At 43.2% G+C, this 144179-nt stretch overlaps 1 protein-coding gene across 3 annotated transcripts; it reads left to right on the top strand.

Moving 5' to 3' along the window:
- Positions 1 to 29754: 29754 nt before the first annotated feature.
- On the top strand, positions 29755 to 143565 carry KIZ (kizuna centrosomal protein). 3 transcript variants are annotated; one of them, XR_004483595.2, is made up of 14 exons: positions 29755 to 29947; positions 35505 to 35567; positions 39001 to 39163; positions 47777 to 47869; positions 72593 to 73238; positions 73615 to 73930; positions 99564 to 99677; positions 106926 to 107076; positions 114996 to 115161; positions 116022 to 116087; positions 122104 to 122278; positions 123169 to 123574; positions 127188 to 127289; positions 130685 to 130782. XR_004483595.2 is itself a non-coding variant. In XM_033429407.2 (14 exons), the coding sequence occupies exons 1-14, from the start codon at positions 29859 to 29861 to the stop codon at positions 143521 to 143523; spliced, it is 2217 nt and encodes a 738-aa protein (XP_033285298.1). In that variant the 5' UTR covers positions 29759 to 29858; the 3' UTR covers positions 143524 to 143565. The 3 variants fall into 3 exon arrangements, 2 of the variants coding, with proteins under 2 accessions (XP_033285298.1, XP_033285299.1); XM_033429407.2 differs by lacking the exons at positions 122104 to 122278; positions 123169 to 123574 and adding exons at positions 141685 to 141728; positions 143417 to 143565 and having other exon boundaries at positions 29759 to 29947; positions 130685 to 130781; XM_033429408.2 differs by lacking the exons at positions 99564 to 99677; positions 122104 to 122278; positions 123169 to 123574 and adding exons at positions 141685 to 141728; positions 143417 to 143565 and having other exon boundaries at positions 29759 to 29947; positions 130685 to 130781.
- The last annotated feature ends 614 nt before the right edge of the window (positions 143566 to 144179 follow it).

Genomic DNA, 144179 nt, shown 5'->3' with positions numbered 1-144179 from the left:
GTAACAATGAAGCAGTGTGAGTGCCCAGTCAATGGGCAATTGGGGGTTGAATGTTCTTAGACAGATGGAACAGTTCCATCCAGGGGCTTCTGCCAGTTTTTATAATCAGTTCATTTCTTATTTCCACCATAAAAAAGAATTCCTTCCTGTTACGGTTTTAACTCCTCATCATCTTTATGAATCCCTCAAATGGGCATCAAAAGATTCTCTTCAGTTAACAGAATGGCCAGTAATCCTAGATCCTCTGAATATTTCCCCCATCTTTAGGAATCACACATGCCTACATATATTTTCTGATGGTTAATAGAAAATGCAGACACAGGCTGCAAGCACAGTGGCGTGGCGAAATGATCAGATGGTAAGTGACAAAAAAGAACCTTGTTTTAAAAGTCATTTATTAAATATAACTTTGTGGCAGGGAAAGTTCTAGAAACTTAGCGTACATTTACTTATTTCTCGCAACAATCCCGTGACCTGGGTATTGCTATTCCCACTTTCCAGATGAGGAACCCTTGAGGAACCCTTTTCCCACATCAGAGTTTTCAAATGTCCCAAGGTCCCCAGGCTAGTGACAGAGGCAGAATTGAAACTCAGGTGTGACCTGAGTCCATGCTGTATTCTGCCTCTCCCAGAGCCGACATCCATCACAAAGTCCCCAGGCCCAGGAAAGTACATTTTCTTCGTGCCAGACAACATTAACACACAAAATGTTGCCAGTCATGATAACGTGCAGAAACCATCACCTCTTACACATCTGATATCCTTAGCCATGAGGTGGGCCGCAAGCCTTCTTTAATTGACAGAACAAAGAAAGTTTTGATCCACAAAAGCAATTCAGGTGTTTAATTAAAGAGCGGGGTGGGGCTTGCATATTCAGGGAGCTCTAGAAGTGCTCCCACCAGTTACTAGGAGCAACCGTGGAAGTCTCGTCAATTTTTAGTACTGATGCTCGTCCCAGTGGTCTACTGATCTTCCCTTAGTGGTTCTACTAAAGGTCCAACTATAAAACAACAACAATATTTATTCCACTCCCTGCAGACACCATGGGTCAGTTTTCCCACAGGCTTCCTCTGCCTTTGGAAACCTAGTGACTAAGTGTCCAGTCACAACATAGAAGATTGGATCCCAGAGACTGGAGGGATGTTCATCCACTGGCTGCAACCCACACAAATGCGCTCATAAGTTCTGGAATCTTCCTTTCACTCATGTTCCCATTTTTCTCTGTTGTGCGTGAGAACGCTGGCCACTTTCGAATGCCCAGGAAGATGCACTATTCAGAATGTCTCCGGGACACCTGGCCTGGCTGACATGAGGGAGGCCACTTGTCCGTGGGGGCCCTCCTTCCTCAGTTCTCCTTCCTTCAGCATCAGTGACCTCCAGTCTTCCAGCACATTCATGCTGACCCAGCTTCTTCTGTGAGAGAAAAAGAAACACTATTCTTATCAAGTAATTTACACTAAGACATCAGAGATTCCAACTTCCACCCCTCTCCCCACCACTTCCCATCCATCTCCAACGGGTTGGGTCGTACTTGTATTTTAAAAGAAGGCAACGCTGGACACAGGAAATAGTGCATCGCAGAAGAGGGGAAGCCTTCCAGGCACTTTCCACGTGATCCAGCTCAGTTACACCTAGCCATTCCTGCCTGTAGGTGTGTGTGTGTCAGCAAAGTCTCACGTAGGCTGGGAGGAATACAGAATTATTTGGTTTTCAGAATAAGCAGCTGACGACTCTACAGAAATCGACTAGAAATGAGCTCTACTGATCCAGATGTTAGCCCAAGGGCATATGTCACTGCCTCCACCCAGCCCTTACTTCTTCGTCCTCCCTTTGTCTTTGTACAGATGCACATTGAGAGCCCATTGTGTGTTCCAAACTCTACAAAGTGTTCTCGGAGCTCTAACCTGCATTCTCTGTCCTCAAAGAGCCAACAGTAAACAGCAACAAAAAGTCCCACAAGACAGTAAACAACTAAGGACAAAATAAGTGTCTAACAAAGGGTGCCCTAGTTATTCAGACGGGGCTAGAAGACGCAGGCAGACTAACGTGATAGGAAAGGATTCCTGAAGTCAGGAGTCTGATTTGGGGATCTGAATAAGTGGAAAGGGGTGAAGGGGCACGTTAGACAGTATCCAGATGCGGCCATATCAGCTCCTCCCATTCCCTTACACACATGCAGCTCCTCCCGCCAAGAGGAGGAGCCTATCTCCCACCTTCTTGAATCTGTGCAGACCATATGACCTGCTTTAACCAATAGAATGAGATGGGAGTGACATCCGGAGACTTGCAGTGCACAGGTCTCACAAGGACTAGCAGCTTGCGCCTCCTCCCCTGGGAGCTCAGCCACCTGCCGTGCAGAAGTCCAGGCTGGGCTACTGAACGATTCCAGACCACGTGAAGAGAGTCCTGGAGGACGACAGGCTGCCTGGGTCATTCCACATGAATAAGCCCAGCTGACACTCCACGGAGAAGCGCCCAGCAGTCCTGCCTGAATTCCTGACACAGAGCTGTGGAAAAGAATAAATTGCTGTTGTGTTAAGCCACTAAGTTTGGGGTGGTTTGTTAAGCAGCCATAAGTAACGGATACAGTGGGGACAAAGAGGTGAGCTGCTTGCCACATAAGAGGATGGCACGAATAGAATGAGAACGAACACACAGAGTATTTGGGGATGCCCTGAACTGAGTAAACCAATCTGGCTAGAGCAGCCATTTCAGATTAGAAATCAGAAGAATGTAGATCGATAAACTGGGCCCAGGTAACTTTAACGTGGGAGGGGGAACTTCAAGACTCTTCATCAGTGCCCTCTGTAGTGGATGCTATCAGTGCCCTGTCAGCAGACCCCGGCCCTTATTCTTCAGTGGGCACCAGCTGAACATCCAACCACCAGCACTGGCATTTCATTGCCTGAGTGCTTGTTTGTTGTTGTCTCGCCCACCTACCTAAGCAAACAGGACAGAAATGCTGGGGGAGATAATGCCTGTGAGACTAATGACTGATGGGAGTTGGTGTAGAAACATCCCAGCTCAGGTGGACTCACTCTAGGGCAGGTGTTCTACGCTGGGTCCCAGAGTTTCCTTGGTAGAATTAAATCCCAGTCGCCCACAATGGTAACTTGGTTCATAATGCACTTTAATGGCTGCGTTCCCTTCCCTGTTATTCAACCCTGATTCCTACTGGTATTTACTTCCTACTAGAGGTCCTGAGATCACCTCCCAATAAATTGCTTGCCTTTGGAGAAACCCAAATGAAGAGATTCTCATTTTAGAGTTAGGAAAAATAAAGCCAGGATGCAGATTCCTTTGGGTGAGTGCTTTAACAAAGTGAACTAAAATATGCAGTTTTTCAAACCAAATGGAAATTTATTTCTCTCCAAGTAACAGTTCAGGGTGAGAGGGCTCACTCTGCTCCAGGAAGTCATCTTGCAAACCCAGGCCATTGGGGGAGCTTGGTCATCCTCAATATGTGTCTTCCATTCACATCATTCCCAGCCAGCAGGAAGGAAGAGGAAGGTGCAAGTATGAGATGATGATTACGCCCATCACTTTCATTTGCCTTCCATTGGTGAGAACTTAGTCACATGGGCCAAATGCAGCTGCAAGGGAGGCTGGGAAATGTAGTCCAGATGGACAGCCATATGCCCAGCAAGAAGAGAATAAATTGGTGAGAAGTGGCAGACGGGAGTCTCTGACACAGGGAGATTGGGTGATTGACCAAGGGACTGCAGCTAGTTAGTGGACAACTAGAACTATAAGCCTTTTGCCCACCATTTTTTTCCTTCTGCCCCCAAACTGATTCCAGCCTGACTGTGGTCTCGAATGCTTAAGAATCTGACATTCTGCAGGGTCCACCTCCCCACATCACAGAGTCAGCAAAGCAAATAAGCCCTTGGAATCCCTCTCAATTTCAGTTCATACTAGGCGCTAGATTGGACTTTCTGGCCAAATCAAATGGCATAGCGGCCCATAGTCTCTACTGCCATGACCCTCCCTTTTAAGCAGAGGCAACTAGCATCACTGTTAGCCCATGTTGCCCCTTAATACAAATTTTTTTAATTAATTTTTATTGGAGTATAGTTGATTTACAATGTTGTGTTAGTTTTAGGTGTACCGCAAAATGAATCAGTTATACATGTACATATATCCACTTTAGATGCTTTTCCCGTATAGGTTATTACAGAGTATTGAGTAGAGTTCCCTGTGCTATTCAGTAGGTCCTTGTTAGTTATCTATTTTATACATAGTAGTGTGTATAGGTCAATCCCAATCTCCCAATTTATCCTTCCCAAATTTTTAAAAATAATAATAATGACCCTCCCTCTTCCTCAAGGAAATTTACTGCCATTCAGCACAACAGTGTCTTAAAAACCGTACAAGTCTACAATGGCAATGATGTGAAGGGCACCCCTGGAGTTAGGTGAGGTTTTCAACCTGTGAGTTGTAATCACGAGTCCTGGGCTGGGAAGGGAGAGGAAAGAACCATGGAGCTAGCTGACATCTGTGACGATCAGGGACATTTTACAGTCATCTCTGAAGAACTTGGACTTGTTCTTGGTTTGCAATAATCCACACACAAGCTAAGTGCTGAAGCTCTTTCCTTTTGAGCACAATATCAGGGATGGAGATGCACACCCAGCATGAGCACCCAGCACAGCTCATTAAAATATTAAAATAGAGGAAACTGAGAGTAGACAGGGCTGTCTACGTGAATGCTGTTCACAACTTTTACATGCTAACTTGTATTTTTCAAATTTAGTGTTTGACTGGAATTGGGTCATATGTGTAAAAATTGTCTTTTTTTTTTTAAGGGCAATGGAAACAAATGACTTGAAAGAAATTGCCTAATGGCTCCACACTGTTCTTATCTCTCAGATTTAAAAAAACAATCCCTTTGTCCGTGATAGAGATAGCACTGAATTATTAAATCATTATCCTACTCCTTAGCCATTCTTTAATTTTTCCCAAGATAGAAGGTATATTTCTTTTACAGTTAGGTTGGAAATAACCAGGGTATGTGCTGTTTAAGTTATTGACCATCACTTGTTACTGTATGTGCAATATTTTAAGTGCGAGTGTATATGAGTGCAGTTACCTCTGAATTGAACTCTACAAAGTAAGGTGGCACTCTGGATTTTTTCCCCAACAATTTCCCATTATGCTCGACAAAACTCCAACCAAATGCAAACCTCAGTCTCATTTGTACTGAAAATATGTGTCTAATCACCAAGAAGCCAAGCATTTATCAGGATAATCCTTCCAAAATCATCAACTTTAATGGTATCCAGACGGCTTTTCTGGAGAGGGCTCATTAGTTTAAAAAACCAAAATTCTCAAAATGTCAGTGTTCTGTGCCTTTACTTAGAGAGTTAAAAACATAATCAGAGTTCCCTGCCTTCCTGTTTAATAGCCATTTTCTGCCTATATACTGCTTTGAAAAATAGTCAAGCAAATGTAGATAAATATCAAGTATAAACGAAATACCACCAAAGGGGATAGGTTGTACGCATAAAAATGAGTAACTTCAGAGCTGCAGACTAAGAAACTGAACATCTTGGTGTTTAAAATTAGAATGGCTCCCCAAAGAATTGATAATGTCCCATTTAAGAAAAGAAATGTTTTCAAATCACTCTGCTGGCTAGAGAAGTCTGAATCAAAGTCAGAAATTAATAAAAAGATGCAGACAGAGACCCCCAGTCATAAATAACAGAGCCGATTTGTATGCTTATAAAAAGCCTGCAAGGCCTGGTGGTGTCTATAGTCCTAAGGGCAAAAAATTTAATAAGATGCAAGAAGAAAATAGAAAAAATAGAAATGAATGTACTTGGTGGAAATGCTATTGTATTCTTGTGACACAATGACTTGTTTTCTGGAAAAGTAATTCTTCCATTGAGCCCAGGCAGGCACTGTGTTCATTGTAAAGTTGTATATTCAGACCTGTAGTCTGAAGGGTTTGCCTGTGTTTAAAGCTCAGTGCTACCCCAGGCTCATTAGAGTACAAGGACAAAGCTCTATCATATTACTGCTTCAACACCACTCAGAACTTTGGGGTAGTTTTCAGTGGCTTCAAGTACTTAGATTGTCAGCAGTGCAGGAAATAGAAAGTAGAATATTGAATGGGTGAGGTATATACATCAAATGTGCAGGAATGTATAGATGGAGATAAGGATCCTAGTCGAACACCCTGTTACAGTGAAGTCGGAGCAGAACAGTTCCAGGGTAAAGACAGATGTGGGGTAAATTGAGCTGCAATGCACTGCTTGCAAAAATTAGAGCAGTCTGGGTCTCATTCAAGATCAAAGGGTTCTTTTCTAGACTCTATATCAGGAACAGGCCTCTGCTATGGGTGGCAGAATGATAAGGGAACGTAATCACAGCCATAAAATCTTTAGTGTAGAGACAGGGATAGCAGAGGAAAAGCGTCAATTCAGGTCTGTTTTGACAACAAGATGGCATCATTCTACAAGTGGTTTTATTGTTGTTGTTTTGTTTTGTTTTTAAAATTCTGGGCCAACTCAATGTTTTGACTGACATGCTTGCTCTTTGTGGGAAGCTGCTTATCAGGATGGGGGCAGCGTTGGCTGGGGGTGAAGGTAGGAAGGAGAGAGTGTGGTCAGGAGGAGAAGTGGGAAGAAGTCGGGTAAGGACTATATCCAGTCAAAACAACTCACTCCTGCTGTGATAACTCAATTTGTTTCTTACGTATTTATTTTGGGAATAAATAATACCCATAGATAAGGAGAACATTGAAAGGTACAAGAAGCAGTATGGTGAAAACTCTGTCCCCCTCCAGCCCACCTACCCAGGCTCCTCTTCCAGTGGGAACCACCATGACTCTCCCTTGCCTTGCAGATATTTCAATGCACAAGTCCAAACTCTGTTTCGATATTAAATAAAAACAGGCCTCCACCCCCTCAGTCCCCCTCCCCAGGACGTCTATCTATCTCAGGGTCTTCAATAGATGAACTCCGGACACCAGGCGTTTTTTGTTTTGTTTTGTTTTGTTTTTTGTTTTAAGGGGCAGGATTATTACTTAATGATAATGACATATTTTACACATTGTCGTCTGCTGATGTTTAAAAGATAAGAAGAAATTTGTCTAGGCGGACGTCTGAGGCCCTCGGAGGACACCGGGAGACCCTGCCAAAACGCTTCCAAACTGAATAGTCGTTGGGCTGCCAGATAATTCAGAAACTATTTGTATGAGCTGTTTATCAAATTATTAACCGCACAGATGTTGTTTGGCTGAAGAGCAGCTGAATCCCCTTTCTGGCAGCCGCGGAGACAAAGGTCTCCAGGAATAATTGGAGATGTGCATGGAATATTAAATTAATTTACTGCTCTTAATTCTTATGCAAATTCTGACCTCCGATGGCGCCTATCAATTACCCCGCGCGCAGTGAAAGCTGAGGCGACAGTTTCTTTTCTTCTCTTTGCTTTTTTTTTTTTTTTTAAGAACTCGAAAAAGGAAATATTTGCAATAAGCAGGCGGTAGGAGCACTGCGTAACTGGAATTATTTAATTGAATCTCCAAGTTTTCAGGGTTGTCGGTAGGGGATATAACCCCAGGACTCGGGGGAGAGGGCGGGAGGGGTGCGGAGGGCGCAGGAATTTGTGGGTTTGACTGCACACCTGTGAACCGCGGGAAATGCGGCAATGAGCAGAGACGAGTGTTGGAAAAGGAACCATCGGCCTGCAGGCGGACGCGGGCCTTCGCGACTCTGGGAGTTCAGCATCAATGCGCGATTCCGTGTCAGCCCCGCGCGCTTCGCAAACCCGGGTCAGGCTGGGAAGCACCTTTGCGCCGCTCTCCTGGACCGCTGCCTGCAAGGTCTGCATCTGAGCTCTGGCTTCCTTTTACTTATCTTTAAAGGGTTTTAACCCGTCTCTAACCCCCAACCAAAAAAACCAAAACAAGCCAACCAACCAAAACAAACAAAACCAGATTTTATTCCTTGCTTGAAAAAACAAACCACCACGATGCGCGCGCACGTCCAGCTCCTGCTGAAATCCCGGGTGGGCCGAAATGCATTTAATTGTCTCCTGCGTGGCGAAGTGACACCTACTCTTCTCTCTGAATTGAGCAAACGCCCGGGCTTTGTCTGCGCTTGTGGCTTCGGCTCTGTGCGGCTTCTGCGCTTCGGTGGTGGGCTGTAAAATTGGGGTCTCTGAGTCTTTCATCATCTTTCTAATAAGGAAAACCAAATCGGGCGCATAATGTCTTCGGCCCCGGCTCGACCTCCCCAGGACCTCGGCAGCCCGACGATGTCGCCAGCGGCCCGCGGCGCAGTCACGACGCGACGCCTTTCAGCTCCTTGCGGCCCCCACAAAAGCCAGACAACAATATCAATTAATCATGCAGCCGGCAAACAAGGAGATTTATCCCGCGACAAACAGCCCCACCGAGAGCCGCTGAATGGGCGTGATTAGCATGTGAAAAGGCGAGCAAAACTCCGCGGTTCAACAGCTAAAGAGCAATTTGATGGGGCTGGGATGGGGAAATTACTTGATTAGCGTCCTTCGGAGGAGAGCACAGTTCCAGCCCCTCGGCCCGGAATCCGAAGGGAAACAAAACGCGCTGGTAAACGCGGCGACCTGGAGGGAGAGCGCGCGAGGGAGGGGAGCGCGGGGGCCGGCACTGCGGCTGTGAACCCGGGTGGGGCGGGAGGGGCGAGAAGATGATCTGCTGGCCACGGCCAACGCCCGAGGCCGGAGCCAACACGAGCCGCGACAACTGCTTCTCACTGCCCTCACCTTGGGCTCCCAGGCCGGGACAGGGCGGACTCAGACATTCCCCACCCGGGGCTGGAGCTCGACTTTTCCGCGCTGCCCCTGCTCGGGTCCGAAAGAGGTGCATGCGGAGGGAAAGGCCCACCCACGGCGTCCCACGAGCCCCCTGCGGGGGCCTCAGGGGCGCAGCCCGCCCGGCAGCAGCCTCCGCCAGCTCTAGAGCTCCGGACCCCGGGTCGGAGTCACGAAGACTACGATGCGGCCGTTCCACCCGCAGCTCTGCGGTTCCATTCCCGCGGGCAGAGAAGATTGGAGCCAGTCAAGACTGTTTTCCGGCTGCTTCGAGTTTAATCACCTTGTTGCTGCCTGCTCGAAAGGCTGTCGCGTTTGGGCGTGATTTCTGATGGGAAAAGCGTTCCTTGGCTGCATCCCCTCGGGGAGGAGGTGGGGAGCTGGGGCAGAGTGCCACGCGGAGTGAGGGCGCTAGGGCCTAGGTGGAGGGACCCGGATGGAGCAGGACCCGGGGCTCTCCCTGGGTTCGGGCGGGCAGCCCCGGGCCTGCCCCGGATCCGCACACGCAGCGCCAGAGCTGGCGGCTTGGGACGCTGCGCGTCGCGGCCTCCTCCCAGAGGAGGCACGGAGTTTGGCTCAGGTACACTCGGGCCTTTGGGGCGGCGCTTTTATTTTCTGGGGAGATGGGTGACTGGGTGAAACGCTAAAGAGCAAGGGCAGCTCAGGGTTCGCCGGACTCAGGCCCCCAGTACGCCGTCTAGGGTGGGCGCCCACGCTTACCCCTCAACCCCCGCTCGGCTCCGGAGCTAAAGTCTGCGCCAACCCCAGCCTTGGGAACTTCGTTTCCGCTCTCTGGGCGCCCATAACGTTCCCTCTGGACGCATGCCCACAAGCCCCTGCTCCCTGGCTCCTCCCAGCGCCAGGGAAGGGAAAAGCCAACCCCCCCCAACCCCGTCCCCAGTCCCCAAATACCCAGACTAACTCCCTCTCCGTCTCAGGACCTAAAAGGGTCCTTTCATCTCACGCCCCAGATCTGAGTATACAGGTGTTTTCGGGATGCGGCCTTCAATTTTCCTGGGGGCGGGAGAGTCTAATTCGGCCTTCGTGAAGTACACTAACACAAAGGTAATAAAGACTTCAACAGGCAGATTCGCCAAGGCCGCGGCCGTCTTAAATTCACCCTGCCCCTTGGCACAAATGAACCAAGCATCAAGGAGTCAAATCTTGTTTTATATAAAGGGGGGGCGGATCGCCCCCATCAAGCTGAACAACTGTCACCCAGTTGAACAGGGTGTCAAGCCGCAGTTCGTGGCCAACTTGAAAAAGCTCAATTCTTTCTGAAAAGTCTCCGGCGGTGGGCGTGCAGCGAACTGCAGCTCGCCCCCTCCTCCCTTTCTCCTTCGCCCTCTCCCTCTATCCCTTGACTCCGCGCTGAAGCTACAGTGAAGCCCCTTCCTCTTTCTGTCCCCAGTCGGACCCCGCGAGCCACGGCTTCTGGCTGAGGTCAGAGAGGGGCGCTGCGGCCCGCAGGCCTGAAGGGCGCAAGAGGGAGCAGGGCGCGGCGGCAGTGGCAGCTCCAGCGAGGAACCGAGGACCCGCGAAGCTGAGGGCTCACACCCGGACGCGGAGCCCCAGACGCCCGACGGTCTCCAAGCACGTCTGCCGGACAGGCAGCGCGGCGGGACACGCGGAAATCTGTGCCTTGCGCCCCCGCCCATCTTTTTCCGCCCGACTCTAACGCGCCGCGTGGCCCGAAGCGCTTTCTCTGGACGGCTAGGGCGGTGCATTTTAATTCCAAAGCCAAGAGGTTGAACCGTCTCTAAGTTGGCGGGCGGAGGGGGCGGTAGCCTGAAACTGCGTGGCTGAATGCCTTTGCCTGCGGGGTAGCAGAGCTGTTCCCACCAATAGCGACGGCTTCGGGCTGGCTTTGTAGTTATTTTTGCGAGTTCTGCCCGGTGCCCATCACATTGCCCTGAAAAGCAAAAGAGGCCGCTGCAATTTATTCCGATGGGCGTTTTTTAAGAAGCTGGCAATTTGAACCGGCTGGGTGTTATTTAGTGCAATATGAAATCAAATGATCCTATTTCTCAAATAACAGTGTCTGTGAGGAGAAGTGAATCCTCTGAAAGGGTAATTGTCTGCTGATAGTGTTTCCCATTACACCCGATCTTGGCCTAAATGGTGTTCGACAGCGGGGCTGAGAGCGAGGGGTGAAATGAACGCGCGAGCTCGCCCTCGGGAGGCAGCGAATCGGCCGCTCGGCTCGCGTCCTGGCACGTTGGGCCGGCAATGCCACCCGATGCGCCACCGACTTCAACGTCATTTTGCAGGTGGCCGACATCATTAGACACGAGTGACCTTGTGGATGAAAGAATAAAAGGAACTCTTCCTTCTCTCGCAACTTTGGGAGTCGTTAGAAATTGGAGACTGCACTCTTCACAGCGTCCTGGCATCGTTTAGTCAGACAACAGATTAATGATAATCTGCGAAATAAAACCTAGCTTAGCCCCCCTCATCCTCCCGTGTTAATATTGAGAACGCGGATCTTTCCTTCCAAGGACACATTTGTGCCTAGGATCTTCCCAGTCCTGTTTTCAGAACTCAAACTTAATTCCCAGGGAAAATACTGGGTCCAGGAGTTGCCTGTTATTCCCACGGCATGTGGCACATTTGGGAGGAAAAAGTTGGCCCCGAGCTTTTAAATTGTCCTCCGTAGGCCCAGCCGCTGTTTTTAGTGACAGCCAGATAGAGGGGTTCAGCTTATGTCTGAGAGAAGCACGGACGAGAAGCAAATTTAAGGAATGATTTTATGAACAGCGTAAAATCTTATGAAAGCGGCAGTCCGCAGCCTCCGCGTCTGGCCTCGGGGTGTGTGGGTGCCCGGGGTGGAGCGCCAGGGCGCACACTGATGATACCTGGGGCCACCTCTCTGCGGAATCACTCTGCGCGCAAGCAGCAGCCTTGCCCATAAATCCTTTTTACTTATTATGCAGGCCCCACGAGGGGAGCGGCCTCCTCTGTAGAGCCTGTGAGCCTGGACACAGAGGCTTCGTCCGGACCAATCTCACCCGGGAGAAAGGCAGCCCCAGAGCCAACTCGGGCCAAGGACGAGATAAGGCTTCTGGTCGATTCCTCCACACACACACCCCTTCAAATTTTTTTCTTACGCAGGATTTTTTGTGTTCCGAATATCCTGGAGTTGTAGGTATAGCATACACTGTACTAATTGAGGCATTTCAGGCTGAGCCTACTAGAACCAATTCGTGGCTTGTTTTTGCTCTAGCTAGGCAGTTTTATTTTAGTTTTTAATATTCTCTTGGAGTGTTTTGAGACAAAATATTTCTTTTCTTTTCTTCCCCATCCTATGACCTCTGTTTACAAGTCCATTTGGTCGTTCGTGATTTCCCCTCTTTCTTGGCGCTGCTTCCACGTAATCTAGAGAAGCCGAGGAAGGATGGTAATTCCCGCAAGTCGGAGGAACCACGCCGAGGACGCTTCTATCCCTTTCAGGGAGGCACGTTCTGCCACCGCACCTGGAGTCCAAGGCACAGGACACTAGGCGGCCGCTCCTGGAGCAATCTGGGGCCTCTCTGGCTGAAGGAAAGCGGGATAGCCTGGGTTCAGCCCGCGGCGTCCGCTCCAGGATTCGTCGCCTGCCTGAAAATCCAGCCGGCATCGGTCCTCCTGCCAGGCCCGGGGCACGGCCTGGACGCCCGGCCCTCCAGAGCCCGGTGGTGGTGCTTATTCGTCGCACGCTCCTGCTCGGCGTCCGTACCGCCCGGGATGCCGTTCCCGAGGGGCTTCTGGGGACATCTCGCCTCTCGAGGCCCTCCTCCGGCTAAACTTTAAGCCCCGCGATGCAATCAGGAAGTGAGAGACCACGCTTCCTCTGCCCTCGAGTGGCCTCTCGGGGTCGCCGCGCAGCCCCGCCGCTCTGCCCTGCAGCACAAGCAGCCGCCGGACTGGCTCGGGGCAGCCGGGGCGGCGGCAACAACGCGAGGACAGCGGACCCCTTCCCCCCGCGCAGGCCAACGCGGGGCGATCGCCTCCAAACCTGCGCTCCCACTTCTCCCGGAGGAAGGGGGGCCACGCCCGAGCCTGTCCACGGGCTTTTAAGGAGAAGGAAGTGACAGTGAGGAGTCCTCCAGTAACCACGAAAGGGCCTAGATCACATTCCCTCACCTCCTCCCCAGTAAATGAAGCTGGGAACCCCGGAGATGGGCCACGCGTTTTTGTCAACCTCGCTGCGCTCTCCCGGGGCTGCAGGCTCCTGCGCGGCTTGAGAGTCCCTCTCTCCTCCTGGACTTGCCTGGACCCAGGGGGCACGGACCCCGCCCCACACGGGACGGGGCTGGGGGCCTCGGCTGGGGGAGAGAGGGGACTTGGATGGCTCAAACCTGCCGCCACCTCCCCGCCTTCAGGGAAACCCTCTCAAAGTCCAGGCCCGGGGGAGGGGGCGGGAGGAAACCCCGCGATGCCAGGCCTCACTCCCCTTTTTCCCAGGGGTCCCGGGGTCCCAGGGACTCCCTAGGTCCCTGTGGCCGAGAGGCGGGGAGTTAAGAAAGATATCTCCTCTTGCCGGGGACCATCTCCCGGCCCCTCCGCGCCTTTGCCGGGGAAGAGCCGGCCGCTTGCCCAGTTCTGCGGCTCAGACCCGAGCGGTCCGGAGCGCACACTCCCCTCCCCTCCGCGAGCGAGCCAACCTTCCCACAACCCCGCCCCGCCCCGCCCCGCCCCGCCCCGCCCCGCCCCGCCCCGCCGCGCTCCGCTCCTAGACCCACTAACCTTGCGAAGGCGCGGAGCCGCCGCTCGCCCGACTTCGCTGGGCTCTGCGCGGAGGATGAGCGCGGCTTTGCGCGTGCTGGCTCCGCGGCGTAGGCCCATACTCCCCTCCCCCACGCCTTATAATTTAATCACACGCGATATTAAATTATCAAGCCGCTCTTTAATCATCGTGCGAGTTACTGGGACTCAACACGCCTCCGCGAGTTTTGACAGCCCAGACCAGTTCGCGGGGTCGGAGTGTGTCTGGGTTTGGGGGACGAGGGGGGGTGTCGAACCACTCGAGAAATACTACGAGCCCCACGCGGGCTGTCGGGGCCTCTTGCCTGGAAAAAGGTTTGAAAAAGAGCGGGCTGGGCTTCTGAGTTTGGTCTAGGCTAGGGTTTGTTAAAAGCCCAGACGCATCCCTCCCGGGCCCCTTTCCCGAAGATCTGGATTTTGATCACGACGATTAAGACAGCCAGCGGCGTATCAATCAACAGCATCTTAATTTGCAGTTTTTCCGGAGGGTGAATTTGACCTGAATTAGTGTATCTTCATTACCTACTTTGGACGGTATGAAATTAATGCGTTTGAAATACAGATGAAATCGTATCACTGAAGTCATTTCAAAGAACAACTTTTTCCCAACTCAAAGGGAGCTCTCTTGCCTTTTGCATACTACAGATGCGAAGACAAGAAAATAAAGGATTTTTTAAATTAAATCCTTAATGTGAGGTTTTCTTTTTAAAAATAATCCATGTTTTTCACTCTAAAGTTTTTTCAAACTGGTTTTATTTTCTAGTTTTCCTCCCCTTTCCCTATTTCTAGTAGATGGATGTTTTAAAAGAATAAACCAATTAAATGAGAGTTCATATGATTTGATTCCATACAATGAAGAAAAAAAGTGCTCATTAAAAGTTGTCCCAGTGGGGCTTCCCTGGTGGCGCAGTGGTTGCGAGTCCGCCTGCCGATGCAGGAGACACGGGTTCGTGCCCCGGTCCGGGAAGATCCCACATGCCGCGGAGCGGCTGGGCCCGTGAGCCATGGCCGCTGAGCCTGCGCATCCGGAGCCTGTGCTCCGCAACGGGAGAAGCCACAACAGTGAGAGGCCCGCGTACCGCAAAAAAAAAAAAAAAAAAGTTGTCCTAGTGGCACAAAAGAGGGTAATTAGTTCTTAGCGTTCAGGATCTCACACATCAGGAGAACAATAACCAAAAGAGCAATAAAACAATAAGCAAAAAAATAAACACCCCCCTCTAGAGGGGGTGATGTAGGTAAGAATCTGTCAACCAACATTCTTTAAATATCCAGTTTGAAATTAGTCTTGAAAGAAATGTAATTCCCAAATGAAGTCCTTCCCCACGTTAGCATAAGCTAAGGCAAGTGTGTATCAAGAGAAGGCCAGCTCCTGTAGGAAATGGCTGTGAATTTAGATAAGTTGGCAAAGTTTTCTAAACAAATCTTAGAGAAATGAAATTACTTCCCTTTTAAAAATATAAAAACAAATGTCAAACCCAGGGCACGGTCAAAATCCTTAGCAGGTAAATTGCGTTTCACCTTTTCCACCAGAAAGTGTAATCAATTTAATAAGCAAATAAGTATATACATCTTGACCCTGTGGTCAAGATGCTTTACCACAGAATATTATCGATATTATTAAATGTGTCCAAGACCTTTTTTGAGATATTTTCTCTCCTATTAATATGTTGTCTGCATTTTTCTACCCTACCAACACAAAGATATAGGTATCAAAAACTCAACACACACACACACACACACACACACACACACACACACAGCTAGGTGAAATACATAAATCCTAAAGAAGCTAGAAAGGGGAAAAAAATACCATAATATGGTGTGATTTCTTTAAAATAAACCAACAGAGGAAAAAACTGTCTTGACTATCTTTATCCAGGCAGTTCATGCCTACCTATGTTCTGCAATAATAGGGACAATTGTTGTACAGATTGAGACATGGCTTTCTGTCCCAGGTGCTCTGTCTAGTTAGAGTGGGCCATTGGCAACTGCCTGCTGAAAATCAAATCTGAAGGTTTGATTTTAAAACTGGAGACTTCAGCATAACCTGAAATGATCCCAACAGCGTGGACTGGTGGACTAGCCAATTGACTACTTCCGAAATGCAGAAGGAGGATCAAGAGTACGTGGGAGGGGCTTCCCTGGTGGCTTAGTGGTTGAGAGTCCGCTTGCCGATGCAGGGGTCACGGATTCGTGCCCTGGTCTGGGAGGATCCCACATGCCGCGGAGCGGCTGGGCCCGTGAGCCATGGCCGCTGGGCCTGCGCGTCCGGAGCCTGTGCTCCGCGACGGGAGAGGCCGCGACAGTGAGAGGCCCGCGTACCGCAAAAAAAAAAAAAAAAAAAAAAGAGTACGTGGGAGCTTGCAAAAAAAAAAAAATTAAAACACGAACGTTTTCTTGAATGGACCCACCAGAAATTAGAAAAATGAATTCCTTCCATTCATTTGACTATTTTTCTTCATGAAACTGCTTTTGCAGACATCATCCCATTTGACTCTTTCAGGAATGCTGGAGGTGTGATTGCCTGGATGAGACCGGTTCATGCCCAATCCCACCCATTGTCCAGCTTCTGTGCATCCCCCAATTTCTTCAATCCGAATCATGCAGGGCAGTTGAACAGTTTCCTGCTGAGCAGAGTAGTGGATTATTATAGCCTTGTAATAAGTCTTGAAATCAGACTTACTTCTCCAACTTTCTTTTTTAGAGTTATTTGGGCTATTCTAGGTCCTTTGCATTACCATATGAATTTTAGAATCAGCTTATCAATTTCTACAAAAAAAGCCTACTGGGATTGTGATTGAGATTCCACTGAATCTATAGATCAATTTGGGGAGAATTGACATCTTAACAACATTGAGCCTCCTGATCCATATTTCTCTTCATTAATTTAGATCTTCTTTAATGTCTCTCAGCAATATACACAGTCTTCAGTGCATAGAACTTTCACATCTTTTGTCAGATTTTCCCTAAGTATTTCATATTTTTATTATAAAAGGTATTTTTTTAAATTTTGATTTCCTATTGTTTGTTGCTGGCATATAAAAATACAGTTGTTTTTGTATATTGATCTTTTATCCTACAACCTTAATAAAGCTCACTTATTAGTTCTCCACAAGGCAGTAGAAACCAGAGGTCAGACACAGCTTTAGCCAGATGAGAGGACATTTGTCATGTAGATAGCCATGGGTGGATCTCTATTTCTCTGTTGGCTGTAGGACCTTGAACAGGAGAATCAACCTCTCTGAGCCTCAGGATAATAATGCTTAACTTGCCACACTATCTTAAGATTGATGGTCTCATGTGTGTTAAAGGGCACACATTCAGTGCCTGCCTCATGTTCTAGGCTCTCTATGAAAACTTCTTTCATGCCCCCAAATGCTAAGCACCCTTTAGGCCCAGAGTAAGTGCTCGGAAAGTCCTTACTTATTCACCTATCAGGAAGTACTTTCCATTAAGGAGCCAAAGGCTAGGTTCTTAGCTAATGTATATGCTGTTTCTAAACATAGCAGAGTCTGTCAGAGTCCATTTCCCCTTGATCCAGCCTGGATGATACCTTCATGGTTTCTCTCCAGCCAAAGACATCCTGCCTCTCTCTGCCTGAGGGTGTTCTCTGGTCCATGGAAGATTGGAAACACTAGGCAGCTAACATCCCAGGGGCAACTCTCCATCCCGCCATCAGGATGATTTCGTTCTATTCTATACAGTCCCTTACAGGCTCCGTTGAATTGAGCCACACTTGCCCACAGTGATAACATGCTAATTAAAGTACCTATATCTGCCTCCTTCCCTCCCCTGTGTCACATCCTCTCTTTCTCAACCACTTCCTGGGGTCACCTCCTAAATAAACTACTTGTGCCCCAAAACCTTGTCTTGAGATCTGCTTTTGGGAATGGAACCAAGACAGGTCATTTGACAAATGATGAAGCTAAGTAGAAGCAGAACTAGAGTTAGAACCCAGGTCTTCTGGCTCTAGAGTACATCCTCTAGTCCTACTGGATATGGAGTAATACACTTGAAACAATGATGACCTGATATCAAGCAGTGTATACCTGGACACCAACAAGGCAGCACTGACTCCGCCATGCCTGTCTCCTAAGGCTGGTATTACCAAGTATGGGTCTGATTGTATGTGGTTACAACAGCTAACGATTGAAGTAGGGGTTCAGGTCACATCACTGAAGCCGAGGAGGGAAATTTTCTCTAAGATAATGGAATAGTAGTGGTATGGGGTGTTAAAAAATCTAATGAAAACTGGGGAGAGGGGGCTTAAAGAGGGGAGCACATCTGGACGTATGACTTAATGATACAAGTTTTCAAAAGCGCAGAGGTAGGTGTCAGCAGCCTCTCCTGAAGCATATGTTTCCATATGCATGGCACACGCATGCATTTTGACCCATTAGCAGTTCTATAGTGGGGTGGCGCTCTGTTGTACCAGAAAGATGCCTCTCCCAATGACATTATTAAGTCAATTTTTAGAAAGTAAATAGAAGTTACTGCATTAAATGACACCACTGTCAATATCATAGTGTACAAAATAAAAACAAGTCCATCAAGAGAGGACTGATTAAACTGCTTCATGTGATATCCATAAAATGAAACACTATATTGCTGCATATAGAATGAGGCAGAGTTATAGTCCTACATATACTGATACAGAAAGATCTCTAAGATAGGTTAAGCATAACACAAGGTGTGGAAATGTGTAAAGAATATTACCATGTATATTTTAAGTGATGCAATAGTTATAGATATAGAAATGTAGATGTAGAATAGTATGGAGTTTCCTTAAAAAGTAAAAGTAGAGCTACCATGACTTCCCTGGTGGCACAGTGGTTAAGAATCCACCTGCCAATGCAGGGGACACGGGTTTGAGCCCTGGTCGAGGAAGATCCCACACGCCGTGGAGCAACTAAGCCCGTGTGCCACCACTACTGAGCCCACAAGCCACAACTACTGAAGCCCACGTGCCTAGAGCCTGTGCTCCACAACAAGAGAAGCCACTGCAATGAGAAGCCCACGCACCACAACAAAGAGTAGCCAGCCCCCGCTTGCCACAACTAGAGAAAGCCCACGTGCAGCGACGAAGACCCAATGCAGCCAAAAATTAATTAATTAAGTTTAAAAAGTTAAAAAAAAAAAGTAGAGCTACCATATGATCCAGCAATCCCACTCCTGGGCATATATCTGAAAAAGACAAAAACTCTAATTCAAAAAGATACATGCATTCCAGTGTTCATAGAAGCACTATTTACAGTAGCCAAGACATGGAAGCACCCTAAATGTCCATCGACATATGAATGCATAAAGAAGATGTGATACATATACACAATGGAATATTACTTAGCCATAAAAAAGAATGAAAGAATGCCATTTACAGCAGCATGGATGGACCTAGAGATTATCATACTAAGTGAAGTAAGTCTGACAGAGAAAGACAAATGTCATATGATATCACTTATATGTGGAATATAAAAAAATGATACAGATGAGTTTATTTACAAAGCAAAATAGACTCACAGACACAGAAAACACTCTTATGGTTATCAAAGGTTAATGGGGGGGAAGGGAGGGATCAATTATGAGTTTGGGATCAACAGATACACACTAGTATATATAAAATAGATAAACAACAAGAACCTACTGTATAGCACAAGGAACTATATTCAATATCTTGCAATAACCTATAATAGAAAAGAATCTGATAAAGAATAGATATACATTTATATGTATAACTGAATCACTTTGCTGTACATCTGAAACTGATACAGCATTATAAATCAACTATACTTCAGTAAAAAAGAAATGTAGAGATATTCATATACATATGGACATAGACTTATATATGTGCTCAGAATCACTCAGAAAAGTTACATAAGAAAATGGTAACTGGTTGCACACCAGAAAAAGAAGCTGGAAGCTGGTGGCAGTGATTAGAGGGATATTTTTACTGTATATCTTTTCCACAGAATTTTGCATGATGTATTGCTTTATAAGTAAATAATGAAATATATGAGAGCTTTCTCAGCAGCCAGCTACTGTAGAAAGAAGCCAGACCATTGAATGATGCAGGACCATGTGGACAGAGGTCCAGCCAATTGCTTTACCAAGGCCCAGGTATAAGGGTGAAGCCCCCATGGACATTTTTCCAGCCTCAGCTGAGCTCCTGGTTGAATGCAGGCTAATATGTAATCCAGGTCACCTGGCTGAGCCCATCCAGCCCATAGGTTCATGAGAAACAGTAAATCATTTTTGTTTGAAGACACTGAAATACAAGCACAGGCACACATAGATACACACACACAGGAAAATAGAAAGGAAAGAAATATATGAGGGAAAAAAAGAGAAAGAAATATTAAATGCAGAAGGATGATTTTTCCCAAGTAGAATCCCAAGGTAAGTAGGAGACACATTTTGGGTCACTCCTGTTGCTGCTAACTGCTAGCAAGTAGTTCACTGTGGACCCAATCCAGTCCCGGGTGAGGCTATCCTACAGTAGGGATCCAGGGATGTAGTAGAAAGCACATAGATTTAAATCCTCAGTAAGTTCCTTAACCACAAGCCTCAATGAAACTGTGATAATAATATACATTTTACAGAGCTCTTGTGAGGCTTGAAGATGACTCCCACAAACGATCCTATGGCTGAAAGACAGTGGGTATATAATAATCACTGACTTCTTTAACAAGTACCATTCTGCCTCAGCTGTATCAGTTATCTAATGCTGCATAACAAATCAGCCCAAAACTTAGTGACTTAAAATTAAAAGGACCATTTATTATCTCATGGTTCTGTGGGTCAGAATTCAAGAGCAGCTTGGCCAGCCCATTCTCTCTGGAGGTCTCTCACGAGGTTGCAGTCAGATGTTGGCTAGAGCTGCAGTCATCAGGAGTGGGGACAGGGCTGGAGGACCCATTTCCACTCCCTCACATGGTGGTAAGGTGACACTGGCAGTTCGAGGGGGGGCCCAGTTACCCTCCAGTGGCCCTTCTTCAGGACAGCTTGGGCTTCCTCACAATATAGTGGCTGGTTTACTTCACAGTGAGCCATCTTTGGATGTCACACACCATCACACACGTTAGCCCTGATTCAATGGGAAGGGACTGCACATGAGCATGAATTCCTGATGGAAAGGAACACGGAGGGCTGTCATGGGCTGAGTTGTGTCCCCCAAAACTCATATGTTGAAGCCTTAATCCCCGGTACCTCAGAATGTGACTATATTTGGAGACAGGCCCCTTAAAGAGGTGACTGAGGTAAAATGAGGTCACTATGATGGGTGGGGCTAATCCAAAATGATGGGTGTCCTTATAAAAAGGGAGATTGGAACACAGACGTGCACAGAGGGAAAACCATGCAAAGACACAGGGAGACCATGGCGTCTCTGCAAGCCAAGGAGACAGGTTTCAGAAGAAACCAGCCCTGCCTAAACCTTGATCTCTTCTAGGCTCCAGAACTGTGAGAAAAGAAATTTCTGTTCTTTAAGCCACCGAGTCTGTGGAACTTTGTTATGAGAGCTGGAGCAGCTAATACAGGGGCCACCGTAGAAGTCAGCTTCCACACTGACCATCCTAACATACGGAGAAAATAATGTCTTCTTCAGACACAATGCTACATATCGTGTAATTGTATTCATATAAGATTTCCACAGGCAAATCCACAGAGACAGAAAGTAGATTGGTGGTAGCCAGGGACCAGGGGTGCCCATAGGAAGGGAGAGTGACTGCTAACGGGTAGAGAGTTTCTTTGGAGGGTGATAAAATGTTCTAGAATTAGATAGTTGTGATGGTTGCACAACTTTGTGGATATACTAAAAACCACCAAACTGTACCATTTAAAAGGGTGAATTTTATGAACTGTGAAATATACCTCAAGTTTTTTGGTTGCTTTGGGTTTCTTTTTCTTTTTTCTTTTTTATTACTATTTTTTTATTGAAGTATAGTTGATTTACAATGTGCCAGTCTCTGTTGTACAGCAAAGTGACTCAGTTATACACCTATATACATTCTTTTCTTATATTCTTTTTCATTATGGTTTATCACAGGATATTGAATATAGTTCCTTGTGCTAATATACCTTAATTTTTTTTAATGGCTACATTGTCCTATCAGCCAGTATCTTGGAGTGGTCCTCTGGGCTGGGTTCTAGTCCCAGAGCTGAGCTGAAGAACGCCAAAGGAATAGATGCGTCTTTCTCTCTGCGGAAGACTTACAGTTGAGTTGTGGTAACGAATCATGGCTTTAAAATACTCACGGTGCATTATTTAAAGAGCTGAAAAGATTCCAATTGAGTCCAACCCAAAAAAGTCCACCCTGGGGAGAAGTGGTGTCTGTCAGACCTCCACAGACCCATTCCAGCTTCCGCTCCAGCTGCAGTGGCCCACCCTGGACAGGACATGGCCTCTCGTCCCTAAGTTTCCCTGCGCCAACAAACACTTGTCATGGTGAGAAGCTGGAGAAGATGGGGGGTTTGGGCTCTGTGTTGTCTGGTGGGGGTTATAACACCATGCCCACTCTTGTGAGCTGTGTGGTCTTGGCTGGATTGTTTAACCTTGATGTGCCCCAAACTCCTCATCTGGAAAATGGGGATAGTACATGTAAAGAGCTAGGAAGAGCCTCCATTAATATGAACTATTTGATGCTATTTATTGATGCATGTGCACACGCACACCCCCAATAACAAAATGAACTTGTTGCCATTCCCCTTTGGTTACACTGAAAAGTCCTAGGAAATTAGGAGCGTTCCTTGTCCTCAGGGAGGTGTGGGAACCACTTGCTCAATGAATGTTTTCTACGGCCAGGCTTGTGCTAAGAGCTTCTCAAATGTTACCTCCTTCATACCTCACAATAACTCCATAAATAAAAATTTGTTACTCTGAGTTTAGAAATGAGAAAAATGAAGCATTTAAGATGTTAAGAAATGTGCTCAGAGCCACACAGCTGGTATAAGGCAGAGTTGGGATTTGAATTTAGGTCTTCTGATTCCCAAGCATGTGGTCTTCGGACAACGTGGTGCTGGGCACTCCCTTCCGTGGCCTGGATTTCTACTCCTGAGGGGTGATGGGCTGGGATCCCTCCTATATCCAGGTTAGACACAAAAGAATGAAACTGAATCTCGGGTTGAGGTTCCCAGCTGAATGTCACCTGCTGTGTCATCAGCCATGAGTTCAGGTGACTGGACCCCTCTGAGTTGGCGTGTGAGTGCAGAGCCAGCAGGGTTGATAAAGATGGAGAGGAAGCTTGGGAAATGGCTTTGAGAGCTAGAGACAAATAGTCCGAAGCAGAACGTGGGCCTTTACCTCTGATGACTCTCCCCATCTCCCAAAGGGATATTGTTCTTGCCTTCTAAGAAGTGACACCAGCTTATATTTATTGAGGGCTAACTCTACCAGACATGATTCTACGTGCATCACACAGACTACCACATTTAATCCTCTCAACAAGCCTAAGAGGAAGGTACTATTACCATCACCATTTTGCAGATGAGGCATTTGAGGCACAGCAAGGTTAAGTAATCTGCCCAAGGTCACACAGCTTGCAAGAGGAAGTGGTAGTATACCACACAGAGGGGGACCCGAGCCTGAATCCTCAGCCTCTGTATTCTACCTCTTCTCTAGGACACATGGCAAGTGCTTATTGACTCCGGGAGGGTGTTCTGTGTGGCAGTCACCATCCAGGTACCCCAGGGATGACTGAAGCCAACATTTCTACAAAGACACATGCCGTGGATAATTGTAGACGATGTGAAAAGTAGAAGTTCTACGTCCGGTGCCCTGTCACCTGGTAAACACAAACACAGCCACCAAATTCAATGGTATTTATTATGCAAAACCCTTTGGTTTCAACGCGCCTGTGAGTTTTAAGAGCAGGTCTAGAGCATCCCTTTGTTTCCAATCCTTGTAGTTAGGAGTACTTGTTGAACCCTGATGAGAAGTGCATGCAAGTGGCAAACAATTATGAAATCCACCAAATGATTTTTGAGGAGAATCTCAGCATTCAGATTGTTCACACGTGACGTCAACACCTACAAGGATGCAGGGCTGCTGCTCCTGCACCCAGGGATCTGGGACATACCTGGCCAGGTGGAACCAAGCCACCACCCAGTCCTGCAGGGAGAAGAGTGTAGGATTTGGTGCTCTAAGTCTAATGCCTCTGAGGATTCCATTCAATAATGGGAGAATCCTGGAGACCTCACAGAAGCACAAATTCAAGGGCTACAGGAAAATCATGGGCACATGGAAGCTGTGGGGCAGAGCGAGCCCATCTCCTTTAAGAACCAAATCTCTAGCAGAGCCATTCAATGACTCTGTTATTCTATTTTTCAGCTGTTATTTAGCTTTCATATATCTCGCATATTTTAGAGATCCACACGTTAATTGTTGGTTTACATGATATGAAGTCATATGAGGAAATCTCTGTTTTCACTTTATTTATTGGAATTTGCACCCTATTCTTATTGTTTTAAATTAGCTATTACAAATGCCTTAGAGCAAAATGCTCTTAGTAACCTCTTGCCTTCCTGTATTAATTAGTCAGGCTTCTCCAGAGAAACAGAAACAGTATGATAGATAGATAGATAGATAGATAGATAGATAGATAGATAGATAGATATACAGACATACCTCATTGTTCTGTGCTTCACTTTATTGCACTTCACAGATACTGAGTTTTTTGCAAATTGAAGGTTTGTGGCAACCCTGCCCTGAGCAAGTCCATCGGTGCCATTTTTCCAATAGTACTTGCTCACTTCATGTCTCTGTGTCACATTTTGGTAATTCTCTCAATATTTCAAACTTTTAAATTATTATATTTGTTATGGTGATCTGTGATCAGTGTTCTTACATGTTGCTATTTCAAAAAATTATGACTCACTGAAGGCTCAGATGAGGGTTAGCACTCTTTTTGGCAATAAGATATTTTTAATTAAGGTATGTATTTTTTTTAGACATAAGGCTATTGCACACTTAATAGACTGCAGTACAGTGTAAACATAACTTTTATATTCACTGGGAAACCAGAAAATTTGTGTGACTCATCTTACTGCAATATTTGCTTTATTGAGGTTGTCTGGAACGGAACCCATGATATCTCCAAGGTACACCTAAATCTGTATCTGGACAGAGAGAGAGAGAGATTGATTTATTATAAGGAATTGGCCTATGCAGTTGTGGGGACCAGCAAAAGTCAAGTCCATTGGGCAGGTCTGCAGGCTGGACATTTCAGTGAGAGATGATGCTGCTGTCTGGAGTCTGAACACTGGCAGTTTGGAGGCAGAATTCCTTTTTCTTCTGGGGACTTCAGTCTTTTCTCTGAAGGCCTTCAACTGATTTGATGAGGCCCACCCACATTATGCAGAGCAATCTGCTTTACTCAAACTCTAGTGATTGAAATCTAAAAAATACCTTCACAGCAACTTCTAGACTGGTATGTGACCAAACAACTGGGCACCATGGCCTAAGCAAGTTTACACGTAAAATTAACAATCACACCTGTCCTCCTGATCACTATAACCTCCCACCAATGATGGTATCTCACCTTCTAGCTCCTGCTTTCCACTTCCTGGTGACTCATGACCTCCTCCTCTCCCTCACCATGCTTAACCATCTTTCTACTTTATCTCTAGAGCTTCACTGTTCAACACAGGAGTCAGTAGATACATGTCCTCTACAATTGTAATTTTAACAAGTTAAAATAAAATGAAATTTAAAATTCAATTCCAGGGTTGCGGTAGCTACATTAAAGTGCTCAACAGTCACATGTGGCTTGTGGCTACCATACTGGACAGCACAGAGTAGAACATTTCTATCATTGCTGAAGGTTCCAGTGGACAGAGGTGCTCTAGACGTTTCTTCACTATAGCTTTGCCTTTGCTATCTAGGCCTCTCTCCTCAGACTTTGACTCTGAATCTCAGAGCTCCAGGTTTGCAGTCTCCTTGACCATCTGGATAGTCATATATATCCTCATTGAGAATGTTGCAAAAAGATAGTTTGATGCATTTGTGTAATTCTTGCATGGAATGCTTGTGTATTGCTCAGGATAAGTAATGTTAGCTGCTGAAACGAACAACTCCAAAAGATCAGTGACTCAACACAATAAAGGTTTATTTCTTGCCCAAGTTACAGTCCTGTACTCTTTACAGCCATTCACTCTTCTTCCAGGGCCTCAGAGTTCTCCACTGGGTCCTCTGCATCCAGCTGGCCACCTAATGAAAAGTGGGGAAGACAGTACAGGATGTTCAGGGGCCAGGTCTGGAAGTGGCTGCATCACTTCTGTTCACATTTCATTGCCCAGCCTGGGTCAAACAGACCCATCTCACTGCTAAAAATGTAGTCTTTCCAAGGGCCAAGGAGGAAAATTAACAGAATGGTGAACACAAAATGTTGTATCACAGCATGTAGAAAAAAAGCATTCCTAGGTCAAGGGATACTATTTCCCCCAACAATGAACTATGTATATGTAAAAACCCTTCTGGGTCACACAGTATATATGTTTACACATCTCATACAAGGAAAATAAAAAGTATCAGTAACTATCAAATGATGAGTTTCAAGGCCATATAGAATGGAGGCTAAGAAAGGATGGGCTTGGGAATTGGAAAAAGTCTGTTTGAATTCCAACACTACCACTAACTGGCCAAGAACACACTGGCAGTGTGATCTTAGGCCAGTTGCTTAAACTTGCAGGGCCCTCAGAGGACTCATGGGGTTTAAATGCGGCAGTAAATGCTTACCTTAGTGTAGACGCTCAGTGGCGGGTGGGGCTACATACACACATCCATGTGATGTCACGGCCTTTCCCCCACCTTCTCCTTTTGAGTCAGATCTACCTACAAACTGTGTAGTAATTGCAAAATGAAATACTTTCCCGTGTTCATGTCTGTTATAGGTTGAATTGTGTAGCCCCCACAAACTCCCCCAATTCATATGTTGAAGTCCTAACTCCCAGTACCTCAGAATGTGACCTTTGTTGGAAGCAGGGTCATTGCAGATCTAATTAGTTAAGATGAGGTCATACTGGAGGAAGGGGGACCCCTAATCCAATATGACTGGTATCCTTATAAAAGGGGAAATCTGGAGACATACATGCACAAAGGAGGAATGCCATGTGAAGATAAAGGCTGGGATTGAGTGAGGCATCTACTAAGCCTAGGAATGCAAAAGATGGCCAGCAAGCCACCAGAAGCTAGAGGAGAGACATGCAATAGATCCTCCCTCACTGCTCTCAGAAGGAACCAATCCTGCCAACACATTGATCTCAGACTTTTGACCTCCAGAGCTATGAGACAATAAATTTCTGTTGTTTAAGCCACCCGGTTTGTGGTACTCTATCATGGCAGCCCTAGGAAACTAATATAATATCCAAGCAGTTATTGACTCATATACACAGAATTTAATCTTTAAATTGCAGGTGTTCACATTTTTGTAAAATGCTAATTTCAACATATTTCCAAAATCAATTTTCCATCCATTAATTCAACTGTTTTAGAGCTACAAAAACAGCAACTTCATAGGGGTCACCCTAAGATCCATATGAGTACCGGGATGAAACATTGGCTTTTCTTGCTGTTTGCTTAATGGGGCTGTTAGGGACCTATCTTTGGAACTAGGCTCATTAATATTACACAAATGATCGGTTGTATGACCTTAGCCAAGTCCCTTGTCTGCCCTGAACTCTTTTCCTCCTCTAAAAAATACGAGAGTGAGGCTACATTCCTTAACTAACTTCCAGCTAAGACATTCTTTGGCTTAAAAGAAACCTGGCCCATCTAGGAAGACTTGATGGCCTGTGGTCCAGGTGAGCTGAAAGCAGAACTGCTTACAGAAATCAGCTCTGCTAATATAAGGGGATTTAAGAACAATGTTAAAGGAGAGTGCACCAGCAAATTAAATATTCAAAGTGAAGAACTCTGAATTTATTAAAAGTCTGTCACCATTGAGAACGCATAATTTTAGCATAAATACTCTAGAAATATTCATTTAATTTGCTAGGTGTTACTGTTAATAAATGGATCCTGCATCTAGATTGTCATATGTCATTAATAAATCAACCAAAGAATGCAAATTATAATTATTTTGAATTATCTATTTACTGCTTAATTATATTTAATTTTAGACTCTTCTAAAATGGCTGAATAAAAATTTTGGATGCTAAATGACTGTCTTATCTGCTTACTCTGTGTATTTGCTGAAAATAATTAGTTATATTAATTGGAGATTTTTTTCCTTAAAAAACTAATATGGGTAGGGATGGTCCTAAATAAAATATCACCATACATGCATTTTTTTGGCCAGGGTTGTAGTAAAATATTGTTTGCACTAAGATCAGTAAGCAAACCTTTGCTCACTACCATGGGATCAACTTGGTATAATGTGACATAACAACTAAATAAAAGTAACATCAGTACTACCCTTAGATTCAGGCAAGAGGCCCTACCTGGGCTTCTATACATTACAGAGCCTGTTCTGGACTTTGTCTGGCCATGCCACTCCATACAAGGCGAGGAGGCCCCAGCGCCAGGGGACATGCCTACCTGGAGGTCTCATACACACACACACACACACACACACACACACACACACACACACGTCCTTCTAGGACACACTCCAGGTGTCCATCACCCGGACATCCCCTGGTCAAAGGGGCCTAAGCTCCTTTCCAAGGCCTTTAAAGACCTCTTTCCTGGGTCCTTCTTGCTAGGATGACCGTCACTGGTGTGCTTACCCTTCAGCCTGAGAAGTGGCCAAGAAGAGGCTGAGGTGGGGATGAGGACAGAGCTAGGACTTGTGGACTGGTATGGGGAGGGGGATACTGGGGTGGGGGCCGGTAAGGCTGGGTAAGGAGTCAGAAAACTAAATTCCCCTGTATGAATTCTCCCCTTTTATGAAGGCACATTGGTCCAGGTAGGAGGGACCATATTTTATCTACAATTTGTCATCTTGATTTTTAATTGTTTAATATTTTGACAGATGGCATGAGGGTCTCCATTCATCCTCTTGCCCTGGACCTAGCAAATGTGAAGAGAAGGCTGAGTAACATCATCATTTTACACTGCAGACCTTTGAATGGCCCATCTCTCTTGCTGATGATCTATTTCCTAGTTTGTCACACCTAGCACACAAGTAAGTGAAATTAATGACAAAGAAAAAACAAAAGAAGTGAAGAATAAGAGACTAAAGAAATTCTATAGTTTCTTTTTTCCTGCCCTGTGGGTTTCAGAATACAGTTATGGTTCTTCAGAAAGCTTTTCCCCAAAGTTGGTGATGATGATGATGATAAAAACTGATGCTTCTTCCTATGTGCTGGGACCCCTTCTAAACACTTACACACATTAATGAATCTCATCATTATAGAAACGACATAGGTGGGTCCTGTAGTAACAGCCTCCCAGTTTTACATACGAGGAACCCTGGGGGTAAAGAGGGTGATTTGTACGTGGTCACACAGCTGGGCAGTGGAAGAAGGGATTGGAGCTCAGGCAGCGGGCTCCAGAGTCCCTGATGAAGTATTGTACAGGGCGTTTGTCCACTGAGCTCTGTCTGCACAAATGTCAGCTTTGCAAGCAACTTGCTGGCAACTTCCCCCTCTTCACCAGCCAGCAATGTGATCTGCAGCCTTAGCCACAGCCTCAGGGTCAGCACGGGCTTTCAGCTAACGGGGTCTACTGTCAGGGTTGAGCATAGCTGCTTAGGACTGAGGATTTTGTCTTTTTCGTGTTTTGTTTTGCTTTTAAGCGCTGGTAGGAAAACAAACAGCACTGTGCCCAGCACTCAGCAAATACTGGTAAGAAGGGAAGGAAGGAGAGAATTCACCTGGTAAAGTTAAAGCAGTTTGATGCCAAAGACAAAAATGATCAGGTGATTACTCCCGCCCAGCCTCCATCCTCTACCTAGGGGATGGGGATCACGGGGTCGGCTTCAGACCTGGCCTTCAGAGAAGGAACCCGCCCGAAGGAGGGCCAGGGTCTCTCCCACGAGAACTCCGAACGGTTGGGGTAGAAGAAGACACCAGCCTCGAAGCAAAGAGGCCTGGGCACTGAGTCGCAACACCGCCTCTTCTTCGCCAGCGGGCACCCCGCCCTCTCCCACGGCGCCCCGCCCCTCCTAGCCGTCTGCCCCGCCTCCTCCCCGCTCCTCCATGGCGCCACGACCCCAGGAAGTTGCCCCACCCCTCACGGCGCCGTGCCCCCGCCCCTCCACGGCGCCCCGCCCCACCCGTGCGGCGTCGGGGCGCAGCGTCTACCCGCGGTGCATGGTGGGGCCGTTGCTTCGGACAACTCGGGCCTCGCCCGCCCGGAGGCCGTGAGGAGTGGTTGCGGCGGCGGAATGAACCGGGCCTCCGCGCCGTCCGCGCCCCTGGCGAGCCCCGACTACTACGAAAGGCTGGGCCGCCTCCAGCACGGGCTGCGGGACAGGTACGGCCTACCCGGGGCGGGGGCGGGGAGTCGGCCGGCCCAAGGGTCCGCCGGAGCCCTGCCCCCTGTTCCTTTCTGCTGCCCCCACCCGCGGTTCCCCTGGGCCCGGGTCCAGTCCTGCGACGCCCCCCGCCCCCCCCGCCTCGAGCTCCCGGAGGGGCCTGGAGGACGGAGTTTACCAGAGACACCTCCTTATGGGCAGTATCCCGCGGGAGCGTGCGGCCGTGTCACTGAATGTGCCCAGAAGTGAGAGCGGGAGTCTCCTGCCTGTCACTCTCAATCCAGCCCGTGAATTTCTCTGGTCCCCTTCCACACGCCCCCTCCCCGGCTCTTCACATTCTCATGCCACCCTGACAGCTGCGCTGCATCAGTGATGACAGGTCCAGGAACGCAGGCGGGAGAGTGTGTGTGTTTGTCAAACGTGTGCCCTGTTTAAATGAAGGAGGCTTTTTTGTGGGGCCAGATCTCCAGCGAAGGGATGACATTTCCAGCGGGAGAAGCCCAGCTTTCAGAGGGTTCATGATACCTTGATTAAGACATGAAAGATGAGAACCACTGAAGAACAGCTTGATCACATAAAGAGAGAAAATTATAAAGCAATTTACTATAAATAACTACATAAAAGATAGGCTGTTGAAATTATTATTCAGTTGCTAAATTAATTGGAGTTGGAAATCTCATTAGTTGACAAGAAAGGAAATAGATTTTTGGATCTCTTGATAAACAAAACGTTTAATGAGTGTTAAAAGTTACAAAATCATTTTAGTGAAGAGAGCTGTGTGTGTGATGATTCTAAAATGACAATAATTACATGGAAGGTAAAGGCAGAAGTTACTGGTTTTGAAAAGGAATTATGTTCAACCTATGCTAGAGTTAATTCTTGTTTAATATTTATAGAGCATCTACAAGAGGCCTCCTTAATCATTCGCACTGTATTTACCCCTGAATCCTTTTCTACATCCTGTTTTCTTTTTGACATACCACTACTCACCCACCCACTCACCTCACCTCCAACTTAAAAAAAAAATCACTTCCTGCAGTGCCTTCATTAAGAGACAAGATAGTGCTCTGTGCTTTGGTACACTTACAGTGCTCTGTGTTCTGTTAAAAAAGTGGCTTAGTTACCCCAGGCCTTTAGTTATTTGCATTTCTTAACCCAAGTTCTAATTTTAAAATGTTACTGGTTCAAATGGCATTTTTTAAAAAAAACTAATTGTGAGTTATCATTTTTGCTTCCTGTGCTAGGAACATCTGGCTGTTTATAGTCCTTATGGTATAATTTCTGTGTAATGATTATTACTCACTTTATGTCTAACACATAATGCTTTCACTGTTAAGCGAGGTGAGGCTGTTGAAATTATATAAGGAATTTGAGCCAAATTTTACAGCCTATTCATGGTTCTGCCTTTGGAGGTTTGTTTCATTTTTAAGTCAGTACAAATTTGTTACTGTGTGTATTCATTTTTCATTTTAAAAGTCCATAACTAGGGCTTCCCTGGTGACGCAGTGGTTGAGAGTCCACCTGCCGATCCAGGGGACTAGGGTTCGTGCCGTGGTCTGGGAAGATCCTACGTGCCGCGGAGTGGCTGGGCCCGCGAGCCATGGCCACTGAGCCTGCGCGTCCGGAGCCTGTGCTCCGCGACGGGAGAGGCCACAACAGTGAGAGGCCCGCGTACTGCAAAAAAAAAAAAAAAAGTCCATAACTAACTCTAATGCATAGTTAATAAGTACAGAGGCAAATCACTTCGGATACAAAGAAAACTGCAGGACAGCTGTGGAAACCTAGGTTCTAGTCCACCAACAGTTGTGTGACCTTGAGCTGGTCATTCAGCTCCCCTGACCTGCCTTTGTCACCAGAAATGAGGGGCCTTGAATACTATGTAAAGTAAGGCCACAGCTTTTTTTTCTCTAGTAGAGCAATGAGCCTTAAAGTAAAAAAAAGTCTAAAGCTGTTAGTTTTGCAAAGCAGCAAGCAATGAATATTATCGTCTGTATCCCATCTGAGTATTTGTATGTACCTGTTTGTTTGTTTGACCAATCCCCGTGACCATAAGGACCTTTATCTCCTTAAAACTCTAGAGTCATTTCAAAGGCTGCAACCCCGGGTAGTCACAGCTGATTTGTCAGTCTGAAAATGTCCTGGGAATGGTAGAGAAAAACAACTTGCCCTTTCTTAGTCCTCTTAGAGGTGGGTTATTGCAGTGTTAGCTGGTCTAATAACTGGGCCCTCCCCTTGTAAGTGGTGTATTTCTAACCCAAATTGTCTTAGCCGTACTCACACATAGATGTAATTTTATATTCTGAATTTTTTCCTTTTTGTATACGGTGTTTTCTCTGCATCATGGCAAAAGCCAGTCACTGAATCTAAAACAGCCTGATGGAGTGACTTGTTACAGTATGTTCAGTGCCACAAGCATGGTAGCAACATGAAAGTGGAATCGACTCTTACAATTATATAAAAACATCCCTTGAAAAGGCCCATTAACCAGCCCCAGTTTTTTCAATGCCAATATTGATTCAGAGTGAGATATCATAATAGTCCAGAAATCGATGCTGAGATATTAGTTGAGTAAAGCTGAAGATGGTATTGAGACAAAAATAGAATAATAAGCAGCTTACAAGGAGAAAACTAAACCCCGTGGCTATACTTTAAGGAGCACCCAGCTGTGTAAAACTTTGAAAGGTCCAGGTCAGAGATGCAGGTGATTGAAACCGGGGCCTATGGATATACATCTCAGGGCTGGGTGTTTAAAGATTCTGAAATAGAGATTTAAGATGCAGCAGTTCGGGCTTCCCTGGTGGCGCAGTGGTTGAGAGTCCACCTGCCGATGCAGGGGACACGGGTTTGTGCCCCGGTCCAGGAAGATCCCACATGCCGCGGAGTGGCTGGGCCCGTGAGCCATGGCCGCTGAGCCTGCACGTCCAGAACCTGTGTGGAGAGGCCACAACAGTGAGAGGCCCACGTACCAAAAAAAAAAAAAAAAGATGCAGCAGTTCTAAGATGATCTTCCCAATAAGCCTTTCTCTGGCTTTTTATTGGGGTAAATATCTTATTTTAAGTCTTGAATTTAAAATAGATATGAAAGTCAGTGTCGGGGGCACTGCAGCTTGGATGTGTTTAGAAAATGGGCCTGTGAAGAAGAGTTAATGAGATCAGCATCATTTTGCCTGGAATTAGAAGGCCAAGAGGTGTTTGTGATTTTTCAGTGTTTGAAGGGTCGCAGTAGAGAAGTAAGACCAGTGGATGTCTGTATGTACTGAAGACAGAGCAGGAACACGGAAGTTTTACATTCATTATTGAAAAGAACTTTCTGCTTGGGAGGTGATGGATTCCCATAAAGCTGGTGGTCCTTTTTCGTTCGAGGTCACGGGCAAATTTTTAAAATTATTTTGAAAAAAGTTCAAGCTTACAGAAAAGTTGCAAGAATAGGACAAAGACCTCTAATATTCCCCTCACCAGATTCCTCAACTCCTTAACATTTTATTTCTTTTTACCTTTCTGTTTGTCTCTCTGCCTGTCTATGTGAAAGCATGAGACTTCTTTGAACCATTTGAGAATTGCAGATATGATGTCCCTTACATGATCACTGTATAACCCTTCTAATCAGGAAACTAACTTTGATATACCAATCCACAGGCCCCAGTCACAGTTCACCAACTGTCCTAACACTTTTTTCTTTTCTGGTCCAGGACCCACCTGTGAACCAGTGTTGCCATGTCTCTCCATTCTATCCCAGTCTGGAACCATTCCTCCATCCTACCCTGTCTTTCGTGTTCCTGACAGTTTCATAGAATAAAGCTCTCATCCCAGAGGGTGATCCTCAAGCTGGGTCCGTCTGATGGTTCCTCATGACCAGACGGTGATCATGTTTTCTTGGCAGGAATACCACAGAAGTGAATCATGACATCAGGGGCAAGGTCACAACTGCATTTAAGGGTCTTTCTGTCCCCATAATTTAATGGGAAATTGCTTACACTGTCCAGTCAATCACTCTTCATTATCATATTGATCATGAAACCTTAGAAGGGGAATAAATATTTCTAACAGGGAAGCAGTTATACCACGTTTCCTTCACTTCTCTTCCAAGTCCAGTCTTCTTAATGAGAAAGTAAAGATCTGTGTGAAGCTACTAATTTAAAAATTTGTGATTCTGTAATCTTTTTCTTGTTTAAACATAGGCACACCCCAACCAAGGAATGGATTGTGTTCCCCAAGCAAAGACTAGGTGTTTGGATTTTGGACACCATTGTCCCTTTAAAAGAATTTTGGTTAAATAGTGGTTTCCATTCTAGATTACAATAAGCAGAAAAATTTACTAAACCTGTAATATAGCTAACAGTGTAACTTTGGGGTTTTTTTTATAGGAGAAAATCGACTGAAGAAGCTAATAATTAAGGGCTCCCAAGTGGACGTGGCCTCGACCCTTTCCCTCAGGAGGCCAGCCTGAGCGCCCATCCTCCTCTGGACTCCTTTGATTCACAGTCTTTTGTTTTGTTTTGTTTTGTTTTTTAGCATTTTTCTCTTAGACATTATGTGATTTCTCATTCAGCCTTGGTTAATTAATGTCAACTTAGATTACCAGTTTGACTTCAGTTGAAGCTTGTACTTTGGTGGTCTTTGAGCAGAGCCATCTGTGGTTAAACCTCCAAGGGCTCTTTTTGAGACTGGGATGGCTTGCTGTTCAGCAGTTTTACCCTCTAGCCCCTTGGTTTTGGCTGCTGCCACCTTTTCTGCTGTCCAGGTTCGCCTGCTTCTTGCCCAGGCTGGGTGTGCAGGTGGGCATGTCAGCTCTGTCCTCTAGCTTCCTGCCAGCACTTACCTGAACATCACAAGCTGTCTCTACTGGCGGTACCTCTGGGGACTAGCAGTCAGTGACGAATCATGGCGATGTTATCAAGTTATAAAAGAAAATGCCTTCAGTTCCAAGTAGTGGTGTCAGGGGACCTGGTCTCCCCCAAATGTGAGTAAGGCCAAGTCTGCTTCTCAGAGATCTCTTCCTAACTCAGCCACGTGGCCCTGCCCAGGCCTGTCTGGTTGAGAGCAGAGCGAGCCCCCAGCCTTCAGTCCAGGATGGATTTATGGAAGCCTTGTGTGTGGAACCCCCATTGTTCTCAGAGATGCTGGCCATGTTGTATTTTGCATATTTATCTTGTTTATTGTCTGCCCTTCCCCCTTGAATGTCACTGCCTGAGGGCAGGGACCTTGGTTGGCTCATTTACCAGGTCAGTCTTCACCTAGAGCAGAGCCTGGCTCACCACTGCACTCAATAAATAACTCTTGCTGAATGAATGAACCTGCTTCCCAGCCTTTTCTCACTACGTTTCCCCATTTACTTTGAGAATCTTGTTCTTTTTGCTTCATATTGGTGTCCTTTTTGCCTTTTAGACTTCCCTAGTGACTGCTAAGTACTTTTGTGTCTTGAGTTTCAAATGCAGCTGGCGTTTTCTGCTTCTTAGAGAGACCAGAGAAGCATTCTCACAGATCGTGTTCTAAATCTGCCTGCCTGTTACCGATCAGTGTAATTTATTCATAAAATACATTCTTTCTGTATTATAGTGAAAAGAAGAGATTGGACCTGGAAGGGAAACTCTATGAATATAATCAATCTGATACATGCAGGTAAGATATGACAAAGTTTTAAAACCAATTTGCCTAAATTAATCAAAATTTAACCCTAATATCAATATATGTTACAAATACCATAGTTGTAGTCCTGTTGCTGTTCCTTATTTCTAACGTGTAATCGTTTCAAGTAAACACTGCAATTTAATACAATCACTATTAAGTGTAAGAATAAATTTGATGGAAGTATAAGATAAAAATTATTGTATTTTCATTATTTGATATTGGTGTTATTTCAGGAATCTTTTGCTTAAAAAGCTTAAGAATAAGACACATTATAGTCTTACTTATCTTTTTGGTCACAATTTAAACACATTGAATCTGTGAATGATTGAGTCATAATTATTACAGCTGACCTTTCAACAAACTGTTGTAGGCAGGGTTACGTGGTGTCTCATTTGTTCATGGGTGTATGACAATGACTGTTAAAATTATTCTGAGCAGTGGATAATATACATATTATCCTTTTTAGGTTACTTACTCTAACATTAAGAGCAAACTCTTAATATTTTAATTATATTTTAAGGAAACTGAACTTTATCCTTAAGCCAAATATATGGTGTAACCTCCAATATTATTCATAGGAAAGTTCTCTGGCTGTGATAGAGTTAAGTTTGTGACATATCCACTTCACAGTACGAGTGAGAAATGAAGACATCTCATCCAGAAGAGAGAGAAACCAAGAATACTTTAAAACCAAAGCACCCATCAGGTGCATTTTTCCTCATCTCCAAAATTATTCTTGCACTTTGTTTAGTGTCCATACTTCCAAAGCTACCAGAGTAGACAGCCATGTGTTTCTAGCGGCTCTAAAAGAGACAGGGAGAGTCAGCAAGACAGTGGAAGGAATAGCAGTGTTGTGGGTGCTGTGGCCTGAGAAGTAGGCCCTAAGTCTGAGAGGATCGTGGCAGTTGCCATTTTTCTAGCCCCTGACTACAGGGACAGAAGACAGGGCATAGACTCTTCCTACAGCCTGTTCCCAGGTGGCTTCCCGGCATAATGGTGGTAGGCCGGGTGAGATGAGAGACCAGTGGGAATCTTCACCAAGCTTCGGCTGGCTGAATTTGTTCCCCTCTCTCAGCCTCTTGTTTCCTGGAAGACAGAGGGTATGGTTTGCTAAAAATATGCTTTCTTTGCCCATAGGATAAAATCCAAACCATCTAACATGGCTGCCTCAACCTGATTCCCCCAGAAGGCAGAGTCTGAGACAAGTGTTAGTGTGTAGGTGGTCATTTATTTTAGGAAGTGGTCACATAAAGGGCTGGGAAGAATGGAGTAGGAGCTGGTAACTGCTGTGGGCACCTGCAGCTCCATCTCTCTGCTCCTCCCAAGTGTCCATTCAAGGGAAGGAAGAGGGGGGCTCTTTACCTTTCGGTTCCTGACCCCCGTTGGTCAGGGCCATCTCAGGAGGTGTTAACTCCTCCGCACCTCCAGGCTTTCCCTGCTGCAAATTCAGAAAAGCAGCCCCGGGAAAGCAAGATACCATGGGCGGCGGATGCAGGTGCTGCCAGGTTGCTGCAGCCGTGGCTGCAGGAAGAAAAGCTAGGCCAGGAGGAGGTGAGGTGGTGCGGTGGTATACCAGAGCTTCTATTGTCTGCCCCTGTTTAGTTTTCATCATTACTATCTCTTGCCAGCCTCTCCCTAAAATTCTTCATGGACTGAATCCTCGGTTTCTGGAACGTGACAAGGTCTTGTATAGTGAAGCAGGTAGACTTTCTTGCCAGGTGCCTCTGTTTAGTCTCAGCCTTGCCAGCACTTAGCCAGGCAACCATGGGACAGTAACTTCAGTATTCTGTGCCTCTGTTTCTTCATCTGTCAAATGGGGATGGAGATAGTTATGAGAACTTAATAGAGCCTTAAAGCAGGGTCTGACCCAGAGTAAGCGTCAATAATTTATCGTTTATAACCATTTTTTGTCAGTTTCACTGTTACTCTTATTTATTGCCTCTGAGCTTTCCAACATGCTGTTTCCTCTGCCGGAATGTTTTCCCCTCATCTCACTCTTGCTTTCCCCAGTTTTGGGTTAACTGTTAATTCATCCTTCATGTCTCAGCTGAAAATTAATTTCCACTGGGAAGGCCTCCTGGGCCCCTTTAGCTAGGTCACATTGCCCAGTCTTTAAGAGTCCCTTGCAGTTGTGCTCATAGCAGCCATCACACTATATTGTGTGTATCTAAGTTTTGTTTCCCTGTTGTCCCAAGCTGCATGGCTTTTGTATGCAGAGTGCTGACTGTATGAATGACTGCATGGAGGGCTGGATGACTTGATGTGGTCAGCTTCGAGGGTTAACGTGAGGGCGGGAGTGAAGCTAGACTTTGGGTGGAGAAGGCGTGGTTCCTATTGAACCTACTCCAGGTGGACTCTGGTCGCAGCCAGCAGCCTCCCCAAGTGCCTATGTGGGAAATTATGTCGGGTTCCACCTCTGTTACCGTCACTTGTGTTAAAAACGGCAGGCATGGACAGCAGTACACCCAGTCCTGAGTTTTTTGTTCGGAAGGAAAAATGGGGACAGCCAACCAAGATCAAAGCACAGAATTATTAGCACGATAAAGAGTTTCTTGAAAATTATTGGCTTAGAGGTGGGAGTTTAAGGTCTGTTGTTTAATTTTTAACATCTCCAGCGTCTCTGCAAATCTGTTTTTGAGGGTGAACATTTTTATAGTTGGCAACTTATTTTCGCTTGATGAGAGAATGTTGAATAAGTAATTGAGCCAGCAGTGGAAAGGCTACATACCAGGTGCTCTTATGACTTAAATACTTGTGAAGAAGAAAGAGCTGAGAGGAGCAGTGTTGGTAATGAGGGGAGAGGGGCTGCACAGTTCTAGCCGCCCGCTGTGTCTTTTGATACTGCATTTTGGATGAGAGTCTCCAAAGGTTTCTTCACAATTTGAGTAGCGTGACAATCCATATATTGTTATAAAATACTTTCATAATACAGTATGTTATTGCAGTTTCTAAAAAAATTTTTAAGTACCTAAATGAGAACTTTTGGGGCATTTTAAATTTCAAAATTTCTTAATGTTTGTGGATTGTGGTGCATAGTTTGATTCTATTTCTGTATGAGCAGGTAGTTTTGAAATTGTCACATAAAAGAATGCCATTGGGCTGTTCATCTGAAAAGGGCCACCTAGGCACGGCTCTTGACACCACACTTAATTTTGAGAAAGAAATCCATATAAATCTGTATGTGTGAGTGGTGTAATGTGGTCTGGTATCCATTTCTCAGGAGAGTTATGCCTAGAGGTGATACCTCAGTGATGCTGCATTAATTTCCTCTCTAAAAATGCACATGCATCCTATCCTTTAGGCTGCAGTGTTTGGGTAAAATATCTTAGAATACACTGTCTCATTAACAATTTTTTTAAATTCTCCTCCTTAGAGTTGTTCAAGTCTAACTCCATCGTTTAAAAATCTGCTTTTATTCTTCTAGAGTTAAGCTGAAGTATTTAAAACTAAAGAAATACCTGAAGGAAATATGTGAATCAGAAAAGAAGGCTCGTACTCGAAACCAAGAATATTTAAAGCGGTTTGAGCGGGTCCAGGCTCACGTTGGACACTTTACTACAAATTCAGAGAAACTGCAAGAACTGAAGGTGACATCTCATTTTGTACTGTTTTCTTTTGTCCTTTTTAGCTAAGATTGGGACTAGTGAGTAGTAAGTTTCTGGTCCGTGGCAGTCACTGATGTTCAGTTGTTCACCCGTAGGTTAACTGTCAGTTTTCTCTGGGAATTAATTACCATGTGACCAGATTTTGATCAGAAAACTGGAGATTGCATTTTCTCAGATTTCTGCTTTAGTTGAGGAATTACTGGAACATCTATACTTTGTTACTCTACACAGGTAGTTAAACGGGCACGGCCTCTGGCCACACCTGACCTGGCGCCTGGCACATGGGATCTCTTGGCCTCAGGACTGAATTTGAGCAACATCAGGTTCCCTGTGGAGCCTGCTTCCTTCTTCAGAGGTTCTTTTTCTGTGGCCTGAGCCCCACTGTTCTGGGCAGGCCGGGTGTCAGGGGGAGACTGGGGGGAAGAACTGGCCCAAGGACTTCACCCTCACGCCCATCGACTCTGCGAGCCAGAACAGCCACACCTTCCCTGCCCTCTCCGACCCTGGCCCCCACTCCCTTAGGCTGCCTGGCAACCTTCTGCTTTACAAACTGTGTCAAGCATGGAGGGCTAGGCCTTGTTTCTCACCATTTGTGCTGCTCAGGGCTTTTGCCCAACTTAACCCACCTGCATACTGGTTACCAGAGAAGTTGGCTTCAGCACTTCCCTTTCTTTTTTTTCCTCTCACAGTTTTCCCCTAGTACACAGGAAAAGAATTATTTAAGTACACAGGAAAAGAATTATTATAATGAACATTCATGCTGTGGTCTGAATGTTTGTGTCTCCCTGCCCTAATTCATATGTTGAAATCCTAACCTCCAAAAGTGATGTTATTAGTGGATGGGGCCTTTGAGAGGTGCTTAAATCACGAGGGTGGGGCTCTCATGAGCAGGATTAGTGCCTTGTAACAGAGGCTCCAGGGCACTCCTGGCCCCTTCCACCAGGTGAGGACACAGTGAGAAGGTGGTAGCTCTGAACCAGGAGGGGTCTGTCACCAGAAGGCAGCCGTGCTGACATCTTGTGGAGGACTTCCAGCCTCCACAACTGTGAGCAATACGTATCAGTTGTTTATAAGGCACCCAGCCAGTGCAGTTTTATTACAGCAGCCTAAATGGACTAAGACAGCTCATGATCTAACCAGATGCAACAGTTGTAAATATTTTGCTGTATTTGCTTTGCCTGTGTCTGTGTATGTATGTTTTTTCCTGAGCCATTGAAAGTATGCAGCAGAACCCATGACATTTCTCCCCTAAATACTTGAGTGTGGATCCCTTAAGAACAAGAACAGTTTCCTCCATAATCATACCATTATCACACCTAAGAAAATTACTAATGATTCCATAATATTATTTAATATTCAGCCAATACTTCAGTTTCCACAGTTCCCTTCAAAAGTCTGTTTTTCCAGACCAGGAGCCAACTAGGGTACACATTACATTTGTTATTGTGTCTTTTTTAGTCTTTTAATCTAATTTGGTTTCCTACCAGTCTTCTTTGTTTTGTTTTTTTTTTAAATGATACTGGCTTTTTGAAGAAGCCAGGCCAGTTGCTTGTAGAATGACTTACATTCTGAATTTGACTGGTTATTTTAACTTGTGTAGCATCCGCTGTGTTTCCTGTAAACTGGAAATTTGGTCTAGACTAGCACTGCCCAGTAGAACTTTGTGGTGATGGGAACCTTCTGTCTCGGTACTGATGCTGTCTAATACAGTAGCCACTAGCCGTACATGGCTACTGAGCACTTAACATGTAGCTTGTGACACTGAGGACTGAGTTTTTGTGTTAAATTTAGTTAATTAAATTTAAATAGTCACAGCTGAGGTTATACAGTCTACTGCATCCCGTCAGGAGGCTCATGAGCCATGATGTCAGGTGGTCTTGTTTGAGCCAGGCTGAGTTTGATGGCTTTGTTAACATGGTGACCTCTAGGTCTCTCTATTGTAAGGTACCTTTTTTCCCTTTGTAAATTAGTAAATAATCTGTGGTGTGGTGGCTTGACATCTTGGGAATACCTTGTTCCTCAACAGCCTTTTGCCTAGCGGTTTTAGAATCCATTAATGATGCCTGAATCAGTTATAGTGGAGGTTGTGAAATGGTGATTTTCTAATTTGATCTCATCTTTTACATTTGTTAGCTGGCATTCTTCTATGAAGAAGAGCTTTCTTTCCTTCTTTTTCTCCCTCTCTCTGTCTAAATGTCACTCTGGGCTTGTGAATCTTTATTTAGTCATTATATTATCAATTACTGTAATTATTCTTTTGTTGCTTACATTCTCCCAAATTTTGCCAGTGAGAGTCTCTTCGAGTTGGCTCCTGTGTCCTTTTGACAAGATGTTCCAGGTTTACCTTATACTTCCCTGCCTCAGACTTGGAATTAGCCTCTTATCTGAGGAGCTGTGGTTCCTTTGGGTGGGTAGGGGTATTTAGAAACCAAGATCTGGAGGCTGGATGTGCTCAAGCAATAGTGAGTCTTAGCTACAGCACTCCAGGTTTTTCCTCCTAGTGTTCAAGTAGAATGCTTAAGGCTCAAAAAGCAATTGTTATCAACATTGTAAACCTCTTTTCTTTTCAGAGAGTTCAAAGAGAAAATAAAAGTGGTGGACAAAGCAGGGAATTTCTTCTTCCCAGTGGAATAAAGGAAATAATAGAAGTTTTCCTCTTATTTTCATATTGATGCTTTACTTAATTATTGATTTCTCATTATAACCAAATGTGAGAGGGAGGAATTTGAAAGGAAGTATCATCCTTTGTAAATATTTTAATATTGAGAGCATTTGTTGTGTATAGTATGATGTGTTAAAAAAAAAAAACTTGTCTCACGAGCTACTAAAGAATATCAGCATAGGGGACCATTTTCAAGAAAAGAATGATAAACTGTATTTCTAGGACTATGTAAAGCTTTAGTCATAAATATCATTTAAAAATGACACATATTCCTTTTTGAATTTTGGAGAAGGAATGCCTTTTTAAAAATCTGCTGATGGCATAAAAGGGCAGGTCATGTAGCTGCAGTTGGGAAACATACGTGTTCTGTGGAAAACTGTACATTGGCTGTGAACCAGCCAGTGATGCCCGTGACACCACCAGCTCAGCAAGCTGTGCAGTGAGTGGAGTGTCCAAGCAGTGGGGGTCGTCGTGTTTCTTCCTGCCTCTTCCTTTGTGCCACGGCCAGTTGTGGCCTTAGGAATACCAGAGCCACTTGTCTCCCTTAATCCCGCCCCACTCCCGTGTCACATCTTCACCTCACGGAAGTCTTAGGAGAGAGGTATTCTGGTCAGCACCTACGTGCTGTATTTGCCACACACCCCAGAATGCCCGGGGCGTTTTCCCTTGACTAGAGTATAGTTAGTGCGAATGAACTTCTAACTGGTGGAAGTCCAGAAAGTGAAACAAGGTGAAGCATTGTGAGACAAGTGGGGATTTTGCCCAAATTATATTAAGTGAATTTCTCCCTCTTTGTAAGACGAGGCCCACTTAATTGTAGAATGTTAAAATCTTTTAAAATGGGCTGAAAAACTTTTTGAAAAGCCATTTCAACTGATTTTATGAATTATACTACTTTATTTGGGGTCCTATAATAATTTTCAGGGCTTTATAAGGATAGTGATATATCATGTAGTTTTGCAAATACAGTTTTGTGGCCATATTGCTACTTGTCAGATGGATAAAGAGGGTGAATAAATTCAGTTCACAAATATAAACAGGAGAATCACCGGTGCTGTGAAGAGGGTGCCCCTCTCTCCCTCTTCTTGCCCCCTCACCGCCTCTCCCCACCCCGCCCACTTCACCTCTGTTTCCCCTCCCTCCTCGCACTCCCCACCTTGGCAGCTTTAGTGGAAGGGCCCAGCTGGTCCTTAGAGCAGTTTTCCTCAGGTGCCCTTTGCTCTTGTCTCAGGTTGGCTTTTCTCTGAAGCTGACCCTGAGACAAGGGTTCGGATGTAAGTGGCTTATTTGGGAAGTGCAAGGATGCCGGGAGGCAAGTGGGGAGCTGAGACAGGGAAGGACAAGTGGCCGGAATGGGGGTATTAAGTCAACTACCACAGTGGGCACCTGGAGCTTAATTCCGCAGGGGAACTCCACCAAATGGTTCAGAGCATTTGGGAGATGCATAGCCGGGCTCCTGAGCATCACTGATGAGGACTGCTGGGGGAAGGGCACAGGTGTGGGGAGCTCATTAACCGTGTGCTCCTGTAGGCAGAGCAGCCTCCCCAGGCTCTGAGGGGCCTTAAGCACAGAGACGGGTACTGGAACTTAGGAGCACTGAGAAAGGTCCCATGGCCACGTGTGGAGCATTGCCAGCATCTGCTTTGGCCTCCTGCATTCAAGTGCTGGGCTTGGGGCTGGCATGTCAGGGCTCAGGGAGGGTCCCTGGCCGGGAGCGGGTCATCATCTGGTCATGTCTCCCCTCTGCCTGAAATCCTTGAGTGCGCAGCCTTCTCGGGACAAAGCCCAGGTGCTGATCTCTGCCTGCCAACTACCCACAGCTTCAGCCTTCTGACCACACACAAGTTCTGTTCTCTCTGTCCCTCTCACACAGCTATACGGATGTGCACATTTTCTCTCCCCACCCTGTCCCCTTCCACCCTCTCCCTCCATCCCCACCCCTCGCTCCTGTCTCCCCTGCTCCCCTATCCCAGTCTTCCTCCTGCCATCTCCCCTCCCCTCCTCCACACCTCCATCTCTTCCCCTCTCTCTCCCACCGCATGTCTTCGCACCATGCCTCCACACCTTTATCTCCCACACATGCGCGTCTGCACTCTGCTACACACGTGCTGAATGGTTTGTAATTCCTTGAATGCGCCACATTCTGTCCTATGTCCTTCGACTCGGAGGACATAGAGGAGACCTCGCTCCCTCTATGCTGCCGTAGGTCTATGTCATATGATCTACATAAGCACCTCCTTCACGGTACTGTCATTGTTGCGTGTCTGTTTCCCCACCTCACCGTGAGCTCCTTTTCTTACTATTTCCGTGCTCTCAGTGGCACATAGTAAGTGCTCAGTAAGCACTGACTGAAAAGTAATTCTTCCATATTCTTGTTTTCTCTTATGGACCGTAAACAACTATGTGAGGATGAACGTGTGTGATTGGACCCATGGCAAACCACCCAGGAGCATTTGTGTTTGATAGCAGAGGCATTTTGAAGACATAATGTCATTATTTAAAGATGTGATCTTGTTGAAAATTCAGTCATCAGGTTACATGTGCCTATAGGGCATAAAATTTGAAGAGAACAAATCTTTTGAGCTCTCATACAATTCCTGCTAAGCACTGTGACAGCCACTGTGGGCAGAGCATGACCTTCTGGCTCCTGAAGACAAAGTCTGTAGCAAACCCCATTTTTTTGCCTGTTAATATGTCCTAGTTGAATAAATAAATATTCCTCCATATCTTTTGGTAAAAGTTCCACATTTAAGAGGAAGCCCATATACTGGAAAAAAAATAGGAGAGGGAAAAACAAAAAGACTATGAATCTCTCATATTCATCTGAGAGTCACATTAGTTTATTTAACTCTCTGTAGCCATCCTTCAACTGTAATGTGCAGAGGCCAGGCCAGCTGATCTTCAATGTCAATTCAGCTCTGTAACAGAATTACTGTACAATTTCAAAGACCAGTGAAAAAAGGAAGCTTATGAAAAAGGTAATAGTGGCACTTTCAGGCAAGTGGTGATGTGACGAGGGAAAACTGAAGGAATGTAAGTGAGAATACAGGAGAAAAGAAGGAAACAATGAAAACTGGGGCACATTGTGAGTATGGAGAGATCCCAGACATGCCAGGACCTCCAACTCCTCTTCCCACGACCCCAGATTACCGTCAGCAGATTTCATTAGTTGAGCTGAAATGAATCACCTGTGCAGAGTAAGGAAGTGAGTAGGAAAGGCCTCCTAAATTTAGGTGGACAGCAGCAAATCCAGTGCTGTGAAGCAGTACAGGACAGAGCAAGTTCCTGATTGGGAGATGAGAGGATTGTCCTTAGAGAGGCTCTAGGCCAGCAGATGCTACTGAGGCGTGAGTCGTTTGGCCTCTGAAGCAGCAGCTCTGACTGTGAGGAATCTAGGCCATGTGGGAAGAAGGGAACAGGGACCTGAGTCTGCACCCAAGAGAAAGGATGCAGTGCAAGCCCTCCTGTATTGTGGAGATAGAAGAGGCCCATGGGACCTGATTCAGAGAAGAAATAGGGAATAAGACGTGAAAGACTGATGGTCAGAGAAATAGATGTACATGAGGACACATGTTCTACTGCTTCATCAGGCATTTTTAGCTGGAAAGTCTTGGAGAGATTCATCTGTGCAATGTTTCCCAAACTTTAAAAAAAAAAAAAACATCTTTTAAACATAGTATAACCCTTTGTTTAAATGCAGATAAAGGAGGAAGTAGAACTGGGGAGCCCTGTGGGTTGAGAGTCCCTGCTCTCCAGTGTTCAGGAGGTGGATTGGATGTATAATAACCGAGTACTGTATATATAAATAAAAGGCAAAGAAGGAGAGCAAAGACAGTTGTAGGTGCAAACCCACGGTCCTAGGTCATGCAGAGTTACAGTTTGTGTCGATTATCAATTTATCATAGTAACTTGTAAAATATCAAATACATTGTATAGTGTTTATTTGCATCATTAATTTGGAAGAGTAGCTACAGTTCAGTTGTTTCATATGCATTGAGAACAATCTGCATTGGACTTTTTTTTTTTTAATTTTTTTTTTGCAGCACATGGCTCTTCATTGCGGTGAGTGGGCTTCTCTCTAGCTGTGGCATGCGGGCTTCAGAGTGCGAGGGCTCAGTAGTTGTGGTGCTCAGGCTTAGTTGCCCTGCGGCATATGGGATCATAGTAGCCCACCAGGGATCAAACCAGCATCCCCTGTATTGCAAGACAGATTCTCAACCACTGGATCACCAGGGAGGTCACCCTGCATTGGACTCTTGAAGATACTTTCCCTGATGTTCTATATGAAGTTCTGAAGCAGTTAGCACTTTTTTGCTTCAGTAAAATGAATTGAATAATACTCTTATATTTCCTTGAGAAAGTGCTCTGTCTTTTGGAGTTGTGGCTCTGAAATGATCCCATAGTGAGGAAATCAGGTACAATGCCTGTTGCATGTTTATAACTGATCTCAAAGAGCATAAGAAAACATTTGTAGCCACAGGAACAAAGAATTTTTGCTTAAGGTTTATTATTTAATAAATCTCTGTTTACTTTGTCTATTTTGTAAATCACCCCTCATCTCTTTCTAAAGGTATTTTCTTGTTTAAATCTCTTGGGGTTAAAAATTAAATATCTGTTAAGTTCAAAGGAGTAGATATAGAACAGAGAGATGTAAATTGTATTTTCTTAATTGCCTTCTTTATCTTTTCTTGGCTTGTTTTGTCATTTTTACTGGCCTTATGAAACTTTGATTTAATTAGGTCTCTATTTATATCATTACTGCCAATCTACTGTGTTAATAGCATTCTGATAGAGAAAAAAGAAATCCCTGCTTAACATATTAAAAATGGGGCAGCATATAATACCTTTTAAGATAGTTTGAGGGAGACAAGTCAAGTTTGGTTATTATTGTCTGTTCACTTTTTGTGTGTCAAAACAAAAGTTCGGGCCTATTTTATCTTCAGACTGAGAACTAAGAAAACAGTTTTCTAATTTGGTTATCTTATAGGTGTGTTTCCAATTGCAGTACATCACTGCCTCATTTAGAAAATGTTCTGATACTTATCTGTGATGGACCACAAGCAGAGACTTTTTAAGGCTTTACTTACTAACATATGAATCAAAGTGCTTTTTATGTGTTGCTTTTAAGAAAAAGTCATTTTATGATGCAATCACGTTCATCAATTATAGTGTGGTAATGACACAGACATCTTTATGAGTTATTAGCACGAGAGCAAACTTGATGCCTGTGGTGCTGATCATTGACATCTACAGTGTATTTGTATCCGTAAAAAATGGAGTTTGCAGGGGACACGGGTTCGTGCCCTGGTCTGGGAAGATCCCACATGCCGCGGAGCAGCTAGGCCCGTGAGCCATGGCCCCTGAGCCTGCGCGTCCGGAGCCTGAGCTCCACAACGGGAGAGGCCACAACACTGAGAGGCCCGCGTACCGGAAAAAAAAAAAAAAAAAAAAAAAAATGGAGTTTGTTTCCAGTTGATGATCTAGCAAGTAATATACTCAGTTGCTATGACAAGTAGGACCATGATATTATGTGGATACCATACAGATAAGAAATCAGTAGGATTGCTTTCTCTTCCTTTTTTTAGGGCAGAACTTTTCAGAAGAAGCACCGTCAAATGTGTAACTTTCATGATAAAGTAACTGGATTTTTCATGATAGCTTAATATATCAAGGTTTTATTTCCTAGATTGATGAAGGACTAAGTGAAAATCCATCAAATGTTATTTTATTTAAAACGTGTAACATTTTATAGAATCCAGCTTTTGATGTGTTATTTGTGAAATTGTCTGTTTTCTAAGATAAATTGAATTTCTCAGCAGTATCAGTTTTTACTTTCTCTTTACTGTTCCTTTTATGCTGTAAAGTCTGAAAAATATAAATAGGTGCTAGTTGTAATAATATCCTCCACAAAATCAAACTTTGTTTGTATTTAGATTGAATATGAGACTCAAATTAAGAAGATACAGCTACTCTCAAAAGATAGCCTGGGAAAAAAAGGTGAACTGAAAGATGAAGACAGAGAAAAGGTAATAAATTAAAATGATAAACTTCCTGTTAACGGAGGGTTTTTGGTGTGTTCATCTTTTAGGATACTGTTGTAAATAAAATCGTCTTATTACAAAGATCTTTTTGATTAAACTTTAAGTGATTATTTAAAGACATTTGCTTATAGAGTATTGCTTTAATGTATAATTCAATTAAATTTGCTGAAAGGCAGTCACTGTGGCTGTAAGAGATAGATTCCAAAGAAAACCTCAGTGTTGTTAGTAGGTGAAATTTTGTTTTTCTAAATAATGCTTTGTAGCTGCCTTTTTCTTAGTTCCAGAAATGTTTTAAATGAGAAGTAAATGAAATGTGGCATTTTGCTTCTTTTCTTTGTATACGTAATTTTGTACATTTTAACCTTTTCATAGATAAAGTGGAAAGAAAGGATTGCATATCTCAGCAACAGACAAAATGAATGGCAAGGAATACTTAAATAAATTCTGCTATGTATCTGCCGTAATGCAGGCTTCTAATCCTCCCGTCTATCTCCATATAAATGATTCTGCTCAAGACCATAGATGTTTTCTTCACTAAAAGCAGTAAAGCTCTTTTAGATGAAATGTCTAAAAACATCTTGTAATAACTTGGAGCATGCTGGCAAGAGTAGTCACTTGTGACTATGTGTGAAACCCCCTCAGCCAGTCGATATTGTAATAAGCAAAAATGGGAGCATCACTCCATTATTCAGAGAAGCCAACAGCGTGCTTCCTCCTTAGGCTGCAGCATTCATTAAGAAAAGCTTACTGGGCTGAAAGCTGGAAACAGATGATAACGGGATATGATTTTCATATTTAATGCTTCCCTTGGAAGAGTATGTGTGCTACAGATTGATAGAAGAATCAACTGCTACTTTACTAAAAGACTTTCAGGTTTGCCCTATAGCTACCGATGGAATCATTCAGCCAAGAAATTAACTTTTTCTCCTTTTACCTGTTTTATATATCTGCTAAGCAGGCTGCCGGGCTGCCAGTAAATGTTATTATGCAGTTAACTGTTTGGTATTTAAGACTCTTATCAGAAAAGAAACAGAGGCCACACTATTTTGTTTTTATAGTAGGAGCAAGGTTTTTCTTTTTTCCGTGCATTAACAGGCATTAATCTGAGTTTATAGGAAGTTTTAGTTTTCCTTCCCAGAGATTAAAAAGTTAAAAAACTAGAACTTTGGAGCATTCTTTAAACTGTAAGATACAAAACACCAAGCCCCAGCAACCCTGACCTATATAAAAAGGCCTTTAATGATAAATGATTTCTCTGCCATTAGATGTATACCAAATGTGGTATGATGTGATAGACTTCTGAGACATTCAGGCAGTTTTTCTGTTTGACATTTGGTCATGAAATAATTGACATGTTTTTTAATCTATAATCTAGTTTGTTCTTTCTGTGCTGTTCCTGATAGACACCTTGTTAGTATGACAGTGTCAATGGTACTTAAATAAAATGGGAGACTTTTTTTTATATTTGCACTACTGATTCCTTACCTTACATATAGTTATATAGTTTCCTTTTAAGTCATATTTAAAATTAGGGCAAGAGACATATAGCTGACAACTCCTTAAAATGTTACATAGAATAATTAGAAGTGTTTCCTTTTTACTGGAATGTGTCATCTCCTTAAAAACTTTGACTTTTGACTGTATGTAAGACTCAATTAGGTAACATTTTGAGACGTAGCTTGCCTTTTTCAATTTCCCATTGATGTTCTATCAATTAAAAGGTAAAAATATTTCAGCAGAACCCTGAATTAGTTAACACTTACTATACACTAAACCAGAACAATTCCTTACCGTATGGGGTGTGTTTTATCTTTCAGCAGTCACATGAGCTAGTCTCTGTGCCCAGAGCGCTGGTCTCCAGGGACTGGCCTGAGCACGGTGGTTGAATTCAGTAGATCGTTGCTGAGTGAGTGCTCTGTTTGAGAAGCTGCAGCAGGTCCCTCTAGGAATGCCACGATGCTTGCCCTTGAGGCGCTTCCCACAAAGCGATGTTCTTTCTGAGGCCTAGGATAGTGTGTGCTGAGTCCCAGCTACATGGAGAAAGAAAGTTTGCTTCCTCTGCAATGAGTCCTCCACGGCCTAGGGGAGAAGGTGGTGTGTGAGCTGGCATGAAGGGTGGGGAGGGTGCCAGTCACTGGGTATTTGATAGACATTCTTGGGTCTGAAGATGTTGTGAGTGAAGGAGTGGAAGCAGGAAGCCCGGCGAGAAGCCATCAGTCTGGCTAAAGGTGAACATTCTTGCAGGGAAGTGGGAGAAAATGAGCTTGGAAAGGGGCATCGTGGAACTCAGTCCAAGGCTCGAGGATTGAAAATTTCCCCCTGGAATCAGTGTGTGTGCACGTGCATGATGGGACAGGTGAAGCAAGGACTGGGGCTCAGAGCAGTTACATTATAGGCGCAGGAAGGCAGGGCTGGCAGTGCTGTGCAGGATGCCCTGGAGGAAGGAGCTCATGGGGCGAGAAAACCAGGATTTATTCAGACGCAAGGAACGAACTGAGGGCCTGAGTTGGGGTGGCCATTGAGATGGAGAATGCCAATGAAGGGGAGAGGAGCTGTCAAATTAATGATAATTCTGAGTTATGAAAAGATAGCTTTAAGAAGTGGTTGTGCAACTTTCAACCAGAAGCAGCAGCTTGAATGCACCACTAAGAAGAATGATCAGGTAGTAGTTGTCTATTTTTTCAGTGTAGAACTTTAGCTCGGTTTTATAATAGGAGTCCAGTGTTTTCATGCATCCAGTTGCTGCTCTTCAGTCATGTGTTCTCTGAAGAGAAGTAATCATTGATCTGTTCATCCCCCAAGATTGTTTCTAATATTAGTCTACTTAGTAAACTCTTATGTTGTTGTTGTTAATAGAAAAGACAAAGTTCCGGTCCCCATTTGACTCCTCACAAATTTTACTATAATATAGTAATCCTTCTCTATTATACGTTGCCATTTTTTATTTTGGGGTGAACCCTCATTCCATTGGTCTCTAGGCATGTTCTTCTTGTTGCCCAGCTTTTTTGTATCAGCAGTGACTAGAGCATACACATAAAGACACATCAAAACATATACACCCAGGAGAGGTGGATATGGCATTAGTGAATGAGAGCATAAACCTTGAGGTGGGATTTGTGAAGTTTCTTTGAACTGTTACACTGTGAAATATGTTCTACTAAAAACAGAAGTGAGCTGGATACTTCACAGAAAGATTATACTCTGCCCGGGCTGGAGAATGTGGAGGACCAGAGAATTCCATCACAGGACTAAAGGCTGGTTGGGGAGTTCCACTTCCTCTGTTGTAAACCTCCCTGCAAGGGTCACGTGGAGAATGACTCCACGTGCAGCTTGTTACTTCCGCTTCTAATCCTAATATTAACAATGGGGAATAGTGACTGCACGCGTATTTTGTCAGGGGCAGCATTAAGCACTTCATATTCATCAACTCATTTAATCCTGTCAGCAATCCTGGAAGTAGATACTATCGTATCCTCATTTTAGAGGAAGGCTCAAAGAAGTTGGTTAACTTGCCCAAGACTACACTGCTAGGCAGATCCCAAACTCAAACCCAGACCATGTGGCTTTAGCGTCCATGTTATTAGCCATGTTGCTACACTGCCTTCCAAGGTAGTATGGGTGAAATGCTCCTCGAACGTCGGGAGAAATTCCTGGTCAAATAAAAACAGCCTAGCCATATCATGTGAAGTATTTCAGTTATTCATTTAGATGCTGCATTTTCACCTAACCTTGGGAGAGAGTGAAATGGTCTCCCTTGGTGGTATAATAGTCCAGCTGAATCAAGTGAGATCTGATTTTGCACTGGTTGAATTGAGTAAGAAATTAGGCATACACTTCAGATTCATTATTGGGGATTTTTTTTTTTTGAAAAAAAAGCTGTGGTTTAGTAACACAATTTGAGTTTAACTCATTCAGTTTTGAGTATTGTGGCATAAGAGATGGGCACTGGAATCCGCGTATTTGGGTTTGGATCCTGTGACCGAGAGCAAATTGTCCGACCTTGTAAGTCTTGCTGGAGTGAGTATAATAACAGTGGTTGATTTGAGGGTTTAAAAAGGTAATGAATAGAAGTCTGCTTGACACCTGGTAAGTGCTTGGCACGTGTTCAGTGATCCTCTTGCCCCTGTCCCCACTGTCACTGTCGTCAGCCATCTTCCTTCTCCACTGGGGTGGCCGTATGAGGGTGTCCCTGGCTTTCTACCACTTACCTAAGGGAGTGGGGACAGAGAGGCTACCTACCAATTAGGAAACGAGAAGTAAAGCCCTTGGTGGTAGCAACTCATAATAGATGATTTTAGCATGATTACAATACAGAATAACTTACAGGACATACCTTTGAAGCCTGAATTTAATGGACCCATTTAAAAATTTAGGTAGTTCTAACCTCTATTGGATTTAGTGGCCAGTAACATCTCCTCTTGGCCTCAGTTGTGAAAATTTGGTTGAGTCTCGAATCTACCCCATTGGCAAAATGAAGAGTTAAAAATCACATTGTCATGGTGTCTTAGTCGGCCTGGGCTGCCATAACAAAATAGCACATTCTGGGTAGCTTAAACAACAAATTTATCTTCTCACGCTTTGGGGGGCTGGATGTCTTAAGATCTAGGTGCCAGCTGGGGTGGTTTCTGGTGAGAGCTCTCTTTGGTTTGCAGACAACTGTCCTCTCTCTGGGTCCTCGTGTGTCCTTTTCTCTGTGCACGTGTGTGGAGAGAGGCAGATCTCGGGTCTTTTCCTCTTCTAAGAACATCAGTCTGTTGGATTAATAGACCTCACTGAACCTTAGTTACCTCCTTCCAAGCCCCATTTCCAAATATAGTCACGTTGGGGGAGGGCTTCAACATAAGAATTTGGGGGGGGGCACAATTCAGTTTATAACACGCAATAAAGTAAAATAATTCCTTCAGGATTGTTATATGTAAATTTTTATTAAGGGATTTTTGGAAGTGTTCTCAATGTGACTTAAGGGCTTGTAGAAACTAAGAGCAGTAATTGTACTGTGTGAAAAGCTGGAAATTGGGTTTGACAGCTCCATTTTAACATTCTGCATTTATCTTGTTACTTACCAATTCCCTCGTCTGTGGGGGAAAAATAATAAGAAAAGATAAAATTACTGCAGTATTCTGCAAAACATGAAGTATAACATAAATATATTTTTCAAAGTACAATAATATTCAAGATCTACCTGCTTTGAAAACTGTAAGCAGTTATTATTAACTGAGACACCATTACAGTAGTTCTTAACTTGCTGCTGGATCCATCAGCATGTCCTCTCCCCTTTCTGCCAGTAAAGATGAACTCCTGATTTTAAAAATATTTTCAACTGTATTCATTTGCTTTGCTATCACTTTCCCCAGCTCCCAATATGTTTTCAATTTATTTAAACTAAAAAAAGTTTTACCCATTTCTTTCATCTCCCACCCCCAGCCTCTGGCAATCATCAGTCTGTTCTCTGTATCTATGAACCTGGTTTGTGTTTATTTGTTTTAGATTCCAAATGTAAGAGAGATCATATGGTATTTGTGTGACTTATTTCACTTAGCATAATGTCTCAAAGTCCATCCATGGTGTTGCAGATGGCAGGATTTTCTTTTTCATAGCTGAATAATATGCCATTGTATATTTTTACAACTTCTTTATCCATTCAGCCATCATTGGACACTTAGTTTGCTTTCATATCTTGGCTGTTGTAAATAGTGCTGTAGTGTACATCGGGGTGCAGATATCTTTTCAAGATAGTGTTTTCATTTTATTCAGTTAAATACCCAGAAGTGGAATTGCTGGCTCATATGGTAGTTCTATTTTTAATTTTTTGAGGAGTCTCTATACTGTTTTCATAGTGGCTTCACCTGTTTACATTCCCACCAACAGTGCACATGGGTTCCCTTTTCTCCACCTCCTCATCAACACTTGTTATTTCTTGTTTTTTGATAATAGTCATTCTAACGTGTGAGGTGATATCTAATTGTGGTTTTGAGTTGCATTTCCTTGATGATTAGTGAAGTTGAGCATGTTTTCATGTACTTTTTGGCCATCTCTGTCTTCTTTGGAAAAATGTCTATTCAGATTTTTCTGCCCATTTTGTAATCAGATAATTTTTTGCTCTTGAGTTGTATGAGTTCTTTATATATTTTGGATATTGGCCCCTTATCAGATATATCATTTGCAAATCTTTCCTGCCATTCAGTAGGTTACCTTTTTGTTGATGGTTTCCTTTTCTGTGCAGAAGCTTTTTAGTTTGATCTGGTCTCACTTGTTTATTTTTGCTTTTGTTGCTTTTGCTTCTGGTATCAGATTCAAAAATCATAGCCAAGGACTTATGTCAAGGAGTTTACCACCTATGTTTTCTTCTAGGAGTTTTATGATTTTTTAAAACATTCAAGTCTTTAATTCATTTTGAGTTAATTTTTGTATATGGTGTTAGATGGTGATCTAGTTTCATTCTTTTGCATGTGGCTGTCTAGTTTTCCCAGCACCATTTATTGAAGAGGCTTTTTTTTTTACTGTATATTCTTGGCTCCTTTATTGTAAATTAATTGACCATATGTGTGGGTTTATTTCTGTGGTCTCTATTCTGTTCCACTGATCTATGTGTTTGTTTTTATGCCAATACCATACTGTTGTAATTACTGTAGCTTTGTAATATATTTCAGAATAAAAGAGCATGATGCCTCCAGGTTTGCTCTTCTTTCTCAAGATTGCTTTGGTTATTTGGGCCTTTTGCATTTCCATACAAATTTTAAGATTGTTTTGTTTCTGTGAAAAATTTCATTTGAATTTTAATAGGGATTACATTGAATCTGTAGATTGCTTTGAGTAGTATGGACATTTTAACAATTTAATTCTTCTAATCCATGAGCACAGAATATCTTTCCATTTATTTGTATCTTCTTCAGTTTTTTTCATTAATGTCCTATAGTTTTTAGTATATAGTCTTTCACTTCCTTGGTTATATTTATTTGTAGGTATTTCTTATGCAGTTATGAATGGGATTGTTAATTTCCCTTTCTGATATTTCATTATTCATGTATAGAAACTCAACATTTTTGCATATTGATTTTGTTTTCTGTAACTTTACTGAATTGGTTTATTAGTTCTAACAGTTTTTTGATTGAGTCTTGAAGGGTTTTCTATATATAATACATATCATATGCAAATAGTAACAATTTTACTTGTTCCTTTCCAGTGTGGATGCCTTTTATTCCTTTTTCTTGTCTAATTGCACTGGCTAAGACTTCTAATACTATATTGAATAAAAATGGAAAGAGTGGGAATCCTTGTCTTGTTCCTATCTTAGAGGAAACGCTTTCATTTTCACCGTTGAGTATGATGTTAGCTATGGGCTTGCCCTATATGGCTTTTATTATGTCGAGGTATGTTCTCTCTATACCTGCTTTATTGATACTTTTATCATGAATGGATGTTGAATTTTGTCAAATATTTTTTCCACATCTATTGAGATGATCATATATTTATCCTTCATTTTCTTAATGTGGTATATCACATTTACAGATTTGCAGATATTGAACCATCCTGTACCCCTGGAATAAATTCCACTTGACTGTGGTATATGATCCTTTTAATATATTGTCAGAAATTCCCTGTCCAGTGGTTAGGACTTGGTGCTTTCACTGCTGTGGCCTGGGTTTAAGCCCTAGGCAGGGAACTAAGATTCCACAAGCCGTGTGGCACAGCCAAAAAAAAAAAAAAATTGTTGAATTCAGTTTGCTAATATTTTTTAGGAGTTTTGCATCTATGTTGATCAAGAATATTGGCCTGTAATTTTCTTTTCTTGTGGCATCTTTGTCTGGTTTTAGCATCAGGGTAATACTGGCCTCATAAAATCAGTTTGGAAGAGTTACCTCCTTTTCTGTTTTTTTGGAAAAGTTTGAGAAGGATTGGTATGTATGCTTCTTTGAATGTTTGGTAGAATTCACTAATGAAGCCTTCTGGTCCTGGACTTTTGTTTATTGAGAAGTTTTTGATTACTGATTCTACCTCATTACTAGTAACTTATCTGTTCAGATTTTTTTGAATTTATCCATTTCTTGTTGGTTGTCCAGTTTGTTGGCATATAGTTGTTTATGGTAGTCTTATGATCCTTTATATTTCTGTGGTATCAGTGGTAACATCTCCTCTCCAATATATTTTAAGAGGTACAGATGGATAACTGTGACAGGAAAAGGAAGAAATGAACTAAAACCTTGGATTACAGATTTACCTCAAACACTTAACTACAGAAAGTAATAGGAAGGTATAGAAAAGTTGATCATTATGTCAGTTCCTTAAACAGTGACACATACTCCTTCCTTTGGCAATAACAGCTGTCTCTCAAAAACTTTTCAATTCCTAATATTATACCACTGTCAGTAATAATGTGAAACACAGCATTTTTCTCTTCAGCTTCCCTGGCTCAGAAACTGCTTTGAGAAGACACATAATAATATTCAGAATTTTAAGGTTAAAGACCACCCTATTTCCTGTTGCTAAGCAAACAAAATGACAGACTATTTTTTAAAAAAAGAGACAGCTGTCTGAGCCATTTCAAACGTAGCATTGCCTTATAGAGAGCAGCAATTAGTTTTTGCAGGTTTCTTGTAGTTTTGCAGGTTTCTTTTTTGTTATGCAAGTTTAAATAATTGCTGGTGGGAATGTAAAATGGTGTAGCCACTTTGGAAAACAGTTCACAGTTCCTCACAATGTTACCATTGTGTACCAATGTACTCACAACATAGTTACCATATGACCCAAAAACTCCACACTCAAGAGAGGTGAAGACATATGCCCACACAAAATCTTGTACACAGATGTTCATGGCAGCAGTGTTCTTAACAGCTGAAAAGTGGAAACATCTCAAATGTCCATCATCTGACAAATGGATAAACAAAATATGGTATATCCATGCAATGGAATATTATTCAGCCATTAAAGAGAATGAAATACTTATATTTGATACAACATGGAGACACCCTGAAAATGTTATGCCAAGTAAAAGAAGCCACAAAAAATACTGGAAAACAAACTAATGGTTATCAGTGGGGAGAGGGAAGGGGGAGGGGCAGTATGCATTACTGTGCCAATTAAATGTGGACTGTGGAATGGAAAATACATCAATGTTAAATTTCCTGATTTTGGTCATTGAACTCTGCTCGTGAAAGCGAATGTCCCTGTGCTTAGGAAGTACACACTGAAGTGTTCAGGGGGAGGGGGCAACGTGTCTCCAAGTTAGCCTCAGATGGTTCAGGAGAAAATGGTGTGTATGTATATACACATACACATATGCATGTGTGTAGGTGGGGAGAGAATGATAAAACAAATCAGGCAAACCATAAACAATTTACTTATTGGTTTATTATAGACACTAATATGTAATGTTCTCATTAATTAGTGTATTACTAGAGCTTGTTGAGGACCAGAGTTCCGTATTCTAAAAATTCTGGCAAAATTGCATTTACTATTTCCCATCACAGAGAGCTGTCTGTAGCTTCTGTTTTCAGGAAGTACTCTTTGTTAACAGTGCCATCTTGAAGTGGTCACTGTTTTTGCTTTCTGCAGTTCTGTAAGCATTTAAATCATGGGTACATGCTATTTTTGTTGATTGTGCAGGTTACCATTTAGATTTTGTTGTTTCTCTCCAGTTCTTGGCCCTGGGAATGGGCCTGGAGTCTTTTGCTTCTCTTAGTGGGTCAGAGGAGTTAGGAACTGATTGAAAGGAATAACTCAGGGGTACTTCCTTTGTCCTTCCCCAGGGGGCTTTCTCATCTCTAAGGCCTGCCTACCCTTTGACTTCATATCTTGGCCTTAAGCAGACCAACAAAGAGACAGGTACTTAGGGCTGCGGTGTACTCCCTGTTCTGAGTTAGTTCATTAATACTCCCTAAATCGGTCTTGAAAGTGAAAAATCAAAGGCCTCAAACTCATAAGTCTGATCACTGATTGGCCTCAAGTCTTCACTAAATGACCACTATTGTGTATATACTCTGAGTCCCCTTCAGCATACGGCCAGCTGAAGCTCTCCACTGTAACCCATCACTTGGAGCCATCTATTTAAATAACTTTTTGTTTGAGTACAGGAAAAATGAAAGTAGTTGTTAGATTAGGGTAGTGGTAATTGGTGATTTTTGCCTGTTTTAAGACTTCTTTGTTACTGATAATAGGTCACATATTATGTCACAAATACTGTTTATACTGATGAATCAGAATGTTGATTAATATAATTTTGCTGTTTAAACCATGTGGTATAATGAAAAATTCTTAATAATGACATAATGGCCTCTTTGGACAGTAGTATCCTATAAGGCAGTCTTGACGGAGCAACTTCTGTTCTAGGAGGCTGTCCTACTCACATGTATGCAGAGAGCCATACACTCAGGGATAATTATTGCACATGGTTTGGAAGGGTAGGTGGTGGGAAGTAAACCAAGGTCCATGAAAATAAGACTCGTTAAATAATTTATGGAACATCTATAGGAAAGGTTAATACACAGCTCTTAAAATTACAATGTAGTCAGTTTCCAGTCCAACGGGTAAGAAACTTGGAAGTCACCACTCCATCCTAACAAGTAAAAAGCTGAACAAGCCGAAAATCAACATCTCTTCTTAGATCTGACAGAGAAGTGAGGTCACAGAGCAATATGCTGTCCCTGAGGTCCCAGGGCAATATGCTATCTCTCTCTGGAGAGACCAAGAGATGACTAGAGAGAGCGACAGCTTCCCAGAGCAGAGCTGACGCCTCTGCAGGACTCAGTGCCGGACAGAGAAACAGGAACTGTGACTGACAAGGCTCAGTGTGGGCAGATCCACGAGAGAAACTCCGGGGGACCCAGCCACAGGGGCCCCCCACACTTTTGTGAGTTTTACCCCTAGTTCTACCAGGTCCTCACAGTGACTGTCAGGGAGGGGAAGGGGGAGAGGAGCCAGAACGCTCTGCTATTAACAAGGTCTGCCCTCAGGAGAAGCTGTTTAGCCAGAGCTTGACTGACCTGAGGGAAGGAAAAACCCAGCTCCAGAAGGTGCTAGCCTCCTGCGTGGAGGAACGGAAATAACAATTCCAGCCCCTTCTAGCCTTGAACCTAAAACTGCTCTAAAAATAATGTCTTTTAAAAAGTCCATTGAGTGTAGATATATGGATTTATTTCTGGACTCTCAGTTCTGTTCCATTGATCTGTATGTCTATTTTTATGCTAGTGCAGTCTAAATTACCCCTGGTTTTGTAGTAAGTTTTGAAATTGGGAAGTGTGCATCTTCCACCTTTCCTCTTCTTTAGAAAATTGTTCTGGCTATTCTGGGTTCCTTTATTTCCATAAATTTTAGTATTAGCTTGCCAATTTCTGCAAAAAAGCCTGCTGGGATTTTGCTGGAGTTTGTATTAACTGTGTAAGTCAATTTGGGAGTATTGCCATCTCAACAATTTTAAGTCTCATGTTGCTTGAACACAGAATGCTGATCTTGTTTGCCTTTCATTTCTTTTTCTTGCCTTACTGCCCTGGCTAGAATCTGTAGTATGGCGTTAAATAGAAGTGTTAAGAGCAGACATTCTTGTGTTAACTCTGATCTGAGGGAAGGAAAGCTTCCAGTCTTTTACCATTGACTGTGATGTTAGCTATGGGTTTTTCATAGATGCACTTTATCAGGTTAGGGAGTTCCCTTCTAGTCCTAGTTTGCTGAGTTTTTAAAAATCATAAACACATGTTGTATTTTGTCTAATGCTTTTTCTGTGTTTGTGGAGATAATAATTTGGGTTTTTTATTTGTTCTTTATTCTATTAACATGATGTATTATATCACTTAACTTTCGTATGTTAAACTAACTTTGCATTCCTGGGAAAAATCCTACTTGGTCATGGGATATAATCCCTTGTATATTATGCTGAATTTGGTTTGCTAACATTTTGTTGAGAATTTTTACAACTATATTCATAAGAAGTGTTGGTCTGTAGTTTTCTTTCTTGTGATGTCTTTGTCTGGTTTTGGTATTATGGCTGGCCTCATAGAATAAGTTGTGAAATGGTTTTTCCTCGCCTGTTTTTGGAAGAATTTCTAAAGGATTGGTATTAATTGTGAAGGATTGGTATTAATCCTTCTTTAAATGTCTGGTAGAGTTCACCAGTAAAGCCTTCTTTCTAGTCCTGGGCTTTTCTTTGTGGGAAATTTTTTGATTACTAATTCAATTGCTTAACTTGTTTTAGGCCTATTCAGATTTTCTGTTTCTTCTTGGGTGAGTTTTGGTAGTTGTGTCTTTCTAAGAATTTGTCCAATTTATCTAGGTTGGCTAATTTGTTGGCAAACAGTTATTCATAATATTCCCTTAGTTTTTTATATCTGTAAGGTTGGTAACAAAGTACCAATTTCATTTCTGATTTTAGTAATTTGTCTTGTTTTTTCCTTGGTCAGTCTAGCTAAAGGTATGTCAATCTGTGAATCTTTTCAATGAATCAGCATTTGGTTTTGTCGATTGTCTCCAGCTTTTCTATTTTCTAATTCATTTATTTCTGCTCTAATCTTATTATTACCTTCCTTTTGCTTGCTTTGGATTTAATTTGCTCTTCTTTTTCTACTTTCTTAGCATGGAAGTTTAGGTTATTGATTTGAGTTCTTTCTTCTTTCTAATAAGCTTTTCCAGCTCTGAATTTCCTTCTAAATATTTCTTCCCATAGGCTTTAGGATCTTGTGTTTTCCTTTTCATTTATCTCAAACTGTTTTCTAATTTCCCTGGTCATTTTTTCTTTGATCCATTAATTATTTAGGAGTTTCTTATTTAATTTCTACATATTTGTGAATTTGCCAAATTTCCTTCTTTTATTGATTTCTAATTTCATTCCATTGTCATCAGAGAACTTTATTTTAATCCATTTAAATTTATTGAGACTTGATTTATTGCCTAACATATGGGTCTATCTTGTAGAATGTTCCATGTACATTTAAGAAGAATATATATTCTGTGTATTCTGCTGTTGGTAGGTGGAGTCTTCTTTATATGTCTGTTAGGTCTAGTTGGTTTATAGTTGGTTCAAGTCCTCTGTTTCCTTATTGATCTTCTATTTAGTTATTTTAACCATTATTGAATGTAGAGTATTTAAGTCTCCAACTATTATTGTTGGGTTTTGCTTCAGATAGGACTTTGTTGTTAGATATACTTACATGTTTCTAATTGTTATATCTTTTTCACAGATTGACCCTTTTATCATTGTAAAATGTCTTGTGTCTAGTTACAGTTTTGAGTCTTAAAATCTATTGTGTCTGATTAACATAGCCACTTCGGCTTTCTTTCGGTACTGTTTGCATAGTATATTTTTTTTCCATGAGGCGCTCTTGATATATCTTTTCCCTTCCCTATGCTTTCAACCTGTTTGTGTCTTTGAATCTAAAATGAGTCTCATTAGACAGCATATAGTTGGATCATATTTTAAATCCATTCTGCCAGTTCTCTGGCTTCAATTATAGTATTTAATCCATTTAAAATTAATGTAATTACTAAAAAGGTAGGATTTGCGTCTGCCATTTTGCTCTTTGTTTTCTATATACTGTAAGTTCCATACATACGAACCTTCAAGTTTTGAACTTTCAAAGATGCAAACGTGTGTTCCATCAGCGTCAGGCATGAGTGAAATTGCAGCTTGCCCTCCGTCTCCTATTGCTGGCGATCCTTCAGCTCTACTGTCTCCCACCTCCTCTCCCTCTTCCAGTCAGTAACTCTTCTTGCCTGTTCACTCGATGCCAGCCCCTGTATGCCAGCTGTTGTACTGTACTACTGTACTTTTCAAGGTACTGCACTGTAAGATTAAAAATGTTTTCTTGTTTTCTCCTGTATGATTTAAAAGACAAGACTAGAGTTACATGAAAAATATATTTATGCTTTTATATGTACCAACATAGTTAAATACATATTTACCAGTGTAGTTACCCTAACTAGTGCTATTTATTTCTTAATGCAGACTTGAGTTACTGTGTAGTGTCCTTTCATTTCAGCCTGAAGGACTCCTTGTAGTATTCCATATAGGGAAAGTATGGTTGTGACAAATTCTGTTTTTGTTTAGTGAGGAACGCCTTAATTTCGCCTTATTTTTTTTATTTTTTATTTTTTGGCAGTGCTGCACTGCCTGTGGGATCTTAGTTGCCCAACCAGTGCCCCCTGCAGTGGAAGTGCAGAGTCTTAACCACTGGACCACCAGGGGAGTTCCTCTCGTTCATTTTTGAAATAACATTTTGGTGGCTATAGAATTCTTGACTGATAGTCTTTTTCTTTCAGTGCTTTGACTGTGTTATCTTACTGCCTACTGGCCTCCACAGTTTCTGATGATAAGTCACCTGTTACTCTTATTGAGGATCCTTTTTATGTAAGGAGTCACTTCCCTGTTTTTGCTTTCAAGATTCTCTCTTTTTGGCTTTCAGTAGTTTGATTATGATATGTCTAGGTGAGGATCTCTTTGAATTTATTACACTTGGACTTCGTTGAGCTTCTTGGATGTGTAAATGTTTTTCATTATATTTGGAGAGATTTCACTGTTATTTCTTCAAAATTATAGTGTCTTTCTTTTTCTTCTCCTTCTGAGACTTTCATTATGCATATGTTGGTATGCTTAGTGGTATCCCACAGGTCTCTGAGGTTCTGTTCATTGCTCATTATTTTTTCTTTCTTTTCCTCAATCTAGATAATCATAATTGATCTGTATTTAAGTATGTTGATTCCTTCTTCTGCCTGTTCATATCTGCTGCTGAGCCCCTCTAGTGAATTTTTCATTCTGGTGACTGTACTTTTCAACTGCAGAATTTCTGTTTGGTTCTGTCTTTTAAATAATTTCTATCTCTTTATTAATCATCTCTGTTTGGACATTTTTCCCATACTTTCCCTTAGTTCTTTTAGACATGATTTCCTTTAGTTCTTTGAACATGTTTAAAATCGCTAATTTAAAGTCTTTGTATAGTAAGTCCAACATTTGGGCTTCCTCAGGGATAATTTCTTTAATTTTTATTTTTAAAAATTTTTTTAGAATTGAAGTATAGTTGATTTACAATATTGTGTTGATTTCTGCTGTACGGCAAAGTGATTCAGTTATACATATATACATTCTTTTTTATATTCTTTTCCATTATGGTTTATTACAGGATATTGAATATAGTTCCCTGTGCTATAAGTAGGTCCTTGTTGTTTATCCATTCTATATATACTAGTTTGCATCTACTAATCCCAAACGCCCACTCCATCCCTCCCCCACCTTCCCTCCGCCTTTGCAACCACAAGTCTATTCTCTATATCTGTGAGTCTGTTCCTGTTTCATAGATAGTTTCATTTGTGTCATATTTTAGATTTCACATGTAAGTGAGACTATGTGATATTTGTCTTTGTCTGATTTACTTCACTTAGTATGATAATTTCTAGGTTCATCCATGTTGCTGCAAATGGCATTATTTTGTTGTTTTTTATGGCTGAGTAGTATTCCACTGTATATATGTACCACATATTCTTTACCCATTCATCTGTCAGTGGACATTTAGATGGTTTCCATGTCTTGGCTATTGTGAACAGTGCTGCTATGAACACAGGGGTGCATGTGTCATTTTGAATTATAGTTTTATCTAGATATATGCCCAGGAGTGGGATTGCTGGATCATATGGTAATTCTATTTTTAATTTTCTGAGGAACCTCCATACTGTTTTCCATAGTGGCTACACCAACTTACCTTCCCACCAACAGTGTAGGAGGGTTCCCTTTTCTCCACACCCTCTCCAGCATTTGTTATTTGTAGACTTTTTAATGATGGCCATTCTGACTGGTGTGAGGTGGTACCTCACTGTAGTTTTGATTTGCATTTCTCTAATAATTAGCGATATTGAGCATCTTTTCATATGCCTATTGGCCATCGGTATTTCTTCTTTGGAAAAAAGTCTATTTAGGTCTTCTGCCCATTTTTGGATTGGGTTGTTTGGTTTTTTTGTTGAGTTGTATGAGCTGTTTGTATATTTTGGAAATTAAGTCCTTGTCAGTCGCATCATTTGCAAATATTTTCTCCCATTCCATAGGTTGTCTTTTCATTTTGTTTATGGTTTCCTTTTGGCTGTGCAAAAGCTTGTTAGTTTGATTAGGTCCCATTTGTTTATTTTTGTTTTTATTTCTATTGCCTGGGGAGAGTGACCTAAGAAAACATTGGTAGGATTTATGTCAGAGAATGTTTTGCCTGTGTTCTCTTCTAGGAGTTTTATGGTGTCATGTCTTAATGTTTAAGTCTTTAAGCTGTTTTGAGTTTATTTTTGTGTATGGTGTGAGAGTGTGTTCTAACTTCATTGATTTACATGCGGCTGTCCAACTTTTCCAACACCACTTGCTTTTTCCCATTGTATATTCTTGTCTCCTGTGTTGAAGATTAATTGACTAGGTGTGTGGGTTTATTTCTAGGCTCTGTATTCTGTTAGATTGATCCATGTGTCTGTTTTTGTGCCAATACCAGGCCATTTTGATTACCGTAGCTTTGTAGCATTGTCTGAAGCCTGGGAGGGTTATGTCTCCTGCTTTGTTCTTTTTCCTCAGGATTTCATGGATAGTTTCTATTGACTGCTTTTTTTCCTCCTGTGTATGGATCATACCTTCTTGTTTCTTTCAACATCTCATAATTTTTTGTTAACTTTTGGACATTTTAAATAATAAAATGAACGTCAAATTTACCCCTTCCTAGAGTTTATTGTTTTGTTTGCTTGCTTAGTGATTTTCTGAATTGTGTAAAGTCTGTATTCTTTGTCCTGTGTGGTCACTGAAGTTTCTGTTCAGTTAGCTTAGTAACCAGCTAATGATTAGACAGAGCTTTCTTCAAATGCCTGAAACCTGTAATTCTCACAGTCTTTACCAAGGGGCTTTGGCACTCATCCAGGCAGTTTCCAGCTCCACCTTAGCCTTCATGTCAGTGCTTGCCCAGAGCTTACCTTGAAAGGTAAGCCTGAGGTGACAGCTTAGGCCCTTCTCAGGACTTTTCTTTTTTTGTTTTTTAACATCTTTATTGGAGTATAATTGCTTTACAATGTTGTGTTAGTTTCTGCTGTATAACAAAGCGAACCAGCTATACGTACACATATATCCCATCCCTCTTGTGTCTCCCTCCCAACCTCCCTATCCCACCCCTCTGGGTGGTCACAAAGCACTGAGCTAATCTTCCTGTGCTACGCAGCTGCTTCCCACTAGCTATCTATTTTACATTTGGTAGTGTATGTATGTCCATGCCACTCTCTCACTTCGTTCCACCTTACCCTTCCCCCACCCGTGTCCTCAAGTCCATTCTCTACATCTGCGTCTTTATTCCTCTCCTGCCCCTAGGTTCATGAGAACCTTTTTGTTTTATTTTGTTTTTAGATTCCATATATATGTGTTAGCATATGGTATTTATTTTTCTCTTTCTGACTTACTTCATTCTGTATGGTAGACTCTAGGTCCATCCACCTTACTACAAATAACTCAATTTTGTTTCTTTTTATGGCTGAGTAATATTCCATTGTATATATGTGCCACATCTTCTTTATCCATTCATCTGTCGATGGACATTTAGGTTGCTTCCATGTCCTGGCTGTTGTAAATAGTGCTGCAATGAACATTGTGGTACATGACTCTTTTTGAATTATGGTTTTCTCAGGGTATATGCCCAGTAGTGGGATTGCTAGGTCATATGGTAGTTCTATTTTTAGTTTCTTAAGGAACCTCCATATTGTTCTCCATAGTGGCTGCATCAGTTTACGTTCCCACCAACACTGCAAGAGGGTTCCCTTTTCTCCACACCCTCTCCAACATTTATTGTTTGTAGATTTTTTGATGATGGCCATTCTGACCAGTGTGAGGTGATACCTCAGTGTAGTTTTGATTTGCATTTCTCTAATGATTAGTGATGTTGAGCATCCTTTCATGTGTTTGTTGGCAATCTGTATATCTTTGGAGAAAGGTCTATTTCGGTCTTTGGCCCATTTTTGGATTGGGTTGTTTGTTTTTTTGATATTGAGCTGCATGAACTCTTTATATAATTTGGAGATTAATCCTTTGTACATTGATTTGTTTGCAAATATTTTCTCCCATTCTGAGGATTGGCTTTTCGTCTTGTTTAGGGTTTCCTTTGCTGTGCAAAAGCTTTTAAGTTTCATTAGGTCCCATTTGTTTATTTTTGTTTTTATTTCCATTTCTCTAGGAGGTGGGTCAGAAAGGATCTTGCTGTGATTTATGTCATAGAGTGTTCTGCCTGTGTTTTCCTCTAAGAGTTTTATAGTGTCTGGCCTTGCATTTAGGGCTTTAATCCATTTTGAGTTTATTTTTGTGTATGGTATTACAGGGTGTTGTAATTTCATTCTTTTACATGTAGCTGTCCAGTTTTCCCAGCACCACTTACTGAAGAGGCTGTCTTTTCTCCACTGTATATTCTTGCCTTCTTTATCAAAGATAAGTTGACCATATGTGTGTGGGTTTATCTTTGGGCTTTCTATCCTGTTCCATTGATCTATATTTGTGTTTTTGTGCCAGTACCATACTGTCTTGATTACTGTAGCTTTGTAGTATAGTCTGAAGTCAGAGAACCTGAGTGCTCCAGCTCCGTTTTTCTTCCTCAGGATCGTTTTGGCTATTTGTGGTCTTTTGTGTTTCCATACAAATTGTGAAATTTTTTGTTCTACTTCTGTGAAAAATGGTAGTTTGATAGGGATTGCCTTGAATCTGTAGATTGCTTTGTGTAGTATGGTCATTTTCACAATGTTGATTCTTCCAATCCAAGAACATAGTATATCTTTCTGTTTGTATCATCTTTAATTTCTTTCATCACTGTCTTATAGTTTTGTGCATACCGGTCTTTTGTCTCCTTAGGTAGGTTTATTCCTAGGTATTTATTCTTTTTGTTGTAGTGGTAAATGGGAGTATTTCCTTAATTTCTCGTTCAGATATTTCAGATATCATTCCTTTCAGATATCATTAGTGTATAGGAATGCAAGAGATTTCTGTGCATTAATTTTGTATCCTGCTACTTTACCAAATTCATTGATTAGCTCTAGTAGTTTTCTGGTAGCATCTTAGCATCTTTAGGATTCTCTATGTATAGTATCATGTCATCTGCAAACAGTGACAGTTTTACTTTTTCTTTTCCAATTTGGATTCCTTTTATTTCTTTGTCTTCTCTGATTGCTGTGGCTAAAACTTCCAAAATTATGTTGAATAATAGTGGCGAATGTGGGCAACCTTGTCTTGTTTCTGATCTTAGTGAAAATGGTTTCAGTTTTTCACCATTGAGAACGATATTGGCTGTGGGTTTGTCATATATGGCCTTTATTATATTGAGGTACGTTCCCTCTATGCCTACTTTCTCAAGAGCTTTTATCATAAATGGGTGTTGAATTTTGTTGAAAGCTTTTTGTGCATCTATTGAGATTATCATACAGTTTTTATCCTTCAGTTTGTTAATATGGTGTATATATATTGATTGATTTGCATATATTGAAGAATCCTTGCGTTCCTGGGATAAACCCCACTTGATCATGGTGTATGATCCTTTTAATGTGCTGTTGGATTCTGTTTGCTAGTGTTTTGTTGAGGATTTTTGCATCTATGTTCATCAGTGATATTGGCCTGTAGTTTTCCTTTTTTGTGACATAGTCGTCTGGTTTTGGTATCAGGGAGATGGTGGCCTCATAGAATGAGTTTGGGAGTGTTCCTACCTCTTCTATATTTTGGAAGAGTTTGAGAAGGATAGGTGTTGGCTCTTCTCTAAATGTTTGATAGAATTTGCCTGTGAAGCCATCTGGTCCTGGGGTTCTGTTTGTTGGAAGATTTTTAATCACAGTTTAAATTTCAGTGCTTGTGATTGGTCTGTTTATATTTTCTATTTCTTCCTGGTTCAGTCTCGGAAGGTTGTGCTTTTCTAAGAGTTTGTTCATTTCTTCCAGGTTGTCCATTTTATTGGCATATAGTTGCTTATAGTAATCTCCAATGATCTTTTGTATTTCTGCAGTGTCAGTTGTTACTTCTCCTTTTTCATTTCTAACTGTTGATTTGAGTCTTCTTCCTTTTTTTCTTGATGAGTCTGGCTAATGGTTTATCAATTTTGTTTATCTTCTCAGAGAACCAGCTTTTAGCTTTGTTGATCCTTGCTCTTGTTTCCTTCATTTCCTTTTATTTCTGATCTGATCTTTATGATTTCTTTCCTTCTGCTAACTTTGGGGTGTTTTTTGCTCTTCTCTCTCTAACTGCTTTAGGTGTAAGTTTAGGTTGTTTATTTGAGATGTTTCTTGTTTCTTGAGGTAGGATTGTATTGCTATAAACTTCCCTCTTAGAACTGCTTTTGCTGCATCCCATAGGTTTTGGGTCATCATGTTTTCATTGTCATTTGTTTCTAGGTATTTTTTGATTTCCTATTTGATTTCTTCAGTGATTTCTTGGTTATTTAGTAGTGTATTGTTTAGCCTCCATGTGTTTGCTTTTTTTTCACAGTTTTTTTCCTGTAATTGATATCTAGTCATAGCATTGTGGTCGGAAAAGATACTTGATACAATTTCTATTTTCTTAAATTTACCAAGGCTTGATTTGTGACCCAAGATATGATGTATCCTGGAGAAGTTCCATGAGCACTTCAAAACAAAGTCTATTCTGTTGTTTTGGGATGGAATGTCCTATATCAGTTAAGTCCATCTTGTTTAATGTGTCATTTAAAACTTATGTTTCCTTATTTATTTTCATTTTGGATGATCTGTCCATTGGTGAAAGTGGAGTGTTAAAGTCCCCTACTATTATTGCGTTACTGTCGATTTCCCCTTTTATGGCTGTTAGCATTTACCTTATGTATTGAGGTGCTCCTGTGTTGGGTGCATAAATATTTGCAATTGTTATATCTTCTTCTTGGATCGATCCCTTAATCATTATGTACTGTCCTTCTTTGTCATTTGTAATAGTCTTTGTTTTAAAGTCTATTTTGTCTGATATGAGAATTGCTACTGCAGCCTTCTTTTGATTTCCATTTGCATGGAATATCTTTTTCCATCCCCTCACTTTCAGTCTGTATGTGCCCTAGGTCTGAAGTGGGTCTCTTGCAGACGGCATATATATATGGGTCTTGTTTCTGTATCCATTCAGCCAGTCTGTGTCTTTTGGTTGAAGCATTTAATCCATTTACATTTAAGGTAACTATCGATATGTATGTTCCTATTACCATTTTCTTAATTGTTTTGGGTTTGTTATTGTAGGTCTTTTCCTTCTCTTGTGTTTCCTGCCTAGAGAAGTTCCTTTAGCATTTGTTGTAAAGCTGGTTTGGCGGTGCTGAATTCTCAACATTTGCTTGTCTTTACAGCTTTTAATTTCTCCATCAAATCTGTATGAGATCCTTGCTGTGTAATCTTGCTTGTAGGTTTTTGTCTTTCATCACTTTAAATATGTCCTGCCAGTCCCTTCTGGTTTGCAGAGTTTCTGCTGAAAAATCAGCTGTTAGCCTTATGGGGATTCCCTTGTATGTTATTTGTTGCTTTTCCCTTGCTGCTTTTAATATTTTTTCTTTGTATTTAATTTTTGGTAGCTTGATTTATATGTGTCTTGGCATGTTTTTCCTTGGATTTATCCTGTATGGGACTCTCAGTGCTTCCTGGACTTGACTGACTATTTCCTTTCCCATATAAGGGAAGTTTTCAACTATAATCTCTTCACATATTTTCTCAGACGCTTTCTTTTTCTCTTCTTCTTCTGGGACCCCTATAATTTGAATGTTGGTGCATGTAATGTTGTCCCAGAGGTCTCTGAGACTGTCCTCAATTCTTTTCATTCTTTTTTCTTTATTCTGCTCTGTGATAGTTATTTCCACTATTTTATCTTCCAGGTCACTTATCCGTTCTTCTGCCTCAGTTATTCTGTTGTTGATTCCTTATAGAGAATTTTTAGTTTCATTTATTGTGTTGTTCATCATTGTTTGCTCTTTTGTTCTTCTGTGTCCTTGTTAAACGTTTCTTGTATTTTCTCCATTGTATTTCCAAGAGTTTGGATCATCTTTACTATCTTTACTCTGAATCGTTTTTCAGGTAGACTGCCTGTTTCCTCTTCATTTGTTTGGTCTGGTGGGGTTTTTACCTTGCTCCTTCATCTGCTGTCTACTTCTCTGTCTTCTTCTTTTGCTTAACTTACTGTGTTTGGGGTCTCCTTTTCTCAGGCTGCGGGTTCATAGTTCCTGTTGTGTTTGGTGTCTGCCCCCAGTGGCTAAGGTTGGTTCAGTAGGTTGTGTAGGCTTCCTGGTGGAGGAGACTTGTGCCTGTGTTCTGGTGGATGAGGCTGATTCTTATCTTTCTGGTGGGCAGGACCGCATTGGTTGTGTGTTTTGGAGGATCTGTGAACTTATGATTTTAGGCGGCCTCTCTGCTAATGGGTGGGGTTATGTTCCTGTCTTGCTAGTTCTTTGGCATGGGGTGTCTAGCACTGGAGCTTGCAGGCCGTTGGGTAGAGCTGGGTCTTAGCGTTGAGTTGGAGATCTCTGGGAGAGCTCTCACCGATTGATATTACGTGGGGCTGGGAGGTCTCTGGTGGTCCAGTGTCCTAAACTTGGCTCTCCCACCTCAGAGGCTCAGGCCTGACACCCGGCCTGAGCACCGAGACCCTGTCAGCCACATGGATGCTGTTCATTAAAAGTTCATTAAGTCAGTCAGACAAAGACAGATATCATATGATGTCACTTATATGTGGAATCTCAATGACCTGGATGCCGGAGGCCCATGGTTCTGGAGTCGTCCTCAGGAGTCTCGCACACGCCACGTATCAAGCAAACCTCAGTCCTCTTGTACGCCTGACCCCCACAAAACTCCGAGTGACAGTGAGGTGGGGCGTCTCCCAGTAGCATGGTCAGGTGGCGGGAAACTGGGTCCGGCACCGAAGTCATGCTGGTGTGGAACCGCCTCGGCCGGAGCCGGACAGCCTGGGCAGCAAACTGCACTGCGCATGCACAGGCCGCAAATCTCTCTCCTTCCAGAACCAGCGCCCCCTCAGGACTTTTAGTGAGCATGCCCACAGTCTAGGTTTCCAGGAATATGCTGGAGCTTTTCAAACCCCCTGTGTACAGCTCATTCACCAACTTTTCCTTTTAAGTTATTTTAGTTAGCCTATTGTTTGCCCAACTGTTATCCACTGCCTTAGGCAGCCTTGATGTTAAACATTTGCCTCTGCTTATTTTTGACAAATAACTCCCAGGGAAAGGCTGTTCACAATGTGTCAGCTCCAAGTCAGGTCAAATAAAGACAGTCTTGTGAGGGTGGTCTTCCAGGGAGCTACTAGACAGGTCAAATAATGTCAGTTCTCTGGGAATGGGGCTTTGAAAGAGTTCCAGTCCTTTTCTACTCCTTTCAGTGTCTATAAGGGTGCTGGTTTACAGGCTGTGATTACAGGCTGCTGATTTTCAAGGTTACCGCAGACTGGAGGAGGGGGAAATGCGAATAGGGCAAGTTAAAACACCGTGAAGTACTGCTGTTCCTACCAAGATTCAGTTACTTTTCTTGAATAAATGTTCCTCAGATTGCTGCAAGCCTTTGGTTAATTTCCAGAGTTCTGAAAAGTTATTCTGAAGATGTTTTCCACTGTTATTGTTTCTTTTACAGAGCAGAGAATTTTGAGAGGTCCTTATTCCACCATTTCTCTGACATCCCTTTTCATTTGTTTTTGCTTCAAAGTTGTTTGTTTTATCTTTAGAAATAGAAGAGACAGTATGTTTGAAGGGAAGTAAGACCTAGATTCTGTTTCAGCTATGTGAATGACATTTTCTTTGAAAATTTTGGCCTCAGTTTTTCCATCTGCAGAGGAGGGGTGCAGATGCATCTCCCCATCAACCTATAGTGCTCTGTGGACTAAATGCTATTATGTATGTGGAGGTGCTTTGGTCCCTTTGGAAGAAAAACACTTAACTTCTTCAAGGCTTTATGATTGCTACTTCCAGTTCTGCTTCCCATTGTGTGTCCTTGATCAAGCCGCTGAACCAGTTGCTTCTGTTTCTCTTTCCCATCCCACCCTCGTCTCCTCCTCTCTCTCTTTTTAAAGAAGAGACAGTGCTCATACTCCCCATAGACATGCCAGTGAATTTAAATTGCTTTAAATGTCTTTAAAATTACTTGAAGTTGTTCAGAAAAAAACTGCTGTTATTTTCAGTTTGACAGGAAATTAGATTATTTTGCACATATGCATTATATTTTAATGCAGTCTTGAATATGTGATTATTGGAAGTTTTTTAATATTACCCACACTACTAGAAATAGAGTTTTGAAACCCCCAATAGTCCTTTATATGCCCCCGGTTTTTTTGTTCAAGTACCTCTCTAGCTTCATCAAATGCACTTCTCTGTGGAAAGTGGTTAGAACTCAAAGTTTATTTTTTTAATTGTGGTGAAATATACGTAACAGAAAATTTACCATTTTAACCATGTTTGAGTGTACAGTTCAGTGGCATTAAATACATTCACATAGCTGTACAATGCAATGTATGTATCTCTTTTTGAAAAATATAGATTCCATAGTTCCCTGACCGTATTTGCTTTGTGAACCAATATTGTTATTACAATTAAATAGTGTGGACTGTACTGTTTTTTGGTCATTCATTTTGTAGGAAGCCATGAGTTTTATAGAACATGGTAGGTGTTGCTTTCATTGGTCCTGCTTCCTGACCTAATTTCATTTCTGAAAACAACCTAAATAACCTCATTGTTCATACACAACCCTGTTTAACTTTCATGTCTTTTGGTGGTGCAGGTTGTAATGCCGGCAGAAATTAACTCAGGGACCGCCGCGTCAAGAGGATTGTATCAACCAGCAACAATCTTTATGGGCCGCCAAGTGTCAGCCGTCTCAGGCGTTGGAGATTTCAGTACAGAGCAGAAATCTCCCCAACCCACAAAGAACTTTTCAATTCCTGACCCACATTCACACCAACAGACAGCCCGGAGCAGTAATGTGACAGACAGCTATGTAGTACAAATTCATAGTGACACACAGTGCTTAAATAAGTCTGACAGAATAGATGGAAAGACATCTCTTCAGATGGGTGAGAAAACGCCAGTCACAGCCAGCGCGTTGTCTGAGGAGGAACAAACTCATTGCTTGGAGATAGGAAGCAACGCACGTCAGGGCAAGAGTAATTTATCTGAAGGCAGAAAGTCTGCCGAACTCCATTCCCCATTACAGGAGAGATTAAGTCCAGAGAACAGAACCACTGATTTAAAGTGTGACAGTTCCAGCAGATCAGAGGGATCAGAGGGAGAAATACTGACACGGGAGCATATTGAAGTCGAGGAAGAAAGAGCCAGACCGCCAGTCTCTCTGCCGTCAGGCTCAGAATACAGTGCATCTGAAATCGAGTGTTCTCAAGAGAAGCATCCTGCCTGGGAAGCTTCCTCAGGTGGGGTGAGAGGCTGAAATGGTTTGCTGATTTTTGTTGGTATTTAGTTTTTTGGGTGGTGATGGTCTTATGTAAGAATACAAAATACTGTCTAATTGTATCTGTCAAAAAACAAAGTAGTGACTTTGCTAACAAATTCCATTCTAATGAGTTAACTATGTACATGGAAATATTTTTGCGAGCAAATTCTCTGATTTTTAAACCCACTGTGGTATTTTAAAAATATTTTTCATGGGTCTTAAAATACTGTAGTTCGCTGTGGATTGTTTATACACGTCTCTAACAGATGAGCAGCTCTGCTCTGGGAGGTAGGACGTCTCACCCCTGCTACCGCCTGAAGTCAGTGATCAGTAATCTGTTCATGTCCCCGTTACAGATCATCCTCCTCGCCGGGACCCAGAGGCACAGGAGCCCTGCAGAAAAATGTGGGAAGAGCAGGAGGAGGAGAGTGAGAGCAGCAGCAGTGACCTCACAGTTTCTGTAAGTGAAGAGGATCTGATTTTAAGGAGTCCAGAACCACAGCCAAATCCGGGTGACATGGTGGAGGAAGAAGATGGAATAGAGGCCTTAAATTTAATTCACTCCAAGCAAGAAAGAGATGCCCCATCCACTGAAAAACATAATTATATTTTGCAAACCCTGAGCTCTCCAGATTCAAAAAAGGAATCCTCCACTAACTCGCCAACAAGAGAGTAAGCCATTCAATTTTTTTCATTGTTCTGTTTTTAGTTATAGACATTTTTAGAGACCATTCCACTGGGAGTATATTATTGAACACTCAGCCATGAATGTATAAGTTCCTTAAGTCTCATAAATAGTCTTTTAGATAAGGACTAATTTCTTTTCTTCTTTTCTTTTTTTTTTATGAAATAGCTTTAAAAGCCTGAATATCATTGAAATCATGGTGATTGGCAGTTTATAATTATATCTAAAGAATCCCTGGTTAATTCATAAGTCATTCCCCCCAGCCCCTACCCACCATCCTTTTGGAAAATCAGTCATTTTGGAGTTGTAATAACACAGGTGACAAACACTTAAACTTCCTAGGAATTCAGCTTTTGAGACTAAGAACTTTGTATCTAATTAATTTGCTTAATCCTTCTATCCCTTGCCAGAGTGTCATTTTCGTCATACAATTAAATATGCATTAATAAGTTTTTGTAATTATATATCTAAGGCAGCTTTCATTTTCTGAATGTAAAAGTGAGGACGTTGGAGTCTTTAAGGGTAAATAGGAACATCGGTGTTATATATTTTGAACACTTATAATATCCAAGTCATAAAAGCTCATATATGATTTTTTTACTGTTGATCGGAGATAGTGGAATTGTAGAAAACATGGAAACCGTTGAGAACCAATTCTGCAATAAAAGTAGCACAAATAGCATCAAATCTCTTAGGGATACAAGGAACTTAAGTACACAATCCGAGGTAGAGCTCGCTGTTTAAAATGAGGATACCAAGGCCAGGGGCATAGGAGTGGCACATAGGCCATGGGGGCAGACCCTCCACACAGCCTTGCCGACCCCACCCCACCCCCAGAATGTTGTTACACTATGATACCATCTGTCTCTCTCTTTCCAACAGTCCCAGCAACAGTGAAAAGCCAGGCGGGTGTTCTTGTATGCATAGGTTCATGTTCTCTTTAAAGCACCATTGAACCTTTTAATATATTGCCTCTTACCACTCATTACCTACTTACGGTGAAAAGTTTAATTTATAGTCTGATTGCCTCCAAACTGATGTTCAAGACATACTTATTAAGAGCATCCACGTACAAAGTATTTGCGCTGTGGATGGAAGAACCAACGTGGTTCTTGTCCTTGGGAGACTGGCTTTATTGCAGAGGCAAGCCAGATGGGTTTTTCCAGTAATAATACTTCTCTCTCATCGAGGAAATACGGGTATTACATACTATTAATACATCATTAGAAACTTTATTACTAAAAAGAGAATGTTTCTATTTTAGGTTTGTATTTGCAGGCTTCTTTTTATAGTTCATTGGACAAGTTCATTGGACAAGTTAGTATTTTGGTAGGCTAACTGGAGGACTAGTGTACTTACCCAGGACTCAGTCCTTTTCTGAGATGAAAAAAGTTGAGTGTGTATAGAATTAAGAACCTTCTATGTCCTATTCTCCTATGAGAATGACTGTTTCCTGTGACCCTAAAACCAAGCTCCTTGAAATGTTGGGATATAGTTTTCCAAAAGTTGTTGGAAAATAGGGGCATTTGGGGAATTTTTGAAAGTTTGTTTTAATAGAATGCCCCCGGAATGAAAGGTCAGTCAGCAGTGGTGGTTTTCTGTGTCCGTGTTACCAAATTTGAGTCTGTTGACTTTCTGTGGTGAAAGTCCTCCCCAGGCATAGATCGATGCTGGTTTTAAATGGTGCTGGCTAGCTTGCCGACTCCCCACTGCTCTTGAGGGGCCTGCATTCTCTTCTTCCCTCTCTAGCATTTGCTCTTCTTCTTTGCTCAGAGGGTTGATTATTAACCTGAGCCTGTGACTTCATACTTACAGAGTACCGCTCTGACCTCAGAGGTTCTCAGTTTACTTTAGGATCTGTTGAGGGCCTGGAGAGAAATTACTAGAAGGGATTTTAGTTAACAGAGGTGAAGAGGTGGAACAAAGGAAGACACACAGAAGGATTTGAACAGGAAACTGGAACCTCTGATTTGATGAGAGTGATGATGATGACTTCAGACACACCTGGGAGATACTGCAGTCTGGTTCCAGGACACAATAAAACGAGTCTCATGAGAAGGCAAGTCACACGAATATTTTGGTTCCCCAGTGCGTCCATGTTGTGGCATGTTTCAGAACTTCATTTATTTTTATGGCTGAATCATAGTCCAATGTATGGATAAACCACATTTTATTTATCAACTCATCTGTTGATGGACACTGGGGTTGCTTCCACCTTTAAAAGCCAAGTGACTTTGAGAAGCTTCATGGCCTGCTCCCATGGCTACCTCCAGATGCTGAGCATGTGATTCATGTACGTGAGCTGACCCTCCATTGCAAGCTGCAATTAACTCTTCTCAGAAGAACACTTACTACAATGAAGCTGCCCAAAAGAAATGTTGAAAAGGAGGCCCTTGAATCTTTTATTTTCTTAAGGAGTGAGTAGTTTGCTACAAATGTCAGTACAAAGCCCCATGACTTAAAACACCAGACATTTATTATTTGTCATGTGACAGGTGGTTGGCCCGGTGTCAGTTGGGGCCACAGGGATAACTTGGCCACTTGTCCCTCATCTGGGAGATTAGTCCAGCCTCAGTCACCTGGTAGAGGTAGCAGAGTTCCCAAGACAGCAAGAGGGCAAGGCCAGTGCACAGATGCTTAAGTGTCTGCATCATGTTTGCTAATGTCCCATTGGCTAAAAACATTCACAGGGCCCAGCACAGTGTCAGAAGGTAGATAAAGACAGCCCATCTCTTGATGAGGAGTGGCAGAGTTGCGTTGCAAAGGATGTGTATCCAGGGATGAGAAGTTTATCGTCATTTTTTGTAACCCACCACTGTACTTTAGGACAAATTCAAATAAAGATAAGCTTGATGTGAGTCCAAAGGGTCAGGAAAGGTTTTATACAGGTGTTGATGCAGCATCTTAAAGGATGTGTAGGTTTGAATAAGGAGGAGGGAAAGGGGTGGATTAGGTCTGAAGGAAGAGTGCAACTAGGAACGCAGGTACAGAGAACACAAGGGGGAAGGGGGCAGGCAGAGGGTGTGGCTGAAGGCTTATCCATGAGGGGTTGTCAGAGTGGAGGTTTGAAATGTCTCCTGGCACATGGTTGAGAAAGGCCTTGAGTATCCAGTTAATGTATTTAGAGTTATCTCTATGTTTTGCAGAATTGTTGAAGGCTATTTTGAGAGAAGGGGGTAGTATGGTGAATCACTTGATTTAAGAGAATTAATCTGATGTTAGTTTCATCAGGATGACTTACCCATGAGGTAGCCAGAATTCTGAGATGGCCCCCGAAATTCCTGCCCCTGGTGTACACCTGTATGATCCCCTCGCCTTGAGTGTGGGCAGGACAGTGAGGGTGGTGGAGCTGCCTGCCGTGATTAGGATGTCATATGACAGAGATGAAGAATTTTGCAGATAATCAAAAGGACTTATCCAGATTGGACCTGATGTAAGTGGATCAGGCTTTAAAAAGAACGGGCTCAGAGATTCAAGGCAGCTGAGATATTACCTGCCATCTTGTGGAGGCCACGTGGCAAGAAGTGGTGTGCAGCATCTGGGAGCTGAGGACCTCAGTCCTTCCGTCATAAGGAACTGAACTCTGCCAGATACCAGTGAACCCGGAAGAGGACCCTGAGTCTTAGATGAGATTGCATCCCAGCCGACACCTTGATTTCAGCCTCGTGACACTGAGTGGAGACCCCACTAACCCATACCCAGACCCCAGACCCCTGGGAACTGTGAGATAAATTTGTGTTACATGCTAAATTTGTGGTAATTTGTTATGTAGCAATAGGAAAGTAATACAGTTGAACTGGAATCAAGGATTATAACTTTGCAAGGATTGTATGGGTAGAAGTCGCTACACATAACAGGCTGAATCAGATGTGTTCAGGGTCCAGTGTGGGAGCACATGATGACAGGGGATCGGAGTGAGCAGCCCAGCAGCCAGAATAACCTGTGCTTTCCCTTCCCTGTACCCTCACCATCTGAGCAGGTGCCTTTTCACACAGGGCCCCATGCAGGTGAGCAGGGATGGAAGGGGGTAGACAGGTAGGGACCTAGAAAAGTGGGTGTGCACATCTGTATTAACCAACAAGCTGTTTCTCACGCAAACATTATTTCTCTGGTTCTTTCTCTAGTGAATGTAGCAATGTATTGAGAGTTTTTTGTTTTGCTCTGTTTTGTTTACAAATGCGTAATGTCATAGATCCACCTTTGCAATGTCATCCAAAGTAGTTTTACTGTCTAAAAATTCCCTTTGCTCCATCTACTCATCTCTCTTTCCTCCCCATCACCCAAACCTCTGGTAACCACTGATTTTTTTATTGTCTCTGTAGTTTACCTTTTCCAAATGTCATGTACTTGGAGTTAGACAGCATGTGGCCTTTTCAGATCGACTTCTTTCACTAAGCAGTATGCATTTTAGATTCCGTCCTGTCTTTTCATGGCCTGATAGCTCATTTCTTTTCAGTGCTGAATAATATTCCATTATCTGGATATACCACAGTTTATCCATTCACCTACTGAAGAACATCTCTGTGGCTGCCACTTTTGGGCAATTATGAATAAAGCTGCTGTGGACATCCATGTGGAGGTTTTTGTGTAGACATAGGGTTTCAACTCATTTGGGTAAATATACCGAGGAGCGCAATTGCTGGAGTGTATGGTAGACTATGTTTAGCTTTGTAAGAAACCCCCAAATTGTCTTCCACAGAGGCTGTACCATTTTTATTCTCATGAACAATGAATGAGAGTTCTTGTTGCTGTACATCCTTGTCAGCATTTGGTGTTGTCGGTTTTCTCGATTTTAGCCATCCTAATAGGTATGTGATGATATCTTGTTGTTTTCATTTGCAATTCCCTGATGACATATGATGTTGAGCATCTTTTCATGTACTTATTTACCATTCATATATCTTCTTTGGTGAGATGTCTGTTCGCATCTTTTGCCTATTTTTTAATTGGGTTCTTATTTTTATTATTGAGGGTTTTTTTAAAAATAAATTTATTTATTTATTTTTATTTTTGGCTGCGTTGGGTCTTTGTTGCTGCACACGGGCTTTTCTCTAGTTGCAGCGAGCAGGGGCTACTCTTTGTTGCGGTGCATGGACTTCTCATTGGGTGGCTTCCCTTGTTGCAGAGCACAGGCTCCAGGCACGTGGGCTTCAGTAGTTGTGGCACTCGGGCTCAGTAGTTGTGGCTCACGGGCTCTAGAGTGCAGGCTCAGTAGTTGTGGTACACGGGCTTAGTTGCTCCGTGGCATGTGGGATCTTCCCAGACCAAGACTTGAACCCGTGTCCCCTGCATTGGCAGGTGGATTCTTAACCCCTGCGCCACCAGGGAAGTCCTTATTGTTGAGTTTTAAGAGCTCTTTGTATATTTCAGATACAGCTCCTTTATCAGAGAGATAATGTGATTTTCAAATATTTTCTCCCAGTCTGCAGCTTGTCTTTCCATTTTCTTGACAGTGTCTTTTTCAGAACAGAAGATTTTGTTTTTGCTTTATTTCTTTTTTTAAGCCACTCTAGGGGTGGCCGGCACCAGCAGCAAGTTCCACCACTGCTGCTGGTATGAGCTACTCAAGGCACCAACCAGCCATCTTGAGAGCCCCAGAAGTTTTCATTTTAATAAAGTCCAGTTTATCAGTTTTGTCCTTGCATTGTGTATTTGGTATTGTATCTAAAAATCATCACCGAATCCAAGGTCACCTAGATTTCCTCTTATGTTATCTTCTAGAAATATTATAGTTTGGCATTTTACATTTAGATCTGTGATCATTTTGGTTAATTTTTGTGAAAGATATAAGGTCAGTGTCTAGATTTATTTTTTTTCATGTGGATATCTTTTTGTTCCAGTACCATCTGTTGAAAAGACTGTCCTTTCTCCATTGAATTGTCTTTGCTCCTTCATAAAAGAACAGTTGACTATATTTGTGTGCATCTATTTCTGGGCTCTGTATTGTGCTCCATTATCTATTTGTCTGTTTCTTCACCAATACCATACTGTCTTGATTATGGCTGCTTTATAGTAAATCTTGAAGCTGTGAAATGTCAGGTCTCTGACTTCATTTTTCTTCAGTGCTGCATTGGCTGCTCTGAGTCTTTTCACCTTCCCTATAAATTTTAGAATCTATTTGTCACTGTCGCACCAAAAAAAATAACTTGCTGGAATTTTGACTGAAGTTGTATTGAATCCATAGATCAAGTTGGGAAGTGCTGACGTCTTAACAGTGTTGAGTATTCCTATGCATGAAATTGGAATATCTCTCCATTTATTTAGATGTTGATTTCTTTCATCAGTTTTGCAGTTTTCTTCTTGCAGTTCTTGTACATATATTGTTAGACTTATTCTTAAGTACTTCTTTTTTTGGTGCTAATGTAAATGGTATTTTGTTTTTAATTTTAAATCCCAATTATTCATTGCTGCTGTATAGGAAAGGAATTGACTTTTGTATATTAACCTTATATCCTGCAACATTGCTATAATCATTGATTAGTTCCAGGGTTTTGGAGTTTTTTGGTTGATTCTCTGGCATTTTCCACATAGACAAGCATGCCATCTTTGATTAAAGACAGTTTTATTTCTCTTTTAATCGATGTCTTGTATTTCCTTTTTCTGTCTTATTGTATTAGTTAGGACTTCTAGTACAGTGTTGAGTAGTAGTGGTGAGAAGGGACATTCTTGCCTTGTTCTTGATGTTATAGGGAAAGAATCTTGTTCTTCCCCATTAAGCATAATGTTAGCTGTAGGTTTTTTGTAGATGTTCTTTATCAAGTTGAGGAAGTTCCCTTCTGTTCCAGGTCTGAGAGTTTTTTATCATGAATGAATGTTGACTTTTTCTTATGCTTTTTCTATACCTAATGATAATGATCATCTGATTTTTCTTCTTTAGCCTGTTGTGATGGATTTCATTCATTAATTTTCAAATGTTGAATCAGCCTTCCATGCCTGGGATAAAATTCATTTGGTCATGGTGTATAATTTTTTTATACATTGATGGAGTCAGCTTGCAAATATTTTGTTAAGGATTTTTGCATCTATGTTCATGAGAGATACTGATCTGTAGTTTTCCTTTCTTCTGATGTCTTTGTTTTGGGTATAAAGGTAATGCTAGCTTTATAAAATGAGTTAGGAAGTATTCCCTCTGCTTCTGTCCTCTGAAAGAGATTGTAGAGAATTGGCAGTATAATTTCTTCTTGAAATATTCAGTAGAATTCACCAGTGAACCCAACTGGACCTGGTGCTTTGTTTTGGAAGATTATTATTGATTCAGTTTCCTTAACATACATGGTTCTACTCATATTACCTACATCTGTTTGTGTGAGATTTGATAGATTGTATCCTTCAAGAAATTGGTCCCTTTCATCTAAGTTAAGAAATTTGTGAACGTAGAGTTCTTATTACTCCTTTATTATCCTTTTAATGTCCATGGGATCAATAATGATAGTCTCTTATTTCTAATATCTGTGTCTTCTCTCTTTTTTTCTTGGTTAGCCTGGTGTTATAGACTGAATTTGTTTGTGTCCCCAAAATTTATATGTTGAAGCCCCAGTTCCCAAGTGACTATATTTATAGATAAGATCTGTGAAGAGGCGATAAAAAGTTAAATGAAGTCATAAGGGTGAGGCCCTAATCCTGTAGAGGTGGTGCCCTTGTAAGAAGAGGAAGAGACACCAGAGCTCTTCCTTCTGTGCTATGTGAGGACACAGAAGGGGGCCAATCTGCAAGTCTCACCAGGGACCAAATCAGTCAGCACCTTGACCTTGGACTTCCCTGCCTCCAGAATTATGAAAAATAAATTCCTGTTGTTTAACACAGTTTGTGGTATTTTGTTATGGCAGCCTGAGCAGACAAATACATCTGACTAGAGGTTTATCCATTTTGGTTTGTTGTTTTGTTTCTTTTTTAAATAACCAGCTTTTTGCTTTGTTGATTTTCTTTTTTGTTCTCTTGTTTTCAATTTCATTGGTTTCTGCTCTAAATTTTATTATTTCTCCTGCTTGCTTTGGATTTAACTTGCTCTTTTTTCTTGTTTCCTAGGGTAGAAGCTTTGATTATTTATTTTAGATCTTCTAAAACATGCATTTAATGTTATAAATTTCCCTGTAAGCACTGTTTTCACTGCATCTCATAAATTTTGATAAATTGTATTTTCATTTTCGTTCAATTCAAAATATTTTAAAATTTCTGTTAAGACTTCTTCTTGACCAGTGTGTTATCTAGAAGTGTGTTGTTTAATCTCCAAATATTTTTAGATTTCCTGTTATCTTTCTGTTATTGATCTTATTGTGATCTGAGAGGATACTTTCTATGACTTTTGTTCTTTTAACTTTGTTGAGGTGTGTTTTATGGCCCAGAATGTGGTTTATCTTGGCAAATGTTCCATGTGAGCTTGAGAATAATGTGTATTTTGCTGTTGTTGGATGAAGTGTCCTATATATGTCAGTTAGATCAAGTTGATTAATGGTGCTCTCCAGTTCAGCTGTATCCTTGCTGACTGTTTACCTGCTAGATACATCAGTTACTGGTATAGGTGAGTTGAAGTATTCAATTTTAAGAGTGGATTTATCTTTTTCTTCTTGCAGTTCTACCAGTTTTTGCTTATGTATTTTGATGCTCTGTTGTTGCATACATACACATTAAGGATTTCTATGATATTCCTAGGTGTGCTGTTTTGGGTGTTTATCCTGCTTGGTGTTCTCTGAACTTCCCGGATCTGTGGTTTGGAAAATTCTCAGCCATTATTTCTTCAGATATTCCTTCTGCTCCTTTCTCTCTTTTTTCTTCTAGTATTCCCATTACTTTTGTAAGTTTTGTAAGAGATTTCCAAACTGTCTACCAAAGTGGCTGTAGCATTTTGCATTCTTACCAGCAATGAATGGGAGTTCTTGTCGCTCCACATCCTCACCACCATTTGGTGTTATCAGTGTTCTGGATTTGGGCCATTCTTAGCATTGTGCAGTGGTATTTCATTGTTTTATGTATGTATGTATGTATGTCTGGCTGTGCTATGTGGCTTGTGGGATCTTAGTTCCCCGACCAGGGATCGAACCCATGCCTCCTGCAGTGGAAGCATGGAGTCTTAACCACCAGACCACCAGGGATTTCCCCTCATTGTTGTTTTAATTTGCATTTCCCTGATGACATAGGATGTGGAACATCGTTACATATGCTTATTGACTGTACGTACATCTTCTTTGGTGAGATCTCTCTTAAGGTCTTTGGCCCAGTTTTAGTTGAGCTGTTATTTTTCTTATTGTTGAATTTTAAGAGTTCTTTATATATTTTGGATAACAGTCCTTTATCAAACGTGTCTTTTGCAAATATTTTCTCCCAGTATGTGGGTTGTCTTCTCATTCTCTTGGCGTTATCTTCTGTAGAGTATGAGTTTTTCCTTTTAATCAAGTCCAGCTTATCAATTAATTCTTTCACGGATCCATGCCTTTCGTGTTGTATCTAAAAAGTCATCGCCATATCCAAAGTCATTTAGGTTTTCTCTTATGTTATCTTTTAGGAGTTTCATAGTTTTGTGTTTTACGTTTAGAACTGTGAACCGTTTTGAGTAAATTTTTGTGAAGGGTATAATGTCTGTGTTTGGATTCTTTTTTTTTTTTTGCATGTGGATGTCCACTTGTTACAGCATGTTGATGAAAAGTTAACTTTTGTGGGGGTGGTTATCTTTCATTTGAAGATTTTTTTTTATTGAGATATAATTGACATATAACTTTATATTAGTCTCAGGTGTACAACATAATGATTTGATATTGGTATACATTGCAAAATGATCATCACAGTAAGGCTAGTAACATCCAACACCACACAGTTAAAATTTTTTTTATTGTGAAAATTTTAAGGATTTACTCTCTTAACAGCCTTCAAATATATACTACAATATTATTAACTATAGTCACCATGCTCTATGTTACATCCCCAGAACTTATTTTATAACTGGAAGTTTGTACACTGTACTGCCTTCACCCATTTGGCCTCCTCCCACCCTTTGCCCACCTCTGGCAACCACCAAACCACCAATCTGTTTTCTGTATCTATTAATTGAGTTTTTTTTTAGATTCTACATATAAGTGAGATCATACAGCATTTGTCTTTCCCTGACTGATTTATTTCACTTAGCATAATGCCCTCAAAGTCCATCCATGTTGTCACAAATTGCAGGATTTCCTTCTTTTTTATGGCTGAATAATATTCCATTGTAAATATATAGCACAATTTCTTTATCCACTCATCCATCACTGGACACTTCGGTTGCTTCCATATCTTGACTATTGCAAATGATGCTTCAGTGAACCTGGGGGTGTGTATATCTCTTCAAGTTAGTGTTTTCATTTCCTTCAGATAAATACCCAGAACTGGAATTGCTGGCTCATATGGTAGTTCTATTTTTAATTTTTTGAGGAACCTCCATACTGTTTTCCATAGTGGCTGCACCAATTTACATTCCCACCAACAGTGCACAAGCGTTCCCTTTTCTCTCCCTTTTCTCCTTGCCAACACTTGTTATTTCTTTTCTTTTCTTTTTTTTTTTTTTTTTTTGTGGTATGCGGGCCTCTCACTGTTGTGGCCTCTCCCGTTGCGGAGCACAGGCTCCAGACGTGCAGGCTCAGTGGCCATGGGTCACGGGCCCAGCCACTCCGCGGCATGTGGAATCTTCCCAGACCGGGGCACGAACCCGTGTCCCCTGCATCAGCAGGTGGACTCTCAACCACTGCGCCACCAGGGAAGCCCTTCTTTTCTTTTTGATGATAGCAGTTTCAACGTGTAAGATGATATCTCATTGTGGTTTTTATTGCGTTTCCCTGATGATCAGTGATGTTGAGAACTTTTTCTTGTACTTGTTGGCTATCTGTATATCTTCTTTGGAAGGATGTCTATTCAGATCCTCTGCCCATTTTTAATCAGATTGTTTGGGTTTTTTGCTGTTAAGTTGTATGAGTTCTTTATATATTTTGGATATTGACCCCTTATCAGACATGATATGCACATATTTTCTCCCATTCAGTAGGTTGCTTTTGTATTTTGTTGCTGACTTCCTTTGCTGTGTAGGATTTTTTTAGTTTGATATCGTCCCACTTGTCTATTTTTGCTTTTGTTGCCTGTGCTTTTGGTGTCATATCCAAGATATCTTTGCTAAGACCAGTATCAGGTAGCTTTTCTCCTGTGTTTTCTTCTAGGAGTTCTGTAGCTTCAGGTCTTACATTTAAATCTTTAATCCATTTTGAGTTGATTTTTGTATGGTGTAATATAAGGGTCCAACTTTGTTCTTTTGCATGTAGCTATCCAGTTTTCCAACACCATTTGTGGAAGAGGTTGTCTTTTCCCCACAGTGTATTTTCTCCATCGTGACACTCTTGTCGAAGATCATTTGGCTGTATGTGCATGGCTTTATTCTGTTCCATTTGTCTATGTCTGTATTTATGCCAGTACCATGCTGTTTTGATTACTGTAGCTTTGTAATATGTTATAAAACAAGAAAATGAGTCCTCCTGCTTTGTTCTTTTTTCTCAATATTATTTTGGCTATTCAGAGTCCTTTGTGATTCCAAATGAATTTTAGGATTGTTTGCTATTTTTCTGTAAAAAATGCCACTGGGAGGTTGAGGGATTGCATTGAATCTGTAGATCATGTTGGGAAGTATATACATTTTAACAGCATTAAGTCTTCAAACCCATGAACACAAGTTGTCTTTCCATTTATTTGTGTTTAATTTCTTTCAACAGTGTTTTGTAGTTTTCAATGTGCAACTTGCCTCCTTGGTTAAGTTTATTTTTAAGTATTTTGTTCTTGTCTTTTTTTTTTTTTAACAACGTAACAGGAGTAACAGTTTTTAAAAAAATATTTATTTATTTATTTGACTGCGTTGGGTCTTAGTTGTGACATGCGGGATCTTTAGTTGCGACATGCAGGATCTAGTTCTCTGACCAGGGATCGAACCCGGGGCCCCCTGCATTGGGAGCACGGAGTCTTAACTGCTGGACCACAAGGGAGGTCCCTATTTTGTTCTTTTATGCTATTATAAATGGGATTATTTTCTTAATTTCCCCTTTAGATTGTTCATTGTATAGAAATGCAACTGATTTTTTGTGTGTTGACTTTGTATCCTGCAACTCTACTGAATCATCATACTATAAATGTGTTTTAAAGCCATGGGCCCTGAGAGGACCGTTAGGAAGTAAGCATACATAGGAAAGCAGCCCAAGGCCTGACTCCACAGTCAAGGTCAGGAAGATCAGAAGGAACCAGAAAAGGAGTCTGGGAGGAGTCTGCAGTGAAGAGTGAGGAGAACTGAGGGCCAGGCTTGTGCTATAGATGCCAAGTAGAGTGTTTTAAGTGGGGTTTAGAGAGATTAAATAACCTTCCTAGGGCACACAGCTGGCTGGAGGTGCAGGTGACGTCCAGCCTGGAGGGCACATGCCAGAATTCATGCTCCTAATTTCTGCGCTCTGCCATGCAAATCACAACCATGACGGTGGTGGTGTTCCCTTCAGTAGCACCAACTCTGTGCCAGATACTGTTGTGAGAGCTTTATTTGTAATAACCCATTTATTCCTATCACCATCGTCATTTTATAGAGGCGGAAACTGAGAAACAGAGAGGTTGTTCAGAGTCACAAAGTGGCTCAGTGTGCTTTGAACTCAGCCGTCTGGGTCCAGAGTCTGCATTCTTAACTGTCTGCCAGTTATTCTCTCCACTGCCTACGTAACTGGAGTGTCATCAAGGGTAATATTTCATAAGGTTGAATAAGGAAGCTCAAGAAACAAATAGATTCTTTAATTAGAAAAAGAAAAGAAAACCAAGCAGCGGCAGTTTGACCTTTGGCTCTGTGCATATTGATTTTTGTGCCTTCCAGCCTCAAATAAGCTGATGAAGTGCTATGTACCTTTCTTCCAGCTTGAACAAAGTACTTGCCGAGTTGCTTTGTTTTTTCTCCCCCTGGAGCATGCCTGAAAGCTAAATCTAATACTGCCTTTTAAGTTAAGTCAAATGAAAGCCTTGGTTTCTCAAGGTCCTAAAAATGCGATCACATAGATTGAATCTCATCCAGTGATTTTAATTTAGCCCCTCTCAGAAATTAAATATAGGAAGGAAATTCTTGCATCTGAGAAAGACTTGCTGGTGGAAATCATGTTGCCTGGAGTAATAGGTTACAACCAAATTCGTTGGAATTTACCCAGCGTTCACTTTTAGAGGAGCTGGAAGCACACTGATAAATGCAGTGTTCCTTCTGATGTGATGGCACCTTCAGATAGCTGTTCTCAGTTGTTTTTTTCTTCACTGTCGCTTGTTTTTCCTGGACATGACCTCTGCCCCTCAGTACAGGTGCTCCCCTGAGCTTTTTCTTGCCACTCCACATATTCTGCCTTTTGTTCTCAAAGTAAGGCTGTGCAATACACTTCTGGAAAAAATAATCCTGTGCCGGGGTGGGGGTGGGTTGCACAGTGCATCCCCTTCACGTTCAACCTGGCACTTCATTCTCCAGTCTTGCCTGTGCCTCTCCTGTTAGCTCATCTGTTTTGATCTGAAAAATCTGAGACTTTTCTTATGTTTGTTTTGGTTTAAATTTTTAAAGTCCATAACCAGGTTTTCAAGAGGGCAGTAATCCTGAGACGTGATTGTCAGCAGAGTAGGCAGTAATTACAGCCATTATCACCTGGTGTGTATACAGATGTTAAAAGAACTCTCCATTGGCCAGCCTCAGCCTGGTGTCCCACCTTTGCCAGCCATCTCATCACAGGCTGCTGGCCTCAGTCAGAAGAGGTGACCTGGAGCGAAGGCAGTGTGGGGAATGCTGAGAAGCACTTGCAAAGGTTACAAAAGAGCTGCTTTCACCAGCAAGACAGGTCTGCTGATGAAAATTTCCTCCATTTTTGTTTGCTTACTTATTCCAGTTCTTAAATGCTTATATGTATATTCAGGTTTTCATGTATTTTGAGTCAGTTTTGAAAATCTATAGTGTACTAGAAAGAGATCCATTTTCTAAGTTTTCAAATTTGTGGGCATATTTTATATTTTAGAATTTCTACTGTGTCAATAATTATGTCCCCTTTTTTCTTTGCTCTTTTTTGGAATGACTTATATATATATAAAATATATGAGTTTCAGGAAGAAACCTAAAGAGGATTTACATTTGCTCCCGGCAGCGTCTCGGGCAGAAGCAGTCCTGGGTTACTTTCATCCAGGTGTGAGGATTGAGATGGGTTGAAGCCAGGCTTTGGTCCCTCTGAGGGCCAGACTGTATCTGTTTCACCCTTATCTGTAGGAAGTAGCCCTATGAGTTTCCAGTTCCAAGTGTGGATGATTTATTAGGGTTCCCCTTCCTTGGTGGACCTGGACTTGAGTTTTTATTCTCTTGCTTTCTGAGGTCATCCAAAGCTCCACTCAGCTTCTCACACTTATTAGCTACCTTTTCAGAAATTGGCACATGCCCTTCAAAGAAAAGGTGCCCCCAAATGTTAGGCTCATCTCTCTGAATTTCCTTTTTCTCTAGATTTTGATCCTGTAGTTTTTTCCTACTTTATCTCTCTAATGTTATCAAAGACATATTTATATATATATATATTTGGTCTTAATGCAAGGATTAGCTTGCATTACCAACAAGAAGCTGAACTCCTTATCTTAGGTACTTTTTAAGATAAGTGTTATTACTGAAAGATAGCATGCATGCAGAAAAGTGAACAAATCTTGAATATGCTGCTCGACTATGACAGGTGAATACGTGGTCACCCCGCCCAGGCAAGAAACAGCATGAGCACCCAAGCCTCCCCCTCCCTTCCCCACCATGTCCCCTGCTCCCGTCTCCCTCACAGTTACTTCTGCTCGGCCGCTGCTTCCTTTCTGAAGACCTAGGAAACCAGATCTCATTTGGCCGCTTTCACTTTTAATTATGAAACGCATAGTTTTGGCCGCGTCATTTCTAATTTGGTTTGCCCTTTACCTTTTAAATCTGTTCCTGGAACGGCTTTCTCCCCTTGCATGTCATCTTTCTTCCCTTGTGACGAGCCCTCTCGAGTCTGTTAACAATTTGTCCCTTCAGATTGTACACAATACTTTCTTGTTTTCCTGTGTGTGATTTCTAGAAAGCCTTCCAAACTGATGACCATGTGCTGACACGTAGAATATGCTATTTCAGGATGTGGTTGTGTTTTATACACATTTATGAACAATTATCCAGAATATGAACCTGTTGCCTTATTTTATTTCTCGTATCAGGCTAGCCCTGCCCCTGATTTCCTTTCTTGATCTAGAAACGATCACAAGAAACAAATCAGGAATTGTTTGGTTTGGAATGTTCTCTTGATCTCTCCTTGCTCTAGACATATTGTGAAATTGCAGGAACAATGGCAGAGCCATGACCTATTGTGACTGATCTTGGATTTCCTTTTGGCCGGTATCACCATTGACTAATCGAACTTGACTTCTCAGTTCTCATTTATCACCTTCATCAGATTCACTTTTTCGGCACAAGCACCGGGTACAGTGGCTGGCATATGTTGGCATCTGATAATTAATTAGTTCATGGTGATCTGATGTGATGGTTCCGGAAGTCAGGATTCAGGGATGTCCATGAGGTGAGACAGGAATGGCCAACCTTTTTTTTAAGTTAGAAATGAACTTGGCTTCTGTCTCTCCCACTTCTGACTCTTTTGGCAGTTTGGTAGATTTAATTTCTAGCATCGAAAAATCAGAATCCTGACAAAATGGGTGTTTTATTTTAGTTGGTCCTTTTCATTGAGAAATGGTGGGTATCATGCCGTGTAAGCATAGCTTGTGCTTCACATCAGCATGTAAGGTCCCCAGTGAGGCCCCAGAACTCAGAGTTCACCCAGGAAATAATCATCCAAATGGGTGTGATAAGTTTTCCTTAAAAATGGGATACCTTCCAGAAACAAGGTAATCAGAGCTGAAAATGTATCATAAAGGAAAACCCTAGTCTGAGCAGCTGTGGGGGACTCTCTGAAGCCAGGATGTGTGAGCAGCGGGAACGAGGTCTGCCTGCAGCAGGAAGGGAATGCCAGAGGCAGAACTGGGTAGTTGTGTGTTCATCGCCGCTCTGGGGAGAGAAGCGCTGAGTCCAGGGCTGGACAGCTCTGAAGATGTCTGGGGTGGGACAGTGGTGTTTTCCACACTCCACCTTGACCTACCTGAAATCTTTAATATCTCTTTAGGGATAGGCTTGGGTTGTTCTATAACCTTAATATGGTAATATTTGTAACAGTGCTAAGAACCTCTGTCATCTTTGAGTGGGGAGGGGGGCAGCTGCCTGTTTCATGGCCCCAGAGCTCCCTCTCCTGTTGCTCTCCCAGCATGTCGACAAGGTGGCCTCTTACTCCCTTCCTCACTCCAAGTGGAAAGATGCTTTTTGCTGCCCTGATAGTCCCCGTTCAGCTCCATTCAGAGCTCACTTCCAGAGTTTGTCCTCAGGGCAGACAGGTCCGCACCCACTGCAGTCCCCTCTGCTCACCCTGAAGTGGACCTGGGGACCCCCTTCCAGGTGGGCTGCCCAACTTGGAGGTTCGCGTGCTTGGGCCCAGCAGTGGGGCCTCTACCTCCACGGCTCTGACCGCACCATGTGGCCATGCCCTGCACAGTCCCTGGGGCCAGGGCAGCACCCACTGGCTCTACCCAGGCCCACACTTCACTGTGAGCCCTGTCCAAGTTGGGTGGATGACGATGGGGAGGGGTCCTCAGAGCAAAACTGGGATCTGTTTTCGGTCATCGGGTGGCAAACATCAACACTTCCCTCCTCTCTGTTTTGTTGCCGTTTTATTCCTCCTCTTTGGTTCCTCATGGCTCAGCTTCCCTGTTCGTAATCACCTTAACTGATATTTCCCACCTTTGAAGAACAGTCTTTGAGCCATTGATGATAGGCTTCTGGAAAAACCAAATTCATTTTAAGGTGGGATTAGAGAAGGCACATTGGAGCTTGAGACCTGAGTGGGAGGCTTCCCTTCAGGGGAGCTTTGCGGGGAGGGGGTGCAGGTAGGCCAAGCAGATAAGACAACCGAAAACCCAAAGGGAAGCAAAAAGTGAGCCCTTGATATGTTTTCTTGTACTTTTACAGTTGATCTCACCATTTTCAGTCTCTGCTGGGCCACTTACCTTAACCTCCAGGAGAGCCGTGAGGAGGAGTCCTGAACCCCCATCTTCTACGGCTTCCAACTAATTCTAATTTTTTTCTCACTGCTCTCCCTCGTCAGGGTAATTTGTTTTAATTTGCTTGTCATTTTGATGGACTGAATGTGTGTCTAAATCTGCTGCTTAAAGCAATGCTAGTTTTCTCCACGGCAGTGATGCTCAGACATATTCCACTGGCATTACCCTGCAGTGAGTAAAGTGGTCTTTTGCAAGTTTGTAGAAAATGAATCTTTGTAATTTTGAGAACTTTCTCAAAATCATTTCCCTAAAACTTTGGTACCTGCTATAGTTTGCCTACTGGGAGATAACAAAATGAGCAAGAATGCCAAATGAATAAGGACGAAAAATATGGAAGCAGCTGATTTTGTTAGCTTTGACAGATTGGCTTTTTATCATGGATATATGTTTGATTTTTATATTGTATATATATATTCATCGTCCGCTTGTAAAAGTTTTTCAGATTTGTGTGATGAAACAAAGTACATTAGTACACTCTGGTGTTTTGCAGAAAGTTCTGTTAACTCCAGGTGTTCTGCCACCTTAAACACTGAAAAGCACTACTTTCCAGCACCATCGAATCCCTAAACGAATTTTTTATGGTATTGAATCATGGCACTGATGGTCCTTACTGATCAGCTGAAATACAGATTACAAGGACATATGCTGTCCATGGTTGTTCGGAGCATTATTACATCTGTAATCACGAGCACACTTGGAATTGCTTTCCACTGTTTTGAAAAATGCACTTACCTGGAATTAGGGATGTGCTTGTCTGACATCCCCTGAACCCCGACACTGACTAGAGAAGCCTTTTCACCTGGTTCCCAGCGTCTACCCAGGAGGGCCAGTTAACTTGGATTGTTTCCCTGCTTGCATCCTGCCTGCCTCTCCTCCACAGTTAATCCATTTGTTCATTCACAATGATGATTTGGTATTGTCCACTTTCTTGTTTCTTCTTTTTGTCTTTGGCATCGCTTAAGCAGCTTCTTGGGTGAGTGAGCATTGAATAATAAAGTGATTCAGCTTCTTCATGGTAATACAGTATTGCCTCTCTGAAGGGCCCGGCAGCAAGTGGCCACAGTCTTTTCCTGTAGTCCTGTGTTTGATTTCTACTGACTCCTACAGCAGAGGGCAAGCGTTAATAGCCAAGTGTTCAGTCTCTTTCCTGCAGGTCCCTCCCTGGGTGCTGCTGCTGCCATTTCAGTGGCATCATTGAAGTGGACGCAGAACACTGAGTCAGTGACTGCCCTGGACCCCACTCCCATTCATCAGACTTAATTGGCCTTGAAGGAGTCTCATATGTCCCTTCTAGGTGAGAAGCGACGTAAACACTAACTTATTTCAGGGTCTGAATGGTTCCTGAGCCTCAGTGACCCATCCACCACCCATCATGCCTTCTGGTCTCCCTCCAGCGGTGAAGCCACGCTGGCCCAGCCTGAGCCTCCTGGTCTCTTCTCCTACAGATGCACCCCTGCACACACGCACACACACACACACAGACACACACACACAGACACGCGCGCGCACACGCGCACGTACACATTTGGAGACAGACATGTACCAGCACGGCGAAAGTCTGATGTTTGGTTTTAGGGTCCTCCATCAGTCATTAAGCCCCAGCAAAGATGGTTCTACCCTGACGGTAAAAGATACCCCTTTACCAAAAGCACCTTCTCGCATTTAATTATAGAACCAATGATGACGTCTAATAAAAAAAATTTTTTTTACTATGTTCATAGTATTTTTTAAACTTTTCCAAAATACATGGCCTGATTGTATTAAATTTTTGAAAGGCATCAGGTTGTCTGATAATGAGTCATTTACCCTGCATGTTCATTTTTGCAGCAGAGATTTAAAGCCCGGTCACTTTAGGTAACTGGCTCCATAAATCTGTTGTATGCACCTCAGATTGGAGAGCGCAGCCAGCACCCTAATGACGACACCCCTCTGGTGACATGTCAGGGACTTAACAGAAACCCAAGGAGCAAATGTTTCCAGCCTTCATCCTCCCAGCAGGGTGGATTTTTATCAACCTGGATGTTACGTTTGGGGCACACAGAGATTCTTGGCTACTAAGAACTCGTTCTGGGTTCAGGCGGGTTCTTTCTTTTGAAGGCTGGAGGGGAGCACCAGTCAGAAAGGGGGCCTTCCAGCGCCTCATTAAGGAACTTAAAATCAGGTGGTCAGGGAGAGGGAGTAGTTCTGAGAATTGAAGTGGGGCAGAATAAGGAGATCTGTTTGGAGGCCAGCGAGGGGGAAAAGGCAGGGGTTTTGCTTGTGCAGCCTCTGCTGCTTTAAATAAAGAGCATGCTCGCAGGCCCGGGTGCCCCGCACGGCAAGCCCTCGATCCCAGCTGTCATCGCCCTCACACGGCCTCCAGGTGAAGAGAAGGAGCCCTTGTTTCCCGGGTGAAGAGAGGAGTCTTGTTCGTGACCCCTGGCCCGCGGCCGCCGCAGACCCCCGCCCCCGCCGCTGGCCTTTGTGCTGCCGCCCCCTCCTCCCCTCCCTCCGGCTTTGTGCTCCCTTCGAGTGCCCCCCCCCCGGAAGGGACCACCCAGGGGGTTGCACAATGGGGGCCGAGGTAGCCACCAAAACATAGGTTTCCTAAGACAGCCCATGAAAAGAAAAATACTGTTTAACTATGTACATGTTTGTCCTTTCTACAACCGTTTTGTGTGGCCAACAAAACCCCACGTCCAGACCCTGCCTCGGCCGCACCTACAGCTGTTCTGGCCACCGGGCGTCAGGCTTGGGATCCTTGCTCCCAGTTCCTGTTCCCAGAGTGCTAATTCTTCATGCCGGTTACGTTGACGCGTTTGGATTGATGGTCAGGAAGTTTGATAGCAAAGCAAACAAATTACGCTGGCCTGATGAAACTGTTTATCAGTCGTCCTCAGAGTTGGTGGCTTGGCGTGGCTCCTGGGTGAAATGTGTCTGTAAGACTACCCAACAAAAGCTGGCAGCCCAGAATTCAGTTCTCAATAGCCATTTACACCTCGGTAAAAGGATTAGCGCTGGCCGATTGCTACCCTGTTTAAATATTAATTTGCATCTTTATGGAGGTAGGGCTTTCTTCGGGCCTCTCTGCTTCTGGGTTGTGTTTGTGTACCTGTGGGTGGGGTGTCACTAGAGGTTTTCTCTTATTGGCAAAGGTGCTAAATTGCTTCAGGAGGACCAGTAAGCTACACAAATTGAATTAGCGGCTCGGGTTTTGACTGACAACAGTCGGCTTTGGTTCATTAGTTATATTTTGCAGCAGTTGTGGGCTTTGAGCATTAGGTACGTGAATGCATTCTGTTACTTCTGTTTAAGAACCTCATGGATCTTAGGAGAATTTTTAAATGTTCATTGTAATCAACAAGTTTCCGTGGGAATTAAATGCAGAAAACAAGGCCTGGGATCTGATAAAATGATAGTTTTTAAATCATCTTTTCTATCCAGACCATGTGTTCTTAGTGAAAAGATCAAAGCCACTTATGTTTCAAAAGGAAGGTAGGACTGAAGCCGTGAGTTTCCAGGCGGGGTTTCTGCGACCTCCAGAATCGGGTGCAGACAGTCCATCTGGGTTGTCCCCTTCCCACCCTCACGTGTGGGTTATTCCTCAGTGACAGGCTCACCATCCACAGCCACCTCTGCGAGTGATGCCTGTTTGTTGTTGCTTGTTCTGAAATACAGTTTCCTCCCTAAAACTTTGTTCTGGATGTAACCAACTCCTTTCTGATTCTTCAGTTTCGTTAAAAAGACAGTAAACGTAATTCATAAAACTTTTAACAAGTAACACTATAATATGTAAATTAGGTAAGCAAACTTGTCCCTACCTGGAGTTGGGGACCACACCATGCTGACTGCTGTCTCCTGGAGAAAAGGAAGCCCAAAAGTCAAGCTCGCATCACTGCAGCTGAAGCGCATCTGTGCTGAGTCCCCCAAAAACAACACCCACGGGCATGTGTAAAAGTCATATGCTACAGTTAAGGAAAGGTTTATTTTCTGTTTGCTAAGAAGTCATTCTCAGCTTGTGATACTGAAAGAAAAAGCGTAACACCTTTTCTCCCTTACTTTAAACAAAAAATTCTACCTTAATTTGAGTGCTCACATTAGCCTGACATGGAATTGCTTTCTTGTAAATTATGTCCTAAATTCTGTGTGACTGAAAAATGAAGCTTTCTTAGAAAGTAATTACTTTAAATTTAGCCAAAACCTTAGAAAGTAATTACTTTATGGACTTCCCTGGTGGCGCAGTGGTTAAGAATCCGCCTGCCAATGCGGGGAACACGGGTTCGAGCCCTGGTCCAGGAAGATCCCACATACCGCGGAGCAACTAAGCCCGTGTGCCACAACTACTGAGCCTGTGCTCTAGAGCCCACGAGCCACAACTACTGAGCGTGTGTGCCACAACTACTGAAGCCTGTGCACCCTAGAGCCCATGCTCCACAACAAGAGAAGCCACCGCAGTGAGAAACCCACGCACCACAACAAAGAGTAGCCCCCACTCCCCGCAACTAGAGAAAGCCTGCGTGCAGCAATGAAGACCCAGCGCAGCCAAAAATAAATAAATATTTTTTTAAAAAAGTAATTACTTTAAATTTAGCCAAAAACTAATTTTATTTATTGTATACTTAACTATTATTGGATAAAATAAAATATTTTAAAGTGCCGTTTGTGTTTCTAGCAATTGCTTGTCATCCAGCAGGTTTGTCCACTTGCTGGACTTCACAGAAAACGACCGGATGGTAGGGCCCAGTGCCTTGGTGCCAGGCCACATATTCCCCCGGGGAGACTGGACATGGGCTGTCAGGCCATTGCCCTCCCAGCTGAAGTATTTTTGTAGGAATGCAAATAGAAGACATGAAACAAATTGGGGTCTTGAATTCTGAAATAGTATTTTCATAACACATAGTCTTTAATCTTTAGCTCAGTACACTGTGTGAATTATTTAAGAGTTATTTTCAGCAAAGGATTGATGGATATTTTGCAAACTAAAGTCTATCCCATGGGGAGATAACTGCTAGAAATCTCAACATAGACCACCTCATCAAGGTTCGGAGTTAATCTGGCATCGGCCATAGCTCCATGGGGACAGTGCTTGCGGCCGTCTAATTGATCACTGTCTTGTTGATCACTGCTTGCGGAGCCCTGGAAGCCCCAGACTGGTGTGACACCAACATGTAAAAACAGGCTGTGACAACAGGCCTGTCATGAATTCCCTAATCTGTTTTTAAATCTTGGCCTGTCATTCAACACACAGTGTCTTTAAATGTGTCTTCAGCATCCTGTGAAATCACAAGTCCAGTTGCTGTTCTCAACAGGCTTCTGGTCATGTTGAGAAGACTTGGCAGACAGGGCATAACTGGAGAGCAGTACAGAGTAGGATGCTGTCTGCGTTGTGCTAGAGGAATTCAGGGATGAGAAAGATCCCTGCGAAGAAGGCAGTCGGAGAAGCTCCCAGACAGATGTGGGGAGAGCTGGTCTAAGCAGACCTGATGTTTGGACCAATCAGACTAGGAAAGAACGAAGGCGTTTGGCGTGTGATGGAGCACTGGCCCCACTGTGGTGGTATCGGGCTGCGGGGGTGGGCACGGATGCTGGCATCAGGGAGCATTGTCTGTAGGGGGTTTATAACAATAATCAAACCGCTGATCAGCTTTCTCTTCTCATCTTTCCTGAGAATGGCAGAGATAAAATGCTCATCCCTGGAGGGAGGCTGCCCCCATCCCTCCTTAGCACAGCAGCATTAACCAGTGTCTGCCGAGTTCCCTGCTGTACTTGGGTTTGGGAGGAGGTGCGGAAGCCACAGCCCTTGCTAGGGGTTTACCACCTGGTCGGGAAGTGTGTCTAGAGGCATCGTAAGCTGGAGACCCCAAGCCTGCAGAGGGCCCCTGTTTGTCAAGCACAGTATTTAACTTTCTTTTGAATAGTTGCCCCATTTTAAAATTTGGGAGATGGCATATAAAAATAAAACTAGTAATTGTGAATTTCCAGCTTCTCGAAAACTGGAAAGATGGAGCCTCACTGAGACACACATTCCTCAGTGGAAGCCTAGGGTGACTGGCCATTTGAGGTTGGCATGTGCCCCAGCTTTTAGCATCCTCAGCCCACCAGCCATGGGTGCTTGGGTCCTCCCGCACTGTGCTCACACCTGCGCGCTCCTCCCCGGCCACCCAGAGCACAGGGTCAGTCCCCTGGCCAGTCTGTCCCTCACCAACCCCATCGAGGCACAGCTGCCAGGAAACCAGCCATGGCTCCAGAATCCACAAGGTTTATCTCTGTTGCCTCACCAGAGTTTTATACCGAATTTTATTTCCCTTTACTATTCCGTCACCACCAACTGCAGCTGCCACCTGGCCAGACTCATCTCCTCGCTGGTCCCCACACCTCTCTCATCCTGGCATTTCCCGTCGCCTTTGCCTTGTGGCTCCTTGGCTTCAGCTGTCATCTCTCCTCCATCTGCATCCTGCCCAGCAGAAGGTCCTCCTCCCACTTCCTGATTGTCTTCCCCTTGTGCACTCCTTTACTGCTCTGAAATTGGCTTATCTTCCTCTTCTTAAGGGCAGGTCTTGATCTCTGGTGGCCTCAGCCTGCAGCGGCTTGAACAGGGTTTTGGTTCCCAGCCAGAGATTGAGGTCGGGTCACAGCAGTGAGAGTGCTGAATCCTAGCCACTAGACCAGTGGTCAGTGACAAGGCCCTGGCCCTTCAGCTTTGCAGAAAAGAATTCCCACAAAGACAGAAGGTAGTGAAACAAGTAAAGTGTTTATTAGGAGGAAAAAGGGTACAGTACGTGTGGACTTTCAGAGAGAGAGTCGTGCCCTTGTGGTAGTTTGAATCACTTATATGGGGCATTTCTTCCGGGTTTCTTTTGGCCAGTCATTTTGATTTGCCTGATTCTGAGTCCATATTTGGTATATCTCAGGGTCCCGCCACGTGCATGCGCATCTCTCAGCCAAGATGGATGCCAGCGAAGAGACCTATGGGTAGGTTGGCATCACTCCCCTTTTGACCTCCAGGGAGCTTTCTAGTTGGGCAGATCTCTTTGACTTCGAGAATGAGAAGTATGTGGTCTTTTATCTGGGCAGGGCCCAGCCTCTTCTCTCGATTGTCCTGCTATTTTCATCTTGGAGTATCATCCACAGGGAACAAACTCCAGCTGTTTACCCTGTGGGGGGGCCATCTATCTCCTGCCTCAGTCTCATTCTGTGAATTGGTTGGCGACAAGATAAAGCCTTCCAGGGAGAATCAGGACCCAGATTTTGCCTTAGGAAAAGCAGGTATCCATAGGCTGTAAGTCCCACTGGCCAGGAGTCCAGGAGGTGTTGGGCAGCAGAGCTCAGGAGTGAAGGACCCAACAGGGTCTGGCCCATAGGGATGAAGACTCCAGGCTTAGTGTTTAGACAGGAGCTCGGGACTTGGCAAGGAGCTGGAGTGCCGACAGGGTGGTCCGGAGTCGAGAACAGGGCTTGAATCTGGGGGCCCATTTCTATTTCCTGCCCAGGGTGGAAACCTGCTCCAGAGTGGGGGTGGGCCCATACCTCCAGTGTACAGGAGGAGCAGGTCTTTTTCATCCTTGCATCATCGGGCGCATGGCCATTGCATAGATCTAGTAACTTAACCAACCTTTGCACTAATTACAAATTAGTAGTACTTTGCTAATGAACATTGGTTTATAAGTTGCTTCATTTTCCTTTTGGGGTATGTATTGAATCTTCCCAACTACACATGTGATCAGTTCCTTTAAAGGAGAAATACTGTTTTGTCTTTGATATCTTCTCCCATAGCTTTTTAGAATCATGCAAACAGACATTTTTTTTTAAAGGAAGTTACTACCCAATCTCTTTGGAGGCTGTTGTGGCCCTATGACAGACCTAACCTAAAACAGTGGCCAAATTGTTAACACTCCACCAGTCCCCCCGTGGACTGCAAATAGATGATGAGGGCTAAATCCCTCTTTCCACTCCTTCCTGTTCTTACTAAGAATAAAGAAAATGTTGCAGTGGGGTCTGAATGGAGAAATAATAGTCATTTTTCTACATTCAGAAATAGAGGATGTAACCTGTACTTCAGCCAGCAGTTTTCAATTTCTTAGCAGTGACAATTTAAGTAAATTTCATGTGAGTTGAGGAGCTCTGACTTTGTTATGATTGACAATGTAAAATTAGCCTTTTCTGCTGTTAAGATTATCTGGCATTCCTATCAGTCAGGTGGCATGTGGAATGAGATTGCACAGCTGTGGATTTGAACATCATTAAAGTCTTCAAAGGGTTAAAAGCTACTTCCTCTGATGGATTTAAAACTGCCACATACACACAAACAAGTTTTTCAAACCACCCCATTTTACATCTTTGTCGAGAGACAGTCTGGTTGCTGCGTTTTTATGTCTAGATTATATTACAGATATATTTCAATAAACCATGAGGAACCACCATAGATTCTAGAAGCTGGCCGTCTGTGCTTAAATAAACATCTCCTGCAGTACCTGTTTTATTTTATAGGCTGTGTAATCGCAGTGACATTCTGAGAAAAGACCTTGACGCCTGTGAAGCAGCTGTCCTTCACCAGATCCCCAGACTCTCCCCTGGGGGTGGCAGCAACGAAAAGCAAGTCAGGTATGACTGTCGTCAAGTTGCTGCTGTGGTGGGTCGGCCCTTGTTCCCAGATAAGGGTCTCGAAACACTGGTCCACATGATCAGCACTGTGCTGGGCACTTGCAGCATCAATTTAACTGTGGCTTCACCATCTCCTTCTTTGTGAGTGTATCTGTTTTTCATTGTTAATTGGATATATCTACTCAACCCCTGCCCATAGCAACATTTTTAGGTTTACTTGGGGGGAGGGAAGATGGGTAGGCTTTGTCTGACATGTTAGCGTACCTTGGTGAACGCCCAGGTTATCCAGCAAAGCCACCATCTAGAGGGATGTCCTTAGCAGGTCCAAACCCCAGATAGGTTCCTAAATTTCCAAGGTCATGCTAGTGATACAGACCCCTAAGTACGTTCCTGCACCAACAGCATCGACAAGCCCTGGGAGCTTGTTAGAAATGCACGTTCTCGGGTCCCACCCCAGATCCACTGAATCAGGAGTCTGGAGGTGGGGCCCAGCCATGCAGGGTTTGAATGAGTGTTAAACTCTGCTTCCTCAAGTTCGAGAGCAGCGCTCGGAGGATGTGCCTTAAATGGCTAGAAAGCTGGGGTGAGAGAGTGGGGGTTAATCATTTGCAGGGTGGTTGGTGCATACGAACCATGATTCTTGTACATCCTTCCTAAATCAGATAGAAATCGATCCTTCCACCCACCTTCTCGGCACTCTAGGTGTCTTTTCATGCATGGCCTCAGAAGCTTCGTGGCATCTGGGCTTCTTAATTGAATTCGCAAAATTACAGTTGTGTAGTATGTGTAATAGTTTGTCCAGTGCTGGCCCCTGGTAGGTGCTTGATTCATGGTACGTGAATGTTACCAGTGTCCTAACCCCGATTTTTATTCTGGGGACTGACTACGTTTCCTCTTTATGAAGTAGGTCCCCACCATTTTGCAGCAGAGAACAAATGACAGCTCAGGTGTGGTCAGCCATCTGAAAGGGCCTTGACTGGCCAGGAGAACCAGAGGGGCTTCGGGTCTGGTTGTCTAACATCTGACCTTGTCTTCTCTCCCTTCCACATGCCACACAGGCACTTTTATGTAATGATATAAAGAGGAAGGATAACATGATTTTCGGAGTAGAATTCAGCATAAATCCAGTGTGTATTGGGTCCCATCAGGGCGTGAGGAGAAGTCAGGGTAATGGCCTCTAAAAGGACCTTGTTACAAGAAAACTTGGCTAATCTCAGGGCTCCATTCCACAGACCACAAGGTGAGGTTCACAAGTCCTGAATGTGTTTACATTCCCTTCTGCATCATGCTGTGATCTCCAGACTACAGAGAATGCTAGACATGACCTTCCTGGATCAGTAGCTTTTCAACTTAACAGCAGTAAAGGGCAGTGCACGAAAATCCTCTTCCATGTTTTTTATCATGTGAAGTGACAAAAGGCAGTCTTTAAAATACCCTTTACAGGGGTGTGGAAGAAGCTGGCTGGGGAGGAGTCTGTGGTCATTTGGTGATTGTGTACTGTAAGGCTCTTCAGCTGGACCCCGGCTTCTTTCTCACTGCCTTGTGTGTCTGTTGATATACTACTTGGCATAAACCACAGTTGTGGTATGTCGCATAAAAAGCATATTATGCATTTATAATTCTCTTTGCAAACTGAGTTGTTAGACTAAATGATTCATCGTGTGACTCTCTTAACCTGGGCTGCCAAACTGTGACTGTGGGTGATAAGATATGATATCTCCATCAACTACACCAATGTTTGTTTTAGTTTCTCAATATGCATAAATAGAGCATTGGTTTCCATTATGAGAAGTTGCATTTTTACATGACTGTTGATCTACAGTTATGTATAAATCAGCCTTCCAGAAGAAATGATCCTTCTTTATGACCAACACAAATTTTAAAATTAATATCTGGAGCCTTCGGAACTGTTTCTTTGCCACAATCATTTTTTAAAGTCAGGTAAAGAAGTCAGGAATGGTTCCATTATAATGTCACTGTTGTGTTCTGTTACAATTAGAATTACCCCGTGTCGTGACTGAGGATGCTGTTCACAGTGCACACTGATTGTCACTGGTTCCCTCTCTAGCCTCGGAAAAAGGCCCAGGTGTCTACCTGACCTTTGAGAGACAAGCAGTCAGGTCTTAGCTGCCAGTCCTTTCTCACAGGCTTTATTTCTTTATTTTTTTAATGCTCCTTATATTTTATTTTATTATTTTTAATTGGGGTATAGTTGTTTTACAATGTTGTATTAGTTTCTGCTGCACAGCAAAGTGAAGTAACATTCCCTGTGCCATACAGCAGGCCCTCATTAGCTATCCATTCCTTACACATTAGTGTATATATGTTAATCCCAACCTCCCAGTTCATCCCACCTCCCCTTCCCCCCTTGGTGTCCATACGTTTGTTCCCTACATCTCTTTCTGTTTCTGCCTTGCATACTGGTTCATCTGTACCATTTTTCTAGATTCCACATATATGCGTTAATATGCGATATTTGTTTTTCTCCTTCTGACTTACTGTACTCTGTATGACAGTCTCTAGGTCCATCCACATCTCTACAAATGACCCCATTTCATTCCTTTTTATGGCTGAGTAATATTCCATTGTATATATGTACCACATCTTCTTTATCCATCAAAATGGATTAAATGTAAGATGGGGCACTGTAAAATTCTTAGAGGAAAACATAGGGAGAACACTCTTTGACGTAAATCACAGCAAGATCTTTTTTGACCCACCTTCTAGACTAATGGAAATAAAAACAAAAATAAACAAATGGGACCTAATGAAACTTCAAACCTTTTGCACAGCAAACGAAACCATAAACAAGACGAAAGACAACCCTCAGAATGGTGGGAGGAGATATTTGCAAATGAATCAACAGACAAAGGATTAATCTCCAAAATATACAAACAGCTCATGCAGCTCAGTATCAAAAAAACAAACAACCCAGTCAGAAAATGGGCAGAAGACTTAAACAGACGTTTCTCCAAAGAAGACATACAGATGGCCAAGAGGCATATGAAAAGATGCTCAACATCTTTATTAATTATTAGAGAAATGCAAATCAAAACTACAATGAGGTATCACCTCACACTGGTCAGAATAACCATCATCAAAAAATCTACAAATAATAAATGCTGGAGAGGGTGTGGAGAAAAGGGAACCCTCTTGTACTGTTGGTGGGAATGTAAATTGATACAGCCACTATGGAGAACAGTATGGAGGTTCCTTAAAAAACTAAAAATAGAAGTACCGTATGACCCAGCAATCCCACTCCTGGGCATATACCCAGGGAAAACCATAATTCAAAAAGACACATGCACCCCAGTGTTCATTGCGGCACTATTTATAATAGTCTCACAGACTTTAATCCCGGCGTCACGCTCCCCCTGCCCTCTGTGTGCTCCCACCTCCTGTGCCCCTTAGCACCCAGGAGCTGTTGCTAGGTATTCCCCAAAGTGAAGTATTCCCTTCTGCCTTGTGATATCCCTTGGACTGAAACAGTCAGCTTGGTCATTCCAGAAACACAGACTTGGAGAGAATGATACTTTTGTTCCTTAATTGTTAATGACATTGATGTCACAGAATTCTAAGCCGGGCAGAATGGGAAGGCTCTGACAGCTTATGGACTCCTGCAGGCCTGTGAATAGAGCCATGTTTGGTGTGGTCGTGGCCCTGCTTGAGCCCCGGACCAAACCTCGGCAGATGACGTCTGTCTCTTTGCTTTAATCCCATCTGGAAAATGGGACACCTGCCCCATAGCATACTCTGAAAGATAGTGTGAAGATTTCTGAATTCTCTATCACAAGATGAAGCATCTTAAAAAAGAACAAAACCATTCCTATCATCATTATTATTAATTTTTGTTATATCAAGGATTAAATGTTGAAAGTCCTTCATACGAAAGGTTTACTATTATTAGGTGGAGGACCAAGTCATTATTTTAGACAATTATGAGTTTTTAAAATATGATTCATGTCACTTGGGGCAGTTGATTTTAAAACTTTGTTCATATTGCCTCCTGGAAAATATATTTTAACACAAAAGTGATTACTTAATCATTTTATCTTATATGAAAACCGTAATGAGACCACCCATGAGTTTATGTTTGTCCAGGTGCAATTAATTGTCTCTGTCAGTGGCTACTTTCAGATGGAGTCACCCAATTGTACTCTCAAGCTAATGCTGAACAATTGAGTCAGCTTTATAGTGTTTGGAGTATAGTATGTAGAAATCTCTTTATTTTATTCTGCTTCTGCTCAGAATAAAATTCAAGGTACTTATTACTTTGTCTGCATTTAAAACTTTTGTCAAATTACCAATCTGTTGTAAATCATTTGTAGTTAGGAAATGCTGGTACATTTGCTTAAATTGCAATTTTCTCATTGGAAACCATTCCAAGTATATGAAATTAATTATAGACTATTTAGAGTCTATTGCTTTACTTATTTTTAATTAGAGGAGTATATAATTTAGCTGACATCACACTTTTTTTTTTCCGTGTGACATTGATACTGTAAAGTTTCCGAAGTGAAGTGGACAAAAGAGGAAAAAACTTCTTTAAGTCCTTTGTACCACTATGTAGATGTTCTGATTCTGTATGTTTGTGTAGAACCAGGGACGGGACTCCACACAAGGCCAGCCATGGCCCAAGCCCTCCTTGTTGCCAGGTGTTGGTTTAGCTGTTCAGAAGTCACAGGTTCTAGTGCTCGACCTCCTCCAGAAGCTTATTTGCTTTTTGACCCCATAGGTTTGACCCCAAAGGTTTCATCCTTTTGTGAAGCAGGTATAATAATTATAGGAAACCGTAGCTACTTCTTTCACTCCAGGACCCAAAGGATGGTTACAGTTGGCAGAGGTGTTAGTAACCCAAGTCTTGCCTTGGCTTTGCTTCTGCAGAAATCATGTGTATCAGTCACCAGAGAGACTGGTCTCTGATAATTCATTCCATCCCAACTAACTTAACTAGTTTAACTCATCCTCATTAAACTTGTTTTCAAATTTAATTCATCCTAACTAAACACTCTTTCAGGCTAAAAACACAATTGATTTACTCATTATGAGAAGTATACCTGCTGACTGGACTAGGGTTTGCCGATGGCCTGTGAGTGCATTTTCCTAGGAGGGAAATAAATCTATTGCAAACCCAAGTACAGATTCAAAGGTTGCTTCATTCACATAGAACAGAACAGAAAAGAGGAACTGGGGGCTTTATGACGTCACTGGGATCTAGACATCGCCAGGAGAGGCAAGTTGCTGAAGGGGCTTTCTACCAAACCAGCCTGGAACCTTGGAATCATTTGGGGAAGTGTTTAAATAAGTTCCAGGATTCCAATGATGCATCATCCCACTTTATTCAAGTCTTGGGAAAAACTAGGGTTAGGTCAGGCAAAGGTTGTAACAATTAAGATTTATTTTAAAAGGTTCTGGATTGTACCTAGACTAACTTTTTTCACATTTTATTATGAAAATTTCCAAACATACAGAAAAGTAAAAAGAACTGAACACCCACATACCCACCACCCAGATTCTACCATTGACATTTTATTACACTCCCAAATCTGTCTCTCTCCATTTCCCATCCATCCATCCATCCATCAGTTCCAATCTGTTATTTGTCTGCATTTCCAAGTAAGTTGCAGATATTAGTACACTGTTTTTTAGCTTATATGTTGAAATTTTTAAACATCCACAAAAGCAGATATGAGTATAATGAAATCCCATGTACCCTCACCCAGATCCACAGTTGTCAACATTTTGTCAGTCTTATTTTATCTCCTTCCCTCACCCACACTTTTTTCTTGAGTAGTTTAAAACAGACAGCATTTTTCTCTCACAAATACTTATATCTCTAACGTACAAGGATTAAATACATTACCATTTAAGAAGATTCTTTATTACCTAGTCCTTGTCAGTTTGCTTTGGCTTTCTCTAAAAAACTCTGTCTGTATTTGCTGTGTTTGAATCAGGATCCAAATGATTTCCCTGTAAACTGGTGGTTGGACCCGAGTCCAGGATTACATTCCAGGCAGGTTATTCTGGCAGAACGACATCCAAGGCAGTGCTGGTCCTTCTTACTCCACCTCCTAAGGCAGCAGGTGTCTACTTGTCCCACCGTTTGTGCTGCCGAGGCTGGGCCGTGGGCTCGAGCATTGGCAGACGGATGCCTCTGATATAAAGCTTCCACTACGCAATTTTCTCAAAGTTAGGATCCTTTCCTAGATGCATTTCATTCACTTGGACTTAGAAAATGGCGACTTTTCTAACTCAGTTCTTTCTTCTGCATTTATTAGTTGGAAAAACTTTTCCCATCAACTACTTGGTAACTCTGAAATTTTTTTTTCAACCACAGAGGCAGGGTAAATGCTTGATTCTATCCCTTTACTTAACCAGTTTCCAGAATAATGAGTTGTTGCCCTAGCAGCATCCAAAGATTGGTTTGTTTATATTTTTGTGGTAAAAACACACATAAACATAAAGTTTACCATCTTAACCATTTTAAGTGGACAGTTCAGTAGTGTTAAGTACATTCACATTGGTGTGCAGCAGATCTCTAGAACTTTGTCATCTCACAAAACTGGAGCTCTGTGCCCGCTAAACTAGCCCCTATTCCTCCCTCCCCCAGCCCTTGGCAGTCACCACACTACTCTCTGTCTCTGTGAATTTGACTACCCTCAGCATCTTATGTAAGTGGGATCGTACCGTATCTGCCTTTCTGTGACTGGCTTATATCATTTAGCAGAATGTCTGTAGATTCATCTGTGTTGTGGCCTGTGATTCCAAAGGTTTTTATTATTTTTAAAATTTTATTTACTTATTTATTTTTCAAACGAACTCATGTATTTTTATATATTTGCTGTGTATCAGTCTGCGGTAGTCATTATCCTTTTGGTTCTCAAACTGTCCTGTCCTTGGCCAGTGGAAGCCCCTTCAAGAGAACCCTCAAGGCCTTTGCACACAGCTCAGAAGTCTGAGAACTTCCTTACTTCCTGGAATGACAAGGTGCTCCGGGCTCATCTGGTGCATTTCCTGCCCCAGACCTGGAATATAACGCATTTTTCTAAGTGGGCCTGGTTCCTTTTAGTACTGCATCTAAGTACTGGACTCTGGAAATTCCCTTAGCCCAGAATATATTAGGTTCCAGACTTTTCTGGATAAACTGTCTAATACTAGCTTGATTATGGGGGCCTTTAACAATGTGGGAGGTTCATAAGTCACCCAGCGTGGCGCACGTCTAATGGGTCTCCTGTTTCTGTTTCATAGGTTTGAACAAGCACCAGCCTCAGGTTTGTGGAGGACACCATCGGGTCAGTGTGTTACCACCTTGAAAAGACATGATAATTCTGTCCAAGAAGAGGTGGTCGCGAAGCTGTCTGAAGTTTTCCCAGTCAAAAATGTGGACCAGAGGACAAGGGTTAGTAATTTTTATTTTTTTAAATAAGTTTCAACATGTACAAGTTAGTCATTTGAGGAAATAGTTACGTTCTTAACAATGATTAACATATTTGAAAAAAATGATAAGTTGTAAGTGAGGTTTTGTGGTTGGTTGGTTGGTTGGTTGGTTGGTTGGTTGGTTGGTTGGTTGAACTGTCTGATCTCAGGCCTTTTGCATAGTGTTATATGTAGGCATCTCAAGTCCTTACATAAAGTTAACCCAGGTCCTGGAGGTAACCTAGTTAAACATAGCTACCACAACATTTGCCCAGGGAATTTAGGAGCATCTTGTAGAATTCTGGTTTTCTTTCTCCGCTCCATCCTTTAAAAATACTGTATGGTCATTTATGTCAACTCCGCAAATGTGTATTAATCCACTTCTGTGGATTAGGCAGCAGCCCAGATCCACTGGAGGGAAAGAGAGAAATCCCACGTGGTCCCTCCTTCAGGGGAATGGCATAATGGGATGCCTGCAGTAAGAACACGGCAGAGGGTATGGACCCTCAGGAAAGGGAGCCAGGCCATCTGGAGAAACAAGGAGGGAGCTGAGGGGTGTGCGAGGTGACCCTTAAAAGACAGGCAGGATTTTGACAGGCTCAGAGGGCGGGGTGATGGGCAAGGGCTGTTAGGAGCCCAAGAACAGACCAAGAAAGCCCACACTTTTCCAGGAAACGGAGCTGTTCTCTGTGGCTGGGGAGTGGACTGCATCTGGGGACGCGGATGAGAAGCTTTAGGGATCACCACCACCGTGCAGTGTCTGGCCCAGCTCGGGAGCCAGTGTTCACGGGTTCAGCAGAGTTTGGAAAGCCGCGGAGCCCCTTGAGCCAGGCTGCAGGAGGGTCTGCAGGGCCTCAGGGAATTTAGCCTGCGTGGATGGGAGGGGGACGGCCAAGGACGAACCCTGCTGTGGCTCAGCCAGGACAGTTGGGGGCTGACTGATGACCTGTCACTAGGGAGAGCGTGAGATGCTGGACACGAGCTGATGGAGCCCTTTCCTGGGGAAACACGGGGAGTGCGGGGTGGGGGGTGGAAGACCAGGTCCAGAGCGGCCGCCCCATACACATGGCCTTTCTTCTCCTGAGCTTAATGTCTTGTTTGTGTTGTTTCCAAGTATGTTTTTTCTTTCTTTTTTTTTTTTTTCCTTGGCCGTGCTGCGTGGCTTGTGGGATTTTAGTTCCCCAACCAGGGATTGTACCCAGGCCCTCGGCAGTGAGAGTGCAGAGTCCCAACCACTGGACTGCCAGGGAATTCCCTCCAAGTATGTTTTTTTATCCTTATACATAATGTAGTCTTCTCAGGCTTTTTGATCATTTTACAGTTTTTATTTTTATTATGCACAATGTTCAGGATTCCTCATGTGCCCCCTCTGGAGGCAAACCTTTCCCCTCTGTCCCAAAGCCACAGCCTGTGCTGCCATGCAGTCCAGAGCCTCTGCATCACCCTCCAGCCTTCCCAAACCCCCCTTTCCTGCCCCCTTAATTAAAAGAGAGTAAAAGGACTTTTTTTTTAAGCATTTCAAACATACGTACATGGAGTGATACAGTGACGCCATTGACCCACACTTGCACATGTGTTACCCCTGCACCATGTTGTTTCGGACTCCCTCGCCCTCCTCTTCCTTCCCTCCCCCTGCCCTTTCTCTGCTCTCCCTCCTCACCTCCTTCCTCCCTACTTCCCTCCTGGAGTAAATTATTGCAGGTATAGATACAGCCCCTGGGCACCCCTCACAGTTCCTGCCCTTTTCAAAGGTAACCTTGTGTGCATCCTTCCTGCACACATTTTCATTTTACTGTGTTGCGTGTGACTCAGTAAGTAACCCTTAGTTTTGTTTTGTTTTGTTTGAGGTATGGTACCATTTGTGTGAATGTTCTTAAAGAAAGAACAGTATTCTTTAGGAGGAACAGAACCTGTGCTTTTTAGATCCGTTCCATACCTATTGATAAATGTAGATCCTAAAAAGGATTTTGTTTCCAGGTTTTATTATCCATCGTATTTAGTACTGTTTTGTAACGACACCGTTTTCCATTCTTGTTCACTGCAGCTACCCCAAATCTCAGCCATGTCAAGGGTGAAATAAGTATTGGCCTCCTGCCATTTGCCATCTCATCATCTTTTTTTTTTTTCTAAAGGTGTTGTTTATATCACGAAAACATATTCCAAGTTCCAGACGACCAGTTCACTCATAATTTTTCAAATAATAGCTCCATCATTAATGGGAAGGGGGCTTCCCAATTAACAGTTTATGAGTCAAATGATATTCTTCCTCCCCTAGTAGGTTTCTTGTTCCTTTTTAAATCATCTTAGTGACAGCCATAAAAATTACTAATAAATGAATGACAAAATCCATCCTTAAGGGACTTCCCTGGCAGTCCAGTGGTTAAGACTCTATGCTTCCAACTGCAGGGGGCACGGGTTCAATCCCTGGTTGGGGAACTAAGATCTCACATGCTGTGGCACGGCCAAAAAAAAAAAATCCTTCCTTAACAATAGAAGCAAGCAGTCAGTTTCTCAAATAGGTTGCGACTGAAAAAAGGCGCGGCCCTAAAGACTAACGTTCCCAGGATGATGTGGGCAGGGGCAGGCCTTACAGACGTGAGAACAAAATGCTTTTCTGGGCTCTAGGACTGTTAGATTCACAAATCGTTTGATGATTAGCATAGTCAAGTGTCTTTGAGTTGTTTTCCTGTATCCAAACAATATATACATTTAGTAAATAGTATGGGTTCAATGTTTCTCTGTAGATAAAATCTTAAAAGTAGGAGATTTTCAAAATTTAAGGAAGCACTACTAGAAATCACTTGGTTAAGAGTCTAATGAAGCTCAGAAATACTTACTTTGATCTCTTGGGTAAATGGCTAATTAAACAGCCACATGTAAATGATGTTTACCTGTGGGTCCCTTGCTGTCAGCTGGAGTCAACCCGTCTCCTGAGTAAATACATCATTAAAGCTGCTGAAATTTGGATTATGTCCCCCTGAGACCAGATAAGATCCACAGCACCTGCATAACCTATTAGGCAATTACATAATTGAGCTGCATGCTTTTAAATCAGGAAAATTTGTAATTATGTGAAAAAAAAAAATGAGTTGGGTGCTTCATTAAAATACAAAGTACCTTAATACTGCTTTTCTCCCAAGTGAAGCCTGCTTCCACCCAGGGGGACCTCTGCAGGCAAAGCAGCCCAGCCTGCCGGAGTCACTTGCAGAGCAGGTGGGAACGGCCACAGAAACCCCTGCCCCTCTCCTGAAATGAGGGACTGGTGTTCTGTTCTTCTCTCTTGAATACTCGTTCACTGGCTCATATGAATACTTTCCCCTTGCTACATCGATGAAATCCCCTTCCTCTCCTATAACTCAGATAAAACTTAAGTAATGATACTCACGTTTCTCTTTAAACACTGAAAAATTACTTCCGGTGTGCAGGAGGAAGGTTCTTGAGGAAGGGTCAGTTAATCTGTGTATGAGGGGAAACATCCATGCTGTCAACATCTGTGGTGTTTCATTCTCTTGTTCTTTTGTGTCTGCATTAACAGCACTGGTTTACATATGGAAGGTAATTTTATTTTATTAAGTGCTTTCACGTTCATTTTCTCTTTGTAGCACCCGTTGCAGAAACCGTATTCTTCTAGAGCTAGCATATGTTTTCTTTAAAAAAGTAACAGGGAAAAAAACAAACTTGGAATATTAAGGTAAACAAAAAGAAGAAAATTGCCTGTTATCCAACTGTCCACATAGAACCCTGTTGACACTGCGATGTATGGTCTTTAATATTTAACATATTGACAAACGTGGGTTATACTGTTTGTGTGCACGGGCTCCATGTTCCCCACTTGTCACAGGTGAACTTCCTTTCATGCCGTCACGTGTTCTACATCCTTTCTAACGGCTGCACAGAGACCCCTGTGTGGCTCTTCCACTGTCTCTTTAACCAGGCTCCTGGTGTTAAACATTTTAAGTTGTTTTTAATTTTTCCTCTAGTAAAAAGGTTTCAAAGAATATCTGAGCAGTTCAGTTTTTACAGATTCCCATGCGGTTTCTTGAGAATGATTTCCTAAACGTAGATCTGTTAGGTCAAAGGGTATGTGCGTCTCTCAGGCTTCTGCTCTGCACTGTCAGATCTCACCCTGGAAGGGTCATCACTTACCAGGAATGGATGAAAATATCATTTCTCTGAGCTCTTTATGAAACTGGATACTATCAATTTTTTTTTTTTTGAGCACCAAATTGAGAAGTGCCAAGGAGGTCAAATTGCGGTCACACTTTTCTCCCACCTATTTGTTAGCCATCTGTATTTCTTCTTTTATATTGGTAATTTGCCAGTTCACGTTCTTTGCTCATTTTTCTATTAGGTTAGTAATATTTTTCCTTACTGACTTTTAAGAACTCATATATGAATTTGTATTATTTGCTACAATATTTTGAGCAGTTTGATTTTCACCTTTCATTTTTCTTAATGGTGTTTGGATACAAAGCCTTTTCCATTAATATCTTCATTTATCTATTTATGCATGTGAATTTCACAATTGATAAGTTTCTAGATGTAAATTGAGTCAACCTAGATGACTCTTAGGGTTCTAGGCCTAGCAAGATCCATATTTAGACAGAACTTTGAGAAAATGAGCCAATTAATCCTAGGTGTCCTGCTGAGCGTAACTCAGGACAGTTTTTCTTTCATAAGATCTGAAATATGGAGGTGTCACTCTCAGTCATCCTGTAAGTAGTGTGTGCCTTGGCGCTCAATTTCTAAGCGCTTTCTCCTGGCTCCTGGGAAGGTTAGAAAAGTGAGGGACTAGTTCGTTGGTGTCGACTTAGGCTGCAGACTGCTGAGAACGATGAGGCAGTCTCCAGCACCACCACCACTACCACCACCACTGGGCTTCAAATGTATGAGATGAGAACGAGCCTTTACTACCTAACAAATAAGTTGGAACCCAAGCACGGGCCATTCATAAGCACCATCAGAAGGTCCATCTTTGGTGGCATTTTTCAGATAGAGAGCCCCACTTTGCAGAGCCCTTCAGTCACAGGTGGGACGTGCAGGGCAGCTTGCTCACTCTATGCACTTTAGTTCTTTCGCGGGTCACACTGCAAACTCCTTCCGTTTGGGGCCTTCCTTAGAAATGCGCCTTTTCAAAGATCTGCAAACAGTACATCTTGAGAATGTATCACAGATGTTTTTCCTGACTCTGCATAAGTTGTTTTTGGTGGGTCCTTTGAATGGACCTTCCTACCGTTCCTTGTCTCAGACTGACTTTTGTTTCTGTCCCATATTGTCATTATTTCCTGCTTGTTAGGGACTTAACTTGTGAATTCCTCTGCGGATGACCCGCTGGGCAGATCTACCGCCATCTCTGTTGGCTTCATGGTCCAGCAGAGTCAAACCAACCATTCTCATGCTGTAATTTGACCATCCATCAAAAACCCTTATAGATATAAAATACTCATCTCTGAGAAGTTATCTGTAGAATTAGTAAGAGAAATCCTAGAGATATGAGTATTAAGTAGTGAAGATAAATGGGATAAAATATGCGAAATAAATGAAAACCTGCAGTGTGCCCCGCACTTACTCAGCATGGTGAAAAAAGAGGGCTCAGTATAGAGCTGGTGACACTGGTGGTATTCTTAGCAAGCTTACAAGGGCTTGTTAGAAGGATGTTTGCAGTATCATTATAGCACTTTAGTCTGTGTTCTTTTGAAGCCCAGGTGGAACCCAGCTAAAGCAAAAGAAGTTCTTACATGAAAGGGACGTGCAAAACAGTGATGTTGATTGTGTGTCATCACGGAGGGACTAGTGAGAAGTAATCCGAGTTATTGAAAATCTAGGACAATCTCCATTGTCTGCACATTCTACAGTATAAAGTGTAGAAAGCCTCAACAGTCCTTTAACAACTTTATTCTTAAACTGTGGGTTAAGACAGTGGCTATTGTGAAGTCATGCCAAGAAATTATTAGTTACAGCTATTGCATAAGATAATATGAGGAAGAAATACATACTTGAGGCACTCTCAGAAAGTTTGGATTATTTTAAATATCAGAAAAAGAAAATTATAGTTTTAACTACAGAGATTAAGCCAGTTCTTTTTGTTCATCATCTAAAATGCTTTCCATATATCCAGAATTATTGGGTGCACAGAATAGGAGCTTACTCTCTGTGGGAACAGACAGACTAGATCAGGATGGGCAGAGATCTTGAAATGAGACATGCTAGGATGGTCCAGAGAGCATCCTGATGGTTGCGAGATGGCAGCTCCTGTCCTTCTGGACAGATTCTAGAAGCAAGTGCAGTGCCATGGTTTACATGGGCAGCTGGGACTGGGCACTATGGCAGACAGTGATGGGAACCAGCCCTGGCCCGAGCTTCAAGGGAGGATGGTACACCTGAATGCCAGTCGGCAGAAACAGGGATCCTGTTCAGTTCATTCCAGAGTTATCCCAGTTGGAGTAAAATCCAAGGCCCACTTTATACAAATGTAGGAAAAGCTCCTGGTTACAAGAACTGGACAGACAGGTCTCGGCTGCAAGGCTAACATGACACCAGATCTTTTGGCCAAGGAGACTAGAACTCCTTAAGTCCCCTTCAGTCCACCTCTGGCCCCTAGGATAAGCCATGGGTCCTGGAGGCCAGCTGGTCCTAAGGCGGGCCGAAGGCAAGAGCCTTGCAGGGATGTCAAGGCTGATGACAGTGGCCTCGGCCAAACTCATAAGGCTCAATCTTCAAGGTTTGGCCTCGGCGATTCTTCACATCCTTTCATGTTGATGACAAGGAAAGAGTATGATATTCCCCTTTGTTCACTAGATGTTTGCATTGTTACCGTATCACTCTTGCACAGAAGATGACCAGGGAGCCTCTGCCCAGCTCCCCCTTCCCTTTCACTTGAGGGTCTCAGGTCCATTCCCCACACAGTGGGTCGGACCCTGCCCCGTGTTTACTACTGTCATCAGGTACCAGGGAGAGGTCGGTGCCACCACCTAGTGTTCCTCTCCCACCGCCGGGGCAGGCTTCCACTTCCCAGTAGGGGGAGAGAGAGGCTTGTGCTCTGGCAGCGGGACAGCGGCACCAATGGTTGTTCAGCTCTGGTCACCAGTGTATTTTTATTTCTTGGGGGAGGAGTGCTGACCTGGAAATGCACTGGCACGAGTATTAACCTATCCTATTAAGTGCCACTTTTTCTCTGCCTCTCACGTTGGCTGTGGTAAAATCCCTGCCCACCTCCCTGCCCAGGACACTTCTGGCAATGTCGACAGTTCAGTGCCCTGTGAAAGTAGATAGGCCGTGTGGCAGCTGAGTTTCCCCGAGCTCCCCGCAGGCTTAGTGGCAAAGTACAGAGTGTCTTTATCCTTCATTGAAGGTTATGATTTCCAATAAGGTCAGCTCTCTTTTTGCTTTAGTGTATCCTCCTCCGCCCCCAAGTTTTTCCACAATCTTCCCATTGAGGGGAAGTTCAGGGGTCATTTCTTGAAGAATGGGGATACCATAAGGTCACATTTTTCCAGATCTCCTTCTCAGTCCAAACCAACTCTGTCCTCACGTGCCTGAAAAACAGGATTCATGCAGTGAAAGAGTAGATCTTGGGTAAACCACCCAGGTTAACAGAGGTGGTCACGTCTCATATACATACTTCCCAAGTAGAAAAACATTGCATTACATAAGATTCAGTCCTCAAAAAATGTCTTCTTGTGAGTGTAAGTTGTTGTAAAGAATTAAATTACGCTGGAAAATAATCAGGTGTTATTTTATCTTGAAGACATTTTAATTTCAGTTAAATGTCAGGAGACAAATTAAATCCTAAGTAAAGCTTAACCTAAAATAACATTTGAAGGCTGGGTCTTTGAGACCAAGGGGAATGTGACTCACCACGGCTTGTTTTCGTTTCTTTGTGCTTTCTTTTATGCACCGTAGGCAACAGCATTATTGAAAAAAGGCCTCACAGGAGAGCATAAGGATAGGTCGGCTGTTCACAGCAGTGAATCATCTTGCAGCTTGCCATCCACTCTGAATGACAACAGTGGAATGAAGAACGGAAAGCCTGCTCTGTGGCTCAGCAGTGTTCCTACAAGGGAACGAGGTAGCTATTGTTAAGGGTCTGTCCACAGCAAAACTGCGTTCAGAATCAATGTGACACCCTCTTTCTCAAGGTGTGCCCATAAAATAAAGCTTCTAAGGAATACCTGTGATTCAGTATACATGACATGTTACTTGTTTTATACCACCTTCCAGAAATAGGTGTTTCAAGACTGGGAAACCTAATCGTAGGTCTGCAGTTCTGCCGAATTTCCAATAAAATATGTTTTTGTAAGTTATGAAATCTTAACAAAATTAACAATTGACAATATATACTTTTTGATCATCCCACAAAGATGAAGATGATTCCATTAAAATGATACCGTAAAGAACTGAAGTTTTTGATATCACCTAATAGAATTTACTCAAAATTATTAAACATTCTTTTTAATTATAATAGAACCTTATAAAAGTCTAAACAGATGATTAAGAATCAATGAATTTATGACCCCAAAATTTAATAAGCAATTTTTAGTATCTAGAAATTGTGATTATTTTAGTGTTACTGTTAAGATGTGCCAGTAAACCACTATAATGGTATTTCCAAGACAGCTGTGAGTTGCTCAGGATATTGTCAGAAGTTGATAATGTGCACAGGACCTGAGGCCCACTTATGTTAAGCCCCACACAAGTCTGATAGATGTAAGGTTAAATTATTTTGCATGAAAGCAGCATAGAGATACCTTAGCTTTCGAATAGGTTTTCTTTTAGTAACAGTGTATTTCAGATGAGATAAACTAACCAAGAAAAGAAGATGGGGAGGCAATGCAAATAAAAGGAATGGCAATTAAAAAAGCAAACAAAGGCCTATTCCATCCATATAACCTTGAAATACATTTTTATTATCATATGTTTGATTTTTAGAAGTTTCCAATGGCTGCGGAGACGAGAGCGCAGAAGAAAGCGTGGCAGCGAGGATGCCAGTCACAGGTAAGGTTGTGGCTGCCTGAGGGCCTCAGATTCAACTTCCTTATGTAACCAGAACATTTCAGGTTGGTGGTTGTGGACTCTGTGAAGAGCAAGTGCATTCCACTACCACGTGCTGTAGCAAGGGATCAATCCTGAGAGCATGAGGTGTGAGCTTAGGTTAACATAAAGGAAGGTAGAAAATAACCCTGTCTGCTGAGTCCTTCAGAATTGTTACATGTTTACACGTGTGAGTGTCCCACCCCACCATGAGCCTTTCAGCACCTGCGTCTGTGTGAAAAGGTCAGCCCCCATGGGGAACACCAGTCATTATATGGCCAACTACAGATGTTTCTGATGTCCCTCTTTTCTTTCCTGTAATAATTGAATGTATCATTATACTGTAATAAGAGCAGGAAAAAAAACAGTGCTGGACAAGAAGCTTGCTTGTGCCTCAGTTACAAAGCCCATCTGATCATTTAAAAATTTTAGCAGTAAAGTTTCATTAAGATCTGTTAAGATTTCTGCACATATGTTAGGTTTGTTTAGGTGAAATCTAAATGTCATTACTTATTTTAGTTTTAGAATATCAATAGCAGCAATTAGTATTCTGAACAGAGTTCTTATTTGTCGTACATCTAAATTTACTAGTACCTTATTTTGTAAAGTGGTGTGCTACTTCATTATAAATTCAAAGGTCTGACTTTAAATATTTATGCAAGTAAATACACCATTGCACCGAGGGACTGAGGCATGCATCTGCATATGTGTTAGTTTTGTTGTTTATAAGCAGAAGAGAATGGTTTCCTTTATGGCAATATGATTCATGGCCTGATGATTAATTTTAAACCCATGTATCTAGAATGAACTCTGATTTTGAAAAAGGAGTTTATATAGTAGAGCAATTACTGTATATATTCTGCATCAGATAATATTTCACTCCAAAATACAGAGGTTTTCTTTTCTTTTAAACATTTTCCCTGGTAATACGTTTATTGCATTTTTATACTTCATTTTGAGAAAACTCTGATAGAATTCCCTGTTTATTTTTTTATTAGCAGAGTTAATAGAAGTGTAGATGATCCCAAACTGCAGATATCCAAGAAGTCATTTGAATGCTTTCCTTTTGCATCTACCTTTGAGTGCAGGATCTCTAATGACCTCTGAATTTGTTTCAGTTAGAATCCTAAGGGCTTGTTGGGGAGGAACCAGGAAGTGACCTCATTGCCTATTCTTCCTCATCTGTTCAGTATCAGTCAGTGACTGTCCCCAAATTAATACAGATGTAGTCTTCCCATGGGACTTTTTAACTGAGGTACTGTTGACATGTAACGTTACATCCGTGTCAGGTGCACGAGGTAATGGTTCACGGTTTGTAGACGTTACAAGATGATCAGCGCAGTCAGCCTCGTTAATCTCCATCACCATATGTAGTTACAATTGTTTTTCTTGTAATGAGAACTTTTAAGGTTTACACTCTCAGCAACATTCAGATATGCGGTACCACAGTGTTAACTGTAGTCACAGTGCTGTACATTCCATCCCCAGGACTTACTGATTTTATAACCGGAAGTTTGTACCCTTTGACCCCCGTCACCTGTATCACTCACCCCCTACCCCCCCACCAGTAATCTCCAGTCTGTTCTCTGTATATCTCAGAATTTCTTCTTAAGAGAGGGGATAGTCAAGTACCATGGTTTCAAGTCTTTCTTCTCTTCACGTGGGAAGAGGTGTGATGTACCTAGAAGTAATACGGACTATTTGCCATGAAGGTTTTTTTAAAGAAATTGTCATTGATCCATCAGTAGTTCGCAGTTTAAAAAATGCTTTGTGCCTGTTATAGGCCAAAGCAGTAGGCATATAAAATAACCTGGGGGATATGAAAAAAGCTTTCCGAAGCGTTTTCTTAGTGGGAGCCTTGCCGTTCTGCGCCCTGCCACCACAGCCCTCCTTTTCGGCACGTCCTGCCAAGTTCCTGCCGGAGGCCTTGTGCACCTCTGCTTTGCATATTCCATGGTCTCTGCGTATTCCTCGGTTGCGTCTGTCGTTGCAGCTCCTTTGATCTCCAGGTTCTTGACCTAAATCTCTTTACTAAATGTTTGTGTCTTTTGCCATGATTATTTGGAGATTTGGCCTTTGGTGAAGTAAGGCAGGTGTATCGTTTGATTTAAGATAATGGAGGCCACCTCCTCCTTTGTAATAGTTCTGTTGAGGCTCTCCTGTCTATGTGGGCCACAGTCCTTCTGGAATATTCCAAAGAGAAGGAACATTTGCGAGGCTGCCTACTGGGAGTTGAGGAGATGTGGTGATGGATCCTGGGCTTTGGCATCAGCCGTTGTTGTCAGCTCTTTACTTCCTGCTCTGTTTTTTCACCCATCTGAGCCCCTGACCTGGGCTACTTTAGTGTAACTAAACCCAGGTGATGTCAGGATTGAAAGTGACTTGTTAAAGCTGCTTCCTGCATCAACAACCAGCAGGTTACAGTAGTAACTTTGGACCATTCGGAAGTGCTCATCCTCAGGGTGGGTGCTTCTGTGTGCTTCTGCCTTATAGCCATCTCCCAAGGGATATGGTAGAGCGAGGTCACGGGGAAATCAGTGTCCGGCACAGGAAATTGGGCAGAAGTTCTGAAGTTACACCGTTTTCAGAATGATGAGGGTCCTGGGAAAGTTTAACCTGAGAAGGGCACAAAAGCTATTCTTAAATATTTGTGGGGCTGCCAGATTCACCGAATATAGTCATAGAGTGTAGCTCGGGGGCCCTGTTAGTGTTGCAGCGAAGGAATCCACACCCAGTAATGGCAGAACTCTCTAGCCTTTTTAGTCAGGTGTCTTCCAGGCATGAGGTTCTGTGCCAGGGCTTGAACCGTGGCAGGAACCTGCTCTCTAGAGGGGCTCCGTGGAAGGGTTCTTGCTTCTGGGAGCAATGACATTGCTTCTAATGCTAAGCCTGTGATTCTCATTCCGTAGTGAAGGGATCAAATGAGCCGACGTTCTCATTCATTTCCCTTCTTATTGCGTATCCCCACCACTTAAAGAGTTTGCTGTTGCTCTGAAGGCATCGGCCTTGTTAGTCACTGTCATGGGGAATGTGAGTTTCACACTAGTTCCTGTCATCTGTGCGGAGACTTACGTACACACCCTCCTGCACACACACCCACGCACACAACCACAGCCTGTGATCTGCTTGTTGACACAGGCTACCCCTTCCTTTAGTCTGGTTGTTCACACTAAAGAATCCAGGTCAAAATCACAGATTAATGTGATTATCTATGAGTGTGTGGTTTTCTTTATTTAAGAATAATATATAATTTGCATATATGTTACACCTTTACTTGGGCTGAATCCAGGGAATACCAGGGACAGCCAAAGACTAGGTCCCTGCCCTCCTAAGCCTCCATCGTCTCTAACCTTCACAGGAGCCCTGCAGGTAAGCAAATCGTTCTACAGATGGTCCGGCATACTTGGAAAGATTGAGAGCCCTGTTCAGGGCCATATAGCCAATGTGTCAGATCTTTAAGCACACTCAAATTTCAGGAATTAAGCCCTGAAGTCCTTCCATCCCACCACGCAGCCTCTTTTGTTTTATGAGAGGCGCCTGCATCACGGCGTCTGGACCAGTTAAACATTGGTTTGTATCTTAACGAAAGATGAGCCCTGCAAGGACAACTTTGAGAGTGATGATGAGCAAAGCCTGGAGAGGTGGGCAGCTCTTGAGGATTTCTGAGTGTGGACTGTCCTGGGGTGGCCCTTGTAAAGCGGAGTGAATCTGTACCCCTAGGCGAGCCTGAGACCACGAAGCGGGTACAGGACAGTCAGGTCAGTGTTTCCCTGGAGCACTTAGGCCAGAATTGAAGCCATGCTTGTCTAGATTATGAGAGAAAGTCTCCCTCTGAACTACTCATACCCCCAAAGTAAAATTTCCCACATTGGTAATTTTATTGGTATTTATACTAAATTTACCTTTGAGGAGGATTTGGTGAGTTTTAATTTTAGTAAATGATGCAGCTTATGCTAAATGTCATAAAAACCCAGCCCCGACACAGTATCTGGCACACAATGGGCACTCATTTCATCAAACGAATGAATAAAAATGAAAGTACTAAGGAGTTTCCTTAAGCGCTTGTTGATTTAGGCCAGAACACCGTCTCTTTCCATCAGTCACTCCACCGGTACTTTCCCACCCACGTGCCCATCCTGGCAAAACTCATCTCCTTAAGCTCCATGTGAAAAGGGCTCTCAGCTTTTATCTCAAGAGGATTAAGCCTCTAAGAATGTCCATTCAGCCTCTCATTCTTTTGACACCAATTCTCTTGGTCAAGCTGTGTTGAAAGTGGTTGCCTGACTATGCCATTTCTCACTGATATTCTTTGGCAAGCTGGAATATTCCAGGTCAGACTGAGGTACGTCCATTTAGAAGCTCTGTGGGAGGTCAGCCTAGATTTGCAGGGTGCTCCTGGGGCTGTGGGCAGGGCTTCCCCAAACATCATGGCTTGAGTTTTGCATCAGATTGGGAAAAGGCTGGAAATACACGATGGCCGCATTGTCACCGGTGGCTAGATTTATCCTGGGAGAGAAAACTGCAGTGACAACTGAGGACTGCGGAGTCCAGTGGCAAAGCACTTCTACTCCTCAGGCTTTCCTGAGACTGCGCCTCACCATTTCTGTCCCGGAAATGCACAGTCAGGTCAGGATGCCTTACCTGCTGTGCCTGGGGAAGGGAGCCCAGGGGAGCACTGTGTGCCGCTGGGTTGGCCCTGGCCCCGTCTCTGTGGCAGGGGTCCAGCTGCTCATGACAGCAGACAACTCCTCACTCAGGACGTTGCAGGCTGGTGGGGCCTGTTTAACGTGGTCATAGAAGAATGGAAGGCGCCTTTCTGAAGAGCTCTTGATTGGGTGCTTTCAAGGAAATGAACTCAGAAGTGCCTGAGAAATTCTCTTCAGTGGTTACACAGCAGAATCCCGTGTGGAGCTTTAAAACAGACCCACACCCCAGCCACACCCTGGACTGGGTGCCCCAGAACCTCCAGGCCTGAGCCCCAGGCATCAGTCTTGTGTAACACACGAGGTGACTCCCCGGGTTTGAGAACCATGGAGCAGGGGATCTCAAAGCCGAAAGAGCCCTTGTAGGTAATAGTGTGAAACACCCTTATTTTATGCAAGAGACTTGAGTGGAGAGAGGGGAGAGGTTGGACTTTAGATATTTCAGTACAGTTGGGTCAGGGAGGGTATGATTTCCCTAGGGCTGCTGTGGCAAAGTGCCACGAGCTTAGAACCACAGAAATGTTTTCTCTCACAGTTGTGGGTGCTAGAAGTCCAAAATCAAAGTGGCAGCAGGGCCCTCTGAAGGCTCCCAGGAGCATCCTTCCTGGCCTGTGGCAGCCTCTGGTGGCTCCTGGTTTGTGGCAGCATGACTCCAGTCTCTGCCTTCGTCCTCACATCGCCGCCGCCTGTGTCTCTGTGTCCTCTTCCCAGCAGGACAGCAGTCATTGGATTTAGAGCCCAGTGTAAATCCAGGATGAGTTCATCTTGAGATCCTTAGCTAATTACATCTGCAAAGATCCTGTTTACAGATAGGGTCACATGCTGAGGTTCTGGATGGTCGTGAATTTGGGGGAAACACTAGTCAACCCGGTACAGGGGGTGGGGAGGGATTTCTTCATATTTCACACTGCCGGCTTCTGGTTCATCATGTACAGTGATTGTTCCTGGCCCTACTATAAATGATGATGATGATGATGATGATGAGAATATTACTGTCTTTATTTCCGAATCTTCTCATTTTATAAATCATTGAGTACAAATTGCTAGAAAGTTGCTTTTAAAGACTATTTAATTATGCCATTAAGATACAGCTTCCTGATCAAAATTACTCAAAAGTTAAAGATTCCATGACCTTGAGAGTTGAAATTTCACCTCCCATGGCTGAGCAGTGTTACATGGTTATGAATTTTCATGTGAAGTAGTATCAGCAAAACTGTTTCAGTTCAGTTTTTGAACGTTCATTAAAGGTCAGTTACAAGCCTGGCACTTACTTTCAGGTGTAATTGTTGAATCGCCCCATAGAAATTCAGAATGTGATGGAAACATCTATTTCCTGAAGCATCTCCAGGCAGCTCATCTGAACGGGGAGCATTTCCCTTCTCCGTGCATCTGCCCTCCCTGTGTGAGGACGGAGGAAACCTGGACAAGAGGCTCCCAGGCCCAGGATTGCTGGTAGAGTCGTGGTTACCGCGGAAAGTCTAGATATGAAAGTAATTCCGGTTATAGAGCCAGCCTGTGTGCCTCTCACGTTCACCTAGACGTGTGGCTCTTTTTTTTTTAAATTTATTTATTTTTGGCTGCGTTGGGTCTTCGTTGCTGCGCGCAGGCTTTCTCTAGTTGCAGTGCGCAGGCTTCTCATTGCGGTGGCTTCTCGTGTTGTGGAGCACGGGCTCTAGGCGCGTGGGCTTCAGTAGTTGTGGCACACAGGCTCAGTAGTTGTGGCTCACGGGCTCAGTAGCTGTGGCGCACGGGCTTAGTTGCTCTGCAGCGTGTGGGATCTTCCCAGACCAGGGATCGAACCCGTGTCCCCTATATTGGCAGGTGGATTCTTAACCACTGCGCCACCAGGGAAGTCCCGTGTGGTTTTTTTTTTTTTTAATTCCTAAACATAGATGAGTTTTCTGTATTTTCAGAATTGTGAAAGCACCCTTAGCCTAATAGTTTCTTGTTTTAATTTGAGTAGATTGCTAGACAAGTGATTTCTGGGTTTTAAGTAATAGTATTTACCTTTAGAATTAATTTTAGAGTTACATCCCACAATTTTTGTTTTATTTTGCAAAGACAACTGGGTTTGCTCCATCAGCAACACATCTAGTGCAGTGTGAATGAAAAATTGGCATGGGTGCAGAAATACATGAAAAGCGTTAGCCCTGGGAAACTCGTGGGCAGAAACTATTTTTCGAATTTAAGTTTAGAATTTCTGCATGCTTCCTACAGGAATCAGTTATCCTTCCTGACTCAGGGATGCCCAGTTCTTTGTCGGTTCAGGGTTGCTTTTCTAGCTGTAGTATGGCATTGTTTGCATCTCCTTTTGTTATTCCCTCTCTTCTTTTCTTCACCAGGGATTTCTGCGAAAGCCAGGCCAGCCAGGCCGAGCCTCTGCCTTGGAGACAGAGACACCCCTCAGAGGCTGGGGAAACACGTGTTTATCTGGCTCTTGTAATGGGTTGTTAAAAGCACTTGTTCGCCAGATATTTTCTTTTTCTTTTTATTTGGTAGATTTAGAAGTATTTTAGCAGGTGTACATTTGCATATAAAAGAGAATGAAAGATAAGAAGTTGAGGCTTTTTCTTTCTCTCCTCAGCATCATCGCTCTCCTGCCTCCCTTTATTCAGCACATTTTCATTTTCTTTCTCTGTTCCCATTTTCTAGACAAAATGCGTATCAAAAAGAAAAAAAAAGTCTCGGTGATCCATCACCACTTGGCAGGAAGATAGGTGATGGGGTTCAGCCAGCTTGTGTAACAGAGTAAGGAAAAATATATTTCTCTTGTTGTGTCGTCAGTCTGGAATTGATACCTAAGGGTAGATTTTCACCCCTGGACCCCTTGCCTTATTTTGTATTTTCAGCCGCAGTAGTTTCTACTTTTGAAACTCAGTCTTGACGCAGCTTTGAATGTGTAATGGAAGCCTGACTGAGCAGCCCAGAGCTGGAAACTTGCGCCTGCGTGTACACTACTTCTGTGTGCGCCAGAGCATCTAGTTGAAAATCATTGTATTCTTAGAAATGCTTGTTTTATCTAATTGTTTGCACTACTCAGTTTTTTTCTCAGGGTTTGACATTACTAATGGGAGGAAGTATTTCTCTGGAGTTCTGAGTCACAGGCTACAAAGTGAAGCCTTAAGGGGCCACCCAGTCCTCAAATTTGCAGACTTATGGTGTCCCTGCAGTTAAGACTCAGGTCTTTTCACCTTGGAAATATTGAGATATTACCCTCGTCCCGACCTTGTTTACAGCAGGCCAGCTGGAACCTCCAGCTTTGTTTCTTTCGCTCCCCTGTCTATTCACTCATTCATTTAACAACTGAATTTGCAGGGCTACGCCATGCGGCTTTCAGCCACTTGATTCCTCACTGCCCTTCTTCCTTCCAGAAAAGCCTGGGCCTGAAGTGCCACAGACTTCAACTCTGTGGCTTTGCTTTATGCCGTTGGTGTCCTGGCCAAGTCTTCTAGGCTGTTCCAGGAGAATGTCTGAATTGTTTGAGCAAAAAGTATACTCTTGCTTCCAAAAATTCTGGAATCTGGTCCGTTTGATACAGACAGCACCCTAGCAATCTCCAGACAGCTGTAGCAGCCTCCTTGATCCTGTGTCCCGGGCTATGTCAGCTCTTTTAGCGGAGAAAGCAATCCTTAACATCTAGCTTGTATCCCTTGGCTGAAGTTTTTCTCTTGAGTGTTCTTGTGCCACATTCAGTGAACACAGAAAAAATTGCTTACCGCTCTCTAGTTTCAAGGTTGCAAGTATGTTCTGTGTGGCCTGTGCAGTGTTTTAATTTTTTTTTAAGCCAGAAATCTGGCAAGACTAGGCCCACTTTCCCGGCTGGCAGCAGTCGGCCGTGGCCACAGAACAGCTGTCCCCTCCGGACAGGGCATGAGCTCTCCCACCCCTCCTACCGCTCCCATCTGGCCAGAGTCACGTGTGTGGTCCTGTCGGGCCCCAGAGAGTGTCTGCACTGACAGTCCTGCCCTGTCCTCTCTGCTGCAGAATCTGTGTACTTGAACCCCTCTTCCCTTGTTTCTACACAGGCTGTGTAGCCTGTAACCTCTCCTGATCATTTTTTTAACCAAACCTTGATTTTGTTTTTCCTTTCTGGGTCATCTCTCAGTTCTTCGTCTGCTGTTTTGTGCAGCTCTTCTGACTAAAGTAACAGTGAATAAGGGTATCCAGTGCCGTGGGAGAATGACTCCAGTCCTGAGCGTCTGCTCCAACCCCTCCGGCTGCTTTGGGGTCGCTGGTCCTGCCTCAGTTAGTGTTTGTTCCTCCAAGGGAGTGCACGTAATCCTTTCACCTTTTAAACCTCACTCTGCGCTGAAGCCATTAGAGGAAGCATGCATTGGAGGTGGGGGAAGGCAATGTGCCCGGCGGTCCTCAGCTGGATCGTGCCAACCCTTGATTACTCGGGTCAGGGCCGCCACATCCCACATAAAAACTGTCCGGACGGCCGCCAGTGACTCTGCTTGGAGAAGGACCACAGGAGGTTTAAGGATCAAGTGCCCGTGAGGAGCCGGGCGTGGGAAGTGGGTGGGCTCTGGCTGCATGGGCGGGAGAGATGAGCTTTCTCCCTCCAAACTGTTGTACCGTTGAAAGCAGACTGAGGCAGCCTGGACGGGCAGCCCAGTGAGAGAGTCCGAGTCCTTCGAGAAGGACAGGCAGGCCCCAGTGTGGGACACATGTGGAGCTGATTTCCGAGCGCTAGGATGGCCCCTGGGCTGGGGTGACTCACTGCCCGGTCCTCCCTTCCAGGCTCACACCAGAGATGAGATACATTCCTTCTTGTATTTGGACAGAATACTTAATCCCCCACCCCCAATCTGAAATCACCTCACAGCTACTAACCTGATATTTTGCACAAAAATCCTCTCCTGAAAATAAATAGCACATGTTTTCTTGGTTTCTGAGAAGCCTGAGAGCTGGCTTACTGGAGTCAAATGATTTCCCTTCAGATGGTAGACAGCAGAGCCCAGCTCCAGCTTCCAGCCACCAGGAGCCTTTGTTCATCAAGAAGCAGCTCTCCTTTCTCTCTTTCTCTCCCCTCTTTCCCTGCTTCCTTCCTTCATTTCTCTTTTAAAAAATTTCTTTCTATCTTTTGCTATCTTTTCCTTGACCAAATAAGTTTCACTGAATGCAGAAATAGCACATGGTCATTAAAATCTGGACTTGTATCCTAAAAGCTGAAAGTCTTTTTGGCTGATCTTTCTAAAATAAAAACAAAACCGCATTTTCATCTGTTTTACAGTGATTCTTTACTTTTTTAGAATTCAGACACTCCACCTTTGATTTTATTAATACCTTACCCCCTCAACAGATTACCTGACAATGAATCTGAGGTGATAAGGTTGTTAGGATTAATCGGAGAGTGTTATGATGCACTCCTATCGAACCACCCTGGGACACTGGGATTAACCTACAGCAAGAAACACTTTCTATCCCAGGCCACTTCCCCACACACACACAGATGTTACACAAAACAATACTTTCCCTTTGTGCGTGTACTGCATCTGGTGTTTTCTTTATTAAAGTTTTCAAACTATCAATGCTAGTTCCAGTGGACACTGATTTCACAATCCAGCAATGTTAAAAAATGTTGCTTTAGGATTTATTATTTTCAGAGTTAAGAGTCCCTGATCTGTGCATATTTTAATTACATAGCATTTACTACTCAAAAATATGATGCTCATTTTAAATACTTATTTTTTATCTTGACTGATTCTCAGTAGGGCAAGGTAAGTTATATTTTTCTCCTTCAGCATGATGGTAGTTTTAACCAGTAATAACGGGCCTTGTAGTTCAGTTCTTAAACTGAACCAGCAAGCACAGGAATGCAGCCGATGGCCAGCCCCTGGAGCTGACAGGGGAATCCTTTAGTTAGTGGCCATGTTGAGAGTGTGGCCATGGATGCTGTTTTGCTGTGTCTCTGCTAAAACTCTAACTCTGCATCCTCCGCTTCACCCAGGAGTCCTTGAGACCTGAGGCAATGGGGAAGCTTGTGTCACTCAGGTCCTTCACGGGACCCTTATTTAGTATTCTTCCCAACAGTCTTCCCCACTTTAACTTAGAGCAGGGCTAAGTGCTCTGTCGATTGTTTCCTTTGACACATAAAAGTTTTTAAGTTTGCTGTAGTCCTGTTTGTCTTTATTTTGTTAAGTGTGCTTTTGGTGTTGTATCCAAGAAATCACTGCCAAATCTGATATCCTAAAGCTTTTCTCCTGCGTTTTCTGCTAGGAACTTAATAGTTTTAGGTCTTATATTTAAGTCTTTAATCCTTTCTGAGTTGATTTTTGTGTATGATGTAAGGTAAGGGCCCAACTTCATTCTTTTGCCTGTGGGTATCTTGTTACCTGGGACTTTTTCTCGTATATAGAAACGAAAGCCTACCAGATGCTGAAACAGTCTACCCTTCAGGACAGTGCACACCAAGCTGAAGATGGATTCCAGAAGGCCGAGGCCTCTGCATCACTGTCAGGTAAGCAGAGCGGATAAGCCAGCATCTGGGAGACCCAGGGCTACGGCCAGGGCTGTGTACAGGGAAGTGTTATGATGCGCTCCTGTCGGAGGTTTCTGGAGTTTGCTTTGTAACAAGTTGTCACCATCTCAGAAGGAGCCAGTACTTTTCGAGTCCTTAATGAACAGGAGTTTGGAAGAAGCTTCCCTCCAGAGTGTGTGCTGGCGATGGCCTTACAGGCCCTTGGGTTCTGCCTGATGTGTCACAATGGTACCTTGTCGCTAAGCACCACAGACACCCCAAATTCTTTCCCTTCCCACCTTTTCCCAGTTTGTTAATCAGTAGTGGGGAGTGTCATCTGGGCTACCTCCCTTGCCTGAATGATGGGGGATTTGGGGTTCTTCAAATGAAAAGACTGTAAATCCCAGTAAGAGCTCAATTTTAAGCTTAAATGTAGTTCCTTCAATTTAGGATTTTTGTTTCAATTGTAATCTTCTTAGTTTTCTTATACGTTATTATCGTATTTTTATTATTTTTCAGTTGTTTTTACTTTATCACACTTTTTTCCTTTCTTTTTTTTTTTTTTTTGGTGTAAGTCACCTCAACTCCCTTTGTGAAAGTAAACGGATTAATAACAGAAGGAAGTATACTTTAACGACTTGCTTTTTTTTTTCTTTTTTTGGGGGGGCTGTCCTGCATAGCTTGTGGGATCTTAGTTCCCCAAACAGGGATCAAACCCAGGCCCACAGCAGTGAAAGCACCGAGTCCTAACCACTGGACTGTCAGGGAAATCCCTCTAATTTTTTTTTAAATTATTATTGATTAATTTATTTTTGGCTGTGTTGGGTCTTTGTTGCTGCACGCGGACTTTCTCTGGTTGCGGCGAGCAGGGGCTACTCTTCATTGCAGTGTGCGGGCTTCTCATCGCAGTGGCTTCTCTTTGTTGCAGAGCATGGTCTCTAGGAGCGTGGGCTTCAGTAGTTTTGGCTCGCAGGCTCAGTAGTTGTGGCGCACGTGCTTAGTTGCTCTGCGGCATGTAGGATCTTCCCGGACCAGGGCTCGAACCCATGTCCCCTGCGTTGGCAGGAGGATTCTTAACCACTGTGCCACCAGGGAAGTCCCCGCTCTAATTTTTATATAAATCACCATGCTGGGATTTTACCTATCAGAACGAATTTCTCCTATTAGAATGAATTTCACCTATCAGAATGATTTCACCTATCAGAATGATTTCTTAATATCACATAATTCCCAGTCCGTATTCATATTTCTCAATTGTCTCAAAGATGTCTTCATCAGACAGACATTTTTTTGAGGGAGATATTTATGGTACATCAGACTTAGCTGTCTGTCTTTGGAAAGCTATTTCCTAGATAATATTAGTGTTAGAATTAGTTACTGCAAAATTCAGTTATTTGGGTTGTTGTGAGGATTCAGTGAGCCAGTGCAGGTTAAATGCCCAACACAGTGCCTGGTAGAGAAAAGCCCCCGGGGAGGGCTGGCCATGTTGTTGGTGGTGGTGATTTGAACTCCACAAACATGAGACATTGTAGTTTGTTGAGGTATAAACAGGCTTCTGCCCCGATGGAGGTCTGCATCACTGTAGAAAGATACAGCCCTATTCACTGTTTGCTTTTCATCACTTTCTTCACATTTGAATCACAGAACCAGAATCCAGAGGGATCTCAGAAAGTATTTATCCAACCCCCTCATTTTACAAATTACCCAAGAGAGTAATGCCTCTTTTGGAGCATTACAACCCATTAGCAGGCATACATGGTTTGGAAGGTGACTCTACAGATGTGATTTTGGTAAGTATATTTTGAATGGCTAATAGGACAGGCTCAAACAATGAATAAATTTGACATAAGTTGTAGTCCCTTGGATGAGCATCAAAAATTATAGTACTATTAATATGCTAATGATTGGGCTTCCCTGGTGGCACAGTGGTTGAGAGTCCGCCTGCTGATGCAGGGGACACAGGTTCGTGCCCCAGTCTGGGAAGATCCCACATGCCGCGGAGCGGCTGGGCCCGTGAGCCAAGGCCGCTGAGCCTGCGCGTCTGGAGCCTGTGCTCCGCAACGGGAGAGGCCACAACAGTGAGAGGCCCGCGTACCACAAAAAATAAAAAAATATGCTAATGATTAACATACAAGTTTGTTCATATGACGTGATCCACAGAACACAGGTTGTACAGCCAAGCACCCCTCGATTTGGTTCCCATCGTCCACACTCAAAATCATACCATGTGCTTTGTAAGACATTGGGATCCTCGAAGTGCTCCTGGTAGTGTTGGCTGGCATTGGAGTTAGATGCTGGCTCTGGAGTTTATTGTGCATTCAGTCACGCATCATGTTTCCATTCTCGCCCTCACCCTGACCCTAGGGACTTCTCTGAGCTCCCAAGAGAAGCAGGCGGTGGGTGGGAGGGCCACATGCCCGGTGTGCAACGTCACACGCTGTCACACACTGAACGCAGAGCCACCCCAGATATAACCATGGATGAGGAGGCACGTGGCTCATCTCCTGTGTCAGGTGCCAGATCTCTTGTCTCCACACCTGTCTCTAAGGAAGCCACTTTGTTTTCATGTCTGAAAAGACCTGGTCCCCTTAAGCGGGTGCAGACCCTCTAGGGGCCGAACATGGACACATTGTTAAGAGAACCACTTTGCTTCAGAGGTTATAAGCAGGCACGCAGGTTACAGGTTAGGAATGCAGTAGGTGCCTTTCGAGGCGATGCTTATGCCCCCTCTATCCGCGATCTAGTTTGACTGCCAGTTAAGAATCAGACTTGTAGCAGAAATGTCCAAGGTGAGGACGCCCAGGAGGCAGAGGTCAGGGATCGCCCTGCAAGCTGGGAGCACTGTGGGGTGGTCTGGTTCCCCAGGCTCCAGGGAAAGGGGGTGGACTGTGCATCTTCCCCATCAGCCCTTTCAGGCTGGTTAAGGAGTAGCCTCGATGATTTTCAGTGGACGTTCATTCTTCTCCGTGAGAGGGAAAAAGAGAGGATTTGGCAGAGGGGCTTAAAGGCGGGTGGGCGGTAATGTCATCCAGAGGTGTCAGTTGCTTCTGAGACTGGTTCCCAGTTCCTGTTAGCTCGGTGAGCCAGCGCTGCCCCCGTGTTACAACAACTCGAATTATCCAGAGCTTAGTGCCACGGTGGAGACCCATGTGCTCACACACACATCATGGCCATTTAAAATGGTGCTCTTTGAATGATTTTACTTTTTACGTACTCTGTGTAACTATCACGGGAAGCCGCCCCCTTCCTTTCTGTGTCATTCCCTGCCTCAGAAGCCCCTCGCTTTCTGTGAACAGCTCTTCCTCTGTTGATGTTTGTTTTACAAGTTATCGTGAGGCCGCTTCTGCATTCACTGCGATGGCCACGCTCACTCTCCACGCTTGTGCTTGTCACAGGTTTGAATATTGGCAGCGGTACATTCAAGACAAAGACAACTCACAAGATCTCTTCAGAAGCGAGTTTTTCGTCTAGCGAAGGCAGTCCTTTGTCAAGGTAAAGTCGTGCAAGCCTTTCTGAATAGCGGCAGCAAGACGGGAAATGTCACTCCTCAGGGAATTAAACGCTGGCTGCAGATGATTTTGCTCTGTGACTCAATGGAAGGTTATGGTTTAGGTTTTTGTTTATCTGAAATGACAGTGGAAACTTTAGTCTACCTTTGAAAATATTTGCACCAGAGCCAAGTATTGTTTTGCAGCTGTTGTTTCCTTGGTTTAAGACTCAATTGACACCTCAGTGAACCACAAATTAGCGTCTACAGCTGCTCGCAGTAGGGCTGCTTAGAAACCACACAATGGAGGGTGTCGGAGAGGGCAGAGAGAAAGAGCCAGGCCTTAAAAGAAATAAAGTGGCCTGTTTCTTCTTTCTGAGACCACAGAGATATATACAAGCAATTGCTGGATATTTGTTTTTGTATTCCTCTTTTTTACCAAGTATTTGGGCTGGACTATTCTTTCCCTTTCTGATACCTTCTTGCTTATTTTCAAATGTGAAAATTTATCTTTTCACATTTGTTAAACTGTAGCACTCCTTGTAAGTTTTTGGAGCAGTGATAAGTGAGTCGTGTGCTAGATTTGTCATCAACATAAAATACTAATCGTGCAATGGCACTGAGTCACTTCGGAAGAATTTGTGGATGGGAGTAGAAGCAATTGTCTGATACATACCTACCTTTCCGCTTTGGGCTAAATAGCATTTAAAACAACACAAGTTTGCCTTTTGTAATAACATTTCCCCTCAAAAGATGTCCTGTAGATGATTGTGTTACATTCGAATTAACTGCTCGCCCTGATGAAATTTTAAAACAGGAACTTTACGTTTGTAATGTCCTGTAAGATAAAATTATTTGTTCAGAAATGTGGTATTTTTACAGTGAAAAAAAATCTCATTTTCATTTCTATTTTGAAAAACACTACAGTATTTTTAGGACCTGGATATATTTAAATGAGATTGGTTTTCTGATATTAAGTTCTTTTAGAAACCTGGTGTGTTCAATTTTAGGGAATCCACTCATTTAATTTTTAGAAATTATTATCTTTAATATCTTTCATCTCTGTTTTTGAAGGAAGTGAGAGATAATGAATTATGGGACAGGAAGAATATTAAAGTATTATATTTTTATGATTATATTATAAATTCAAGTTCTGGGTCTCCTGAAAGAAATTTTAAAAGATAATAAATTCTACAGGTAGTTTTTAGGGTTTAATGTCACCATTTGGCTTAATAATACCTAATAATATTAATAATAATCCCTTTAGGTTTTCAAGATTGTTAGAAGTGTTTATTTTCTTTATATTTTAGAGGCACTAAAAAAGCCAATTCTTCTTAAACTTTTATATATATATATATATGTGTGTGTGTGTGTGTGTATATATATTCTTGGAGTAATGTTTAAACACATTTAGAAAGCAGTTGGATTCTGTAGAACATTTTCTCAGTCTGATCATTTGACGTTTCACATCTTGCATCTATATTTCATTATAAAATCAAACTCCTTTCCCTTTCAGTTTTAGGCAGGAGCCTTTTGTTATTACTGTTGTTTCTGCATGAAATTAATTTCCTAAATTATAAGTAATCACATCATCCCCTTTCCGGAAAAAAAAAAAGAGGCCTTCAGGGGACCCTTGGGTTCTTGACAGTTGATAATAATCCAGAGATGAAAGTTCTGGGCATGGAGTGTGTGGGTTTGGCGCGCTGTTTGCCACGGTTGGTTCTTGTGCTGGGTTTGGTGTTCATACGCCGCCTTAGGCTTTTGAGAGCCCCGGGCTCGCTGTTTGTGCCTGGATTCACTGAAATTTCTTAGAGGCTTACATTTAAGGATCCCACTTACTGCAGTCACTCCTCGTGCTTTATTGCTTTTACAAGTGGTCTCGAAACCCAGTACTTGAGAATAAACGTAACGGTGCAGTGCTGCTGTAGCACTTTTAAAAATTCTTCTTTGCTCTATTTTGTCAGTGAGCTGATGAGCAACCTCAAAAAAAAAAAAAAAAAAAAAGACCCTGCTGGACTTTAAAAAAAAAAAAAATGGCTTCCTCTGATGTCCTAGAGACAATAATTATGATGTGCTAGTTAAGCCCAAACTACAGCTGAGGGATTTTACTTTAAAGCAGCGGCTTGGGCGCAAAAATGCATTTATAGCTCTTTGTCTGCACCTCATTATGTGTGGGCCTGATTCATTAAGTAATTGGTTTGCAGTTGTTTACATGAGTATTAAGGCCTTCCTTTCAGCCGCCTTTGAGAGATACATTGTGCAAATGTTGCCTGTGATGAATGCAGAATGAGGACCAGAGGGTCCGTCCTATTGGCTAAACAGTGCACTCTGTTGAAAAGCCAGAGAAAGGGATTGGGTGCTGCTTTGCATAGCAATGACTTTCTTAATAAGCGTTACAGATTAATACACACAAGCTATAAAAGATGCAAAGAGATACTCTTAGCACATTTATCCATGCTCATTTCATTGTGATGGTGGTGGGGTCCCCGTGCTTTCATATTCCGTTTTCCAGAGCAGCGGCTTCAGTGCATGAGCCGTAATAGAATCCGATGTTTATTGTATTATAAACCACGGGCAAGTAGGCAGATCGGCAACAGTTTATTATTAAAGATTCTTTCAGTGTAAATCTTTTTCTACCATTGTATTTGCCTCAGCAAAATCATTTTGTGGTTGAGTGGGGATGAAAGGCATAATGTACGAAGGAGTGAGTCCTAATAGGAAGCTGTTCTCTGAGTAAAGACCACTTGTTCCCTTTTGTTGAGAGGTGCATGCCAGAGCTTCCTCTCCTCCGCAAACACTGTCTCGCCCCACCTTCCCCAGGAAGCTGTTTTCACTCTCCCGGATCCATTTAGTCAACAGAGAGCGTATTTTAACCGCCTGCCATGTAACTGCGGTTTACTGCTTGGATTGAGATAACGTTTTACCGAAAGAAAAAGATGTGTGCTTGCAACATAATTGCCTGGGGAAAAGGTAGCAGAAGTCACCCAGCTACCGCACCCTGGCAGGGCCGCTGGTGGCATTTGGTGCCAGCCCTGCAGCCATGGAAGTGGCCAGCGGAGGGCACCAGGCGGCAGCTGCTGCTCTGGTGCGGCTGTCCTGTCTCTTCTTGCCTGATCCTGTGCCGCTTCCCCTGGGATGATAAGGTGATCACAAGGAACGAGTAGTCCAGAGAAATAAAAGTGAGGTTTTTCTGGAAGTCCTTTATGTTCTGGTATAAAAGCCCCGGTCTCTGTCTCTGGTTTAGCAAAGCTACATTCTCCATAAATTCTACAAAGTAGCAGCTTCCTAAACATTCCACGTTTCTTGTCATAAGCCCGCCTACTTTATTTTTTTCGACACAGCACGAAAGAACAGTCTTTGCTTGATTGGCTGAAGGGAAGGAGTAAAGAAGTTGACCCCTAAAAAATGGCATCTGCTGCAGGGCCCCTGGTTGACCATCAGAGGGCACTCACACTTTGTCAAATTAAAGCTGTCTCAGACCGGTCTGCCTCTTAACACTTAAAATTGAGGATTTACAGGGATTTGTTGGCACACTGATTGGGATTTTTTATTTTCTTTCCGAATTTTTTTTTTTTTTTGCCTTGTGCTTTTCAGAAACACATCTTTTTTGAGGAAAATTCTAACTGAAGATGCTGTGTGAGACATTTTAATACTGATTTTAGCTTAGTCAAAATCATTAAACTTATAGAATTCAGAGTGTAGAGACCACATCTTCTCATAAGTTATTCTTTTCAGGCTTATGATAAGACTCTAGAACTGCAAGGGCTCTTCCCTCTGGGGCCCTTCCTCATCGCCCCCGACACCATAGGCCATGTTCTTGGTAGGACCCTCAAAAGCTCATTGCCAAACTTGATGGACGTGGCCTCAAAGCCACAAAAAGTTGGGTATGTTTGTTAATGGGCTGTAGATATTTTTTTCTTTCAAAAATATGTTACTGACCATGAGGTTGAGAGTCTGTGTTACTAACCTTAGAACATCCCGCGGCTCTGAGGAGCTCCTGTGGCCCACCTCCCTGGGTCCCTGTGCTCACCCGACAGCCTCCGTCACCCCTCACAGAGCGCGCTGCCTCCTGAGCCCTGGTGTGACTTAATGATGAGTCTCCTAGGAACCATAGGTTTTCCATGCCTCACTTTTGTCTCTACTTGCTGGCCCCGCAAAGCAAACCTGAATCCTGGCAGACATCCTTGCCACCTAATTTTGTACTTATGTTGACTGTGTAGCCTATTTCTAGCGATATTATTAGCCTTTTGTTCATATAAAATGAATAGTTGAGGGACTTCCCTGGTGGTCCAGTGGTAAAGAATCTGCCTTCCAATGAGGGGGACGTGGGTTCGATCCCTGGTTGGGGAACGAAGATCCCACATGCCGCAGGGCAGCTAAGCCCACATGCCACGACTACTGAGCTCGCACACTGCAACGGAAAATCCCGCATGTTGCAACTAAGACCTGACACAGCCAAAACTAAAAACAAAATAAAAATTAAAAATTTTTAAAAATTTAATGAATAGTCGACACTTAATTTTGACTCTTTCTCTAGTACCCATGTCAGCAGGATCACATCCTAGGTGTTCACTAGGTGCTGTGCTTAGAATAAAACCTGCTGTTAAGACCCCAGCTGACCATAACTTCTTATGTGTAGCAAGGATGAGAGCAAAAGTGATTTTGATGAGAGTTGCCCTTACCTTTCTGTCCTAATCCCTTATCAATAGCAAGGGAATTTATAAACAGCATCGAAAACTGAGATGGTTTGATGGACAGACAGAGAAGACATGTGACAGAGCCAGTGTGGCAAAATGTTGACAGGGAGCATCTCACTGGTGGGCACATGGTGGTCACTGTGCAGAGGGGGAGGTGCCACACCTCCCAGGACACTGCGCAGAGACGGTGCCCCGTGAATGAGACCAGCAGAGCATGCTCACGCCTTAATTTAATCAGTTATCTGTGGTGTCTTACCTGAAAGTGGTTTGTTTGGAAATAGGACCTCCAGACTAATTGTAAAGTTCTAGGGAAAAAACTAAAACTCTGCTCTCTTGGATTCCAGGAGTCTCCCACGAGCAGGCCGGGGAGGGTGGACTCCCTGGCTTGCTGCCAGGCTTCAGGTGGTGGCAGCGCTTCATGACGGCCTCGGCAGCCCTGGCCCTGGGCCTCTTCCTGGTTCTGTGCAGCCTGCAGGCTGAGAGAGGTTTTATGTTTTTTAATGGTTGGGAAAAATCCAAAGAAGAATAATGCTGCACGATACCTGAAAGTTATATGAAATTCAAGTTGCAGTGTCTCTGAGTGACGTTTGCTTGTAACAAAGCCACATCCGCTAGTTCACATATTGTCCGTGGCTATTTTCGTGCAGCAGAGTAGAGTAGTTATGACAGAGACCACAACACCTGAACCACTTACTCACTGGCTCTCTACAGCTCACCTTCGCTGCCTCTGCCTTACACAATGGAGGTGTGACGTCCACACTGTCAGGGAAGGTCAGGCAGTCGGAGTCCAAGCACATCTAATAGAGCACAGGGACCATGCCCCGTGGCTTATAACCTGAACTCTCGCATCCTTATGCTTTCAGAAGTGCGTTTGGTTTGGGTTCTCTCTCATTTATGATAATAGCTAAACAAGTTGGCTCTGTCTACTCCGAGATCGCACACCATCCCTTTGGCCTTGACTTAGCTTCAGACGTTAGGTGTGACCTGAAGAAAGAAATATTGACCCTACAAGTCATGTGTAATAAAAATCAGCCTCGCACTGCAGTGTCACATCGACTAGCAGAGATGATTTCCCAAAGGGAAAAATACTTCCCCTAAGGGGTGAGGATGGCATCGGAAACACCTGGAAGCATTTTCCACCTTCCTCAGGGTTGAACACATGCGTTTAGTTCTGAAACATGTTTCTGGGAAGACACTTGAACAACCTGATCTGAACTCAGTTAGAAGTAAAAACATGCAAATTAAATAATCTAACATCAAATGTTGATCACGTGCCTTTAGGCAAGGTCCTATGCTTAGTGAGGCTCATCTATTCCTTCCACACATATCACTGAGCACCTACTAAGTGCAGAGCACCGGGTACCCCGGGGACTGAAACTCGTACAGTGGCAGCTCTTGTAGAGCTGACAGCCTAAGGGCAGTCACATGTCAGTTAGTGACAGAAATGGCTGTGAAGCAGCAAATTCAGTGAGGACTCGGGGGTTGAGGGTGGGGTGTGGGGGAGGCTACAGCAGGATGCCCAACGAAGTCTGGGCATCAACCTTGGAGGCGCTGTTCAGGGTTTAGTTCTTTTGCCAAAAGCAATAGGCACTGAAGAGTTTTCAGCAAGGAGGCAGGGGGGTCAGATTTGTGTTTCGAAAGCTCACCCTTGCTGCCGAGTGGAGGGGACAAGGTGGATGTGGTGTCCCCAGTTAGGAGGCTGTTAGAAGGTCCAGGCAAGAGATGCTGGTTTGGTCAACCAGGCGGTGGCAGTGCATAGGGGACGGGTGAGGACACTTGGAAGTGCTGGGAGGTAAACTTGGCAGGACCTAGGGGCTGATTGGGTATGGGAGGGCAGAGGAATGGTGAGGGGTTGGGAGGGACTCGAGGCTTGGGGTGCCGTTAGCTGAGACAGGAGAAGGGCCCAGGTTTGCTGGAGGAGCTTGAGTTTGGCTGTGGATGGATGTGTTGGCCGTGAGACTCTTTGGAGGCAGCCAAGTTGGAGCCAGCAGGTGAGTCCAGGACATGCATATGGAGCTCAGAGCAGGGGCCAGGCTGTAAGGACCTGGCATGTGCTCGCCTGCCTCTCTCTGTGCCCTTGCCTTGGGCCTGGCCTGGAAGTCCTTTCCAGCTCTCACAGTAGAGTCCAGGGAGTGCATTGCTTCCTCTGGGATCCTGCAGCCACACCACCACCCGCCCCATCATCCACCTGTTCTCTCAGTCCTCCTGCCTGCCTTCTGCTTGCGGTGCTCCTGCTGTCTCCCCACAACCCCACGTGGCTCTTACTGTTTGAACGTCAGCTGGCAAACTAGTCTCTCTGCATCTTTACAGCATTGTTATGTCTGCCTACCCACCCTGCACTGAGCCTGGTGTCCTCATGAAGTGGGAGCTGGATAGAGAGTAGACACAACCCACAATTGTGTTTTGTGTGTGTGTGTGTGTGTGGGTGTGCATGCACTCTTACAGAAGGTGGACTCAGGTTTACACTGTCAGCAGCCACCTGACTGGCGGCCTCCATGACAGTCAGCACTGGCTGTGGGGCCGTCCACTCTTCATGGAGAAATGGCATAGGCCACTAGTTGGTCACATCAGATAAACAGGCACTCACCAAGGAAAGCTGAAAACGTTTCCTCTAAGATCAGGAACAAGACAAGGATGCCCACTCTTGCCACTTTTATTTAACATAGTATTGGAAATCCCAGCCACAGCAATCAGACAAGAAAAAGAAATAAAAGGAATCCAAATTGGAAAGGAAGAAGTAAAACTGTCACTCTTTGCAGACGACATAGTACTATACATAGAAAACCCTAAAGATGCCACCAGAAAACTACTAGAACGCATCGATGAATTCAGTAAAGTGGAAGGATACAAAATTAATATACTGAAATTTGTTGCATTTCTATACAATAACAATGAACTATCAGAAAGAAATTAAGAAAACAATCCCATTTACCATTACATCAAAAATTATAAAATGCCTAGGAATAAACCTACCTAAGGAGATAAAAGACCTGTACTCGGAAAACTGTAAGATACTGATGAAAGAAATTGAAGACAATACAAGCATATGGAAAGATATACTGTGTTCATGAATTGGAAGAATTAATATTGTTAAAATGACCATAGTACCCAAGGCAATCTACAGGTTCAGTGCAATCCCTATCAAAATACCAAGGGCATTTTTCACAGAAATAGAACAAATAATTTTGAAATTCATATGGGAACACAGAAGACCCCGAATAACCAAAACAATCTTGAGAAAGAAGAACAGAGCTGGACGAATCACACTCCCTAACTACAAAGCTACAGTCATCAAAACAGTACATTACTGGCGTAAAAACAGACACATAGATCAATGGAACCGAATAGAGAGCCCAGAAATAAACCCACACATTTATGGTCAGTTAATCTATAGCAAAGGAGGCAAGAATATACAATGGAGAAAAGACCAGTCTTTTCAACAAGTGGTGCTGGAAAAGCTGGACAACCACATGTAAAACAATGAAATTAGAACATTCTCTAAAATATACAAAAATAAAATGGATTAAAGACCTCAATGTTAAGACCGGATACTATAATAAAACTGCAGCGGAAAACAGGCAGAACACACTTTGACATAAATCGTAGCAATATTTTTTTGGATCTGTCTCCTAAAGCAAAGGAAATAAAAGCAAAAATAAACAAATGGAACCTAATTAAACTTAAAGCTTTTGTACAGCAAAGGAAACCATTGACAACATGAAAAGACAGCCTACAGACTGGGAGAAAATATTTGCTAATGATATGACTGATAAGCAGTTAATATCCAAAATATATAAACAGCTCATACAACTCAGTATCAATAAAACAACCTGATTAAAAAATGGGCAGAAGACCTGAATAGACATTTTTCAAATTTATTGAAGAAGACATAGAGATGGCCAACAAGCTCATGGAAAGATGCTCCACATTGCTAATTATTAGAGAAATGCAAATCAAAACCACAATGAGGTATCACCTCACACCGGTTAGAATGGCCATCATTAAAAAGACCATGAATAACAAGTATTGGCGAGGAGAAAAGGGAACCCTCCGTACACAGTTGGTGGGAATGTACATTGGTGCAGCCACTGTAGAAAACAGTATGGAGGTCTCTCAAAAAACTAAAAATAGAATTACCATATGACCCAGCAGTTCCACTTCTGGGGTATGTATCTGAAAGAAATGAAAACACTATTTGAAAAGACACATGCACCCCAGTGTTCATAGCAGCACTGTTTTACAACAGCTAAGGTATGGGAGCAACCTAAGTGCCCATTAACAGATGAATGGATAAAGAAGATGTGGTACATATATACACAATAGAATACTCCTCAGCCATAAAAAGGAATGAAATTTTGTCATTTGCAACAACATGGGTGGGCTTAGAGGGTATTACACTAAGTGAAATAAGTAGGAGAAAGACAAATGCTGTATGATGTCACTTATATGTGGGACCTAAAAAACACAACACTAGTGAGTGTAATAGAAAAAGAAACAGACTCACAGATATAGAGAACACTAATAAGGACCTACCGTATAGCACAGGGAACCCTACTCAATACTCTGTAATGTAATGACTATATGGGAAAAGAATCTAAAAAAGAATGGGTATATGTGTATGTATAAGTGATTCACCTTGCTGTACAGCAGAAACTAACACAACGTTATAAATCAACTATACTCCAATAAAAATTAAAAAAAAAAAAACAGAACAAACTAGTGGTTACCAGTGCAGGGGGCTGGGGGGTAGGCGAAGACAGGGGGAAGGGATTAAGAGGTACGGATACATTGTTCAACACAGGGAGTACAGCCAGTATTTTACAGTAACTATAAACGGAGTATAGCCTTTGAAAATTGTGAATCATCATGTTGTATACCTGTGACTTATATAATATTGTACATCAACTATATTTCAATCAAAACAAAGAAACAGCCACCAAGTTTAAAGGGAGCACTGACAGAGCACAGACTGCCTAGAAAATTATGCCTTCATGGAGCTTGTTTTACTGAAAAAAAAATGTAAATTATGGCAGCTATGGCAAAAGGCAGATTTTCAAACCATAGGTTAGCCAGACTTGAGCCAAAGTGACAGAGATGTGTTCCCAGGGTTTCTTGCATCTGCCAAGAGAGCAGCAGTGCTTCTGCACGATGTGTCCTCGTCTTTTCTCAGCGCTCTTCCCACCTAAAGGCTGGAATCTGCCTTCACGGAGTAATCTGCAAATGGAAATGGAAGGGAAAACTTCAACGGGAGTATGAGAAAAACATCAAAATGTCAAGCCATACACAAGTGACTGTTTCTTTTTTAACATCTCGTTGACCATTTAGGATGAACTTTAAAGAATTTAAGTGTAATAAGAAACTGGAATGGTGCTCCGAGAGGGGACTTCCATGCGCAGGACAATTGCGAAAGCTCTGGAGAAGGTGACGCAGATGGAACAGTCTCCCGCAGAGCCAGTTTCTCGGTCCAGTGGGTTTAGTAAGCGAGTCACCCGGTGTTAGATGCATCCCTGGACACTTGCACTTTCGTGTGTGTGACACACAGAAACCTAAACACAGGTGACAGGATTCTTGCGTTTTTCTCTACCACGAGTTAATACCCTTAATTAAGCAAACAGTTATTTTGAACTCCTTGTTAAGCAGTTGAGAATCGTATCGCTGGCTTGACAAAGGTAAGTGTTGTAACCTCCTGGCCGACTTCTCCCTGTTCCTCAGACCCTCTGTTTTCAGCTTAGCTGGCAGTGCTGCGCTTTGCCTGCTCGGTGCGTGCCAGGGCCTGCCTCCTGCCCTGGCGGCCTCCCCAGTGAGCGCCCAGCGTGCGGCCCAATGCGCCCGGGACCCTCCCACCAGAGCATCCGCAGGGCTTTTTGCTTTTAAAACTGCATGGCACAGGGAGATCAGCTCGGTGCTCTGTGACCACCTAGAGGGGTGGGATAGGGAGGGTGGGAGGGAGGGAGATGCCAGAGGGAAGAGATATGGGAACATATGTATATGTATAACTGATTCACTTTGTTATAAAGCAGAAACTAACACACCATTGTAAAGCAATTATACTCCAATAAAGATGTTAAAAAAAAAAATCTTGGGGAGTAAATGTAAACCTTCTGGCCTCCCAGTGAGTAATGTGTGCTTCTTCCCTAATGCGCTCCTTGTAAAACTATTAGTCTGATTGTCTTTATTTTTTCAGGACTTAGGTTCTTTCTTTATTTTCCAGGCATGAAAACAAAAAGAAACTAGCTACCAATTTAAAGTCTAAAGGTAAGAGAAATAACCAGAGACCAGACTCTCATTTTGTGTTTTAGCTAAAAGGGTGGTTTGTGACGTGTGGTGTCAGGCACGCTTGGGGGCGGGCGGAGGCGCCTGCCTGTGCTCATGGGCCCTGCAGCTCTCCTGGGGGAGGACTGGGGGCTTCTGAGAACACGGGTGCCAGGGTCCGTGGTGCCCAGCGCTTTAATCTGCAGGTATGACTTTGCAGGGGATCCTGGCCTCCCCCCCCGCGCCCCCCCACTGCCATGTCTTCCACATGAAACGTCCTCACCTCTGTCCCCTCACTGCCACTGCCCGCAGGTACCTGCTGCTCTGACCTGAGGGCTTCTGCGGTAGCCCTCCCCCGCCCCTCCCCCAGCCCTGGCTTCTGAATCCTCATCCAGACGTCTGCCTGCTGGGGAAGCAGGGCCAGCACCCCCGCCACCTGCAGGGTAGAGTCTGGAACGTCCCCTTGTGGTCTGGCCCGGCCCCTGCTCCCAGCCCTGTTCCTCCGAGGTCGCGTCCTCTCCTCGGTGGATCCAGCCGCAGCCAGCCTTCCCTGTGCTCCACCCTCGTACCTCTGTGCCTTCGCTCACACCCTTCCTTCTCTGTGACATTCCTGTCCCTTTTCCTCTGCCTAGGGAGCTCCTGTGTATCCCTCAACACCCTCCTTCCACACTGGCAGTGGCGTATCCCCTGCCGAGCTTGGGCCGCCCCTACTCCTGCCTCTGAAACCCTGTTCCCAGCCGGTCCGGTGGGACTTGGGGCTTGAGCACCCTCTGCCGCCGTGATCGGGCCATGTACTTACCCTCTCAGCCTTGGTAAAACAGAAGTGTTTGTACTCACCTCGCCAGGTTGGTGCGAGGATTAGATGGGGTCACATCTCAGGGGTCATCGCAGCGGTGGCAGGCTGTGCCTTGTAGGTACGGGGGTCGCAGGGGTGGTCAGTGTCACAGGCGGTGGGCCCACCACACCCTGGCACTCCAGGCCGAGCCTGCAGCCTCCCTGTCGGGCAGCTTGTGGCTCCACCCGGGGGATTTTCTCTGGCCACAGGAGCCAGGAGCTCCAGGGAGTCAACGCCTGGTTGAGAACAACCCCCAGCCACTGAAGGGTGGGAGTTGGTGGATAAATAACCCCACTTCCTTGCTGGCTTCTGGGGCCATCTGAGGAGCGTTCTGCGGTCTCTCTGAGGCCCCGGCAGGACTGACCCCAGCGGTCCACTGCCAGCCCTGCTCCTGGTTAATACCCGCTCCGCCCCCCATCCTGCCCAGGGTCACCTCCCAAATGAACTGCGTGTACCCACGCCCTCGTCTCAGCGCAGACCTCACTGCTGTTCCTCCACCGTGTCCCTGTGCTGAGGAACAGAGGGAGCTCACGGCGAGGAGCAGTCAGGCAAGCTGTTACCGGGCCTGGTAGAGCACCCAGCCGCCCTGCCCCCATGTTCACCCTGGTTACAGATTCCCATCCTACAGTGGAGAGTTGGGCAGAAGGGAGGAGCAAGTGTTCTGCCATGAGTTCCCATCGCAGCACGTGGAGCTCGCAGAAGCAAGTCGTTGCTGCAACAATGGCCTGCGCCCCGGGCCTGTCCGCTCAGGTGCACCACGCAGGGCCCCCAGGAGGCTCTTTGCGAGCCACGGCTGATTAAGCCAAGCTAATCAGACAGCAGAGATGCTGAGCGGCTGTCTGGTTTTTTCTTCCAGCCTTCTGGGGCGAGTCTGACGACAGTAACTCAGAGATCGAAGCTGCCTTACGTCCTAGAAACCATGACACGTCCACCGATGATTTTGATGACTTTTATGACTCATAAGCTGTAACATCTGTTAGAAATAAAGTCTTTAAACAAACTAAACCCCTGTGTTCAGATGTGATGTTCAAAATAAACGTGTCCCTTTAAGTTTTCTAATTGTTTAATATGACAAGTTGGGACCATATTGTTATTCCAGTGAAATTTCATGACATAACTATGAACTGGCATATTTGCTTTTACGTGTTATCAAAAAGCACAGTGATGAATACAATGCCCATCAAAATCCAGGTGGTTTCTTTGTAGAAATTGGCAAGCTAATTCTAAATTCATATGGAAATTCAGGGGACCCAGAATAGCCAAAACAGTCTTGGAAAAAGTTGGAGGACTTGCACTTCGCAGTTTTGCAACTTACTAAAATGCTGCAGTAATTAAGACAGTGTGGTACTGCATGAAATATTGATTTATATGTAATCTAGAATTGATGATCCAGAAATAAACTCTCACATTCATGGTCAGTTAATTTTCAGTAATGGTGCCAAGACCATTCAGTGGGGAAAGAATGATATTTTCAACAGATGATGCTGGGATGACTGGACAGCCTCACGCAAAAGAATGCAGTTGGATCCCTACCTCACACTGTGTACGAACAGTAACCCAAAATGGGTCAAGGACCTCAGTGTAAGAGCTGAACAATGAAACTCTGAGAAGGAAACACA

Source organism: Orcinus orca, chromosome 16, assembly GCF_937001465.1.
Source record: "Orcinus orca chromosome 16, mOrcOrc1.1, whole genome shotgun sequence".
NCBI classification, from domain to species: domain Eukaryota; kingdom Metazoa; phylum Chordata; class Mammalia; order Artiodactyla; family Delphinidae; genus Orcinus; species Orcinus orca.
Note: the sequence above shows the minus strand (reverse complement) of the source record. Positions and strands in the feature narration are given on the sequence as shown.

Bases quoted from the DNA above. Each gene is read 5' to 3' on its own strand.
- KIZ (XM_033429407.2), top strand. From the start codon at position 29,859: ATGAACCGGGCCTCCGCGCCGTCCGCGCCCCTGGCGAGCCCCGACTAC. The intron at 35,568-39,000 runs GTAAGATATGAC...TTATTCTTCTAG, and splicing joins AATCAATCTGATACATGCAG to AGTTAAGCTGAAGTATTTAA. The intron at 47,870-72,592 runs GTAATAAATTAA...TTGGTGGTGCAG, and splicing joins AAGATGAAGACAGAGAAAAG to GTTGTAATGCCGGCAGAAAT.